At 35.4% G+C, this 129,231-nt stretch overlaps 21 protein-coding genes and 3 non-coding genes across 25 annotated transcripts; 10 read left to right on the top strand and 14 right to left on the bottom strand.

Moving 5' to 3' along the window:
* Positions 1 to 24,095: 24,095 nt before the first annotated feature.
* BDBG_16419 (uncharacterized protein) lies at positions 24,096 to 25,080 on the top strand (the record flags this gene model as incomplete). Its single annotated transcript, XM_031724376.1, has 2 exons — positions 24,096 to 24,127; positions 24,579 to 25,080. 2 exons carry the CDS (start codon positions 24,096 to 24,098, stop codon positions 25,078 to 25,080), a joined length of 534 nt encoding a protein of 177 aa, XP_031576551.1.
* Positions 25,081 to 41,942: 16,862 nt separating this feature from the next.
* Positions 41,943 to 42,173, bottom strand: BDBG_01552 (uncharacterized protein; the record flags this gene model as incomplete). Its single annotated transcript, XM_031720384.1, has 1 exon — positions 41,943 to 42,173. One exon carries the CDS (start codon positions 42,171 to 42,173, stop codon positions 41,943 to 41,945), a length of 231 nt encoding a protein of 76 aa, XP_031576552.1.
* A 27,489-nt stretch (positions 42,174 to 69,662) lies between these two features.
* BDBG_01553 (uncharacterized protein) lies at positions 69,663 to 70,844 on the bottom strand (the record flags this gene model as incomplete). Its single annotated transcript, XM_031720385.1, has 4 exons — positions 69,663 to 70,004; positions 70,064 to 70,371; positions 70,454 to 70,569; positions 70,669 to 70,844. 4 exons carry the CDS (start codon positions 70,842 to 70,844, stop codon positions 69,663 to 69,665), a joined length of 942 nt encoding a protein of 313 aa, XP_031576553.1.
* A 71-nt stretch (positions 70,845 to 70,915) lies between these two features.
* On the bottom strand, positions 70,916 to 72,226 carry BDBG_01554 (oxidoreductase). The gene is made up of 2 exons (XM_031720386.1): positions 71,958 to 72,226; positions 70,916 to 71,890 (listed from the first exon to the last, which is right to left on the bottom strand). Exon 2 carries the CDS (start codon positions 71,886 to 71,888, stop codon positions 71,190 to 71,192), a length of 699 nt encoding a protein of 232 aa, XP_031576554.1. The 5' UTR covers positions 71,889 to 71,890; positions 71,958 to 72,226; the 3' UTR covers positions 70,916 to 71,189.
* A 308-nt stretch (positions 72,227 to 72,534) lies between these two features.
* BDBG_01555 (enoyl-CoA hydratase) lies at positions 72,535 to 74,046 on the bottom strand. Its single transcript, XM_002628601.2, has 3 exons — positions 73,345 to 74,046; positions 72,853 to 73,238; positions 72,535 to 72,712 (listed from the first exon to the last, which is right to left on the bottom strand). Exons 1-3 carry the CDS (start codon positions 73,740 to 73,742, stop codon positions 72,657 to 72,659), a joined length of 840 nt encoding a protein of 279 aa, XP_002628647.1. The 5' UTR covers positions 73,743 to 74,046; the 3' UTR covers positions 72,535 to 72,656.
* Positions 74,047 to 74,051: 5 nt separating this feature from the next.
* BDBG_01556 (uncharacterized protein) lies at positions 74,052 to 76,189 on the bottom strand. The gene is made up of 3 exons (XM_031720387.1): positions 75,354 to 76,189; positions 75,106 to 75,268; positions 74,052 to 75,019 (listed from the first exon to the last, which is right to left on the bottom strand). Exons 1-3 carry the CDS (start codon positions 75,706 to 75,708, stop codon positions 74,392 to 74,394), a joined length of 1,146 nt encoding a protein of 381 aa, XP_031576555.1. The 5' UTR covers positions 75,709 to 76,189; the 3' UTR covers positions 74,052 to 74,391.
* A 946-nt stretch (positions 76,190 to 77,135) lies between these two features.
* BDBG_01557 (phosphotransferase enzyme family protein) lies at positions 77,136 to 78,312 on the top strand (the record flags this gene model as incomplete). The annotated part of the gene is made up of 5 exons (XM_031720388.1): positions 77,136 to 77,235; positions 77,320 to 77,550; positions 77,579 to 77,748; positions 77,836 to 77,921; positions 78,099 to 78,312. 5 exons carry the CDS (start codon positions 77,136 to 77,138, stop codon positions 78,310 to 78,312), a joined length of 801 nt encoding a protein of 266 aa, XP_031576556.1.
* A 2,115-nt stretch (positions 78,313 to 80,427) lies between these two features.
* BDBG_01558 (uncharacterized protein) lies at positions 80,428 to 81,502 on the top strand (the record flags this gene model as incomplete). Its single annotated transcript, XM_031720389.1, has 3 exons — positions 80,428 to 80,645; positions 80,711 to 81,153; positions 81,249 to 81,502. 3 exons carry the CDS (start codon positions 80,428 to 80,430, stop codon positions 81,500 to 81,502), a joined length of 915 nt encoding a protein of 304 aa, XP_031576557.1.
* A 747-nt stretch (positions 81,503 to 82,249) lies between these two features.
* On the top strand, positions 82,250 to 84,060 carry BDBG_01559 (dephospho-CoA kinase). The gene is made up of 2 exons (XM_002628605.2): positions 82,250 to 82,436; positions 82,540 to 84,060. Exon 2 carries the CDS (start codon positions 82,923 to 82,925, stop codon positions 83,775 to 83,777), a length of 855 nt encoding a protein of 284 aa, XP_002628651.1. The 5' UTR covers positions 82,250 to 82,436; positions 82,540 to 82,922; the 3' UTR covers positions 83,778 to 84,060.
* On the bottom strand, positions 82,871 to 85,984 carry BDBG_01560. Of its 2 annotated transcripts, none has more exons than XM_031720390.1 (3): positions 85,153 to 85,984; positions 84,644 to 85,096; positions 82,871 to 84,559 (listed from the first exon to the last, which is right to left on the bottom strand). In XM_031720390.1, the coding sequence occupies exons 1-3, from the start codon at positions 85,204 to 85,206 to the stop codon at positions 84,182 to 84,184; spliced, it is 885 nt and encodes a 294-aa protein (XP_031576558.1). In that variant the 5' UTR covers positions 85,207 to 85,984; the 3' UTR covers positions 82,871 to 84,181. The 2 variants fall into 2 exon arrangements, with proteins under 2 accessions (XP_031576558.1, XP_002628652.1); XM_002628606.2 differs by having other exon boundaries at positions 83,834 to 84,556.
* BDBG_01561 (NADH dehydrogenase (ubiquinone) Fe-S protein 6) lies at positions 84,871 to 87,515 on the top strand. Its single transcript, XM_002628607.2, has 3 exons — positions 84,871 to 85,985; positions 86,195 to 86,362; positions 86,448 to 87,515. Exons 1-3 carry the CDS (start codon positions 85,620 to 85,622, stop codon positions 86,574 to 86,576), a joined length of 663 nt encoding a protein of 220 aa, XP_002628653.1. The 5' UTR covers positions 84,871 to 85,619; the 3' UTR covers positions 86,577 to 87,515.
* On the bottom strand, positions 87,199 to 88,030 carry BDBG_01562 (RalA-binding protein 1; the record flags this gene model as incomplete). The annotated part of the gene is made up of 2 exons (XM_002628608.2): positions 87,199 to 87,357; positions 87,542 to 88,030. 2 exons carry the CDS (start codon positions 88,028 to 88,030, stop codon positions 87,199 to 87,201), a joined length of 648 nt encoding a protein of 215 aa, XP_002628654.2.
* A 200-nt stretch (positions 88,031 to 88,230) lies between these two features.
* On the bottom strand, positions 88,231 to 89,148 carry BDBG_01563 (uncharacterized protein; the record flags this gene model as incomplete). The annotated part of the gene is made up of 3 exons (XM_031720391.1): positions 88,876 to 89,148; positions 88,406 to 88,670; positions 88,231 to 88,327 (listed from the first exon to the last, which is right to left on the bottom strand). Exons 1-3 carry the CDS (start codon positions 89,066 to 89,068, stop codon positions 88,231 to 88,233), a joined length of 555 nt encoding a protein of 184 aa, XP_031576559.1. The 5' UTR covers positions 89,069 to 89,148.
* A 54-nt stretch (positions 89,149 to 89,202) lies between these two features.
* BDBG_01564 (uncharacterized protein) lies at positions 89,203 to 89,599 on the top strand. Its single transcript, XM_031720392.1, has one exon. It carries the CDS (start codon positions 89,385 to 89,387, stop codon positions 89,535 to 89,537), a length of 153 nt encoding a protein of 50 aa, XP_031576560.1. The 5' UTR covers positions 89,203 to 89,384; the 3' UTR covers positions 89,538 to 89,599.
* A 172-nt stretch (positions 89,600 to 89,771) lies between these two features.
* On the bottom strand, positions 89,772 to 91,753 carry BDBG_01565 (autocrine motility factor receptor). Its single transcript, XM_002628611.2, has 4 exons — positions 91,527 to 91,753; positions 91,151 to 91,402; positions 90,819 to 91,066; positions 89,772 to 90,741 (listed from the first exon to the last, which is right to left on the bottom strand). The coding sequence occupies exons 1-4, from the start codon at positions 91,565 to 91,567 to the stop codon at positions 90,422 to 90,424; spliced, it is 861 nt and encodes a 286-aa protein (XP_002628657.1). The 5' UTR covers positions 91,568 to 91,753; the 3' UTR covers positions 89,772 to 90,421.
* Positions 91,754 to 91,756: 3 nt separating this feature from the next.
* BDBG_01566 (uncharacterized protein) lies at positions 91,757 to 94,146 on the bottom strand. Its single transcript, XM_031720393.1, has 2 exons — positions 92,598 to 94,146; positions 91,757 to 92,537 (listed from the first exon to the last, which is right to left on the bottom strand). The coding sequence occupies exon 1, from the start codon at positions 92,996 to 92,998 to the stop codon at positions 92,663 to 92,665; it is 336 nt and encodes a 111-aa protein (XP_031576561.1). The 5' UTR covers positions 92,999 to 94,146; the 3' UTR covers positions 91,757 to 92,537; positions 92,598 to 92,662.
* BDBG_16420 lies at positions 93,375 to 93,469 on the top strand. The gene has a single exon. It is a non-coding gene; the product is annotated as a tRNA-Phe (tRNA).
* Positions 94,147 to 94,272: 126 nt separating the features above from the next.
* BDBG_16421 lies at positions 94,273 to 94,366 on the top strand. The gene has a single exon. It is a non-coding gene; the product is annotated as a tRNA-Phe (tRNA).
* Positions 94,367 to 94,819: 453 nt separating this feature from the next.
* BDBG_16422 lies at positions 94,820 to 94,908 on the top strand. Its single transcript has one exon. It is a non-coding gene; the product is annotated as a tRNA-Phe (tRNA).
* Positions 94,909 to 94,990: 82 nt separating this feature from the next.
* BDBG_01567 (insulysin) lies at positions 94,991 to 99,869 on the bottom strand. Its single transcript, XM_002628613.2, has 2 exons — positions 99,081 to 99,869; positions 94,991 to 98,988 (listed from the first exon to the last, which is right to left on the bottom strand). Exons 1-2 carry the CDS (start codon positions 99,618 to 99,620, stop codon positions 95,710 to 95,712), a joined length of 3,819 nt encoding a protein of 1,272 aa, XP_002628659.2. The 5' UTR covers positions 99,621 to 99,869; the 3' UTR covers positions 94,991 to 95,709.
* Positions 99,870 to 101,322: 1,453 nt separating this feature from the next.
* Positions 101,323 to 105,057, top strand: BDBG_01568 (RNA lariat debranching enzyme). Its single transcript, XM_002628614.2, has 3 exons — positions 101,323 to 101,669; positions 101,749 to 101,850; positions 101,928 to 105,057. The coding sequence occupies exons 1-3, from the start codon at positions 101,472 to 101,474 to the stop codon at positions 104,154 to 104,156; spliced, it is 2,529 nt and encodes an 842-aa protein (XP_002628660.2). The 5' UTR covers positions 101,323 to 101,471; the 3' UTR covers positions 104,157 to 105,057.
* On the bottom strand, positions 104,077 to 108,465 carry BDBG_01569 (uncharacterized protein). Its single transcript, XM_031720394.1, has 3 exons — positions 108,261 to 108,465; positions 107,621 to 108,209; positions 104,077 to 107,564 (listed from the first exon to the last, which is right to left on the bottom strand). Exons 1-3 carry the CDS (start codon positions 108,337 to 108,339, stop codon positions 104,741 to 104,743), a joined length of 3,492 nt encoding a protein of 1,163 aa, XP_031576562.1. The 5' UTR covers positions 108,340 to 108,465; the 3' UTR covers positions 104,077 to 104,740.
* A 6,004-nt stretch (positions 108,466 to 114,469) lies between these two features.
* On the bottom strand, positions 114,470 to 114,861 carry BDBG_16423 (uncharacterized protein; the record flags this gene model as incomplete). The annotated part of the gene is made up of 2 exons (XM_031724377.1): positions 114,470 to 114,566; positions 114,758 to 114,861. 2 exons carry the CDS (start codon positions 114,859 to 114,861, stop codon positions 114,470 to 114,472), a joined length of 201 nt encoding a protein of 66 aa, XP_031576563.1.
* Positions 114,862 to 121,263: 6,402 nt separating this feature from the next.
* Positions 121,264 to 121,494, bottom strand: BDBG_01570 (uncharacterized protein; the record flags this gene model as incomplete). The annotated part of the gene is made up of 1 exon (XM_031720395.1): positions 121,264 to 121,494. The coding sequence occupies one exon, from the start codon at positions 121,492 to 121,494 to the stop codon at positions 121,264 to 121,266; it is 231 nt and encodes a 76-aa protein (XP_031576564.1).
* Between the last annotated feature and the right edge of the window lie 7,737 nt (positions 121,495 to 129,231).

A 129,231-nucleotide genomic window follows, 5' to 3' on the forward strand; every position in this document is an offset into this window, starting at 1 on the left:
AACATAAGCATAGATGCAGTGTCACAGTGACTCTGAGCAATGTTGAAATTACAATAATAATAAATAGCTGATATGCATGCAACTTAACAATATCAATATGAAGAAATTCAACAATTATCTCAATAAGAAATCTCTGTACAGACAATTTCAATACTGACAGAATTGAATATAAAAGCACTGAAAGAATACTTAGATACTCTTACATATTTTAATGCTTCTGATCTCACTCTCTACTCATTATGAAGAATGAAAATGCTCATGAAACTGAGTGTAGATAAAGATGTCATTGATTCATTAACTAATCAAGATTAATATATCAATAAACAATTGAAGAATCGCATGAAACAGAAGTTTCATTCATGAATGAAAGCATGTGAACCAGTGTTGTGAATGTCTGATAATATCATTAAATATCTTAATATTCTGTTTCAAGACACTGTTATACAACAGAAAGTGTTAGATTGATTACAGAGTACTTAACAGAGAAATACTTCTCTTATAATATTCATCTCTGACTTCAACATCAAGATTCTAGAAGCAGGTAATTAATCTTGAGAGAATTGAATGAAGATTAGTATGCTTAAGAAGATATTAACTTTTGAACTCTTACAGACTCTTGTAAGTATAGACAAAGACCAGACTTATAAAGATTTCTGCACACAGCTCTGAACATTAAATGACTGTCTTATCAAGCTCAAGACTATATAGAACAGTGATAGAAGATGTTACATTCATATATCTGTGCTGAGAAATAACTCAGTCAATCATACATCTACACTGAGAAATAACAACAATGATGCAGATGCTATAAACTGAGTAGACTTGAATATCTATATATAAGTAAGAGTCTTCACTGTCTGAACAGGCTTCTAAGTTTCTGAAATCACTTCTGAAGAAGTCACTGATTAATGTCAATGAGAAGTATACATTAACTGTAACTGATCAGAGTATATTACTTTTAACTGTTGATCAGTCTATGTATCTTCTTATTCAAAGAATGAATCAGTGCCTGTCTATATCAATCACATTACATTAGAGAAGGATTCAGAAGATAACTATAAAAATATCTCAATGAAACAGAAAAAAGATTAACTTCTGTTCAAATTTGCAAGCAGAAGCTTGAAGAGATCAGATAACAATAATTTAAAGAGAAAATGACAATGAATGCAATTCTTATATCTACTGTAGTAGATAATATATATAATATAAAAGTCATAATAGACAGCAGTCTATGCTATTATGCAATGATTAAATCTTCAATTATAAGATATTATAATCTTCAGCATATTCTCTTATCAAGACCTTGACTTCTCACAGAATTTGATGATTCAAAAGACATTCACACTCATTATATAATGAAACTAAACATAGATGTTAAAGAACATTAATATGAAGATGTCTATGCATATACAGTTGAGAATCTTGACTATAATCTCATGCTAGAACTTGTCTGACTATCTGAACAAGATATCTTATTGAATACTTAAAGCAGAAGCTTAATATTTTCTAATAATAATAGAATTTATAAAGATGATATTCACAAGACTATGAATCTTACATAGATCTCTGTCAACACTTATAAAATGCTCTGAAAAAGAAGTCATCATTAAAACTGCTGATAGAGTTACTAATAAAGTCACTGATAGCAGAACTATATATCAATCTATTTCATCAGTCTGATCAATATTAAGAAAGTTCTAGAAAAGTTATTCTGTACTATAATAACAGATTCTTACACAAAACTCTCTTAATAATATTATGAATACCTAGATATCTTCTGATAAGATAATATTATGAATATGTTCTCTTTATAAGACTCAGAAGTGAATTACAGTTAGACTGGCCGCCGGAACTATGAATTTCATGTTTGGTCCCATTTGATCTGATCTCATACATTTCTTGGCGTGAATCCCGCTGGGACTGGCTATCAAAAAAACATGTAAAGTGACTATATATCAGATCTTAAAATGAAATCATAAACTTGAAAAAAATGAGAAAGTGATCTCATTTGGTCCCATTTAGTTCCATTCTTGACATAAAGTTACTATTTTTAGACATTTTAAGGTTTTTTTTAGACTATTTTTAATTTTTTAAAAAGTAATGCTTTTTGATAACACTCAAATGAGATTTAAAGTCATTTAAAGCAATAAAAATAATTTAAATTGAGAAGTGGAAATCATGATCTCATTTGAAAAATGTGACAAGAGTAGACAGTAAGTCTCACTGAGACAGTATGAAACTACTATCTAATGTTAAAATCGTGTAATGAGATCAGTCAAATTGGTAATGAGACTATCAAAAAATCTGATCCTGGTCTCAGACACGGTCACACGGTCAGTCTCATTACAGTATTAAGTTAGAAAAGAAGAATAATAAGAACTCTGAGTCACTGTAAGACTGTCTTTATAATATATCTTGAGATGAACTTCTTCTTCTTTGAAAGACACTTAATAATCTGTTAAATAAAAAATTTATATGTGTTAGTAACTCTTCTACTGCAGCTTCTATTCTCTTTGTAAAGAAGTCAGATAAAGAACTCTGATTCTGTGTGAACTACTGAGATCTGAACAGATTGATAAAGAAAGATTGTTATCTCTTATCTCTCATCAATAAAACTCTAGTATATATCAGATAAGCTCAATGATTTACAAAGCTAGATATCATCACTGTGTTTTATAAGATTTGTATCACTAAAGAAGATGAATGACTTACAGCATTCTGAACATGTTATAATCTCTTTGAATGAGTAGTCACACTCTTTGAACTGACTAACACTCTCAGTATATTTCAGAAGTATATCAACTGAGCACTTTGAGATTTTCTTAATGAGTTTGTATCTACTTATCTAGATGATATTCTCATCTTCATCAATGAATTCAGAAAAGAGTATCAAGAGTATATGTAAAGAGTATTATAATAACTATAAGAAGCAGAACTATCAATTAATATTAACAAGTGTAATTTCAAAGTTAAGAGTATTAAATACTTAGATTTTATCATAGAAGCTGATAAGAGAATTTGAATGAATTCTGAGAAGATCTCTGTCATTCTTGAATAAGAAGCTTTATGTACTGTGAAAGATGTATGAAGCTTCATTGAATTCACTAACTTTTATCAGTAATTTATATGAAACTTCTCAGATATTACAAGATTACTTACAGAACTTACTAAGAAAGACTCAGTATTTCAATAATCAGTAAATACTGAAGCTGCATTTATACAGATAAAGAAGATGTTTATTAATACCTTTCTACTGATAACATTCAATTCTGATTATAAGATAGTTATTGAAGCTGATTTCTCTAGCTATATCACAGAAGAAGCTATATTACAATATAATGATAAAAATGTCTTACAATCATGTACTTTCATGTCTAAGAAACTGAGTTCTGCTGAATGCAATTATAAGATCTATGATAAGAAACTTCTTACAATTATACACTATTTAGAAGAATAAGACTCTGAACTCTGAAGTGTCTCTGAATTTGAGATAATTACAGATTATAAGAATCTCAAATACTTTATAACTATCTGTAAACTCACTGAATAACAGATATGATGATCTGAGTTTCTAAGTTACTTTTATTTTACAATACACTATCACTCTAGCAGTCAGAACTCAATGACAGATGCACTCTTACAATGAGAATAAGATATACTGTCTGATGTGATAGACATGTGATTCAAAGATTGCTTAAGCCAGCATACGATTACAGGCGTACGCCGGCGTCTTATATATCATACGCTAAATTTATTAGTGGCTGCTATGATCTCTTTTACACTTGTAAGCAAGTTCAGAAGCGGCTGTGTTATTATCTGACAGTCATACATTCTTTCAAATCACATTCTTTCTCATCAGATTCAGTCACACTTATATGATCATAACATTCACTCTAGCTTCATGCGGATTAGTGTGTCACTAGTGTTCATAATCTTGTGATCTATTCCTGATTCAGCTAGTATTCTGTGTACATTCTCACAAAGAAACTTTCACTATATTACACTTCTCATTCACTTACTTTTCTCATTCTTCAATCATCTTCTTCATCATTATCATCATTGAATATTATTATTATTCAAGATTTCTACTTCTTCTTCTGTTCAACTCTTTCTATCTGTTCATCTATTATATTATATCTATTTCTGGCAATGACTCTCTGTTCTCATAACAAGTGTCATTGTAGTGCTCATATCAGGCAGTTTATTAGCAGTAAGTGTAATATGTTGTGAAATATGATCAGAACTTGTTTATCTTCTAACAATTATTAGAATGTATTATTATGAATGACACATCTTCTTCATCTTCTTATACACTCTTAATTATTTTTCTTCTCAGTGAGTTTCTGATCATGTTTTCTGACATAATTTTATATGAACACAGATGCTGATATATTTGTTTTTATTCATATAGAATCTTCATATGTTGACAGATTCATATCTGCTGATAATAGTGAACTCAATATTGAATCATTAATTAAGAACCTGAAGAATGTGATAATGAAGAAATTATCTGTATTATATATAACTGAGTCTTCTGTGTCTCTTTCTGCTTCTTCTACTACTTCTTTCTCTGCTACTTTCTCTTAATCTTCTACACTTGTCTCTGTGTCTGATTCTCTCACTTCTGCTATTTCTGTTCTTATAATTCTCACTCTCACTACTTCTGATTTTACTGTCTCTGCTTTCATTATCAGCTCTCTCTGTTTCAAGAAGATGTTGTGTAGACTTAATAAACTATGTTTATCAGCATGTATACTTCTGTCTTTCTTATCTACTTCTAGAATGATTTATTGTACAAAGACTGTGTATAACATAACTATCTGAAGCTTAGTTATAGACACTGATTATTACATTCATTTTAAATATTTATGATAAAGTAATTATTCATTTATATCAGAGAATCACTCTCTCTTTCAACAGTATTGAGATTGTAAGTCTTTTTCTTTTTCATCTTTTCTTTCTGACACTGATTTTTCTGTTCTTAGAGGAAATTATTATAGGTTTTACTATGTATAAAGTTGTAATATTCACAGATATTAAGAAACTTTTCATAACTGTAAAGTTCAATATCACAGAGATATCTGCTCTAATAAATTTCTTCAGAATAATAGATCTGTATCAGTCTATTCTCTAACATCTATTATTCAACTTCATAATGCAGATGAAGAATATCTATGTTTTCAGAAATAGAAATGTGAATATCATACTCTTTTACACTCATGAGTGTGAGGCTTATACATCTTGTCTAAGATGTTGTCATGAGAATGAGTTATTCACATGCTGTGTTCTGCTTTCTGTATTCTCTCATATCTCTCTCTCTCTTTCTGAGAAGCCTTGTGTGTGTTGTAATTATGTGTACAATTCTAAGATCAGCAGGTATTTATTTGATAATTATTATTTCTGCTTTTATGATTTCATATACTAACAATAGTTCTTAGTTGCTTCAGTGTCAGAGATCATTTTAATCAAAGATAATAACACTGCTGAGACTACTCTCTTCTGTTCTTAAGCTTCTTCTGTTACTTTCTCTTCCTCTTCTGCAGAGAAGATTATGTATACATCAGATTATAAGTGTTCAACTCTGAGTGACTTCTGCTATTATTCATCTAATTCTGTATCTTCTTCTTCTTTTATTTCTTCTATCTCTATCTTCTCTGTTCTGACTTCTTGTAAGAATAAGTGCTCGCAGGCAATTATTCGGGTGTTTGCAGCTTGGCGTGATATGTACTGTTAACTACTAGAAGTATTCACAGTAGAAAGATAAAATGTAGAAGTGAAATGTATAATAGCATTCAAGCTGAGTTGTGAATAGTATTTGCAAACTTCAGTCTATATAGTTGTGTGTAGCCAAGGGCTGCTAGCTCTATTAATTACATGAGAGATAGAAATAGAAGTAAAGAATCTGTGAGAAGCAGGATTTCTTACATACTCTTCTCTCTCTAAGACTTCATCTGTGAAGTCTTTCACTGAGTGACTTCATAGAATCAGCTCAGCACTGCAGTGATACTCACTAAAAGCTCTTTACATCTATAAAAAATCTCAGTGAGGAAAAATCCCTTGTTACTGTGAAGAGAAAAGAGTCTGTCACTCAGTTTCTTATTTCATAAGATTCTTTATAATCTACAGATTCTTCTCTGACTATCACACAGATTCATCTCATATCTTTCATACAGAAGAGTTTCAGTTGACTCTTAATCATTTTCATGAGATTTTTATATAATCATTACACAGATTCATCTCACAGATGAATTACTCTCTGTGAGATTACTCTTATCAAAGAGAAGTATTTGTAAGTTAATCTTTCACTCATTCTTACAAATCATTGTTCTTTGACACTGTAGAATTTATAAGGAATTTTTCATTCTTTCACTAACTCTGTAGAATTATAGAATCAAGATGTTCACAGTCTGTAATCACTCTTTGTAGTCATATAGAAAGATTCAGATTAGTAATTTATAATCACTTTTATTTATTAGAGTAATCTGACTGTTCTGTAGAATTACTCACAGTGTAAGCAAATCTCTCTAGAGTAGTATAAATATCTCAGATCTGTCTGTGAAATCTCATCTTCTTTTCTCTTTTTCTATAACAGCTTTTATTCTTATAAACTGTGAGTATTCTTATTCATCTGTGAAGTATTTTCACTTAGATGATAGAGAGAGAGTGTTTCTAACAATGTTTATATATTGATTCAAGAACTTCTTAAGAATAAAAATTTTTTCAATTTTAATAGCTTTATAAATAATATCTGACTGCTGCTGAGCTTCTTGTGAATATCTCTGTGACTTCTCTGATCACTTTTTACTGCCTGATGAAGCAGGGACACTGCTGTCTATGATTATGTCTTCATTCTCTTCAGCTCTGTCACTGTATCTGATCTTCAGGTCAGCAGTTAATCTCATGCCTTCTTCAGACCAGTCTCTGACTTTAAGCAGTGTACTCTTCTTCTTTACTGTAAGTCTTCTTATAAGTAATTCCTTACAGATTCTAGCTAACAGTTCTTGCAAAGCTTTCAGTGTTGTCAGTGTCTTCTGCAGCTCTGCAAGCCTATGATCATTTCTCTCCTGCTCACACAATCTCTGACCAGGTATATGTGAATATGCCTAGGTTCTCTATCAATGATTCTCATGCCGCGGTGCATTTCTGCAATTCCATTATCAATAAGAGATGAATTTCTGAGTATTCACAAAATCTGAGTAATCAAGACAATGCAAATGTTATGAATTTGTAACAAGAGTTGATCTGAACAGATGAGCCTTCTCTCTATATCTCAATTATTTCCAGGCTGAATACTTCAGTATAACTGAGAGAGTGAACATAGCTTTGTAAGAGATATCTGATCACACACACAGACAGTCAGCTCTCAAGACTCTGTCACAACTGTATATACTCTGATGTTCAGCTTCTCTGAAGTCTGTGTATTTCTGACAGTCTTCATATCAAATGCAATAATTATCTGTATCACAGATATAATACTCTCTGCTTCTTTGAAGAAGAAAATTGATAGTTGTGAGAGAATTGAGTGTTACAGATATTGAGAATATAAGTATGAGTTTTCTTTATTTTTTCTTTATTAATCTCTAAATTGTGTTCACAGCTCTGTTTATTTTCTTATTTTTTAGCTTTAATAAGAGTATGATTTCTTCTTTTCTTATATACACTGTGAACTGTTCATCTCAGTAGAAACTCATCATCTTGTAGACTAGAACTTATAAATGACAGTATTAATATCTTTATTATAATCAGATTCTTAGTGAAGATCATATCATTCTGACTTGTTAGAATTCAGAGTATGAAAGTCATATCTCAGCTTCTGCAGATATCTTATCTGTCTGAATAATTCTTAAGTGAACTTATTCATCTTATCAGAATATTCTTATCACTGAATCTTGAACTAGAGCTCATGATCTCACTTCTCTGAGTTAATAATCTCTTTAATCTGATATTCTCTTTCATTCTCTAGTACTTTATAGACAGAGTGATGAGTTACAGAGTTCTCTTCTGAGAATTTCTTATATTTATAAAGTAAAGAGATATGAAAAATATTATATATCTACAACTCAGATGACAGTTTTAATCTATAGAACTATAAGCTAACTTTCTTCATAATCTTATAAGACTCTGTTTATAAGAGATTCAGCTTCTTACTAAATCTTCATATAATAATGTTTTCTAGACTCAGTCAGACTCTATTATCTTTCTTGAAACTCTTTATAATATGCTTGAAGTCATAGTATCTCTTCTGATACTCTTGAGCCTTTCTCAAGAATTCACAGACTTTCTCTCAGATCTTCTGAATTCTCTCAGTCTGTTCATGAGCATTATCACACTCTATAGTATACTCTCACATAGACTGACCGTGTGACCGTGTCTGGGACCAGGACCAGATTTTTTGATAGTCTCATTACCAATTCGACTGATCCCATTACACGGTTTTAACATTAGATAGTAGTCCCATACTGTTCCAGTGGGACTTACTGTCTACTCTTGTCACATTTTCCAAATGAGACCATGATTTCCACTTCTCAATTTAAATTATTTTTATTGCTTTAAATGACTTTAAATCTCATTTGAGTGTTACCAAAAAGTGTTACTTTTTAAAAAATTAAAAATAGTCTAAAAAAAACCTTAAAATGTCTAAAAATAGTAACTTTATGCTAAGAATGGGACTAAATGAGACCAAATGGGATCACTTTCTCATTTTTTTCAAGTCATGGTTCCATTTTAAGATCTGATATATAGTCACTTTACATGTTTTTTTGATAGCCAGTCCCAGCGGGATTCACGCCAAGAAATGTATGGGATCAGACCAAATGGGACCAAACATGAAATTCATGGTCCCGGCGGCCAGTCTACTCTCACAGGTTTATCAAGATTATTCATGAATAAGTCTCAGTGAGCATCTCAAAGAGGGTTTTATCTATGCTGACATACTTTTAGTTATTATATACAAACTCTGTGAGTGATAATCAATGCACTCAGTTATTCTGATTGTAATTGACAAAGCACTGCAGATACTATTTTAATATACTTATCAGATATTCTATCTAATCATCTGTCTGTTGATAAAAAGTCATACTTAGATCTTGTGAGATCTTCAGTATAGTTATCAGATCAGATCAGAACTCTTCTATAAAGATTGATTCTCTATCTCAGATAATATTCATAGATAACTCATGCAACTGAATCACATTGCAGACAAAGATATGAGTCAAATTCTTTGACTTCAAGTTCTTGTAAGTGAGTATAAAGTGTGTCATCTTAATGAAGTAATTTACTATTATCAGCACACTGTCAAAGCAGGCATTATATATATTCTTGCTTTCAGAGAGGCTTATAAGAACATTCATTTCTAGCTGTTCTCAAGGTTCTTATGAAATGAATAGAGAAGTAAGTTCTTTATATAATCTGAACTACACTATCTGTGAATTCTAATAAATAGTATAAGAATTCACTATTTTCTTTACAAGTTCTTATATCTTCAGTCAGAAGTATTTTCTTACAAGCAACTCATGAGTTCTAGTATCTGTAAAATAACCTGCTAGAGAAGAGTCATGATATCTTTTGATAAGTTCTATGTATAGAAACTCATTCATAGACATATAAATTCAGTTCTCTCTTTATAAGAGATTATTTAAGTCTCTTCAATTCTTTATTTCTGCAGGATTGATCTCTATTATAAGCAGTTTCTGAATATACTGAGCATATTCATTCTTCAGTTGCAGTTCAGATAATCTGAATAGAAGATCTTACAAAGACTTATACTCTGTTTTTTCTTATATCAGATTTTTCATGATACTTCTCAAAGTCTGCAAACTCTTCAGATTATAGATACTCTCTTCAAGAATTCTTACAGAGATTCTCAGAGTATTGACTCTCAGTATTATAGAGAGTAGTTATACAGACTTCTTTTCTTTCTCTCTTCTCTTCTCTTATAAGAGATTGAGAGACTCTTCAGTCAATCTCTTTATAACACTCAGTCTGAGCATTCTGTGAAGCTTTTCTATCTTCTCTAGTCTCTCTGTGTCTGTTATTCTGATCTTCTTAATATAGTCTGATCTGTGAGAGAATCTGTTCACTGAGTTCTTAGTTCTCTTAATATATTCTATCTTGAACCAGAACTTACTCAGTCTCTGAGCTCAGTGAATCTGTCACTGTGAGAGTTTCTTAATTGAAGTAAACTATCATAAGCTATTATAATCAGTTCTAACAGTAATCACTGTTGTGAGGCTCTTAAAGTAGTGATATCAGTGATAGAAGAATTCCACTACTATGAGAAGCTTCTGATCATGAATGTTATAGTTGATCTCTGTAGATTGCATCTTCTGTGAGAAAAAGGCCACTGAAACTCAGTTCTCATTTAACTGTAGTTATAAGACTATTTCTGAAATTGTAAAGAAGGAGACATCTGTCTTCAATCTGATTAAGAGTAAGAAATCAAAGTGAAACAGCATCACTGTATCTGTGAATATCTATTTCAATCTTACAAAGACTCTGTAAGCTTCTGAGATAAGAAAGTTCTCACAGTTCTCTCTTCTTAATAACCTTTTCATTCTCTATTTATGAAATAACTTCTTCTTATTTTCACTCTTCAGCATGTCTGTAAGGGCCAAGAAGATTCTTATAAATATAAAGATAAACTGTCTATAGAAATTCACAAGTCTCAGAAAGATCTGAATCTCATGAATACTAGTTGACTTTAGTCATGATAGAATAGTCTCAATCTATGAAGATTTCATCTGAATATCATCTGCAGTGATTACATATTCTAGAATATTAATTCAGTAGACACTGAAGTTGCACTTTATAAGCTTAACATACAGTTCTGTCTCATCTAAGACCTTCAACATACTTCACACATGCTCAGTGTGTTCTTTCTTCTTTATGAAGTACACTATCACATTATTCAGATATATTGTCACAAAGACATTTAGATATGTGTGAAGTGTTTTATTAATGAAAGACTGAAATGCCGCGGAGGTATTAGTCAGATCAAAAGATATCACTAGATATTCAAACAATCTCAGTGCAGTTCTAAAGACAGTCTTTCATTCATTCTCAGACTGTATTCATTATTATTATTATTATTATTATTATTCTTCAATTATAGATGTATGCAGTCAGAGACTATGACATCTACCTGAGAACTTTTAGTTCTCAGGGTTTTTCCTATATCTGTAAAGTTAACTATTATACATTCATCAATTTCAGATATGCAAAATCAGAAAATTCCCGCCCAGAATACAAAAACTGTTTACAAATTGCAGTGTTTTAACATCTTCTGATACTTTGAAATCATTTGACAATATCATGACAAAGGAAAAGAGAAAGAGAACACAGTCTTAAAGATAGACACATTAAATAGATAGATAGAAAGAAATTGAAAGAAAAAGATAAAGTAAAGAGAGACTGTAACAAAACAAATTATTAAAAGATAGTGTATAGCTGTTTTAACAGACTATATCTGATTGATTTTCCCCTCTTCATATTCAGATAATTCTGAATTTAGCCATTTTCTTATAGCTGCTTGAGTTTCTGATAGAAAGTCTATTAAGTATTTAATTCCTGTCTCAGTTGAGAATAAGAATCTCATATTTAATTGATTTAGATTATACTTCTCTTTCAATCTGACTCTGAGATTATTGTATAATGCACAGTGCATTATAATATACTCAGAATTCTCATTTATATTACAGAATGAGCATTCTATTGAGTTAAATCTATCATCAAATCTTTGTATATAAGATTTGAAATAGTCATATCCTAGTTTCAGCTGTATTATAGATGAGAATATTTTCTTTTTATATTTAATTGAACAAGATTTCCACTTGGGTTTTGTTTCAAATCTTGAATAATGTATACTCTTCTTTTGTTTCTGTCAGCTTTCATTCCACTTGTCTAAACAAGATTCTTTTATTTTTCTCTTTATAAAAGACCAGGACATAACTTTTTGAATAGATCTGCTTAATTCTGCACTCTTTTTTACAGCTGAATCAGCCAATTCATTGTCATGAATATTCATATAAGCAGGAACTCAGTGTAGATGAATTATCAGCTTTGATATTCTTCTCTTTTGAATTTTCAAAACAGAGTTTAAGATCAGTTCAAGATTCATTTGATCATTATAAATCTGACTATTTCTAAGTCTTTTTAAAGCAGCTTGACTATCAGAGAATATTCATGCCTCTTTCAAACTATTTCCTCTTTTATGAGATTTTATTTCTATGAGTTTGAAAGCTTTCACTATTGCAAATAGTTCAGCATCAAAGACTTCAGATTCACAGTCTAGATTTCAGAAATCTGAGATAAAATTGATATTATCTTCAGTATAAGCAATGCCTGCACCTAATCTATTCAGGTTCTCATTTTTTGAGTCCTCTGAATAAATCAGAATAGAGTCTTTTATATTAATTATAGAAATTCTCTTCAAATGCTGTTCATATTCTTTCTCTTTTGATAGTTCACTTATTTATAAGTCTATAAGAGATTCAAGCTTTTCTCTTCAGAGAGATAACTTCTCATGATTCACTTTTTCAATATTTAAAGAAGAAAATTGATTTTTAATCAGAGAGCATAGTCTGTAAAGTTGAGAAGACATTTTCTTTGAAGAATTATTTTCATTTCAATCAAGAAATCTATTTCAATCCAGTTCATTTCCAGAGTTAATTGATGAAAATGAAGAAGAGACTCTTTCTCTGATTATATAATTTAAGCTCATCTTTATAACTCTCAGTGCATAGTTCATACAGGCCTTTTCAAATCTAATAGCAGGAGAAGTAATTAAAGCTTCAATTTTCATTACTTTAATAGAAGATGATTTGAATACTTCTAGAATTCTTCTCAAGACTCTGTTTTGCAGACTTTGAAAGAGTTCAGTGAAATTCTCTTGATTATTTCATCAAACTTGAACTCTATAATTAGCTACTGATGTAATACAGGCTACATATAACTGTCTCATAGTCTGAAAGAATAGATCTCTCTCTGTATTTGATAGTCTGATTATGTTATTCAATAGTCTTTTCACCTTGACAGTTCTTTGTTGAATGTGATATTTAAAATTCAACTTGAAGTTTAATCATACTTCTAATCATTTGACATTTACACTGAGTTTAATCTCTCTATTTAAAAGAGTTAGAGATAGTTCTTTCTCATTGAATTCAGAAAAGAAATGAATTAACTCAGTTTTATTCATATTAAATTAAATTTAATTGATATCTACTCTAATAAAGATTTTCTTTACAGCTTCTTCAATCACTTTTAAATTCTCTTTGATAGTTTTTGAGCTGTAGACTAGATCAATATCATTCACATAACTCAGAGATTGTACTATTCTCCTATTTCTATTTTTGAATAGATATACAGTGTATATTATAAATAAAATAGATGAGATTGAAGATTCTTATAATACTTCTATTTTTATCTCAGTCTTATCTTATTTCTTTTCATCAAAGAAAAGTTGTATGATTCTTTTAGACATAAAACAGTTAATTCATTTTATTAGAGAAAGTGGCATTTTTAACATCTTCAAAGTCTGAATTAACTTTGACTTTGAAACATGATCAAATGCTTCTTTTATATCAATAAAAACAGCAGTTGAGACCAGATCTTCATGCTTTGCTATTTGAATATCATGAATAACTGAGAGAACAGTGTTAATTACAGAACATTGTTTTCTATCTCTCATTTATTCACTGAATAAAAGAGAGTATTAATAGAGCTAATAAAAGATAGTTGAGTAGCTATTATCTTTTTTAAAATCTTTTCTAGACAGTTTAATAGAGATATTACTCTATATGACTTAGAAATTAAAGTTTTTCTATTAGATTTTGCAAGAATCACTTCAGTGACTTCTCTTCAGCATTCAGAATGATATTCATTTTTCAAGAGATTGAAAAAGAGCTCAAAATATTCATTCTTTAAGTAGGAATATGTATTTTGAATAATTAAGTGATTAATTGAATCAGGCCCTGCAGCAGTTTTAACAGAACTTGAGAAGATAGCTGACTCTAATTCATCTTGAGTAAGATCAGGTCATTCCCAGTCATTTTCATCAATATAGTTAAGAAGTGATATATTCTCTTCCTCTGAATCTGAATCTGATAAGTATTGAAAGAGAGTTCTTATAAAAGCTTGACATTTTTCCTCAAAAGAGTTTGCTGTATATGATTCATTCTGAAACTCATATTCTAAGGTTAGAAGTTTTGCTACACTTCTTGTTTTAGTATAGTTAAAAGCTTTAAAAACTTCCTTCTCTTATGCTTCTTCAAGAAATTTATTTCAGCAGTCTGTTTTAGCTTTTTTAATATCTGAAAAATATTCATTTCTGACAGCTTTGAACTCTTCATCAGATATTATATCATTCTTTCAATCTCTTCTAGCAGTAGCTAATTCTTTCCTTTTAGATGAGATATTCTCATTCCATCAAGATTTTGAATACTCAGAAGATTTTCTCTTTGAAATATTATCTCTAACACTTGTTAGAATAATAGATGTAATAAGCTTCACTCTATTCTTAAGTATTTCATTTGAGATATCTTGACCAGGATTTCAATATAGCTCATTCTGTCTTTCAGATTTTAACAGTTTTATGCTTTCTTCAACTGCTTTTCAATCAGCTTTTTCAAAGTTAAACTGATTAGAGAGAAGAGGATTTTCACTCATTTATTTTTCACTCAGTTCAATCTCAAATTGAATAATCTCATGATCTGATCCTGATGTCTCATTTGAATCAATAAACCAGTTTACAAGTCTTCTTTTCATTAGATTTTGTGATATGAAGATTAGATCTATAATAGATTTCTGTTTCTTGCCTTTTCTAAAGAATGTTTATTGATCAGACTTATTAACCAAATCTATTGAATGCTCAAAGGTTCATTCAACTAGATTATCAGCTCTCACTGCTCTCTTGCATTCTGAATTTCATCAGGGATGATGTGCATTGAAATCTTCTGCAATTATAGAGTTTCTTGATGAAGTTATGTTCAGAAATTCTCTATCAATTGTCCAGATATTGTTATTTTTCTTCAATAACTTTTCATTATAGATATTTATAAGCTGTATAGTATCAAACTCATTTTCTTTATCTATAATATCACTCACCAGAATATCAGAGTCAGACATAATATCAAATCTTAGATTAAATTGATATCTTGATCTCTTTCTTTCATAGATCACTACTCTTGACTTTATCTCAGACTTTTGAGGTAAAAAGCAGTAGTAGCTTGAATGAGAAATAATATAATTTTGCTCAGCATCAAAATTCAGTTTCTGAAGTAGTATAAAATCAACTTTTTGTTCAAATGTAATTTGAAGACAAGAATAAATACAATTTAAGTTTCTATTCACATTATTTTGAATAAATGTGATTTTTAAAGAGTTTTTAAACTTTTTTTGTTGTTTTTGTTATATATTCATACTAAAAGAGAGTAGAGATAGAGTAGAATCTAGTCACTATCATCAGATAGTAGATTATAACTATTTTAAAAAGTAGGGATCTCAACTACTTGTATTATATCTAGTTTATTATCAGAGTCATTTCTCAATTCTCTAATCTTAACAGGAGTTTGAGGATTCAAATTCTGTTTATATTTAGCTGAAGAATTGAAGTTTGAAGATTTAAATAGTTGAGAGTTTCTTCTTTTTAAGTTTATAGTTATAAGTCTACTAGCTTAACTCTTCTCTTCAGTTCTAGATTAACTTTGAGCTTCATCTTTTCTTCAGTTCTTTTGAGTTCTAGGAGTAAATGTACATTCTTTTGAGCTAGATGCATGTTTTTCTTTATAATTAGAGCACTTAAGCAGAGTGTGTTGACATATTTCATCTCTTTTTAAGCATGTTTCACATTTATACTCACTAGTTTTATGATCTCTGGCACAGAATGTATATTTTAAGTCTCTAAAATATGAGATTGTAAAGTGTTCATATCTTTGACAGTTTGAACACTGTGTTTGAGCTTTGAGATTCATTCTTGAGTCTTTGTATTCATGAACTCTCATGTTCAAACCTGCTACTCTTACTTCAGAGATCTTTGACTATTCAAGTGTTTTTATATATACTAGAATAGAGGCATTTCTTCTACTTTGTCTGAACTTAATTGAATTTAGTCATACAGGCTTCTTTCTCAGTTGAATAGAGTTGTATTCTTTCAATTCATTTTTAAGAAGTAGCATTTCTTCTTCACAGTCAAAAATTTCAACTGAAATATTATAAAGAATGAATTTATCTCACTTTTCATCTCTTTCAGATAGAATTATTGTGTTTAACAAAGATTCTACTGCTAACTTTCAGAGATTCTCATTCTGAATAAGGAATTCAGCACTGAATTCAGGTATTATAGTCAGAATAATGAAGTTTTCAAAGAATGATGACTCAATTGAAGCTATAACTAATTTTTGAACTTCAATATTAATCATTAACTGAGAAAAGAACTGCTGATTAATTTCATTTCTAATTCTGAAAATAAGATTTGAGTTTAGCTTGTTTCTTTGCAGAATGTTCTGATTTGAGACTTTGAGAATAAGTCTTCTATTTCTGAAGATTTGAAAGTTTTTCTCTTTTTACATTTTCTTTTTCACTTTTCTATGAATAGAGATATGATCAGTATTCTTCTCAGTTTTCTCAGGATTTTAAGCAGGTTTTGAGATAGCAGATTCAGAGACAGCAGATTCAGCTGCTTGAGCATATATTTTCTTCTGATTCAAAGAAGAAGAAGAAGTAGGAAAAAAAGAAGAAGAGTAAGATAAAGAGTCAGTAATTGTACTAGGAATTTTCAATGTTTTTTGAACTGTGTTTGAGATTTCAAGTTTAAACTTGATCATCTTCTGTAGTTGTCTAGCCTGAGCATGAAGAATTAATAGAACTTCTTCATTCATCTCACTCAGATACTGCTTTTCAAGAATCTTGCTTACTTTTTCAAGTTTCTGTATTTCAAGATCTTGTTGTTTCTCTATTTCTTCTTTCTTTCTTCTCTTCAGAATTTCAATCTCAGAAATAGCATTTGAGAAAGCATCTTTTTCCATATCAACTGAGTGTATTTTTGAACTCATTATTCTCACTCAATGAAAAGTTGATCAGACTGTTTCACTTGAGATATTTCTAAGTCTGTTTTCAATTGAAAAATTGATCAGACTGTTTCAAAAGAAGAATAAAAGACTTTTGTGTATAAAACACCTGATTTTTTTCACACTAGTTCAGTAACTAGGTTAGATTTTTAAAGAGAATCTAATAAACTAAAATTGATTTTTGAGATAAATCAATAAAATCTTTACAATCTCTTTCTTGAGATACAGTGAGAAAGAGTATGATATCAATTAATAATGAATCAGATAATATGACAGTTTTTGAGAGAAAAACTGACAAAAAATAAATCAATTTTTTACAGAGAAATTAATTAAAACTATTCAATTTTATTCTAAATCATTCAATTCTTCTCACACAACAAGTGTGCAACTTAAATCAGTTAATAAAGAGTGTAAAAAAGAATTAAGTATTAATGAAAGCTCTTCAGTCACTGAAAAAGTAATTCTTATTTAAAAGAATATGAAATTATAACAGAAAACAGCTCTGTTTTTTATTCTTTGTAAGAATATTATATAAAATTCAGAGAAAAATATCTTACTTTTTCAAGAGAAGTAAAAAACTATTATTATTATTCTTCAATTATAGATGTATGCAGTCAGAGACTATGACATCTACCTGAGAACTTTTAGTTCTCAGGGTTTTTCCTATATCTGTAAAGTTAACTATTATACATTCATCAATTTCAGATATGCAAAATCAGAAAATTCCAGCCCAGAATACAAAAACTGTTTACAAATTGCAGTGTTTTAACATCTTCTGATACTTTGAAACCATTTGACAATATCATGACAAAGGAAAAGAGAACACAGTCTTAAAGATAGACACATTAAATAGATAGACAGAAAGAAATTGAAAGGAAAAGATAAAGTAAAGAAAGACTGTAACAAAACAAATTATTAAAAGATAGTATATAGCTGTTTTAACAGACTATATCTGATTGATTTCCTCCTCTTCATATTCAGATAATTCTGAATTTAGTCATTTTCTTGTAGCTGCTTGAGTTTCTGATAGAAAGTCTATTAAATATTTAATTCCTGTCTCAGTTGAGAATAAGAATCTCATATTTAATTGATTTAGATCATACTTCTCTTTCAATCTGACTCTGAGACTATTGTATAACACACAGTGTATTACAATATGCTCAGGATTCTCATTTGCATTGCAGAATGAGCATTCTATTGAGTCAAATCTATCATCAAATCTTTGTATATAAGATTTGAAATAGCCATGTTCTAGTTTCAGCTGTATTATAGATGAGAATATTTTCTTTTTATATTTAATTGAACAAGATTTCCACTTGGGTTTTGTTTCAAATCTTGAATAATGTATACTCTTCTTTTGTTTCTGTCAGCTTTCATTCCACTTGTCTAAACAAGATTCTTTTATTTTTCTCTTTATAAAAGATCAGGACATAACTTTTTGAATAGATCTGCTTAATTCTGCACTCTTTTTTACAGCTGAATCAGCCAATTCATTGTCATGAATATTCATATAAGCAGGAACTCAGTGTAGATGAATTATCAGCTTTGATGTTCTTCTCTTTTGAATTTTTAAAACAGAGTTTAAGATCAGTTCAAGATTCATTTGATCATTATGAATCTGACTATTTCTAAGTCTTTTTAAAGCAGCTTGATTATCAGAGAATATTCATATCTCTTTCAAACTATTTCCTCTTTTATGAGATTTTATTTCTATGAGTTTGAAAGCTTTCACTATTACAAATAGTTCAGTATCAAAGACTTCAGATTCACAGCCTAGATTTCAGAAATCTGAGATAAAATTGATATTATATTCAGTATAAGCAATGCCTGCATCTAATCTATTCAGATTCTCATTCTTTGAGTCATCTGAATAAATCAGAATAGAGTCTTTTATCTTGATTGTAGAAATTCTCTTCAAATGCTGTTCACATTCTTTCTCTTTTAATAGTTCACTTATTTATAAGTCTATAAGAGATTCAAGCTTTTCTCTTCAGAGAGATAACTTCTCATGATTCACTTTTTCAACATTTAAAGAAGAAAATTGATTTTTAATCAGAGAGCATAGTCTGTAAAGTTGAGAAGACATTTTCTTTGAAGAATCATTTTCATTTCAATCAAGAAATCTATTCCAATCCAGTTCATTTTCAGAGTTAATTAATGAAAATGAAGATGAGACTCTTTCTCTGATTATATGATTTGAGCTCATCTTTATAACTCTCAGAGCATAGTTCATACAGGCCTTTTCAAATCTAATAGCAGAAGAAGGAATTGAAGCTTCAATTTTCATTGCTTTAATAGGAGATGATTTGAATGCTCTCAGAATTCTTCTCAAGGCTCTGTTTTGCAGACTTTGAAAGAGTTCAGTGAAATTCCCTTGATTATTTCACCAAACTTGAACTTCATAATTAGCTACTGATGTAATACAGGCTATATATAACTGTCTCATAGCCTGGAAGAATAGATCTCTCTCTGTATTTGATAGTCTGATTATGTTGTTCAATAGCCTTTCTGCCTTGACAGTTCTTTATTGAATGTGATATTTAAAGTTCAACTTGGAGTTTAACCATACTTCTAATCATTTGACATATACACTGGGTTTAATCTCTCTATTTAAAAGAGATAGAGACAGTTCTTTCTCATTGAATCTAGGAAAGAAATGAATTAACTCAGTTTTATTCATAGTAAATTGAATTTGATTGATATCTGCTCTAATAAAGATTTTCTTTACAGCTTCTTCAATCACTTTTAAATTCTTTTTAATAGTTTTTGAGCTGTAGACTAGATCAATATCATTCATATAACTCAGAGAACTCACTATTCTCATATTTCTATTCTTGAATAGATATGCAGTGTATATTGTAAATAAAATGAGTGAGATTGAAGATTCTTATGATACTTCTATTTTTATCTCAGTCTTGTCTTATTTCATTCTATCAAAGAAAAGTTGTATAATTCTTTTAGACATAAAACAGTTAACTCATTTTATTAGAGAAAGTGACAGTTTTAACATCTTCAATGTCTGAATTAGCTTTGACTTTGAAACATGATCAAATGCTTCTTTTATATCAATAAAAACTGCAGTTGAGACCAGACCTTCATGCTTTGCTATTTAAATATTATAAACAACTGAGAGAACAGTGTCAATTGCAGAACACTGTTTTCTATCTCTCATTTATTCACTGAATAAAAGAGAATTACTGACAGAGCTTATAAAAGATATTTGAGTAGCTATTATCTTTTCTAAAAGCTTTCCTAGACAGTTCAATAGAGATATTACTCTATATAACTTAGAAATTGAAGTTTTTCTATTAGACTTTGCAAGAATCACTCCAGTGGCTTCTCTTCAGTATTCAGAATGATATTCATTTTTCAAGAGATTGAAAAAGAGCTCAAAATATTCATTCTTTAAGTAGAAGTATATATTTTGAATAATCAAGTGATTAATTGAATCAGGCTCTGCAGCAGTCTTAACTGAACTTGAGAAAATAGCTGACTCTAATTCATCTTGAGTAAGATCAGGCCATTCTCAGTCATTTTCATCAATATAGTTAAGAAGTGATATATTCTCTTCCTCTGAATCTGAATCTGATGAGTATTGAAAGAGAGTTCTTATAAAAGCTTGATATTTTTCCTTAAAAGAGTTTGCTGTATATGATTCATTCTGAAACTTATATTCTAAGGTTAGAAGTTTTGCTACACTTCTTGTTTTAGTATAGTTAAAAGCTTTAAAAACTTCCTTCTCTTGTGCTTCTTTAAGAAATTTATTTCAGCAGTCTGTTTTAGCTTTTTTAATATCTGAAAAATATTCATTTCTGACAGCTTTGAACTCTTCATCAGATATTACATCATTCTTTCAATCTCTTCTAGCAGTAGCTAATTCTTTCCTTTTAGATGAGATATTCTCATTCCATCAAGGTTTTGAATACTCAGAAGATTTTCTCTTTGAAATATTATCTCTAACACTTGTTAGAATAATAGATGTAATAAGCTTCACTCTATTCTTAAGTATTTCATTTGAGATATCTTGACCAGGATTTCAATATAGCTCATTCTGTCTTTCAGATTTTAACAGTTTTATGCTTTCTTCAACTGCTTTTCAATCAGCTTTTTCAAAGTTAAACTGATTAGAGAGAAGAGGATTTTCACTCATTTATTTTTCACTCAGTTCAATCTCAAATTGAATAATCTCATAATCTGATCCTGATGTCTCATTTGAATCAATAAACCAGTTTACAAGTCTTCTTTTCATTAGATTTTGTGATATGAAGATTAAATCTATAATAGATTTCTGTTTCATGTCTTTTCTAAAGAATGTTTATTGATCAGACTTATTAACCAAATCTATTGAATGCTCAAAGATTCATTCAACTAGATTATCAGCTCTCACTGCTCTCTTGCATTCTGAATTTCATCAGGGATGATGTGCATTGAAATCTTCTGCAATTATAGAGTTTCTTGATGAAGTTATATTCAGAAATTCTCTATCAATTGTCCAGATATTGTTATTTTTCTTCAATGACTTTTCATTATAGATATTTATAAGCTGTATAGTATCAAACTCATTTTCTTTATCTATAATATCACTCACCAGAATATCAGAGTCAGACATAATATCAAATCTTAGATTAAATTGATATCTTGATCTCTTTCTTTCATAGATCACTACTCTTGACTTTATCTCAGACTTTTGAGGTAAAAAGCAGTAGTAGCTTGAATGAGAAATGACATATTTTTACTCAGCATCAAAATTCAGCTCCTGAAGCAGTATAAAATCAACTTTTTATTCAAATGCAATTTGAAGACAAGAATAAATGCAATTTGAGTTTCTATTCACATTATTTTAAATAAATGTGATTTTTGAAGAGTTTTTAAACTTTTTTTGTTGTTTTTGCTGTATATTCATACTAAAAGAGAGTAGAGTAGAATCTAATCACTATCATCAGATAGTAGATTATAACTATTCTTAAAAGTAGGAATCTCAACTGCTTGCATTATATCTAGTTTATTATCAGAGTTATTTCTCAATTCTCTAATCTTAACAGGAGTTTGAGAATTTAAATTCTGTTTACATTTAGCTGAAGCATTAGAGTTTGAAGATTTAGATAGTTGAGAGTTTCTTCTTTTTAAGCTTGCAGTTGTAAGTCTACTGGCTTGACTCTTCTCTTCAGTTCTAGATTGACTTTGAGCTTCATCTTTTCTCCAGTTCTTTTGAGTTCTAGAAGTAAACATACATTCTTTTGAGCTAGATGCATGTTTTTCTTTGCAATTAGAGCACTTAAGCAGAGTATATTGATAAATTTCATCTCTTTTTGAGCATGTTTCACATTTATGCTCACTAGTTTTGTGATCTCTAGTATAGAATGCACATTTTGAGTCTCTAAAATATGAGATTGCAAAGTGTCCATATCTTTGATAGTTTGAACACTGTGTTTGAGCTTTGAGATTCATTCTTGAGTCTTTGTATTCATAAACTCTCATTTTCAAATCTGCTACTCTTACTTCAGAGATCTTTGACTGTTCAAGTGTTTTTATATATACTAGAACAGAGGCATTTCTCCTGCTTTGTCTGAACTCAATTGAATTTAGTTATACAGGCTTCTTTCTCAGTTGAATAGAGTTGTATTCTTTCAATTCATTTTTGAGAAGTAGCATTCCTTCTTCACAGTCAAAAATTTCAACTGAAATATTATGAAGAATGAATTTATCCCACTTTTCATCTCTTTCAGATAGAATTATTGTGTTTAACAAAGATTCTACTGCTGACTTTCAGAGATTCTCATTCTGAATAAGGAATTCAGCACTGAATTCAGGCATTGTAGTCAGAATGATGGAGTTTTCAAAGAATGATAACTCAATTGAAGCTATAACTGGTTTTTGAACTTCAATATCAGTCATCAACTGAGAAAAGAACTGTTGATTAATTTTATTTCTGATTCTAAAAATGAGATTTGAGTTTAGCTTGTTTCTTAGCAGAATGTCCTGGTTTGAGACTTTGAGAATAAGTCTTCTATTTCTGAAGATTTGAAAGTTTTTCTCTTTTTATATTTTCTTTTTCACTTTTCTATGAATAGAGGCATGAGCAGTATTCTTCTCAGTTTTCTCAGGATTTTGAGCAGGTTTTGAGATAGCAGGTTTAGAGACATCAGATTCAGCTGCTTGAGCATATGTTTTCTTCTGATTCAAAGAAGAAGAAGAAGTAGAAAAAAAGAATGAAGAAGAGCAAGATGAAGAGTCAGTGATTGTACTAGGAATTTTCAATGGTTTTTGAACTGTGTTTGAGATTCCAAGTTTGAACTTGATCATCTCCTGTAGTTGTCTAGTCTGAGCATGAAGAATTAACAGAACTTCTTCATTCATCTCACTCAGACACTTCATTTCAAGAATCTTGCTTGCTTTTTTAAGTTCCTGTATTTCAAGAACTTGTTATTTCTCTATTTCTTCTTTCTTTCTTCTCTTCAGAATTTCAATCTCAGGAATAGCATTTGAAAAAGCATCTTTTTCCACATCAACTGAGTGTATTTTTGAACTCATTGTTTTCACTCAATGAAAAGTTGATCAGACTGTTTCAATTGAGATATTTCTAAGTCTGTTTTCAATTGAAAAGTTGGTCAGACTGTTTCAAAAGAAGAATAAAAGACTTTTGTGTATAAAACACCTGATTTTTTTCACACTAGTTCAGTAACTAGGTTAGATTTTTAAAGAGAATCTAATAAACTAAAATTGATTTTCAAGATAAATCAATAAAATCTTTACAATCTCTTTCTTGGGATACAGTGAGGAAAAGTATGATATCAATTGATAATAAATCAGATAATATGACAGTTTTTGAGAGAAAAACTGACAAAAAATAAATCAATTTTTTGCAGAGAAATTGATTAAAACTATTCAATTTTATTCTAAATTATTCAATTCTTCTCACACAACAACAAGTGTGCAACTCAAATCAGTTAATAAAGAGTGTAAAAAAGAATTAAGTATTAATGAAAGCTCTTCAGTCACTGAAAAAGTAATTCTTACTTAAAAGAATATGAAATTATGACAGAAAACAGCTCTGTTTTTAATTCTTTGTAAGAATATTGTGTAAAACCCAGAGAAAAACACCTTACTTTTTCAAGAGAAGTAAAAAACTATTTCTAAGATCTTTTTTTTTTATGCATTGACTGCTGCAGAAGAATGAGATAGAAACTGCTAAGATATACACTACTGTATACTCTCTATCAAGACTTTCCCTCTTCAGAGTCTTGATATTATAGAGAATATAAGTCTGTTTCTATATGATAATATAAATATTGCCAGCAGGATGTAGAGAAACTGGTTATTTATATCTCAAAATAGAAGACTTTGTCAATGATTATATCAATATAGAGTTAATTCTCAAATTCAATAGAAATCTAGTGTTGCTGTTCTCAATCTCTTGCAGAATCTATTGAATATTAAGGTATTAAAACTAGATTTCATATATCTCACTGTGCAGGGATCAAAGGCTCAGTCAGACCTTGGGGTATACTGATTTTATAGTTATTGGCGTGCTGTTGACTCGTTGTTTGTTGATTATGTGCTTGATATTATCGCCGAGGTATCTTTTTGTATTTTTCTGCCGGGGATGGGCCAGATTGGGAAGGGCGGTACGAGGGTGGGACTTGGCGTTGGAGTTTTGGAACATCAAAGATGGACAGGGTTTTCGCGGAGGTCGCTCCTCAGATATCTCCACAACTACAGATCGGGGATCTTCCAAAATCGAGAAGATTGGTGCATACGGCTAGGTCTCTTCACCTTACAATTTGTATGGCAATTTGGCCCGGGGTTGTGGTGTGGTAGGGGAGAATGGGGGATAATCCCACGCAGGAGTTCTGAACGACGTCTGGTTCACATTTGGCTGGATAACTCCACCACCACACGGGGTATGCGGTCGGTGATGGGGTCAAAATGCTCGTATGATCGAGGGCTTTTCGATGGATCTATCGGCGGGTTCTTATTCGAAAAATCAAGCGAGTTCGTGGTGGAGCGGTCGTTGATGTGAGTAAAAAACTATTTCTAAGATCTTTTTTTTTTTACATTAACTGCTACAGAAGAATGAGATAGGAACTGCTAAGATATACACTACTATATATTCTCTATCAAGACTTTTCCTCTTCAGAGTCTTGATATTATAGAGAATATAAGTCTGTTTCTATATAATAATATAAATATTGTCAGTGAGATGTAGAGAAACTGATTATTATATCTCAAAATAGAAGACTTTGTCAATGATTATATCAATATAGAGTTAATTCTCAAATTCAATAGAAATCTAGTGTTGCTGTTATCAATCCCTTGCAGAATCTATTAAATATTGAGATATTAAAACTAGATTTAATATATCTCACTATACAGAGATCAAAGACTCAGTCAGATCTTGAGATATACTGATTTTATACTTGTTATATCTGTTAATTATGTATCAAGTACAGTTGCTGAGGTATCTTTTTGTACTTTTCTATCAGAGATGAGCCAGATTGAGAGAGATGATATGAGAATGAGACTTGATGTTGATGTCTAGATATACTGAAGACAGATCATGAAGATTGCACTTCAGAAGTGACTGTTGATTATATACTTGATATTATCACTGAGATATCTTTTTGTATTTTTCTGCTGAGAATGGGCCAGATTAGAAAGGGCGATACAAGGGTGAGACTTGATGTTAGTGTTTTGAAACATCAAAGATGAACAGGGTTTTCACAGAGATCACTCCTCAGATATCTTCACAACTACAGATCAGAGATCTTTCAAAATCAAGAAGATTGATGCATATGACTAGGTCTCTTCACCTTACAATTTGTATGGCAATTTGGCCCGGGGTTGTGGTGTGATAGGGGAGAATGAGGGATAATCCCACACAGGAGTTTCAAACAATGTCTGGTTCACATTTGGCTGAATAACTCCACCACCACACAGGGTATGCGGTCGGTGATGGGGTCAAAATGCTTGTATGATCGAGGGCTTTTTGATGGATCTATCGGCGGGTTCTTATTCGAAAAATCGAGCGAGTTCATGGTGGAGCGGTTGTTTTTTATGTCAGACTGTATTCACAGCTGTGTATATACATTGATCACATTCAGTTGTGTGAATATGACAGCTTCTGTGAGATGATTGATTACATTCTCAATCAGAGATAGAGAATAGCAGCTCTTTGTTATCTTAAAGTTCAGATTGCAGTAGTCTATATATAATTTGAGATCTTTATCTTTTTTCTTTACAAACATCACAGAGGCTCTCACAGAGGTCTGTGAAGATTGAATAAAGTCATTCTTCAGATTCTTCTTTATATAGGCTTATAAGATCTCTGTCTTATAATGAAAGAGCTTATAGATTGATTCTCAGAAGAGTTTCTGCTCTTCTATCAAATCTATTATCAGATTCTTCTCATAGTGAGAAAGAAGCTCAGCTGTCTTTACTGAGCTGAATATCTCTGTAAGATCTCAGTATTTCTCTGATATCTGAAGCTCAGTTTTCATAACTGTGAGATTCTCAGACACTTATAAAGTCATTATATAGATAGACTTATCTTCTTTAATTAACTCTGCAGTATTAACTGATTCTATCTCTGTAAGTAAGTCTGTTAACAATGATCAGAAGTATAAACCTGACTCACAGACAGCTATATATGAATTATGTCTTTGAAGTTATACAAGTCTCAAGTACATGTTATCTGTGATATCTGTAATGATCACAGTTTCTGTAAATCTTCTTCAGGTTTCAGAGAGATCTTACAATTCAAAGATGACTCTTATAAGTCTCTCAGCTCTCAGATCTGAGTTCTTACACTCTGCTTATTATAAGAGCAGATTCTCAGTTTTCATCTTTCAGCTTATTCACTCTGTGAGCTTTAGAGACACTACAGTGATCTGAGATTCTGAGTTCATTAATACTTTTTATACTTGCAGAGCAGTAGCATTACAGTGCAGTCTCTTCTCATAAGTAAGTATTTTTATCAAGAGAGTAACAGATTCAGATGTCAGCTTCAAGACTCTTAAGAAGGCTGTTACTGACTCTGTCTGTGACTTCTTAAATTTCTATTTTGATTTGTCTGAACAGTTTGTATGAAGATGTTCTAGTTTAGAATAGATAAAGCAGAGTTTCTTTTTCTTAGTCTCTCTATTATATACTCTGTTTACAGAAGCTTATAAAGCTCTTTCTCTCTACTCAGCAGTCAGATATGAATCTCTCTATATCTTATTATCTTTTTCTGATAAATCTGTTCTCTGTTGTTCTGAGTCTTGCAGAGCTAGTCAGTGATTCACTCTTCATGAGTCTGTGACTCTTACAGTGATTCATAAACAGTGAATAAGAGTTATCAGTTTCTTCAGAATCAAGAGCTTAAAGTCTTACTTAATGAGCTTATTCTACATATCTTTATTCAGTCTCTTTACAAACATCATTATTCAGATCTTGTTTCAGAACCCTGTTTTCACAGATCTTAATTCATATCATAATTTCATGAAGTACTGTAAGTAGTCTTCATCAGATTTCTTATCTCTTTTTCTAATATTAATAATCACAGTTCAGATATTCTCTGTTCAGCTTGCAGAGTCTCTCAACTTGTTCTCTAGATAGATCTTGAGAATAGATCAGCAGAATCTCTCATGATTATTCTCTAGATAATTCAGTCAGTTCTTGACTTCAGTGTAATAGAGATCTGTCATTGTATAGATGATAGCTTCTTCATCTTTCATATCACACAGCTGAGCTTGTAAGTCAATTTCAAATACAAACTTGTAAAAGCTTTTATAGATTGTAGTTTGATAAGTGATCTTAAGTGATTACAGCTTAAGAAAGTTTCTTTTCAGTTTACAGATATCTCTGAAGATCATGTCTAGAGACTCAGTTTAAGAGTGTTTACAGACAGTAAGCATTTCTTATAAAAAGATAGCTTGATCTCATAGAAGATGCTCAAGAATATTCTTTACTGAGATTGATTTATTCATGAGTTCAGAGAGTTTCTCTATCACAGATGCAGAGAATGATATTTCATAAGTAATTGATAAGTTCTCTGAGACTTCTTTTATAAAGGTTATTCATGATTCAGATGGCTGCTTCTGAGTGTCTGCAGTAGAGTTTACAGAGATTGAAGTATGTAAGTTTCTAGTTCTTTCAGTCATAATGAGTGATTGCTGACTGACTGAGCTTGAAATGTAAGAATAAGTGCTCACATGTCACGCTCCCGGCCGCGCCAAGGCCCCGTTGCGGTTCCACACGGCCTATTCATTTCATGCGGATGATTCCATTTCATCTGAACCGGTTTCCAATCACTCTATGACATCATTCAGATATATCATAGAAAGATCCGATTGATGAATATGAGAACCCCGCTTCTATATGAGGTCAGCAGATTACTCTTCCTTGATAATAAGACACTGCTGAGATATTGCTCCAGCTATTCTTACTTATGAAATGAGAGGAGAATATCTGCTCATTGTCTATATAGAATAGCTAGATGCTGACTTCTCATCAAAGAAGTCAGTGATTCATTTTTCTTCTACTGAAATATATACAAGAGTTACTGTATATCTTATACAATCTTCTTAGTATACTAAGTATCACATCTGTGATATTCTCATAATAATTCTGTAGTCTACAAGCTCACTATTCAAGCAAGATAGTTAAGCTTACTTATATAGCTTCTCAAACAACTATTTCTATATAACACTGCTGACTAGTCATCACTTCAGTTTCATTATATTACAATTTGAATCACTGACTCTGATTATAAGTTTGAATCAGTCAAGCTCTAACAGACTGATATAATCTCATGTATCTGCACTGAGACTGATCTGACCTCACTCTCTGAGAGAAACACTACATCATTTCCTAGAGTGTGTACATCTCTATCTCAGCAGAAATCTGAGATTTCTGAACCTGCTGCATATTTTGATATGAGCTCTTCAATCACTCTGCCACTGTTATAACCTCTACACATCTACATCTATTATGAAGATAGAGAGATTAAGATCAGAGATTCTCTGAGATACAAGAAAAACATCTTATCTGAATTTCACAGCTTTATTCATACTCTTGAACAGAAATTCCACCTTAATCTGAGCTAGTATAATACTCATAAGATATAAGTAATCTATATTATTAATCTTCTTGAAGACACCTCTGTGACTACTTGAGTTATTAAGAAGAGAGAGCTTGAGTGTATCAATACTGCTATAACTTGAAAAGAATTCAAGAACTTTCTACTGAATCAAATCAAAGATTATTATAATTACAGCTTTACAGTGATACAGTGATTCAACTCATTATATTAATAAGATAATGAGAATTCTTTCAATTTCAATATAAGATTTGAAGAATATTGAGAGAAATTAACTGATAATTTGAATCAATTAAAAACACAGCTTTATCTCACAAAGCTGACTCACAAGGTGTGAACAATGATATTACAATATCAGAGTTTATTAATCAATTATACTGAGCTTGTCAACCTGGCTTTCTGAATCTATTCAAATAATTAATTCTCTGAGAAAAAGACTAATAAGACCTCTTCTAAGTAATCAATGACAGAATCTAAACAGCATTATAATAACTTCAGTGTGAAGAAAGTAAAGAAGAATTCTAAGTATTCTAATTCTTCACTCACTGTGAAGAAACATTAAAAAAGATTTAATAAAGATCTCTATTTCAACTGCAGAGCTGATAATCACTATATCAGTGATTGTAAGAAGTCAAAGAAGAGAAGAAACTGAGAAGATATCTTCTCAAAGTTAACTTCTCTTCTGACAAACATATTCATGAAAGATAAAGAAGAGAAAGAAATAAAGAATTGATAATTCTCATATCTTCAAGTTTATGTTATAATTACAATGCATACTCTGAATGAGAAGATATCAGTGAGATGTTTACTTAACTCTGAGATAGATATCAACTTCATATTCTATTTCTTTTCTTTGATAAAGAGTTGAAAGAGGATAGACCTGTCAGACCATGTAAAATTTACTGATAGAATGAAATATCACTGTTTTAATATAATTCAAGCACAGTGTGTGACTACAGACTTAGAAGAAATCTTCAAGAAGAGCAGTCTGCTTCTTCACACAGTTAATATCATAGATAAGAACATCATTCTAGATCTTCTATAATTGAGAGAAAACAATTCTCTCATTGACTGAGTCACTCAGATGTGACAGTATCATCTCACTAATGAAGAGACAGTGATAGAGAAATCTGAAGAGTTTCATCAGAAGAATCTTAAGAAAAAGATTGAGTTAATATACTGTATAGCAGGTGACTGAGACTTGAGAATAGATAAAGAAGTCATCACTCTCACTGCAAGATTAGCAGCAGTATTCATTATTGAAGATGAATATACACAATATCTCTTTACAGATTTTAAGAATATCTTTTCAGAAAGAGAAGCAGTGAAGTTTTCTGATATCAAGATATGATATAAGATTCATCTTGAAGATGATGTAACAGTGCTATACAGGCCTCTTTATAACTTATCTATAAAGGAATTAAATGTTCTGTGCAAATATCTTGAAGAAGTGTAATCAAAGAACTGAATATATTTATCAAAGAGTTCAGCAGAGACATCTATACTCTTTGTATCTAAGAAGAATGATAGACTACATCTATGTGTAGACTACAGAGGTCTTAATAAGATGACAGTTAAGAATCACTATTCATTACTGTTAATTGATGAGATGATCAATCAATTATCTGAAGCAAAGATGTTCTCAAAGATTGATATATAAGATATCTATCATAGAATCAGAGTTAACAAAGATGATGTTTGAAAAACAGCTTTTTATACTAAGTACAGCAATTTTAAATATCTTGTTTTATCTTTTGATCTTTGTAACACTTCAGCCATCTTCCAGGCCTATATAAATGAGATGCTGTGAGGCCTTGTCAACATCTTCTGTATAGTATACTTGAACAACATTCTAATCTTCTCAAAAATGAAGAAAGAATATGATACTCATATTCAAGAAGTGTTGAGTTGCTTGAGACAGTATTAACTCTATACAAACACTGAAAAATGCTTATTCTACATACAGAAGATTGATTTCTTAGATTATATTGTTGAGATGAATGACATTTCAATGAACAGAAGTCAGGTCTTCATCATTGAGAACTGGCCAGTACTGCAGATGTACTGTGAGATGCAGATGTTTCTAGAATTTGCAAATTTCTACAGATAATTCATCTATGTATATTCATGAATTACTGTCTCTCTTACAGATCTGTTAAAGAGAAGTGTGAAAGATAGAAAAATGAAACTGTTTATTCTTACTCAAGACACTGTGTAGATGTTTACAGAATTGAAACAAGCTTTCATAGATGTTATAATACTGAATCACTTTAACTCTGACTTACTCAGTTAGTATAAGACTAATATATCTGAGAATGAGATCTGTGAAATCTTTTCACAGTTAACACTGAAGATCTTTCAATGTTGAAAGAATCAGAGAATAATCATTTCTGAGAAAACAGATAATGAATTATCTATAAGTAGACTGACCGTGTGACCGTGTCTGGGACCAGGACCAGATTTTTTGATAGTCTCATTACCAATTCGACTGATCCCATTACACGGTTTTAACATTAGATAGTAGTCCCATACTGTCCCAGTGGGACTTACTGTCTACTCTTGTCACATTTTCCAAATGGGACCATGATTTCCACTTCTCAATTTAAATTATTTTTATTGCTTTAAATGACTTTAAATCTCATTTGAGCATTACCAAAAAGTGTTACTTTTTAAAAAATTAAAAATAGTCTAAAAAAAACCTTAAAATGTCTAAAAATAGTAACTTTATGCCAAGAATGGGACTAAATGGGACCAAATGGGACCACTTTCTCATTTTTTTCAAGTCATGGTTCCATTTTAAGATCTGATATATAGTCACTTTACATGTTTTTTTGATAGCCAGTCCCAGCGGGATTCACGCCAAGAAATGTATGGGATCAGACCAAATGGGACCAAACGTGAAATTCATGATCTCGGCGGCCAGTCTATCTATGAGAGAAGACTTTTTTATAAAGTCTATAAGATATCATGAATGAAGATCAGTGATCTTCTTCTTCAAGAAGTTATCACTCATATAGAGAAGGTATAATACTCATGATCAGAAAATGTTAGCAATTGTTGAATTCTTTAAGATCTGGTGATATTATCTTCAGAGTAGTAAGTACTCAGTGCAAGTTCTCACTGATTATACAAATCTATGTTACTTCTTGATAATAAAGAGCTTGACAGAATGTCAAGCCAGGTGAGTGAAGCTGCTTTCAGAGTATGATTTCTATATTCAATATCATTCAGATCAGTTTAATCTCATCAATATACTGTTTAAATGACCTGATTATAATATTGTTGATATGAAGAAGAATTCTATAAAAGAATCTCTGTCATCACTGCAGAAGAAGCTGGCTGCAGAGAGTTAAGATTTTCTGAAGCTTAAGAACAGCACTGATAAGATAGCTGTGTGACTCAGTATAGAAGGTGAAAGAAAACCTGAGTCTCTGCAGAGAACTGACACTGAAGATTATAAGCTTCTCATATTATATCTTATAATTATTGAATTGATAAAGAATGAAATAGTCTACAATCTTTCAATCTGACTATTTTTGAAATTCATTGATAAGTTATAGAAGTGAAATGCCTCTACTGCAGCTCAAATTCAGAAGTTAAAGAAGAAAGAATTCAGTTTAAACTTGAAAGATACAGACTCTAAGCAGAGCAGTGCTGCTAAGAAATCAAGTTACTGATAATTAGAAGAATGTGAACTTCTACTGCTGAATAATTCAGTCTTCATCTCTTATAGCAGAGTGATGTGTCAGAAGTTATTGAGAATTCATCATAATAATTGTCATATGAGACACTTCAGGTTAGAGAAGACTGAGAAGCTTCTAAAACATAAATATATTTAAAACAAGCTTCAGATAGATGTCAAAGAGTATATTAAAACTTACAATATCTGTTAAAAGATAAAGATCTCATAGTATAAGCAATACAGTGAGTTAATATCACTGCCTGTTTCAAAGAGCTTATAATAGAATCTATTAATAAATTTTATAGTTGATCTGCTGAAGTCAACAAGAGTCAAAGAATATAATTCAATTTTAGTTATTATTGATCACTTTATGAAGATGATCAGATATATTTCTACTTATAAAAAGAGTAAAGTCTCTGAATTGACTGACCTGTTTTTAGATACTATCATTTATAATCACAGTACTCTGAAATCATTAATAACAGATCAAGAATTTCTCTTCATCAGTAAATACTGATCAGCTTTTTACTATCATCTTATAATAAGATGTCTTCTCAGTATCATATTTTATCTGCAGACAGATGATCAGACTGAATATCAGAATCAGATACTAGAACAGCATCTTTGAGTATTCTATTTATATTATTAGAATAATTGACTTAAACATCTTCTGACTGCTAAATTCATATATAATAATGCAAAGAATGTAATCTTAAAGATATCTTCTTTCTATACTTATTATAAATATAATTCTTTGTTACTCAGTGATGTCACAGATGATATTTCAAAGAGAAGAATAGATAGTCAGAATGTTAAATAGATACAGAGAACAGAGTATTTCTCAGTATCAGAAGTAAAAGCAAGATTGAAACTTTTGAACAAAATTTATAAGAAGATAGTGAAAAGTATTCATCATACTCAGAAGCAGCAGATAAAATACTATAATTAAAAATATCTTTCAATGAAGTTCTTAATAGAGAATTAAGTACTACTTTCAGCAAAGAATATCAAGATAATGAGACTGTATAAGAAGCTCAGTAAGTGATGACTAGAATCTTTCTTAGTAACAAGAGTAATGAGTAAATAGATATATAAGTTGAAATTACTTATAGAATTGAAATCAATTTATTCTATTTTTCATATTTTCTATTTGAAGCTCTATAAGTAACACTCTGAGACACAGCTGTCTCAGCTGAATGATATCAAGATTGAGAGTGATACTGAATATCTTATGAAGAAAATATTAAATAAGTGAATATATTACAGTAAGCTTCAATATCTTGTTAAATGAGAAGATTATTCATTGTCAGAGAATTCATGAGAACTGCTTAAGCATTTGAAAAATGCTGAGAAAGAGATTGCAAGCTATGAGATAACTAGTAAAGACTGTCTCATTATACATTAGAGATATTGAGTAAGAAATATTACTTAAGACTTCTTATTTTTATCAAAGAGTTTTTTAGAGATAATTTTATAATAATGAGTCAGTGTCTTATTAACTTTATAATACTCTTCTTCTATTTTCTCTCAAAGAATTTTTAGAAGTTTAATAAGACTATACAAGTATAAAATTTCTGAAGCAGTTAAAGAAAAGAAATATTTAAAATTAATAAAGATTAATATTATTAATCTGTGAGTCACTGCTATTCTAAATAAGACTGCAGCCTGCTGAAAAAGTAAAAAGAGAGAAATCTCAGAGTCTACTTATTAATAATTATATTCTTATTAAACTCATTCTTCACTGTTAAAGTCTTCAGTACTAATATCTTTATCTGCTAAGAAGTTAGTACTGCAGTGTCATAGAGAAGCATACTGTAGAAGAGTATAAGAGATACTTGAAGTATTAACTTATTAATTTATAAAGTATCTCAGTTATCTGCTTCAATTGAAGTGAGATTCTCTTCAATTAGTGATTAATTTCTGTAGTACTTTCAATAACAGTATCAGCTGATCTCTTCTTGAGATCAGTCATTCTGAGGTGTTTTTTTATCTCAGAGATTCACACTTTCATCTTCTTTTGTAGATAAGTAAGAGAGATCTCTTCAGTCTTAACAGAATTCATTAACACTTAAAGCTCTGAGACTCTCACTCTGTACTACTTGAGCATCTGAGCTTCTTATCAGAGTCAATATGACATCTTCTTGTAGAGTAGATAATACTTACAGAGAGATAGAAGTCATTGTTACAGATACAACAGAAATAACAGAAGTAGAAGAAGAGATAGATGTACAAGATTTCTCTCTTCTTCAGCTACTTAATACAGTGCAGATAAGTAGTGATATCAGTCAGAGACTGCACTGAAGCCTTTTCATAGAGAGAAGATAAAGAAACTGCAGAACTCTGCAGACTCAACTCAGCAGCATTCTGAGCAGGGCTCAGATGTGCTGTGAAAGAGAAACTACAGATTGAGCTTCTCAGAGTCACTGTTCTTATAATCAAGCTCTTCTCAGATTCCTCTCTGAATGATCACACAGGGTCATATATCACTGTGCTGGCTGAGAGAGGGGACGGCGTTGCAATAGCAGCAGAGAGGGCAGGGAAAGAACTGAACATGAATAAACTGACTGACAGAAGGAACAACACCTCACTGCAAGGCACAGTGACTATCATCACAGTCATAAGAGAAGCAGAAGAAGAAGAAGAAGAAGATATAGTAATAGAAGCAGTGCTTCTGTGATTCATTAACACTGCTGTCTTCACCTTCAATCTGGCTTTCTTGACAGTCATGAAGGCTGCAGTCACATCATAAAGACATTTATTACTCACTAGAAAATGTCAGAATAAGTTCTTTATTATTCTCTAAGAATGATACTTTCATACACTCACTATTACAATTAGAAAGAGGGAAAGAAAAATATTTCACAGAAGAGAAAGATCTTTTTAAAAAATCCTATCACTACTGTTAGCTTTGTCTCTAAAAATACATTACTTTTACAGAGAATTTCATATATAGAACAGAATATATTAAGAGATCTATAAGTCACTTATTAACTATATTTTTCACATTTTAAATCAATATATAAGAAACTCACTTATCACATATTTAATTTGAATAAAGATGAGAAAAGAAAGATCTACACAGTCAGCAGAAAAACTCATCTATTTCTTTATATTATATACAGTATATATACTGTTAATCAGTTAATAATCATTGCTATATAATAAAGATAATTTCTAATTCAGTAATCTTGAGAGTATCAGAACTATGCTTTTAAAGAAAAGAGTATTGTTATACTCTCAGCTGTGTCAAGACTCTGTTACAGTTTCACATAACTTATTAATTTCATGTAGATAATTTCATCTCATCTGAATCAGTTTTCAATCACTCTATAACATTATTCAGATATATTATAGAAAGATCTGATTAATAAATATAAGAACTCTGCTTCTATATAAGATTAGCAGATTACTCTTTCTTAATAATGAAATGCTGCTGAGGTATTACTTCAGCTATTCTCACTTATAAAATGAGAGAAGAATATTCACTTATTATCTATATAGAATAGCTAGATACTGACTTCTTATTAAAGAAGTCAGTGATTTATTTTTCTTCTACTGAAATATATACAAGAGTTACTGTGTGTCTCATACAATCTTCTTAGTATACTAAGTATCACATCTGTGATATTCTTGTAATAACTCTGTAGTCTATGAGCTTGCTATTTAAGCAAGATAGTCAAGCTCACTCATACAGCTTCTTAAACAACTATCTCTATGTGACACTGCTGACTAGTCACTGCTTCAGTTCCGTCATGTTACATCACAGACAATTATTTAAGTGTTTACAGCTTGATGTGATATGTACTGTTAACTACTAGAAGTATTCACAGTAGAAAGATAAAATGTAGAGATCAAATATATAATAGTATTCAAGCTGAGTTGTGAATAGTATTCGCAAACTCCAGTCTATATAGTTGTGTGTAGTCAAGGGCCGCTAGCCCTATTGATTACACGAGAGATAGGAATAGAGGTAAAGAATTCGCGAGAAGCGGGATTTCTTACACTTCTGATTCTGTGAGTTCTGCACTCTTCTTCAATTTTTCTATGCATATGTATATACATTTCTATATTAGTATTTCAGTCAATCTTGTGATAAATGACATTAATGTTGTATGTAAGATGATAGAGAAATCAGAAGTATGTGTAGTATTATTATAAGAGTGACTTACAGCTCTTAAATTTCTTGTAAATCTCAAGTTTTGAGATTTTCTTTGTTTTTGATGTTTTTCAGATAATGTGGTGTTGAAAATAGATTAACATGTGATATATGAAAATGAATAAGATATGTATGATAACATTTATCTTTTACAGCTGACTCTTACAGTTGATGATCAATTCATTATCTCTTTTCTTTTCTTACACTTTTTCTTTGTCTGCTAGTCACTACTCTTACACAATCTCTATATAATACAGTATTCAGTGACTAGATTCAGCAGCTTTCATCTTGTGATTCTGTCTTGTATATTATACTGTCTCTCTCTGCTCACTCAGATCACTACAGTGAATAGCTTATTAAAACTAATCTTATTCAATCTCTGAGTATTTTCAGAGATTGAGATGACTTAGTCTTATATATCTGTGAATATTTCAGATAGTTTATTCTCTGTGATCTCTGCAATTGAACTAGTATAAACAGTTAAATTCAACTCTGAATTTCTTTTTCTTCTGTGATCTGACTCATGTGTAAGTCTGCTGCTTTGAGACTGCTCTTTACTGTGTTACACCTGCTATCTATGACATGTTATTATACAATCAGCTACAGTCTTATTACTTATTGAAGTGTGATGTTCATCTGATTTCTTCATTACTTCTCATTCTTTTCTTACAATTATGAAAAGATCAGAATAAGTGAGATCATCTGATTTATAAGTGTCTATAATTTCTCTTACTTTGTAAGACTTTTCAATTATAAGTCTCTTCTTTTTCAACACTGATAATAGTGCTGTGAATAATTATAATCTGCTTAAGTCTTGTATCTTTGCTTTTATAAGTTGTGAACTATTTATTAAGTTGTGTAAGATCTGTCTCTCTGATTCTTTCAATGCATATGTTTTCAGAGAATGTGATTTGAGTATTTTATATAACTCAAATTATCTAGGTTGAAACTTCTCAGAACTCTTATTATATATGAGAACTCATATTCTCATCTTGAGACTTGATTTCTTAACTAGTGAGTCTTGTATTCTTTTTAATTGAATTGCTCAGTTCAGAAGTAACTTATTAGCTTTTACTCATGCATGACTGATCTCTTTCAATCTTGATTTCATGTCTGTGACTGTTGTGTCTGCAACTGCTACTACTGTGTTTATAACTGCTGTTTCTGCTGTGTCTGTGACTGTTGTGTCTGTGACTAGACTGGCCGCTGAGATCATGAATTTCACATTTGATTTCATTTGATCTGATCTCATACATTTCTTGGCGTGAGTCTCACCTAGACTGGCCGCCGGGACCATGAATTTCATGTTTGATCCCATTTGATCTGGTCTCATACATTTCTTGGCGTGAATCCCGCTGGGACTGGCTATCAAAAAAACATGTAAAGTGACTATATATCAGATCTTAAAATGAAACCATGACTTGAAAAAAATGAGAAAGTGATCTCATTTGATCCCATTTAGTTTCATTCTTAGCATAAAGTTACTATTTTTAGACATTTTAAGGTTTTTTTTAGACTATTTTTAATTTTTTAAAAAGTAACACTTTTTGATAATGCTTAAATGAGATTTAAAGTTATTTAAAGTAATAAAAATAATTTAAATTGAGAAGTGAAAATCATGATCTCATTTGAAAAATGTGACAAGAGTAGACAGTAAGTCTCACTGAGACAGTATGAAACTACTATCTAATGTTAAAACTGTGTAATGGGATCAGTTGAATTGGTAATGAGACTATCAAAAAATCTGATCCTGGTCTCAGACACGGTCACACGGTCAGTCTAGTCTCATCAGAATCAAGCCTTAAAAAAATCTGAAAATGAACCATTTCTGAGAGAAATGACATGAAAAATGACCAGATTTAATTCAAGAACAGTGAAATGAAAGTAATTTCTCAGAATAAACTGTGAAAGATAATCATTCTTTCAAAATCAGAATGAGACTGAGACTGAAGATCAAATTCAGTCTCATTCAGTTCATTCAGTGATTGCTTATATAATCAGAATTTGATAATGATTATTGATAACATTCATGAAATAACTAAATACATTCTTGTACAAGTTTATTCTTCACTTTCTCATGAAAACTACACTTCTCTGATATACTGTGATCAAAGGTATTAAACTGTCTGATAATTTTATGTTTTACAATTATGAGTTTCTTGATTGTTTCTTCTTATAATTGTTCTCAGTGATAGTGATAAATATCTCAGCTTAAGTTGAACTTTTACTTCATTCTCATCTCTATCAATGAAATTGTCAGAATATCATATACTATCAGTGCAACAGTTGAATATATACTCTCAATAATTTTTCATAACTCTAGAATTGATTTAGTGTATAAATTTATTAAATCATCTTGAAGATAGTAGTTAAATTCAGTTTTACAAGTATGTAGTTTTGCCTGATTTTCAGTTGTAATCAACATATGCAAGTTCTGTTTCAAAGTTAGTATTATAGTTCTATGTGATATGAAGTGTTATCAAAGATCATTACTTACTAGAGAATTGTATTTCACTGTCTTCATATCTCTAACATCTGCTTATTCAAATCTCTGATAGTTGACATTGTAGTAGTCTCAGACTAATTTAACATATAAGTCTCATTTCTTCTCTATTCAATCTTGAGAAGTGTAGATATTAACTCAATAGAAGAGATCTAGTAGAGCTGCTATAGTATAGTACTCTGTAAAAGATTGTTCAGTTTTACTGTAGTAATATACTAGTTTATTTCTTACAGTAATAATAGTCTGTGCTATAGCATCATCTCAGACTGAATTTCTTTTTAAGTGATTCAACTGCTTCTCAAGATGAGTAAATAAACTGTTATACACTTATCAGACTGACTGCAGCATTGATGTATAAGTGATTGAGACTGTCTTTATTATCTTATAAAACTGAAATAGTAAATCAATCACATATTTCAACTGAGTTCACTTCATATCAGAAAGTTTCAATATCTGAATCTTTTCTCAATCAGAGTATTATACTCAATGATCAATCATCTGATGCAATTGAAGAGTCTGAACAGTTATCTCATATATTGAACTTCATTATATTCTAACATTCTGTATCATATTCAGTGATGTGACTGATTTGTTTATTTATTGAATATTATGAAATTATTGTTGTTATTTATAGAAGATATAAATCATATTAGCAATGTTTTGAATCTGTGATATTTAAATTATTAGTCAATCTATTCAAAATTAACAGTAGCATTATCAAAAAGCATTACTAAAAAGCAATATTAAAAAGTATTGTCAAAAAACATTATCTTTTACAAAGTGAATGTAAAAGTTACTTGAGTAATCACTTTCTTCTCATTCTCATCTCAAGAATCAGCTATCTCATTATTCTTTATCTCAATATTAAGATTCTTTATCAGTGTTTGTATCACAAGTTGAATTATATAAGCAATGCAGAGAATATGACCTTGTTTATCATTTCAGAAATATAAAGCTAATTTTTACTTCAAGCTGTTTATCATAGTGTAGTTATTCACAGTATTGTCAGTTATAATTGTAAGAAGACTGAGACTAATATCTTAATAGTCATTTTTAATCACAGTTATTAATATCTCTGTTATATAATTCTCAGTATGACTACTGATCAATGATTCAAATTCAATTAATATCTCTTAATAAGTTCAGTTCTCATCAATGTAATAACATGTAACTCTTATAAATGTAAGATTGTTTGTACTAGTTTATACATTCACTGTGAGAGATACTCTTCAATGATTCTTCAACTCTGATTCTAGATATTGTATATTGACTTTGTAGTGTATCTCAAGATTGAACTAAAGACAGAATCAATGTGAAATATGAAGATTTGAATTAAGTATTTGAAGAAGTGTTCAGAATTCAGAGTTTTCAATTGATTAAAGAGAAAGATTCAGAGATATACACATGCAAAGTAATTATTCATGAAAGTTATCAGATAAGAGTTATGAAATCAGAGTACTGATATGTGATCATTTTCATATAATTTTCTTCAAATTAGAAAATTAGTATTATTAAAAATTATTATCTAATAGAGTAACTTATCAGCTCAGTAGTAATTTTCTGATTATTTTTCTTTTATTATCTGCATTCTGATAACTTCAGATGTCAGGAAATTTCTTCAGAGTCATGATCAGTTTAAGATAAATGTTTCTGAATAAAGTTGTAGTGATTGTAGCAGAGAGATAACTTTTCAGTAATCTGTAATGCAATCTGTTGATAATTATTTCATAGTTTATCTTAATATTTGTGTTGAGTTTTTCATAAATTTCATGACCTGAAATCAGATGTGAAGAATGAAGTGATTATTTATTATAATTGAAAGAGAGCATTCTGTGTTGAATTGTAAATAACATAGACTTTGTGATTCACAGTGATTTCTTAAAGAGTTTATGAATCTTCAATAGAAGTAAAAAAAGTGAAAGAAGTGAATTCAGAAGATATGATAATAATTTGAGAAAGATAATAATTTATTTTCAATAACTGATCACTGATGTATATAAGAAGAATTAATATAAGAGAAAATAATCTTCTTTTTTAGCTTAGTTATAATTTTAATACTAACTCAGATTGAATATCATCAATGTATAAAAGTAAATAAACAATCTTGATTAATCTCTGTCATATTTCTTGAAATATATTAATATTATGAAAGAGAGTGTTATTAAATTGCATTATCAGATAATATCATTAAAAATATATTAATATTATAAATATCAATGTTGAAAAAATGTTGATACTTATACATTATAGTGACATGATATGATAGTTAAATATATATATATATATTATTTCTGATATTGATAATTGATTACAACTTGTACAATAATTTTTGAAAACTTAAAATTAATTTCAATTATTAACTAATAGTTATGAACTTATAACTAATTAATATAAAAAGAAAAAAACTTTTTCTACTCATTATCTTTCTTCTCTTTCTCATTCTTCTCATTATTCTTTATAATTCATTTCTCATTCTTATTCTTCTTCTTCTTCTTCTCATCTGAGATGATAATCATCTTAAAATCTCTCTTTACTATCTTCTCAGAGAAGGGTTTCTGCTGCTCTCTCTCAGTCAGGTCAATCTGTGTCTCAAAATCCTGTATTTTCTGATCTGCTGTCTCAGGTTCCATCTCAGCAGTAAGCAGATTAACATGCTCAGAGAGCAGAGCTGTCTTCTCAATGTTCTGAATCATGAAGTGTATTCAAGATCTGAACAAGGCCTTAATTTCCTTCTTCTCTGTCAGCTCCTGCTAATCAATTAGAGAACAGAAGTATTATCAAAAATTATTATCTCTTAATAAAAAACTTATCAGTTTTAACTTCTTTGTCTTCTACTTTAATATCTTCTTAATCTTCTTCTATCATCACTTATTTATAGTAATACTCTTCTTCTCTCTCTCTCTCTTCATCTTAATCTTAAATCATTCTCAGAACTTCTTCTGATCTTATTACTACTGTATGAGACTCTTCACTATCTTCTTTTTCAATCTCTCACAGACAGTATTATTCATATTATTTCTATACTTAGTTCAGTCTAAATCTATCAGAAGTGTTACTTAAAATCATTATTATTCTACTTTCTTACAGAGCCTCTTCAAGGCATTATAATATGCCTTGCAATCTGTCTTCTTATACTTGAATATCTTCTTCTTCTCTCTCTTCAATCTGTGATGATGCTCACGTGCCTTGATGATCTGCAGAACCGCAGAATATTTAAAGAGAAATGACATGATTAATTTTAATAAGTGTTAAGAGAGAGATGAAGACAGGCAATGATATGATAATAATGATAATGATAATAATGATGATGATGATGATAATGATGATAATGATGATGAAAGAGAGAGTGTATCAGAATATATTATTAACTTATCAAATATAAAGAGATAAAGAAACTATTAACAGCTTTCAGAGATGTACAGAAACAGCTACAGTGTTGTATAGCAATATTATCTTCATTCAATACATGCACTATTGATATTCTTTGTATGCATTTATCATATAATCTATATCAGAGATACATGCAGAAAACAGATCTTTGTTACTAGAAAGAATAATTGCAGTAATTCTCTGTTTTCATATTATAAAGATAAGTTATTCTTATTTCTTTCTTCTCTCTTTTCTCTTCTTCTTCAACTCATCACTAAGTTCAAGCTGGTATGAAAACTATTAAAACACTCTTAGAAACTCTCAAATTGAAGAGTATAGACTAATTAAATTTTAAATACAGATGAATTAAATTATATTCAATAATACTAATTATTCATCTCTCTCTTAATAAAATAACAGTCATGTCTTTCTTCTCTCTCTCAAATGAAATATGACTTATGAAAAGTGAGTATCATATCAGATTATAATGATTAACACAGTCTCAGTATGCAGAACTGTATATACACAGTGCATGCTGAACTGAGAAACTGTGTGAGTTTCAAACTGACAGCAGCATTTCAGAAAGAGCTGTGTGATGTGAAAAAGCTGCAACTCTCAGTCATATGCACAGAGAATGAATTACTGTAGTAAGTATATATGCATTGCATGAAAATAATGCTTTTTAATAATACTCAGTCTCTGATATCATGAAAATAGAGTCTCTCTGTGAGATCTGTTTTTATCAGAAGTCAGGAAATTTTATATTTCTCAAGATCATCTTCATATGCCTTATTCATAAAATCAATGAGAGAAATCATTGATTTCAGTATTCTGTTCTTGATGTCATTCAAGTGACAGTAGAGTTCACCCTGATCACACTTTTTAAGTGTATATTTTCTAATTATTCACATTTATACAGATATATACTGATTATTTATTAGATAATATTAAGATAATGACTCATTACAGTCATATTACTCTTACTGTGAGAGATATACAGTTGATAATGAACATTGTAAAGACTCTGAGAAGTGAGTATTTTGAGAGTACTACAGCTCTGTAATCTTGATTTTTTTTATTTTTATTTTTTATTTTTTTCTTTTTCTTTTCTTTTTTTTTTTTTCTTTTTCTTTTTTTTTTTCTTTTTTTATTGTGATTTTTTCTTGTTTTTGTTTTTATTTTTTGTTTTTTATTTTTTTTTATATTTTATATTTTTTTCATAATTAAAATTATATGAATTATGATCTGTGTTATGAAAAGTAATAATATTTAATAACACTCTCTATTGAATTTTCAACAAATGAGTACTATGTTATGATATTATGTAAGTGAGAAATGATTTCATAATCTCATTTAATGCCATTCTTAATAATGAAATCAGAATGAAAATGTGACTAAGAATTCAAATATATTCTTTATCTGAGACTAGATTTTTATTTGAAAAGTGAATCTGAGATCTTTAATATTTGAAATAATGTGATTTGAAATCAATGTAATGAACACAAATTATGATCAGAAGTAATGCTTTTAGACAATGTGATAACTGTAAAGTTTGATTCTGATCTCAGACACAGTCACACAGTCAGTCTATCTGTGACTGTTGTATTCATGTGTGGTTCAGAAGAACGTACAACCGTCGGATAATAACACGGCCGCTTCCGAACTACTAGCGTACGAATGTAAAGGGGGTCATAGCGGCCACTAATTAATTTAGCATATGAGATTCAATATATATAAGAAGCCGGTGTACGCCTGTAATTGTACACTGGCTTAAGCAACCTTTGAATCACATCTGATAGCATGTCTAAAAACTGGTGAGAAGCACAGACTCCTTCAAGATGTGATAATTCTGTCTATGAAGCAATTCATAGTTATCATGTCAGTGTGGTTCTAGAATATCTCAAAAGATAGTGTATAAAGAGCAGTGAGTGAAAGAGCATTCAATTAATGCTGCTTCACTTGTTGAAGGAAAACTCCACACCCAGGCAAATGCCATGTATGCGAACAGATGAGGTGTGAGAAAGGGGATGAGAGCAGTGAACCAGATTCAAAGAAGTTCACTCTCTATTCAAAAGAAGGATAAAAAGAAGGGAATGGCCATTACTGAAGTCATATAATGATAACAGAAATCATATAACAATATAATGATACAGTGATAACAATAGACATTGTACAATTAACAACAAAATCACTGAAATGAATATCTTCTCTAGCTGATATAAACAACACTCTTCTCTGCTATCTGAACTGAAAGATATGCAGAACCTCTCAGAGGGTTTACTCAAAGCAGTAAGAAAAGTAATCAAGATCACTGAACTGGAATTGAAGCTCTGTACATGTATAAGGATTCTAAACAAGATCAAGGCCTTGTGTACATAGTGACAGACTGAGACAGAAGTCAAACAACAATTGACATTCACTGCAGATTAAGTATTCACTATGAAGAGCTTCATCAACACAATCACTATCATCAATAAGAATAGAGAAACCAGATCTTAGACCTGCAGTAGAAGATTGAACATTTACACAGACAGATAACTATACTAAATCTGAAGATTTCATCATAATTATTCACAACCTCTTCAGAAGTGTACATATCATCAGAGATCACTGTGTAGAATGAGAATCTGAGTATGAAATACATCAAGTCAGAAGATCTGCTGAAGTTATTAAGCTTCAATGACAACTGAAAAAATGATGCTGTAATCAGCTGACTAAGTCAGATGCAATCATATTATCAGATCAAACATGAACTCACAGACAGACAGTTAACAGAATTTTAACAAGTCTTAAGATCTGCTGCATTTCTACACAGAAAAGCAAAGTTATTGTGAATGACTGATGAAAAGATAAATCTCACAGATCTGAAGTGATATTCATTCTCATAAATATGAAATGAGTTTTTTAAATGAATCTTGTACAACTTTGAGAAAGTGAATATATGAGATAAGTATTATAAATACTTCACTGAGTGTAAACAAGTGAGTAATCTTATATTATACTTCACACACTTCAGCTTATACTATCTCATATTAAATGAAGAACTTTCAACATCTTTCTGTTTACAGATCTTCATTCATAATCTTATACCTGAGTTGAGAGTGAAATGAAAATACTTAACCTTGTAACTAGGTATGATGAAAGAAGTATATAACATTCTCATTATACAGAAATAAGTGAGTTAATTATAATAGAAAATACTGCAGTTAAGTATGTCTTAGCAGAGAATAAGTAATCAGACTTCTATAATACAAGTCACACATCTGAACACAATGAATCTAGATCTGAATACTATCACTAAAGCACTGAATCCCCTGAAAAAGAAATCCTCTGAGTGAAAATCTTGATATTATGAGCATTAAGCTTACTTCAACTGCAGATGTTAAAATCATGATATAAAAGATTACACTCAGTATGCACAGTTAAGAGAAGCAAGAGAGTTAAAAAACTAGCAGAATCAGTGAGCTCAGAGACACTCACTGATATTCTATGAAAAGTCTTCAAAGTGAAAGAGATGCCTGTGTTAGATGATTCTCTGAATTCTGTAAATATAAAGAAGAAGCAGGCTTCTGAATAAGATACAGGTGAGAATGAAGTGAACACTCATCTCAATACCTTGAAATCTGAAATGTTAATGTATAAGAGACACTTGAGTAAGAATTGAGAGATAACTGTAAAAGTGTTAGCAGACACAGAAGCTTCTACACAATATATTGATAATTATATAATTCAAAGATTGAAAGAGGTCTGCTGAGTGAAGAATCTTCAACATATAAGATTATCTGATAACTGATATTTAATATCACCTGCAAAAGTAAGAGTTCTCTTGCACTTCAGAGAATGATCTTGTTATATTTAAGTATGAGAGCTGCAGAATGTGAAATATGACCTTATTCTCAGACTTAATTGATTTCAAAGATTCAATTCACAGATTCAATGATGTACATGTTATATGTAATTGACTGATAGAAAGAAAATGATTCATACAATTCTATCAACTGATATGAGAAGAACATTTCACATCTCTGATATAGAAGGGTTAAATCTGCTTATACATTAATAAGCAAAGAGAATGATTTACAAGATCTCATCTGAAAGCATTCTGTATGTTATACAGAACTCAGAAGCAGAGAAAACTAAGATAAAGAATATACAGAAGAACAAGCATATGAAGAAGCTTCTGAAGAAGTATAAGAAGATCTTCTGAACAGATCTTTCATCAGAATTGCTGCTGGAATGAGAATTTGTATATGAGATTGATATGAGAGATGCAAAACCAGTCAATCAGAATGCATACTCTCTGTCACAAACATATCTTGAAGAACAGAAGTGTCAGATCACAGACCTTCTAGAACATGATCTCATACAACTCTCATCAAGTGCATGAGACTTTCCAGTTCTATTCATGAAAAAGGCAGATGAAGAGTGATGAATGTGTATCAATTATCAAGCACTCAACAAGCTTATGATCAAGAATGAATATTCACTATCACAGATTCAACAACAGTTGAATATAGTCAGAAACACCTGATATCTATTAAAGATCAATCTTCTCTCAGAATACTGACAGATTCATATAGATGAACTGTCAGTTCTGTGAACTGCATTTAATATATAATAAGAGAAGTTTGAATTCCTGACAATGTCATTCAGTCTGATAAATGCACTCATCATCTTTCAAACAATGATGAATACAATTCTTCATAAACAGAATGAAACCTCATGTCTTATATATCTCAATGATATTCTAGTCTTTTCAAACTCATACAATGAATATCTGAAGCATCTCAATGAAGTGTTTACAACTCTGGCAGAGTATAAGCTCTATATCAAATCAATCAAGTGTGTGTTTGAAATGAAAGAGTTGAAGTTCATAGAATATGTAGTGAGTGATGACTGTATACATTTCATTCTGAAGAAATTGAATGTCATAGTAAATTGACTGTGACTGAGAAATATACATCATGTACAACAGTTTCTTGAATTAATCTTATACTACTGCAGGTTCATCAAGAATTTCACATAAATATCTGCATCACTCTCAGATCTCTTAAGAGAAACAGATGCAAATCTGTGAAAGAAGAAGTTTCATTCAATTATCTGAAATGCTGTGTGTGAAGAGGCTTTTCTCACACTGAGAGAACATGTAACAACATTCTCAGTGTTTATTCAATTAGATTGTAATAAACCTTTCTATATTAAGATGAATGTATCTGAATGAGCTATCAGAGGCACTCTTCTACAGATGAGTAAGAATGACAAGCTGCACCTGGTGATGTACAATGATAGGAAACTATCAGATGCTGAGCTCAATTACTCAGTGTATGAAAAGAAATTACTAGCAATCAAGCACACACTGATGTTGTAGAATAGATATATTAACAACAGACATATGACAACAGTGATCACAGATCACAAAAGCCTCATCTATCTACAATCAATGACAAAACCTTTCAAACACTTAGCACATTGAATCTCAGAGTTTCAAGTGTACAATCTTCATATCAAATACTGAAAGAAATCAGACACAGTGATATCTGATGCAATCAGTCACAGACCTGATTTCATGAGTGAGAGTTCTGTGAATCAGGCACAAGAAATGTTCATGTTAAACACACTGAGAGAATGCAAGAAATCAGAATGAGTGAACATCATAATCTCTCACTTGAAGAATGATAAGATGTCAGATAATAAGCATCTTGTAAGAGTAGTAGAAGAGATGCTTCTGAACTTCAAGCTGAGGAAATTGAGAAACAAAAACAACATTGTGCTTTATCACAATCTAGAATATGCAGAAGCTCTCTATCTAGAACCTTTATTTAGATGTGACTTAATAACTCACATACACAAGGAATTCAGTCACTTAGAAAGCTCTGAACTCATGAGTGTACTTGAATCAAGAGTATACTGGCCAAGCATAGCTGAGGACATTCAGGCATATGCTCATAAGTGCCTGAATTACCAGATTGTGAAAGAATCTAAGAAAGAATTAGAACATAAGAAAGCATAATATCAGATGAAGTGTATAATACAACTGTTCAAACAATGAAGAGTGAACCTCATAGACATATTACTGTGAACATTAAATAGAAATTGATGAATAATCACTGCTATTAATTACACTACTGACTGGCCAGTTGTGAAAGCAGTTCCAGAGGCAACAGAGAAGATGATAGTGAAGTTCCTACACAATGAGATCTATATCAACTATGGAATGCCGCGCGAGATTCTAACTGATAACAGTGCAAACCTCATGAGAGAAGTGATGAGGCATTTCATGAGCCAGTTACAGACAAGACATCATAGAATAACATCATATCATCCGCGGATGAACAGGAAGATGAAACACTTAAATGAAATCTTGAGTAATATGCTGATGAAATATCTAGTGAGTAAGCCTACAAGACTATGAAATGAATATCTCAGGCAGGCGCTATTGGCCATGCAGATTCAACAGTATGCAGTCTCCAAGCATTCACTATTTTACCTGTTGTATGAATTGCATCCGCGCATCTCAGAGAATGCTTCAGAAAAGATGAGGGAAGAAACAGCAGTTACAGATGCAGTAGTAGCAGTTGCAGACACAGCAGTTGCAGACACAGAATCAAGATTGAAAGAGATCAGCCACACACATGCAAAAGCTAACAAGTTACTCCTGAACTGAGCAATTCAATTGAAAAGAATATGAGACTCACTAGTTAAGAAATCAAGTCTCAAGATGAAAATATGAGTTCTCATACATAATAAGAGTTCTGAGAAGTTTCAACCTAGATGATTTGAGCTATATAAAATACTCAAATCACATTCTCTGGAAATGTACACATTGAAAGAATCAGAGAGATGAGTCTTATATAACTTAATAAATGATTCATAACTTATGAAAGCAAAAATGCAAGATCTGAGTGAATTATGATTATTCACAGCACTATCATCAGTGTTGAAAAAGAAGAAGCTTATAATTGAAAAGTCTCACAAAGTAAGAGAAATCATAGACACTTATGAATCAGATGATCTCACTTATTTCAATCTTTTCACAATTATAAGAAAAGAATGAGAAGAAATGAAGAAATCAGATGAACATCACACTTTAATAAGTGATAAGACTGTAGTCAGTTGTATGATAACACACTGCAGACAGCAGACATAACACAGTAAAGAGTGATCTCAAAGCAGCAGACTTGCACATGAATCAGATTACAGAAGAAAAAGAAATTCAGAGTTAAATTCAACTGTTTATATCAGTTCAATTGCAGAGATCACAGAGGACAAACTATCTGAAACATCTGCAGATGTGTGAGACCAAGTCATCTCAACTTCTGAGAACACTCAGAGATTGAGTGAGATTAGTTTTGATAAGCTGTTCACTGTAGTGATCTGAGCAGGCAAAGAGAGACAGTATAATGCATGAGACAGAATCACAAAAAGATGAAAGCTGCTGAATCTAGTCATCAAATGCTGTATCATATAGAGGTCATATAAGAATAGTGACTAGCAGATAAAGAAAAAGTATAAGAAAAGAAATAATGAATTGATCATTAACTGTAAGAGTCAGCTGCAAAAGACAAATGTTATCATACACATCTCATTCATTTTCATACATTACATATTAATCTATTTTCAACACTACATCATCTGAAAAACATCAAAAACAAAGAAAATCTCAAAACTCAAGATTCACAAGAAATTTGAGAGCTGTAAGTTACTCTTGCAATAACACTGCACATGTCTCTGATTTCTCTACTACTCTGTGTACAACATTAATGTCATTTATCACAAGATTGACTGAAATGCTAATATAGAAATGTGTACATATATATATAGAGAAATTGAAGAAGAGTGCAGAACTCACAGAATCAGAAGCCAGAATAGAGAAGATGAAGATGAAAGAAACAGAAGAAGAAGAAGATACAGAACTGAATAAACAATGATAAGAGTCACTCAGTACTGAACACTTATAACTCAGTGTACACACAATCTTCTCTGCAGAGAAGGAAGAGAAAGTGACAGAAGAAGCTTAAGAACTGAGAGAGATAGTCTCAGCAGTGTTATCATCTTTGATTAGAATGGCCTCTGATATCAGAGCAACTAAGAATCATTGTTAACATATGAAAATTATAAAAGCAGAGATAATAATTACTGAACAAATACCTGCTGGCCTTAGAATTGTACATGTAATTACAACACATACAAGGCTTCTCAGAAAGAGAGAGAGAAACACAGGGAAATACAGAAAGCAGAACACAGCATGTGAACAGCTCATTCTCATGATAACATCTCAGACAAGGTGTATGAGCCTTATGCCTGTGAGTGTAAAAGAGTACAATATCTGCATTTCTATTTCTGAAAACACAGATATCTTTTGCCTGCATCATAAAGTCAGACAACAGATACTAGAGAATAGGCTGATATAAATCTATCATTCTGAAGGAATTCATCAGAGTGAATGTCTCTGTAATATTGAACTTTACAGTCATAAAAAGTTTCTTGATATCTGTGAACATCATAACTTCATACACAGTAAAACTCATAACAATTTTCTCTAAGAACAGAAAAATCAGTGTCAGAAAGAAAAGATAAAAAAGAAAAAGACTTACAATTTCAACACTGCTGAGAGAGAAAGTGATTCTCTGAGATAAATAGATGATTGTCTTATCATAAATATTTAAAATAAACATAATAATTAGTGTTCATAACTGAGCTTCAGATAGTCATGTTGTACACTGTCTTTATATAATAGATTGTTCTAGAGATCAGTAAGAAGAGCAGAAGTGTACATGCTGAGAAATGTAGTTTATCAAGCCTATGCAACATCTTCTTGAAACAGGGAGAGCTAGTAATGAAGACAGAGGCAGTAAAACCAGGAGTAGTGAGAGTAGAGATCACAGGAACAGAGATAGCAGGAGTGGGAGAACCAGACATAGGAACAGATGTAGGAGATTGAGAGGAAGCAGCAGAGAAAGAAACAGAGAGGGCAGAAAGAGACACAGAAGACTCAGTCACATATGATATGAACAATTTCTTTATTATCATATTCTTCAAGTTCTCAATCAATGATTCAATATTGAGTTCACTATCATCAGTGAATGCAGATCTGTCAACATATGAAGATTCTATATGAATAAAAACAACATATCAGCATCTGCATTCATGCAAAATTATGTCAGAAAACACAATTAAAAACTCACTGAGAAGAGAAACAGTCAAGAGTATATAAGAAGATGAAGAAGATATGTCATTCATGATAGTATGTTCTGATGATTATTAGAAGATAATAAGTCCTGATCACATTTCACAACACATTATACTTACTGCTAATGAACTGCTCAGTATGAGCATTACAATGATGCTTATTATGAGAACAGAGAGCTATTGTCAGAAACACATATAATGTAATAGATGAACAGATAGAAAGAGTTGAACAGAAGAAGGAATAGAAATCTTGAATGATGATGACATTTGATGATGATGAAATGAAGAAGATGGTTGAAGAATGAGAAAAGTTAGTGAATGAGTAATGTAATATAGTGAAAGTTTCTTTGTGAGAGTGTATACAGAATGCTAGCTGAATCAGGAATAGGTCATATGATCATGAAACACTAGTGGTGAGCTAATCCACATGAAGCTAGGGCGTACAACATGGTCACATGAGCGTGACTGAATCTGATGAGAAAGGATGTAGTTCAGAAGAATGTACAACTGTCAGATAATAACGCGGCCGCTTTCAAACTACTAGTGTATGAATGTAAAGAGGGTCATAGCAGCCACTAATTAATTTAGCGTACGAGATTCAATATATATAAGAAGCCAGTGTACGCCTGTAATCATACGCTGGCTTAAGCAACCTTTGAATCACACATGACTGTTGTGTCTGCAACTGCTGTTTTCTCTCTCATCTTTTTCAAAGCATTCTTCAGAATGCGCAGATGCAATTCATACAACAGATAGAATGATAAACACTTGAAGACTGCATGCTGTTAAATTCATGTGATCAATAGCACCTGCTCAAGATATTTATTTCATAGTCTTGTAGACTTACTCACTAGATATTTTATCAGCATATTGTTCAAGATTTCATTCAAGTATTTCATCTTCTCATTTATCTGCAGATGATATGATATTGTTCTACAATGTCTTATCTGTAACTGGCTTATAAAATGCCTCACTACTTCTTCTACAAGGTTCACATCATTATCAGTTAAAATCTCACATAGTATTTCATAGTTGACATAGATCTCATTATATAGAAACTTTGTTATCATCTTCTCTATCATCTCTGAAACTGCTTTTACAACTGATCAGTCAGTAGTGTAATCAATAGCAGTGATTATTCATTAATTTTCATTTAATGTTTGTGATAATATGTCTATAAGGTTCATCTTCTATCATTTAAACAGTTGTATCATACACTTTATCTGATATTGTACTTTCTCATGTTCTAACTCTTTCTTAGATTCTTTCACAATCTGACAATTCAGGCACTTATAAGTATACATCTGAATGTTCTTGATATCTTATCATTCTTTAAGTAAGAGATCATGACATTCATTCATTCTGATTTCTTACACTCTCTCAGTGTGTTTAATATGAACTTTCCTTGTATCTGATTCACAGAACTCTCACTCATGAAATCAGGTCTGTAACTGATTGTATCAGATATCACAGCATTCAATCTCTTTCAGTATTTAATATGAAGATTATACATTTGAAACTCTGAGATTGAACATGCTAAGCATTTAAAAGATTTTATTATCAATTGTAGATAGATAAGACTTTCATGATCTGTGATCACTGTTATTGTATGTCTGTTGTTAATATATCTATCTTACAACATCAGTATGTACTTAATCACTAGTAATTTCTTTTCATACACTGAGTAATTGAGCTCAGTATCTGATAGTTTTCTACTATCATACATTACTGAGTGCAGCTTGTCATTCTTACTCATCTGTAGAAGAGTGTCTCTGATAGCTCATTCAGATGTATTTATCTTAATATAGAAAGATTTATCACAATCTGATTAAATAAGTACTGAGAATATTATTACACATTTTCTCAGTATGAGAAAAGCCTCTTCACATGTAGCATTTCAGATAATTGAATAACACTTCTTCTTTCACAGATTTGCATCTGTTTCTCTTAAGAGATCTGAGAGTGATGTAGATATTCATATAAAATTCTTGATAAATCTGCAGTAATATGAGACTAACTTAAGAAACTATTATACATAATATACATTTCTCAGCTGCAGTCAATTCACTATGACATTCAATTTCTCTGAGATGAGATATATACAGTCATCACTCACTATATATTCTACAAACTTCAACTCTTCTGTTTCAAACACACACTTTGTTGATTTGATATAGAGCTTATACTCTGTCAGAGTTATAAGCACTTCATTGAGATGCTTCAGATATTTGTTATATGAGTTTGAAAAGACTAGAATATTATCAAGATATACAAGATATGAGGTTTAATTCTGTTTATGAAGAATTGTATTCATCATCATTTAAAAGATAACAGATACATTTGTCAGACTGAATAATATTATCAGAAATTCAAACTTCTCTCATTGTATATTAAACACAGTTTATAGAACTGACAGTTTATCTACACAGATCTGTCAGTATTCTGAGAGAAGATTAATCTTTAATAGATATCAGGTGTTTTCAACTGTATTCAACTATTGTTGAATCTGTGATAATGAATATTCATTCTTGATCATAAGCTTGTTAAGTGCTTGATAATTGATACACATTTATCACTTCTCACTCATCTTTTTCATGAATAGAACTGAAAAGTCTCACATACTTGATAAGAGTTATATAAGATCATGTTCTAGAAGATCTGTGATCTGACACTTCTGTTTTTCAAAGTGCATTTGTGACAGAGAGTATGCATTCTAGTTGACTGATTTTGTATCCTCTGTATCAATCTCATGTATGAATTCTTGTTTCAGCGGCAATTCTGATAAAAGATCTGTTTGAAAGACCTTCTCATACTTCTTCAGAAGCTTCTTCATATACTTGTTCTTCTATATATTCTTTATCTTGATTTTCTTCACTTTCAGATTCTGTATGATATACAGAATGCTTTCAGATAAGATCTTGTGAATTGTTCTCTTTACTTATTAATATGTAAGCAGATTTAATCCTTCTATATCAGAGATATGAAATGTTCTTCTCATATCAGTTAATAGAATTATATGAACTGTTTTCTTTCTATCAGTCAACTGTATATGACATGTATGTCATTGAATCTGCAGATTGAATCTTTGAAATCAATTGAGTCTGAGAATAAGATTGTATTTCATGTTCTGCAGCTCTCATGCTTAAATATAGCAAGATCATTCTCTGAAGTGCAAGAGAACTCTTACTCTTATAAGTGATATCAAATATTAATTATCAGATAATCTTATATATCAGAGATTCTTCACTTAGTGAATCTCTTTCAGTCTTCAGATTATATAATTATTAATATATTATATCAAAGCTTCTATATCTGCTAACACTTTTACAGTCATCTCTCAATTCTTATTCAAGTGATTCTTATACATTAACATTTCAGGCCTTAAGACATTGAGATGAGTGTTTACTTCATCATTCTTACTTACATCTTATTCAGAAGCCTGCTTCTTCTTAGTATTCACAGAATTCAGAGAGTCATCTAACACAGATATCTCTTTCACTTTGAAGACTTTTCATAGAATATCAGTGAGTATCTTCAAGCTCACTGATTCTGCTAGTTTTTTAACTCTCTTGCTTCTCTTAACTGCACATGCTGTGTGTAATTCTTTATATCATGATTTTGACATCTACACTTAAAGCAAGCTCAATACTTGTGATATCAAGATTTTCACTTAGAGAATCTCTTTTTCAGAGAATTCAGTACTTTAGTGATAACATTCAGATCTAGATTCATTGTGTCTGAGTGTGTAACTTATATTATAGAAGTCTGATTATCTGTTTTTCACTGAGATATACTTAATTGCAGTATTTTCTGTTATAATTGACTCACTTATTCTCATACAATGAGAATATTGTATGCTTCTTTCACTGTGTCTGATTATAAGATTAAGCATTTTCATTTCACTCTTAACTCAGATGTAAGATTATAAATGAAGATCTGTAAATAGAAAGATGTTAAAATCTCTTTATTCAATATAAGATAGTATAAACTGAAGTGTGTGAAATATAATGTAAGATCACTCACTTGTCTACACTCAGTGAAGTATTTATGATACTTATCTTATACATTCACTTTCTCAAAGTTGTGCAAGATTCATTTGAAAAACTCATTTCATATTTATAAGATATTACTTCAGATCTGTGAGATTCATCTTTTCATCAGCTATTCATAATAACTTCACTTTTTCATATAGAAACACAGTAAATCTTAAGACTTGTTGAAATTCTGTTAACTGTCTATCTGTAAGTTCATATTCAATCTGATAATATGATTATATCTGACTTAGTCAGCTGATTGCAGCATTATTTTTTCAGTTGCTATTAAAGCTTGATAACTTCAGCAGATCTTCTGACTTGATATACTTCATACTCAGATTCTCATTCTGCATAGTGATCTCTGATAATGTGTATACTTCTGAAGAGATTGTGAATAATTATAGTGAGATCTTCAGATTTAATATAGTTATTTATCTATGTAAATATTCAATCTTCTGCTGCAGGTCTATGACCTGGTTTTCTCTATTCTTATTAATAGTAATGATTGCATCAGTGAAGCTCTTCATAGTGAATGCTTAATTCACAGTAAATGTCAATTGTTATTTAACTTTTGTCTTGACCTGTCACTGTGTACACAAGGTCTCAATCTTATTTAGAATTCTTATATACATACAGAGCTTCAATTTCAGTTCAGTGATTTCAGCTGCTTTTCTTACTGCTTTAAGTAAATTCTCTGAGAGATTCTGCATATCTTTCAGTTTAGATAGCAGAGAAGAGTATTATTTATATTGACTAAAAAAGATATTTATTTCAGTGATTTCTTATTAATTATACAATGTCTATTATTATATCACTATATTATTATATTACTATATTATTATATGATTTCTGTTATCATTGTATAACTCTGATAATGATTATCTCTTCTCTCTTTTATTCTTCTAAGTGAAGAGTAGTCTTCTTTGAATCTGATTCATCACTCTCATTTCTTTTCTCAAATCTCATCTGTTCGCATACATAGCATTCACTTGAGTGTGAAGTTTTTTCTCAACAAGTGAAGCAGTATCAATCAGATGCTCTTCTACTTATCACTCTTTATACACTATCTTTCAAGATATTCTAGAATCACACTGATATAATTAGACTGACTGTGTAACTGTGTCTGAGACCAGAATCAGATTTTTTAATAGTTTCATTATCAATTCAACTAATCTCATTACACAGTTTTAACATTAGATAGTGATTTCATACTGTCTCAGTGAGACTTACTGTCTACTCTTGTCACATTTTTCAAATGAGATCATGATTTTCACTTCTCAATTCAAATTATTTTTATTGCTTTAAATGACTTTAAATCTCATTTGAGTGTTATCAAAAAGTGTTACTTTTTAAAAAATTAAAAATAGTCTAAAAAAAAACTTAAAATGTCTAAAAATAATAACTTTATGCCAAGAATGAGACTAAATGAGATCAAATGAGATCACTTTCTCATTTTTTTCAAGTCATGGTTTCATTTTAAGATCTGATATATAGTCACTTTACATGTTTTTTTAATAGCTAGTCCCAGCGGGATTCACGCCAAGAAATGTATGAGATCAGATCAAATGAGATCAAATATGAAATTCATAGTTTCAGCAGTCAGTCTAGATATAATAACTATGAATCACTTCATAGATGAAATTATCACACTCTGAAGAAGTCTGTACTTCTTACCAGTTTTTAGACATGCTATCAGATATGATTCAAAGGTTGCTTAAGTCAGTGTATAATTACAGATGTACACTGACTTCTTATATATTATATGCTAAATTAATTAGTGGCCGCTATGGCCCCTTTTACACTCATAAGCAAGTTCGGAAGCGGCCGTGTTATTATCCGACAGTTGTATGTTCTTCCGAATGTAAGAAATCCCGCTTCTTGCAGATTCTTTACCTCTATTCCTATCTCTTGTGTAACCAATAGGGCTAGCGGCCCTTGGCTACACACAACTATATAGACTGAAGTTTGCAAATACTATTCACAACTCAGCTTGAATACTATTATACATTTAATCTCTACATTTTATCTTTCTATCATGAATACTTCTAGTAGTTAACAGTATATATCACATCAAGCTGCAAACATCTGAATAATTATCTGTGAGTACTTATTCTTACATTTCAAGCTCAGTCAGTCAGCAATTATCTGTTATAACTGAAAGAACTAGAAACTTGTATACTTCAATCTCTGTGAACTCTACTGCAGACACTCAGAAGCAGTTATCTAAATCATAAATAATCTCTGTGAAAGAAGTCTCAGAGAACTTATCAATCACTCACAGAATATCATTCTCTGCATCTGTGACAGAGAAACTCTCTGAACTCATGAATAAATCAATCTTAGTGAAGAACATTCTTGAGCATCTCTCATAAGACTAAGCTATTTTTCTATAAGAAATGCTTACTATCTGTAAACACTCTTAAACTAAGTTTCTAGACATAATCTTCAGAGATATCTGCAAACTGAAAAGAAACTTTCTTAAGCTGTAATCACTTAAGATTACTTATTAAATTATAATCTATAAAAGCTTTTACAAGTTTGTATTTGAAATTGACTCATAAGCTCAGCTGTGTGATATAAAAGATGAAGAAGCTGTCATCTACATAATAACAGACCTCTATTACACTGAAGTCAAGAACTGGCTGAATTATCTAGAGAATGATTATAAGAGATTCTACTGATCTGTTCTCAAGACCTATCTGAAGAATAAGTTAAGAAACTTCATAAGCTGAACAGAGAACATCTGAGCTGTGATCATTAATATTAGAAAAAGAGATAAGAAATCTAATAAAGACTACTCACAGTGCTTTATGAAATTGTGATATAAATTAAGACCTGTGAAAACAGGGCTCTGAAATAAGACCTGAATGATGATATTTATAAAGAGACTGAATAAAGACATGCAGAACAAGCTCATTGAATAAGACTCTAAGTTCTTGACTCTGAAGAAACTAATGACTCTTATTCATCACTTATAAATCACTGTGAAAGTTACAGATCTGCAGAGAGCAGATCATCAACTGATCTTATAAGAGTCAGAACAACAGAGAACAGATTTATCAGAAAAAGATGATAAGATATAGAGAGATTTGTATCTGACTGCTGAGCAGAGAGAGAGAGCTTCATAAGCTTCTATAAACAGAGTGTATAACAGAGAGATTAAGGAAAAGAAACTCTGCTTCATCTATTCTAAATTAGAATATCTTTATGCAAACTGTCTGAACAAACTAAAATAGAAATTTAAAGAGTCATAGACAGAGTCAGTAACAGCCTTCTTAAAAGTCTTGAAGCTGACATCTGAATCTGTTACTTCTCTGATAAAAATACTTGCTCATGAGAAGAGACTGTACTGCAGTACTGCTATCTTACAAGTATGAGAAGTATTAATAAACTCAGAATTTCAGGTCACTGTGATGTCTCTAAAGCTCACAGAGTGAATGAGCTGAAAGATGAAAACTGAGAACCTGCTCTTATAATAAGCAGAGTACAAGAACTCAGATCTGAGAGCTGAGAGACTTACAAGAGTTATCTTTGAATTGCAAGATCTCTCTGAAATCTGAAGAAGATTTATAGAAACTGTGATTATTATAAATATCACAGATGACATGTACTTAGAACTTATATAACTTTAAAGACATAATTCACACATAGCTGTCTGTGAGTCAGGTTTATACTTCTAATCAGTTTTAACAGACTCACTCACAGAGATAGAATCAGTTGATGCTGCAGAGTTAGTTAGAGAAGACAAGCTCATCTATATAATAACTTTACAAGTGTCTGAGAATCTCACAGTCATGAAAACTGAGCTTTAGATATCAGAGAAATACTGAGATCTCACAGAGATGTTCAGCTCAGTAAAGACAGCTGAGCTTTCTTCTTATTATAAGAAGAATCTGATAATAGATTTGATAGAAGAGTAGAAACTCTTCTAAGAATCAATCTATAAGCTCTCTTATCATGAGACAGAGGTCTTGTGAATCTATGTGAAGAAGAATCTGAAGAATGACTTTATCTAATCTTCATAGATCTCTGCAGAAGCCTCTGTGATATTTATAAAGAAGAAGAATAAAGATCTCAGATTGTGTGTAGACTACTGTAATCTGAACTTCAAGATAATAAAGAGTCACTATTCTCTATCTCTGATTGAGAATGTGATTAACTGTCTTACAGAAGCTGTTATATTCACATAACTGAATGTAATCAATATATATACACAGCTGTAAATACAGTCTGAGAATGAATGAAAGACTGTCTTTAAAACTGCACTGAGATTATTTAAATATCTAGTAATGTCTTTTAATCTGACTAATACTTCTACAGCATTTCAGTCTTTTATCAATAAAATATTTCATACATATCTGAATATCTTTGTGATAATATATCTGAATAATGTGATAATGTACTCTGTGAAGAAGAAAGAACACACTGAGCATATATAAAGTGTATTGAAGGTCTTAGATGAGGCAGAACTGTATATTAAGCTTATAAAGTATAACTTCAGTGTCTGCTGAATTAATTTCCTAGAATATATAATTATTACAGATGATATTCAGATGAAATCTTTGCAGATTGAGACTATTCTATTATGACTGAAGTTAACTAGTATTTATGAGATTCAGATCTTTCTGAGCTTTATGAATTTCTATAGATGATTTATCTTTGTATTTATAAGAATCTTTTTGACTCTTACAGACATGCTAAAGAGTGAAAATAAGAAGAAGTTATCTCATAAATAGAGAATGAAAAGATTGTTGAGAAGAGAGAACTGTAAGAACTTTCTTATCTTAGAAGCTCACAGAGTCTTTGTAAGATTGAAATAGATATTTACAGACACAGTGATACTATTTCACTTTGATCTCTTACTCTTAATCAGATTGAAGACAGATATCTTCTTCTTTATAATTTCAGAAATAGTCTTATAACTACAGTCAAATGAGAACTGAGTTTCAGTGACCTTTTTCTTATAAAAGATACAATCTGTGAAGATCAACTATAACATTTATAATCAGAAGCTTCTTATAATAGTGAAATTCTTTCATCACTGATATCACTACTTTAAGAGTTTTATAACAGTGATTACTGTTAGAACTGATTATAACAGCTTATAATAGTTTACTTCAATTAAGAAACTCTCACAGCAGCAGGTTCACTGAGCTCAGAGACTGAGTGAGTTCTGATTCAAGATAGAATATATCAAGAGAACTAAGAACTCAGCAGACAGACTCTCTCACAGATCAGACTATATTAAGAAGGTCAGAGTGACAGATATAGAGAAACTAGAGAAGATAGAAAAGCTTTATAAGATGCTCAGACTGAGTGTTATAAAGAGATTGACTGAAGAGTCTCTCAATTCTCTGTAAGAGAAGAGAGAAGAGAGAGAAGAGAAGTCTGTATAACTACTCTCTATAATACTGAGAGTTAACACTCTGAGAATCTCTGTAAGAATTCTTGAAGAGAGTATCTATAATCTGAAGAATTTACAGACTTTGAGAAGCACTGTGAAAGACCTGATGTAAGAAGAAACAGAGTATAAGTCTTTATAAAATCTTCTATTCAGATTATCTGAACTGCAACTGAAGAATGAATATACTCAGTATATTCAGAAACTGCTTATAACAGGAATCAATTCTGCAGAAATAAAGAATTGAAGAGACTTAAATAATCTCTTATAAAGAGAGAGCTGGATTTATATACCTATAAATGAGTTTCTATATATAGAACTTATTAAAAGGTATCATGACTCTTCTCTAATAAGTCATTTTATAAACACTAGAACTTATAAGTTGCTTATAAGAAAATACTTCTGACTGAAGATATGAGAACTTATAAAGAAGATAGTGAATTCTTATACTATTTATCAGAATTCATGAATAGTGTGATTCAGATTATATGAAGAACTTACTTCTCTACTCATCTCATAGAAACCTTGAGAACAGTTAGAAATAAATACTCTTATAAGTCTCTCTGAAAGTAAGAACATATATAATACCTGCTTTAACAGTGTACTGATGATAGTGAATTACTTTATCAAGATAACATACTTTATACTCATCTATAAGAACTTGAAGTCAAAGAATTTAACTCATATCTTCATCTACAATGTGATTCAGTTGCATGAATTGTCTGTGAATATTATCTCAGATAGAGAATCAATCTTCATAGAAGAGTTCTGATCTGATCTGATAACTATACTGAAGATCTTGTGAGATTTAAGCACAGCTTTTTATTAACAGACAGATGATCAGATAGAATATCTAATAAGTATATTAAAACAGTATCTGCAGTGCTTTGTCAATTACAATCAGAATGACTGAGTGTATTGATTATCACTCACAGAGTTTATATATAATAACTTAAAGTATGTCAGTACAGATAAAACTCTCTTTGAGATACTCACTGAGACTCATCTGCAGATAATCTTGATAAACTCATGAGAGTACACTATAGAGTATGATGATATCTGTGAATAGACTGAGAGAATTCAGAATATCTGAGAGAAAGTCTGTGAATTCTTGAGAAAGACTCAAGAGTATCAGAAGAGATACTATGACTTCAAGTATATTATAAAGAGTTTCAAGAAAGATGATAGAGTCTGACTGAGTCTAGAAAATATCATTATATGAAGATCTAATAAGAAGCTGAATCTCTTACAGACAGAGTCTTATAAGATTATGAAGAAAGTTAGCTTACAGTTCTATAGATTAAAACTGTTATCTGAGTTATAGATATATAATATTTTTCATGTCTCTTTACTCTATGAATATAAGGAATTCTCAGAAGAGAATTCTGTGACTCATTACTCTGTCTGTGAAGTACTAGAGAGTGAAAGAGAATATCAGATTAAAGAAATTATTGACTCAGAGAAGTGAGATTATAAGCTCTGATTCAAGATTCAGTGATAAGAGTATTCTGACAAGATGAATAAGTTCACTTAAGAATTATTCAGACAGATAAGATATCTGTAGAAGCTGAGACATGACTTTTATACTATAAATTCTGATAAGTCAGAATGACACAGTCTTCACTAAGAATCTGATTATGATAAAGATATTAACACTGTCATTTATAAACTCTAGTCTATAAGATAATGAATTTTTACTGAGATGAACAGTCTGCAGTATATGTAAGAGAAGAAGAAATCATATTCTTATTAAAGTTAAAAAAACAGAAAGTAAACAGAATCATGAACACAATTTAGAGATTAATAAAGAAAAAATAAAGAAAATTCACATTCATATTCTTAATATTTATAACACTCAATCTCTTCATAACTATTAATTTCTCTCTTTAAAGAAGCAGAGAGTATTATATCTATAGTATAGATAATTATTACATTTGATGTGAAGATCACTAGAAATGTACAGACTTCAGAGAAGCTGAATATCAGAGTATACATAGTTACAGCAGAACCTTGAGAGCTGACTGTCTGCATGTATAATCAGATATCTCTTATGAAGCTGTGTTCATTTCTTCAGTTATACTGAAGTATTCAGTCTGAAAATAATTGAGATGTGAAGAGAAGGCTCATCTACTTAGATTAACTCTCATCACAAATTCATGACATTCACATTATCTTGATTACTCAGATTTTACAGGTATCTGAAAACTCATCTTTCATTGACAATGAGATTGCAGAAATGCGCTGTGACATGAGAATCATTGATAGAAAACCTAGACATATTTACATATACCTGGTCAGAGATTGTGCAGGCAGAGAGAGAGTGATTGTAGACTCACAGAGCTGTAGAAGACACTGACAATATCAAGAACTTTATAAAAACTATCAGCTAGAGTCTGTAAGAAATTACTTATAAGAAGACTTACAGTAAAGAAGAGAACTGCACTGCTTGAAGTCAGAGACTGATCTGAGAGAGGCATGAAGTGAGCTGCTGATCTGAAGATTAAGTGCAGTGACAGGGCTGAGAAGAATGAAGATACAGTTATGAATAACAGTGTCTCTACTTTATCAGTCAGTAAAAAGTGACTAGAGAAGTTACAGAGACATTCATAAGAAACTCAGCAGCAGTCAGACATTATTTATAAAGATATTGAAATTGAAAAATTTTTATTCTTAAGAAGTTCTTGAATCAATATATAGATATTATCAGAAATACTCTCTCTCTGTTATCTGAATAAAAACACTTCACAGATGAATGAAGATACTCACAGTTTGTAAGAATAAGAGCTGTTACAGAAAAAGAGAAAAGAAGATGAGATTTTATAAATAGATCTGAGATATTTATACTACTCTAGAGAGGTTTACTTACACTGTGAGTGATCTTATAGAACAGTCAGATCACTCTAGTAAATAAGAGTGATTGTAAATCACAGATCTGAATCTTTCTATATAACTATAAAGAGTGATTACAGACTGTGAATATCTTGATTCTACAATTCTACAGAGTTGATGAAAGAATGAAAAATTCCTCACAATTCTACAGTGTTAAAGAATAATAATTTGTGAGAATAAGTAAAAGATCAACTTATAAATACTTCTCTTTAATAAGAATGATCTCATAGAGAGTAATTCATCTGTGAGATAAATCTGTGTAATAATTATACAAGAATCTTATGAAAATAATTAAGAGTTAACTGAAACTCTTCTGTATGAAAGATGTAAGATGAATTTATATAATAGTTAGAGAAGAATCTATAGATTATAAAAAATCTCATAGAATAAGAAACTAAGTGACAGACTCTTTTCTCTTTATAATAATAAGAAATTTTTTCTCACTGAGGTTTTTTATAGATATGAAGAGTTTTTAGTGAGTATCACTGCAGTGCTGAGCTGATTCTATGAAGTCACTCAGTGAAAGACTTCACAGACAAAGTCTTAGAGAGGAAAGAGTATGTAAGAAATTCTACTTCTTATAGATTCTTTATCTCTATTTCTATCTCTTATATAATTAATAGAGCTAGCAGCTCTTGACTACACACAACTATATAGACTGAAGTTCACAAATACTATTCATAACTCAGCTTGAATGCTATTATACATTTGATCTCTATATTTTATCTTTCTATCATGAATACTTCTAGTAGTTAACAGTACATATCACGCCAAGCTGCAAACACCCGAATAATCACCTGCGAGCACTTATTCTTACACCGAACCACAGACACACACTGAATGAATTAAGAATATCAGCTCTTAAATCTGAAGATATTAGTTAATTATAATGAGATCACTCATGATACTATATATACTGCTCTGATTAGAACACTCTCTTTTTAAACTAATACTGATATCTTCACTTCTTCTACACTGAATGAACTGTGATATATAGTAGCTCAGACTGATGAACTTCTTTAAATTCTGACTGAAGCAGAACAATAAGAAGTGTCTTAATTTTCTTCAGAATTATATATAAAGACTGACATCTCAGAATGTTCAATAGATAATAGTAATACTCTGTAATTTTATAAATAATGCTGAGTCTCTCACTCTAAACTTTTACATACTTAGATAATGCAAGAGATGTATAATTCATATATAATTAATTATTCAGACTGTGAACAACTGTACTGAATAATCTCTTGAGAATTCTACTGATCTGAGATATTAAATAGTATCAGATATTTTGTTTGAAACTACAACTATTATTCTTCTATTATCTTATGAAAGAATTGTAGAAAAGATCTGCTGAAACTGCTTAATATTTCTGATAGAATCTGATAAGATGTGATAATTAACTTCACTATTAATCTCTCTGAGAGTAAGAGTTGTAGAAACATCCTGATCATTATAAACTGATTAAGCAAAGATATAATATTAAAACCTTATAATAAGATGAATACTGAACAAGTCACTGAAGTTTTTCTACAGAGTCTATTCTATTGAATATATAAATTACTGAGATCTATAGTATTGAATCAGAGCTATTAATTTATGAGCACTCTCTGAACAAGAATCTGTCAAGTTCTTAAGATTACACACTGTCTGTCAACTGTTTATCATCTCAAGACTGATGATATGTCAGAACAGATAATTCAGATTATGAAGAATTATCTTTATAAGTTCTGTAATTACTTATAAGATGATTGATATGACCTTTTTCTACATACTGAAGTCACTATCAATGACTGAGATGCTATTTCAATAGATGTAAGTCTGTTCTTCCTCACACACAGATATTATATAAAAGTATTAAATCTTCTAGAGATTATACACTTCACACTGAATCTCTGCAGTTCAATTCAGATCACTTATAATATAGTGATAAAGCTCTGAGATATTTATAACTAAGTAGAAGTCTTCATAATAAGTGCTAAACAGAATTAAGAAGACTGAATTAATATTTACTGAGATTCTACTGAGTAATATAAGATAGAAGATCTGATGTAATTAAATCTTAAGAATATATGAATTATATATTCATCTTATACACTGAATTATTACTATATCAAATATAAAGTGATAGAAGTTCTAGACAGTTATAATTACTATCTTAACATATTATCAGAAATTTATAATATCTTTTATACAAGCTTACAAGTTACTCTACTATGCTATCACTGATCTATTCTCTTCTCAACTGACTTTTAATTGACAATTACCAGAGATCATAGAAGAAGACAATGAACTTGAGTGAGAGATTGAAGATATTCTTGATAAGAGATTTCACAGCTGTAGCTGATAATATCTTATGAAATAAGTTGACTATAATTGCCTGATCTGAACTCTGAGCTCTGTATTATTTAAGACAGCAGCTCTTAACTAATGAGAACTACACACTTTCAATTCTATATCACTTCTGAAAAGAAGAGACTAATGTGATAAGCTGTGTCTGATCAATTATATAGACTATTCTGTTACACTTCATAGATTTCTACTGTTTTAATTCTCAGTTGCTTCATAGATTTCTAATATTCTGATTCTCAGTCACTGATTCTCAGCTGAAAACCTATGAAATTTCTATTCTTCTGTCTCAAAGCTTCATCATGTACATCACTGTATACATGTATAAATATTTACTCTGATTACTGATTTTCACACTTTCTCTTTCTTTTTTTCTCTAACATTTTTCTCTTTGTTATATAAGATCTATATATTATACTGATCTATTCAGCGTAGGCCTCTTACAAATAATAATAATAATAATAAAGTATGAAAAGCTATAGTATATATTATATACTATCTTTATAATACTAAGAATCTAAGTATATTTTATAAGACTCTGAATGATAGCATGAGTAACTTACTGAATACAATATATATACTGATTAAATACACAGATTCTGACTGAGCTGACTCTCTTAATAATAATTATAAGTTTATATCTGAGTTTATTTTTAAAGTTGTGAGTATTTCTATATTATGATAATTTATCAAGTAATTCTGTATATCTCTCAGCTTAAATAAGGCTAAGTATATTACTCTTAGTAAGACAGTGTATAAAATAACATAATTATATAATATAATAATAAATTTAATATTCATTCTGAATAATCTGATTAAGATCTATATTAATAATAAGAGTTTAATTAATCTGATCACTATTAGACTAGCTGCTGAAATTATGAATTTTATATTTAATTTCATTTAATCTGATCTTATACATTTCTTGGCATGAATTTCACTGTAACTAATTATTAAAAAAACATGCAAAGTGACTATTCATCAGATCTCAAAATAAGATCATAACTTAGAAAAAATAAGAAAGTGATTTTATTTAATTTTATTTAGTCTCATTCTTAATATAAAGTTACTATTTTTAGACATTTTAAGGTTTTTTAGACTATTTTTAACTTTTTAAAAAGTAACACTTTTTAATAACACTTAAATGAGATTTAAAGTCATTTAAAGTAATAAAAATAATTTAAATTAAGAAGTGAAAATCATAATCTTATTTAAAAAATATAATAAGAGTAGATAGTAAGTCTTACTGAGACAGTATAAGACTACTACTTAATATTAAAACTATGTAATGAAATGAATTAAATTAATAATAAGACTATTAAATATTCTGATTCTAATCTCAGATATAATTATATAGTTAGTCTAATTACTATAATAATAGTGACTGTATACAGTAAGTATATTAATATATGATTTCATTTCTTATATACATAGCTGAATAAGCGAGTTATATCTTTGAAGTATATCTTTACTGAGAAAATAATAGTAGATAAATTAATTAAATCTCTGAGTACTATTATATTTCAGTAATTTCTTAATTTATTAAATCTTACAGACAGAAAGAGTCAGAATGCCTGAAATTAATATATATAGCATAATTTGAAAGAACTCAGAGACTGTATGACGGACTTTTCTATATAATGTTTAAAGATAATCACAGACTCACAGTGTTAAGATCTCAGATAGTGATGTGAGAGAGAGTGTAGCAGCAGCCGCCTTGATAATGTTGCCCTAGCAATCACTCCGCCTGCACGTGATCTCTTATGTTATATAGAACAGATTAACCTTTCCCACGTACAGGATTCACGGTGTAATCACTGTAAATTAACCCTATGTTCTTCCTGTATGAATAGAATGCTGCCGCGGCTAGATTAGTGTACAATCAACCAACCTTCCACCTCCATCAAATTCTAATTATATAAATAATCACTGAATAAATTGAATAAAACTGAATTTAATTTTCAGTCTCAGTTTCATTCTGATTTTTAAAGAATAATTATTTTTTATTATTTATTCTGAGAAATTACTTCTGTTTCATTATTCTTAAATTAAATCTGGTCATTTTTCACACTGTTTCTGAAAAAAATGATTCATTTTCAGATTTTTTTGATGCTAGGTCCTAATGGGACTCATGCTAAGAAATGTATGAGACCAGACCAAATGGGACCAAATGTGAAATTCATGGTCCCGCCGGCCAGTCTAGGCGGGAAAAGCAGACAAAGGCTCCTCTTCAGTCTACGTTGATTGGCTCAGGGAGTGAGAAGTGCCAATGGATCCTGTTACTCCATAGACGCCCAACGGGCCTGCCCTTGTCGCCGCTGGACTGTCCATGCCCATTGTATCGCCTAGGATCGCAGCAATCACCCTCGGTGAGCTACGTTCGGATTCCCATTCATTCCCCGACCGAGAGAGAGCATGCTAACCAGTTCACCCGCGATCGGGGACATTCCAGCATCATTGTCTTGTACGTCCTTTTGGGCGAGAGGTCCTGTAGAATGACTGCCCTGCTGGAATCGTAGCGTCCTTTGCGAGCGTTAGGCCCGGCCAACTAGCACGAGTTTTCCTCGAGTACAACCGGCTGACAGCTTCCACTTTTAGCTAAAAGTCTTGTATGGTGAGATGGTGCTTGTCTCTGCAAAATCTCCGCCGGCCAATAATAGGACAGCCAATATTCTCCCCCAAAGCGAATAACACATATTAAAGAATGATTAAAAATAGAAATATTACTTCAGTAGGTATCATGAACGTGCCAAAGGCTGATAAAAGCACGGCATCAAGGAAAACTCAGCTGGGGCCACTAGGCTAGAGGCACAACACGTCATGCTACCACTCCATCAAGCCAACCACCTAACTCTAGAGAGACAATGTGACCTACAGCCGAAGAGCCATCACTTTTAGCCCACAGTTGTTCCATATCTCTAATGATCTTGTCAATATAAACCCCAGCAGCACTAAGATGAAGGATAATACTGATTGCTCGATGGATTGCAAGTAGCTTCGCCGATGGTGGATCGATGGTCCGGTTTGGTGAGAGGAGGAGGGTTCTGGTAACCGGCAGCCCTTCTGGACGGAGAAACATTCGTTTCCCTAGAATCTATCCTGTAGGTGTAAGGTGGATGAGTAGAAGGATCCAGCGCCCCAAAATAGAATTTGAAGTCACCGAAAAGCTTGTGAATGTCGAGTGATAAGGTTATAGCATTGGCTGGGCGGTCAATATTCGAGCCCTTGATCAAATGAATCACCCCAGGAGCGAACATATTGAGGATTGCCAGGGTGGATTTTTTGGCTTCGCTCTAGAGCGCAAAACATGTTAGAAATGGTATGAAATGAAATCAGATCCGTAGACACGTACCTGATTGTCCCTGGTTGTTGACATGATTGAATGCGGGATGATATGTGCTACCTGGAGGTACGAAAATTGGCCAGGAACATAGACAAGCCGCTGTCCATCGTCGTCTCGTGCATTGGATCTGTCTCGGTTGACTCTCTCCGCCGCCTCTTCTCTATCGAAGACCCGGCTTACCACACACCGGTGATGGTCACGGATGAGACAATCACGTCGGAGAATCGATAGTCTGGCAGGAGTTCCAACTACATCCTCAAACTTGGCGGATAGAGCTGCTGGTATAGGTTGCGGTGTTTTATTTCCCGCAGCTCTCACTACACATGATTCACATGTAAGCAAGAGCTCATCAAAAATAAGGTAAAACGGAAATGAGAATGGAAAAAAGACTGTACATACACGGCAGAAAGAAATTTCCAAACAGAAATTCCGCAAACGAATCCAAGACTCCCTCGACCTCCCTCTGCTTTGATGGGAGAGAAGATGGTCCGAAGTCAGGAAATCGAGACACTCCACTAGCAAAGGTCGGTGATTCATTATTTTCACGGAACTAGAAGCCAAGATAAATGAAGAACTGTTGCAAGAACTTGTCCTTTGATTCTGAGTACTCATACGTTAAACGAACAAGCGTTACTTTCTTATACGGGTGAGCGCTTTGTCGAGGTTCACAGTGGCTAATAAACTGGGAGAAGATATTTCCGGCCTGTGCCCGTTCCTCTGGAGTCAGAACCTCCTGCGGAGAGAGATCGAGAATGCGCTCGAGTGACGCCTGATGCCTGTGGTGAGCCATCATCATGAGATAAGCAGCTGGTTTGGTTTGGAAGGATAAACTAAACGGAAAAACTGTTGTTCCATCAAAGCCGGCGTACAAGCAAGCCCTAAAAGTTACCAGAGATACCTTACGTACACTCTCATACGCCCCAGAAACCATCTTCGTCCACAATCTCCGCCGCCGGCTGAATTTTGTCAATAACAGCAGCCACCTGGCCCATCAAAAAATGGATGATCAGCATCTTCAACTTCATCCTCGATATCCTTCGAATACGGAATGATGCCCTGCTTCATCAAAGCCAATATTTTCTCAGGCTGCTGTTCCCATCTCTTGATATAGTCATTTGCTTTGACCCTCATGGGCCTACCACTGAACATCAAGAGTCCGAACAGTATCATCAAAAGTAGCGGTGACAACTTCATCCTTATGAGTCTTAGAGCAGCCAGCTTCAATGGAGGCCACGAATCGAGTCCCGACCCAAACGCCCTGTGCCCCTTGCATTAAAGCAGCAGCCAAGGATCGTTCATTGAAAATCCCACCAGCCGCAACAACCATCGCTGGTTTGCCGGTTAAGGGTGAGATGTAATTCTTCGCAACATCACACACAGCAGGTACTAGGATAGAAGTCGCAATCGACCCTGTATGGCCGCCTCCTTCGCCACCCTGTGCGCAAACCATATCCACCCCAGCTTCCAGAGCCTTTTGCGCGTATTTCGGCGCACCAATCATATTCATAATTAGAATGCCAGCATCGTGCAGTTTCTTGATGACATGCACGCCAACAGCGGACACAAACAATTTTGCACCGCTGTTGATCGTGATATCTACTAAAGCATCAAGCTGTCCAGACGTGTAATCGTAATTTGTCTTCCGGGCCCCTCCCCCCAGTTTCAGGAGAGCAAGGTCAACACCGAACGGCAATGAAGGGTCTCTCAGATTGGATTTGAGATCATCAATGATCTCTTGCAGTTGCTTAGGAGTGTACCCTAGGCCGCCGATGACGCCTAGTCCACCAGCGTTGGATACTGCGGCTGCCAGCTCACCAGATGAAGTCCTGGCCATACCTATTATTGTGACCGCCGTATTAGCTTCACAATCACAACAAACACTTGAAAGAGTTTCAATACTGACCCGCCAGGAGTATTGGATGCTGGATGCCCAGCAGCCCCGTGAGCTGTGTCTTGCAAGATCTTTGGAGCCATTGCTGGTTCTTCAGAGTCGACTGTTTGAAATCAAAATGCAAAAGGTGAATCTTTAGAAATTGACACCTTTTAAAAGAAAGGTCGTAAATAGTTCAAACAAAAGATCACGAAAGCTCACGAAAGCTCACATAACTCTCAGGGCAACTCCAGGCGTTTTGAGGGCGCCGGGAGGGTCCATTATCGCATAGCCAACATCAGATAAGCTGCGGAGATGAATCGAAAATCGCTCGAACTTAAATGCCGGTATTCGGTACATTGTTCAACGATTCTATTTCCTGAAGTGTTGTTTCATTGGGAGCTTCAGCCGTCAAACTCTTCCGCCCTCTTTGTTTGTGTGTCGGTTCGGCAGAAGAGATGGGCAGGTAACCGAAAAGCCGGTAATTTATCCTTGTAACACTACATTACCTCGGCAATGCGTAGTTACCGAGAATACATACATCCGACGGCTCAACATTACACAACCACAGAAGCTTCGCTCCCAAGGAATAATGGGGGTAGGCATGAATGAAAAGGTGTATGGGATATTCGAGATCCTTATAGTTTAATTATAAGCATATCTAGCTACAGACCGCAGAAAGAACACCTGTACAAAAGAAACAGCAGAGAGTATGAAGCCGTCCATGGCGGTCTATAGATTTGGTTTGACCCAGTTAGGTTGTCTTTTCTCTCGGAAAGCAGCAAGACCTACAATCCAAGACCATTAGCTTAAGATTCATACCATAATATAACTAGACGATATGACAAAAAAGAACCCAAAAAAGGGATTGGGAATTCAACTCCAGTAACAAAACTACCTCCGGCCGGAAGCGTGCAATGAAACATACCTTCACGTAGATTCTGGCCCTCAAATAGATTCTTCGAATATCTCTCATGGGTGTTGCGGACAGCTTTTGACACATCACCAACCTCCCACGCCTCTCTCAAACCAGCCCTAGTTACAATAATGGCATCCGGGCTCAGCTGTGAAATTTCCTTCGCCAACGCGACCGCCTCGTCTATTAATGACTCATGCGTTTTCGCAATCCGGTTGACAAGATGCCACGCCTTTGCTTCTTCAGCAGATACAGTTCTACCCGTGAGTGCAATCTCCGATGCAACCTGTAGCCCTGCAATGTGTAAAATGCGAGGCAAGCCGCCTGCGGCCGCATATATGCCCCGTTTCGCTTCTGGTAGAGCAAATTTGGCCCTGGGGGAGGCAATAACCAAATCACTAGGTAGAGTAAAACAGATATCTCGAATCAGCCGGGAACTGTAAAAGAATTTCATTTTTTGAAATTCATAGTGCCCTCGAGTAAACTCCCAGGAACAGTCCTTACCAGTTCAGACATATCTCAAATCCGCCACCGAACGCGAATCCGTTCACAGCAGCAATGACGGGCTTTTTGCCCTTTCGCTGGCTAAGGCCGGCAAACCCGGAAGGCGGGTGGCCCCTCAGGGGCGCCGACTGTGTCGAGGGGTTTTTGCTATTTCTTTCGATCTCAAGCAGGTCCTGGCCGGCGCAGAATGCCTTATCGCCGGCGCCAGTCACGATTCCGACTTGTAGGGTGTGTTCATCGTCGAACCATGTCCAGAGCTCGTGTAAATCCCAATGGCCCTGGTAGTGGATCGCGTTCATGTTTCTGGCGCGGTTGATGGTTACCAGCAGCACGCCTGGTGCTGGGTATGAGAGGAGGTATATTGAGGATTGCGGGGGAGGCGTGGTGAAGGAAGACATCTTGGATGATTGGGGCTGTTCAAATTTTAGGTATATTGCTTTGCGTGATGAAGTAGGGAGAGTCGAGTCCTGGATGGTAGTTTTATGTTGTCCTGCAGGGTTTCCATCATCATTATTATTATTATTGTATCTCTGGTCAACTCCAGCTTTCGGGCTGGACTACTTAAGCGTCATCTCAGTGGTTGCCGAGGTATGGTTGGTAGGGACTCCCGAACATCAAGCCAATGAGATAATATTTGATTCCGCCCTTGGCTTCGGCGGGATTACTGTGGGGAGCGGACACTTCCACCGCTGGTGGTAATAATTGTTAGAAGAGATGGATGGATCTAAGGCAGTGAGGTAATCCTATTGGCTTGCCGCGAATTAAGTATTAAGTTTCGGTAGCTACCATGCAACGGATAGTTACGAGCACACGTACAGTACATAATAAAGACCAGCACTCTCTGCCAGCTCCCGTCGTTTAGAAACAGGTTACCATTAGAATGTGTGTACATTACATTACATTATATCGTCGCATAAACCATCGCAACGAGAGCCATAATATGTTTCACAAATGCACGCCACTTCGCCCCATAATATGCCAGTAAATAAACCATTAAGTCCAAAAACAAACCGCCATAAGTACCATACCGTATCACGAACTAGTGTTTCACTTTTGGTATGCTGGCGGTGGTTGGGTATATGACGGATGTGGTTCTGGAATTGGCCTAGGCGCTGGCATAAACTGGATAGGTTGAGCCCCTGGCGGAGGTGGGCCTTGGATGTATATAGTTTGTGGGTGGCCGGCCGATGCTTGCGCCGAGCCCGCGGGTAGAATATAGGCTAGGGGAGGGTGTTGGACGTTTGGATCTTGGGGTTGGCCCGGTTGACCGGGTGGAGGACCCATGACATATACCGTCGTGTTGTTCTGGGCCGATGCAGCCGCCGCGGGCGCTGCTGGAGGGTCCCGATTTTTTCTCGAGGCCACACAAATGCAAAGGGTGAGGAGAATAATTACCCAGAATGCTACAAGGCCGCCCACGATTCCCGCATTTCTATCGCTTAAGGCTGATGCTCGCTTTGAAAGTCGGTGAGGCATTCCTCGAATCCTGAGCTGGTAAGCGCGGTCATCTTCGCGGGGCTGCGAAACGATAGCTTCCGAGTTGGCCACGAGGAGATGGATTCGGAGGTCAGATTCAGGGGGGTTCGACGTGCATATCCCTCGAGTATACCCTGATTCAGGCTGAGACTCCTTTCTGAATGTAGCGAACTGGCAGTATTTTTGGGTTGAATCGGAACTTCAAAACAGAGTTAGTTAAACATTATCACCTTCTCACTCGTGAAACATGAGAATATAGCTAATAGGAGAATGCATCATCGTTACCAGGAAAGAATTGTATCCGATGTCAGATCAGAAGAACGTCGTTCGACGGAGTCATATGGAATGCAAGACTTGTACCAGGAGCATCCATCCGGCTCGCAACAGCCAGCAGCTTCAAGCTTGGGGCTTGACCGACATATGTTCTTTTCACATTGAAACACTGACACTATAGCAGCAGGCGAAGGTGGGTTAGCATTCTCCTGTACCAACTTTTAAAAAAAATACTGGCGATTCAGCATGCACGTGCTTACCGTAGGCGTTTTCGGTTTTGAGGCTGCATGGTCCCGCGTTGCTGAGAGCGATTCTTAACCCCGAGTGCGCTCGATTCAAGACAGACGCAGCTGTAGATGCGGACAGCGCAAGCAATAGCGCAAGTATCGGGATGGATCTCTCAAGTACATCTTTCACTCCAATCCACGAGAGGGATTTCTGCTGTATGGGAAGTGGGGTAATTGTGTATGTGCAAATCGTTGAATTTCCCCTCCTCAAATAACGCGTAAAGAAAGGGAGGAGATTTACGAACAATCCCCCCAGGCACGTTGAGGCCCTTTTTAATTTATCTCCTGTCATTTCTCCCTGGCGTTCCTTGGAGCCGCATCGTGACATTTGGTTGCCCAACTAGTGTGCTTGCCAAGGACCAAGAGGGAAAGATGGGTCCGCTGCCACGGGCGAAGTCATTCCTACAAATATGAGCGCCAATGAACACATCGCTCAAGCACAGGGATGTCCAAGTAAAGCGCCGGCACCGAAGTCACATGCCCGTAGAATGGGGGCGAAGCATTTTTGACGGGCCTAGCTAGCGTGTGGAGCAGCCATAGGATGAGGAGGTATCACTTGAGCGTGGTGGAGTGCGGGTTATGCTGCATTGCACCTTGATTTACTTATATAAATTCACCGATGGATGTGGAGCCTCCCAGTAATATAGAGACCGCGTACGGAGTAGAGTCTAGAGATATCATAGAATATTCCACTCCACTGCATTGAAGTAACTAATTTTCTCGCTTGTTTCGTGCTTGATTTAGGTTGTAGCGCCAGTTCCGGATCACACAGGGGGGGTGGAAGCAGGTCTCCGATTATATTTGCCAAGCCTCCACAACAGTTCCGCCCCGCCCAGCTCCATGACGTCGCTCACTTCACAAGAGTTAGTTTAGTTAAGGAGTGCAAGGAGTTAGTTGGCTCTAACCATAACTAACTTATTAGGAAATAATTATATAATCCCAAAGTCGTCCACAGAAGCAAAAAAGGCGGTAGGAAATATTGGTTATGGTGCGCAGACCTTGATCCATTTTTCTAACTTGTTCAACCCTCCCCTAACAGCAGCATCAAACTGCTGTGCTCTGAAGCATCAAGCAAAGGGTCGCATAACTGCCCAATACCCCAGCGAACGGGATGCCTCGGTCAATTTTGTATTCTACATATGTTGATATAACCATCATTTACACCGAGAGAAACACTCACTAGTGTTTTGTTTTGCATCTCTTTGCAATCTTTATCACTCTGTGTGAAAGTGAATTGATTTTTGAATAATACAATGATCAACCAAAATATTCGCACAACAGGGAAGTTGGAGTGAGCTAGGAAAAAATCATGCCAAACTAAAGTGAACTGAACAGAAGCGATCTGGGGAAACAAATAGAACACAGCTGCTTGGCTCTCATCACCACAAATCGAATAGCACAGGAGCAGTTCGTCTGATCACTTCTTATCCTCTCCTTGCCCTTGAAAGAATCGAGGATGCTTTCAGCAACTCCTTCGCCAGTGGGGTTTTCTTTGGGATCGACGACGACCTTAGCGAGTATTTTATGAGAGTTTTTGTTGGCAGCTTCCCTGACGCTTCTGTTCTCCGCATTCTTATTTTCTTGAAGGATGATTTCGAATTTTCCATTGACCTCAGATCGTGAACCTACCTTTTAGCTTCGCCTGGATAATAGAAACTAACATTCTGTCTTCAAAACTATGGCTCGTTGTACTTTGTACAGGACAGTTTCGACGGATGCGAATCCGCAGAAATTACAACCGATATCACCGAGTCTATGAGAGAGTATGGTCGACGAAAATTCGTGTTCGGGCCTCTTGCACTCAGGGAGTTTTGGGAGAAGGAGAGATCGCAAATGTCGATAGATCGTGAGCCATGTAAGATGGATTGCGGGTATCTACCTGTCAATCATAGCGTTTGATAAACCAACAACAGCTAACTTCATCATTCCGTCTATCAAGGGAAGTCTATCAAAGCTTACCTAGAATCTATCGCCCGACGTGAAATATCGTGGACCGGCAAATATGCGTCTTCATCCGCCAAAGCTCCTGGATACCTAAAACTTTCGGAGGCCCAAAGATCCCCAGAGGAGCATATTCAACTCCTGAACAAATATCTTGATGCGATCTCTGCCGTTATCCCCAGTAACCCCTATGTGATCCGCCCAACGATATATCACCCGGACCTTCATAGTGGCAATATTTTTATCCACAATGGCAGGATATCTAGTAGAAATTGACTGGCAGTCTATATGGGCGGCGCCATTAATTCTACAGGCGAGAGCTTCTAGACTAATCGATTACAACGGAGGGATTATATTGCATCTTCCCGAAAATTTCAAACAACTGGACCAGGATGAGAAAACCCATGTTCGGGATCAAAGTATCACGGTCAATACAGATGCTCATTTATGAAGAAAAAAGAGCAAAGGCAAATCCTCTACTAAGCAAGGCTTTTTTACCCAACCGTTCGGCAAGTCATTATCCGAATTGGTGTCCTTTGCGGGGAATTCGTGGGATGACGACATTATTCCCCTCAGGGAATATCTGATCAGGCTTGAGAGGTAATATATATAGTTTATTTTCATGCTTTGAGCCCGGCTTCGGTTGCGCGTTTGCGTTCCAGTTGTTCAAAACACCTGCTAATATGTAGTATTTCTCTAGGGATTGGTCTAAATTGGGGACTTCGGACCCATGTCCATATAATTTTACGGAAAGATGACATTCGAAAACACCGACAGGACGACGCAGCAGGGTTTAAATGAGACGCAAGACTTTTGGGATATGCTAGAAGGAACAGTTGACAGGACTAGCTGGACTACGAATGAGGAGGATTTCGAAGGTGCGGTTGACTACTTTTTGAAGTTAAGGGAGACTAGTTTGAAGACATTAGATGGCACCGAACGGGAGGAGTTCGAATTGAGGACTCATTGGGTTCTTGGTCACAAACGTTAGATAGACGTACGTCTTTTTACGGATGAAGGTAGAATATTATAGCCATATTTGAATCTTGAATTACAGGATCTTTGTTTAATAATATGATCTGTAGTTAATCCTTCATTATTCCTGCAATTTTCTTTTCCCTCTTTTGGCTCGGAATTTCATTTTAGAAAATAGGTTACTCTTTACACCATCCGCCAGGCCAGCAAAGAAACGAGGATAACTACATCTAAGCGATGTTGACAAGAATGTCCAGATAAACTTACCCGCTAGTTCCAACTTTTTGTTTCATATCTAAACGCGGGGGTACCCGTCATCGCAAATTTGTATATTTCTCCAGGGCTTTTTTTTTTTTTTTTTTTTTTTTTTTTTAAAGTAAAAAAGCCACCATCTGGGATGTGCTGTATTTAACTGACCAAGCCTGCTAGTGACATTTTAGGGATAGGAATGGCTAAACTTTCCCCTAAGGGTTCCGCGCATTTGTCCAAGGTCTTTTATAATATATAATATAAACCCCAGACTCAAGCGTTGATGAAGTGTGGAGATCAGATTGTTCTTAAACGTCAGGCTTCTTGAACAACACTTTCATGAGCATTGTTCCTATTTAGTTTTATCTATCTTGGCAGATTTATCTTTACTTTGCACTTCAGATAGAAGTAACTAATAAGTAACTAACTTTAGTGGCGGTAAAAAGCGATGAAAGATAAGTTGACTAACTAATAAATAAAAGATAACTAAGTTAAGCATCGGTGTGGCTGACGCTAAGAGTCCCGCCGCCCCTGATCTAGGCCTTGGCTGCTTCAACTATTTAATTTAATAATGAATGAATGAATATCTTATCTTCTTCTTCCCTGTTTCTGGTTGAGAAAGTTATTTCTTCTTCCAAAATTCAAAAAGGGTTAACTTAGTTAATTCAACTTCAGTATTTGAAGACAACAATTCTACATTCTCCCCTACAATCAAATAATGGATCTATGGCACTTCCCCATATTTCCCCGGTCTCCCAGTTTGCGGCCTCTTGTGCCTCTCGACAGACAGAAGCTTCTGTCCAGAAAACTTATAATGTGGACACATAACTAGAATAGGATTTCCTCAATCCCGGTTTGCGCGCAAGTTCCACTTCGTTGCCCGTGGCTACACAATCCCAGACGAAGCGGGAAACCAACCGTTTGAAGAGGGTGGGGGAAAAAAAAGAAAAACAAAAGAAAAAAAACTCTGAAACCTGATCGGCATTTAGTGCGTCGTCTCCCTAGTCGTGCCTCTTATGGACCGTGGTTGGACAGCATTTATTTCCCTCCTCTCTAGGGACTCGCTCAGGCTCAACGCGCGGGTTGGACCTTGGGGATACTTTGGCTATTATGAGTTTAGTCTGCCAATTCCAACTGCGCATCCTTGAATATTATTGCCCCTAGGCGAATTGCGTGGGGGGAGGAATGTAGCAGAATAGGTGTCAGTATGTATCTGAGATATCTCTCTCCTCAGTCTGGTCTGCCAGATAGGGATCCCCTCCTGGGGTTGAGAGCAGAATCAGCAGATAGATGTTTTTCTTTTCTTTTCTTTTCTTTTCTTTTCTTTTCTTTTCTTTTTGTTTTTCTTACTCTCTTCTCTTCTTCTCTATACTATGCGTACTTCTCTAACAAAGATTTCAAGCTTGATATTTGTTGATTTCCAAAAAATATCAAGCTGAACCCTGCACCGCACCGCCGACTTTATATATATCATTCCTTTCTCTGGATTCTATCTTTCGAAAAAATGATCCCGTCTCTTCCAGAATTCTCTCTACTGACCGAATAAGTCTTTCTACGGTGTCTTTTCTGGTGCTTGTCGACCTCGAACAGCTCCCTTTTTACCTCCTTCTCTCCTTCACTTCTTTCACTGCTTCTTCCTTGGTTAATATTCATGTAAATTTATTTTTTTAAGCATCGATTTATTTTTAAAAGCATTTGTGCTCCGATTTGTTTCCAAATTTTTCTACATTTTCCCTTTAATATCCTCATTTCGTTTCTTTCTCCAACCATGACTATATCCATTGCATTCAGACCTAGCTCTCCGCGGCTGTTGCGCAAACCCCCCACTATCTCCGGCATCATGCTCCTTGTCTATCTTACCTTTTTCTGTCTCCTTTGCAGCATGGCAAAATATTGTCTATCCTCCTTCTTAGCCTCCGCCGGCTACGAATCCGGCCGCGCAGATCGTGAAATCATCGTCGCCGCCATGTCCGAAGACGATACCTCCTGGTTATACGAGTATCTCCCGGACTGGGGGAAGAAAATCTACATTGTCGATAACCCCAATGCAAAACTAACCGTACCGAAGAATAAGGGAAGGGAGTCTATGGTATACCTGAGGTAGAAACTCATTCCTTTAAAAAAAAAAGCCCCGTATCATGAAAAAGTACTAATGAGCCTTTCAGCTACATAATCGACAACTACGACCGCCTCCCAAAACACATGGTCTTCATCCACCCCCAGCGCTACCAATGGCACAACGACGACCCCCTCTACGACAACGTGCCCATCATCAAAAACCTCCAGCTCCCCTTCTTATCGCAGCAGGGCTACGTAAACCTCCGCTGCGTCTGGTTTCTCGGCTGCCCTGTCGAGATCCGCCCCTTCACCGACACCCAGCGCGCAGACATTCACGCCGGCGCGGCTTTCAAATCCGGCTTTGAAGAGCTGTTCCCCGGCACCCCCGTGCCCAAGGAAGTTGGCGTATCCTGCTGCGCCCAGTTCGCCGTCACGCTTGACCAGGTACATAAGCGGCCCAGGTGGGAATATGAGCATTTCCGCGAGTGGCTACTCAACACCCCGCTACCGGATGAGCTGAGCGGGCGCATCTTTGAGTATTTGTGGCATAGTACGTTTTGGCTACACTCACAACTTACGAGAAAAAAAAAGAGTTTCTAAAACTTAACCCAAAAAGATAATAATGAAGCTAACACATATGTTCAGTTATCTTCGGCCGCGACTCCGTCCACTGCCCCACCGCCGAAGATTGCTACTGCAAGCAATACGGCTTATGCAACCTCTCATGCAAAAGTAAGGGCTTCTGCGACGGCCGCTACACCATCCCCCCTTATTCAACCCTGCCAGACGGCTGGCCCGATTTTGGCTGGGATGGGAACCCGCGGCGTCCTGGTGACCCGATACCGGCGCGGAAATTCCCGAAACAGATGCAGCAGCAGCAACAACCGGTGGTTGGATGATTCAGGATGATGGAATGTAGAAATGTAATTGGATCATGGCTTTGTTTTTAATAGAGGAGAACACACGTGGTTCTTGTGGATGTGGGCGGAACGAATAGACAAAAATGGGAGCGTTAAGTTAGAGGAATACTAGAAAGGGAGTGGACATATATTCCGGTAAGCTAGACCATCTTGGCATAATGTATGGAAAAGAGAAACTAGACGGAGTGGCTAATATTTAGTTATCCTTCTCAGCCACGTGCTTTACTTGAAAATCCGGCGGGGGTTTCCATGCTTAGCTCACCTTCCAACCTCCACCTCCACCTCCACCGCCATGCGGTATCCGGGATTTTTTTTTCAAAACATTGAGCCTCTTCCCTCCTCCCAGTCAAAACAAAGGGGTTAAAATCAATTGTTTGCTACCTATAGATTATACACATACGCATCCATGGACACAGAGAGTTGGATACTATTCAAATCACAGCTACACATGTAATAGATTTTTGGATTGGGTAGTTCTACATTTTACACGGGTTAGATATTTTTCTTTGAATAATACAATAGGTACCGGAATAAAGAAAAAGAACTACGTATAACTATTTATTTTACTATCTTTGTATATACTGTATGTTTATTAATGAGTTACGCGGAGTTGACCGTACTAGCAAAGGAACTAAGGACGGGCATTTTTGTCGCGGCTATTTGTATCTGACGCCGTTATTCCCTCGGCTGTAACTTAACTTAAATATACAGTTTTATAAATTACCGTTCTTACATCATCAACCATCAACTTCCATCATCTCCCTCAACCACCACCAACAACATTCTCCAGATCATTCTACCAGCCAGTACAGTACAAAGAGGGCATATATCCCATCTTCATATCAGAGCTTAGCTGGCTAGCTCTGTTTTTTTCTTTCCTTCCCGTTCGTGGCGTTTCCGGGTCACGGTTGAGGTATGTCTAACTATGTATCCATAGCTGCATGTCACAAACATGCATAATCAAATGAGATCGCAGCCAGGAATCTACGTACAACTGACGAACATGGTGGTGGCAGGGTGTATATATTAATATCAAACAGTGATATTCGAAATATCAGCTCCAGCACATATACAGGGCTCCGATTGCTCTTCTTTTTACACGCTCACGGTAAACAATCGGCGACAGCACGGCTACGCGGAGGAACGGGCAGAAACCAATAACAGTGGCATCCGACCCCATTAAAAGGGCACGGATATACGCATACGTGTATACTTGTGCAGGCGCCTTTGAGTCGTATTATTGCGGGATGTTTAACTCGAATAACTAAATCCAATTGACAACTATTACCCGCCGACTCGACTGGTCGCTTCGATAGAGCGGGAGAGCCGAACCATCTCCTTGCAGCACCCTACATCCAAAAACCAACCCAATTCCCGCCTCCAACAAAATCCTATAACAATGCTCCTAATCGGCCTAACCGGCTCTATAGCCACTGGCAAATCGACCGTCTCCTCCCTCCTTTCCTCCCCACCCTACAACCTCCCCATAATCGATGCCGACATCCTCGCCCGCAAAGTCGTCGAGCCAGGCACCCCAGGCTACCGCGCCATAGTCGAGTACTTCGGCCCGACAACCCCCGACCTCCTCCTCCCCGACGACCCAGATGACCCAAACGACAAAAACAAGCCAAAAGCAAAGCACAAGGAGCTTGGCCGCCCCTTGAACCGCCCCGTCCTTGGCCGGCGCGTCTTCGGCGACACAGAGGAACGCAAACGCGACCGCGCCGTGCTAAACCGCATCGTCCACCCGGCCGTCCGCTGGGAGATCTACCGCTCGCTGCTCTACTACTACCTCCGCGGCCACTGGGCCGTGGTGCTGGACGTGCCTCTGCTCTTCGAGAGCGGGCTGGACGCGCTATGCGGGACCGTAATCATGGTTGGCGTGTCCGATGCCGCGGTACAGATTGCGCGGCTGCGGGCGCGCGATGCACATTTGAGTGCGGAGGATGCGGAGAATCGGGTGAAGAGCCAAGGGGATGTGAAGGGGAAGGCGGCGCGGGCGGAGGCGCGGGGTACGGAGAGTGTGAGGGGGTTGGTTGTGTGGAATGATGGGGACAGGGCGGCGTTGGAAAGGGAAGTGAAGAAGGTAATGGAGCGGGTTGCGGGGGCCAGTCCGCGGTGGTGGGCGTGGGTTTTGTTGCTTGTGCCGCCATTGGGGGTTACGGTTGCGGCGTGGAATTTGATGGTGAATTATCGGGGGAAGAGGGGGTGGGAGGCGGATGACGCGGAAAGGGTGGGAAGGGCGAAGTTGTAACTTTCCCAACCCTCCCCTTTTACTACCTTTTCAATTGTTGAGATAAGAGTACTATTATACATATTGCATATTACATCTCATTGCTTGTATATATTTTTAGGGGGGTTTTAAAGCAACTATTTTGTTAATATTGGATACAGTCTAAATTTTGTTATGCTTCCATATAGATGATCATTTCGCAACCTGTGATAGACATGGAACGCAATACAGATGCCTAGCTAATAAAATAAAACTCATGCCTCCCCATGCATAAACCATACAACGCCATACCCTAAATGCCGAGATGTACATGTACAAAAGAAAAATGCCATGAAAAAGCACTAATAATCAAAACGAGACTCCCTAAGAAGCTGGCAATTCGGCCCATCACTAATGTGAACTCAGACCTTCGTGACAGCCCTGTTTCACCTCCTCCCCTTCCTCCCGCCCCCACCCCCACCCCACTGATTCTGATGTCGTTTGTGCTGCCGCTGTTGCTCCCCCTTATCGACGCCTCCAGATATACTAGTTAACCGACTGAGATCGACAGCATCATCGCCGGATTTTCTCTTCTTGCTGTTTTGCGCATTCCATCGCTTTTCAGCCCGTTTCTTCTCAGATTTTTGTTTAGCGGCCTTCAGGAGTGCATCGAGACCGTCATCGTCGTCGTCGTCGTCATCATCACTACTTCCGCTTCCACTGTGGCCGTCATCGTTCTCTTCATCTTCGTCGTCTCCGTCTCCGTCTCCGTCTACATCCCCATCTCCATTCGCGTTGTGCGAGCTAGATGTCGCCGTCGCCTGCTTGTTTGCAAAAAAAAAAAAAAAAAAAATCCGATTAGAAACTATAAATTTTGCAGAAAGAAAATAAGAAGAAAGAGAACATACCAGCCCCTTCCCCCCTTTCCTCTTGAACCCGCCAAAACTCTGTCGGCCGCCCATAACCTCCTCATCCCCCACATCGCCAAACCCATACACACTACCGCCATCCATCGCCGTTTGTGGATGGGGTTCGGGAAACGTCCCCGGCGGATACTCAATGACCCATTCCTCCTCGCCGGCCTCGGCGGCCTGTCTCGCGATAGCGGCGGCCCGTTTCTCCTCCTCAGCTCTAATCGCGGCGGATATGGCTTCTAGATCTGCGTTGCCCGTAGCGGGCGTGGAAGGTGTAGATTTGGAATGTGAGGAATTCTTTTGGCGCTTGGGTGATGGTGTGGGCGTCTTTAGGGTATCGTAAGATTGTTGTTGTTGGAGCTGTGAAGTGGAGGGTGTTGAGGGGGTATGTGTGTTTGTATTTGTGGATGTAGAGGAGGCTGCGGCTGCGGCGGCGCGTTGCATGAACTGGATGGGGTTAGTTTTGAGGTATTTTTTGGAGGAGATATGTATGGAAATTATACCTTCATGGTCAGCAGCCGCGAGGACATTGTCTTTGGGGATTTTGGGGTCGGCATGGTTGTGGATGAACAGTATTTGCACTACCCGTCAATGTTGATGGCGGTTGGATGCGAAGGGAAAAGAACTATTGCTGTGGAGAAGGATAATTCCTGTTGCTCTGTAAGATTAGGCGACCATGCTCTCTCCAATTATTAATGTATAGGAATGCATGCGCAGTTGTAAAAGGAAATATACACCAGCAGATGAAGCCGTCGTTGTGTCTTCGAAAAGCCCTGATGTCAACTTTTTCGGTTGGATGAGGTTGTCCGGGCAAGGAACGCAGCCGATTGGCTCTAACCACATCAAACCGGCCAACTTCAACTCTTATATACCACCAATCAATCAATCAATATGTTTTAAATACTAACCACCACGCATACCAACACATCCTCACCCACCCGCAACAACGGGCTAAACAACATCATCCACAATGCTCGCCTCCACAAGGTCCCGTCTCTGCCTGGCCGCCGCCGCCGCCGCCCGCCCATCCCCTTCCCGCCTCCTCCCCCGCGCCTACACAACCACGGCACCACGCCTGTCCGAACCCTCAGAGAACGCCATCCCGGCCAACGACCCCAACCCGCGCAAGAAGGTCAGCCCCGTCTCCGCGAGCAATGCCGTGCCGACAGATGCCATGGGCTCCCGGGACCTGCCCCTCCAAGAATCGGTTGAGGAAGCACAGCGCCAGCTAGCTAAGCAGGCGCCCAACCGGACCGCTATCTGGGCGAAGAGCCAGCAGCCGCGGGAAAAGGCCATGACTGGGCCACGGTTCGAGCAGACTATTATGGAGTATCAGGTAAGAATTTTTTTTTTTTTTTCCTTTTGGTCTACATCTCCTTTTGCATCCTTGTGGACGGGCTACCTGCTCGATGTATTTTTCAGTTGTGTGCGTCGAGGAGGCGGTGGGATGGTGAAATCCCGACCAGCAAGAGAGACGCGGCCAATCGATTGCTATTGTGATTATCCGGCAAGGAAGACCCTCATGCTAACATCCCCACCAAAAAGCCCCGACCGTACGCAGCTATCGAATTGATCCACAAGCAGCCCGTGCGATGGACAAAGGAGAAGGTCGTCTCCTGCGACGGTGGCGGAGGACCCCTCGGCCATCCCCGAGTCTTCATCAACACAGATAAACCCCAGATTTGCGTGTGCGAATACTGCGGTCTTCCATTTGTACGTACAGGACCCAGGACCAAGGCAGACTTGACTTGTTCCGCTGCAGGATTTGCTCTATCTAACTTTCGGTTTGAAAACACAGGCAAACGAGAACAGCCGGAAAACGCTGGAGGCGCAGGAACACACGTCGTATCCGTTGGAGCCGCTTGGACACCCAGCGGAAGTCAATGAGTCGCAACGAATCACGCCAGAAGGTTTCGAGCAGCGATAGAATAGGAGCGGAACTACCATAACACCAGCAAATAAAAAACACAATATAATAGATCCCATTTTCTTCTTGTTTCATTCCGTCTTTCGACTCCTTTCATTGCAGCTCAAATAACAAACAAAGCGCAACACCATTTTCCAATGCTAATTTTCGCCAATTCTTGTGGCGTACACTGTTCCTTTACTGTTTCCTAGCCCGTTCTGCGTGTACATATAGTTTGTGGGCCTGTTGGGCCGAGAGTAGCGAATGGCATAAATGGAATCCAAACCCGCTCTATCAAAAGTTGTGGTACCCATCTGGTAAATCGTTTAGGCGATGGAGCCATCTCCCTTCTCTCCGTGTGACGTATTTCAGCCACTTCATACTGGGAGTAGCAGGTCGACTTAGGCATATTAAATGTGCAAAGCGATTGAATCTATGACTCCTTGCATACAACTCACTGATTCTCTCCCATTGAGCACAACAGCTCGTTGTAGACGCAGGTGTATATCTATCTACACAGTGTACCTCCGGTTCCAAAGGGTCCAACAACTCCAGATTAAATACCCAGATAAAATAATAATGAAAGTCCAGTCAGTGCAGAAGCACAAAAACACACATAGCTAGTGGGAAAGAATATTAAAAACTACATCTTCTCCCCCTGGATAGTCGCCACGACCTTGCGTGAGTGCTTACTGGCGCGGAATTCCAGATACCAGATGCCCTGCCAGGTGCCAGTAGCTAGTGTCCCGTTGGTAATGGGGATTGTGACAGATGCACCGATGAGGGCAGATTTAATATGTGCCTGGAGGGGGATCAGTTAGCAAATCAATTTTTTCATACATACCACGTACGTTTGCATGGCATGTCATATCCATCCCCAACCAATGTCTCCATCCCATCAAAATACATCTGGAGAAACGAAAATTGAAAAAAGAAAAAAAAAAAAAAAAAGAAAGAAAGAAAGAAAGAAAGAAAGAAAGACAAACCGGCATATCATCCAAACCCTCCGCACTATGCCTATACAGCTCCCCCTTCCGATCCTCCGGCGCAATGCGATCCAGCGCATCGCTCATGTCCGCCCGCACATCTTCGTCCCAGTTCTCGTTCAGGCTGAGGGCGCAGCTGGTGTGCTGGATGAAGAGGTTGAGCAGGCCTGTCTTGTACGTGCGTAGCTCGGGGAGTTCGGAGACGATGTGGTCTGTTATCAGGTAGGAGCCGCGGGAGCGTGGGGGGAGGGCGATAGTTCGTTGGAGCCAGGTCATTGTGGATGGTATGGGGGAGGAAGAGGTGGTTGTGGTTGCTGGTGGGGTTGGGAATGGGGAGAGGAGGTGGAGGGGCGGGACGTAGAAGATGGGCTTCAGGAGGGAGATGAAGAGGCTTGGGAAGAAGGCGAGGATGAACAGTGAGAGGAAGAGGAGGTGGGAAGGGAATTGGAATGAAGTTGGAGAGGTGTTTCTAGAGGTTGGAGGCGGCATGGATTTTGTTTGCTGATCCAGCTTGATGGCGGGGTGGACGGGCGATCAGTACGTACCGTCATATTTAGCTGAATAACTGGCGGAATATTTATACTCAATAAAACAATATATCCTCCCCACGGCCATATACCAAATATCGGGAAACATTATATACATTATGGAGATGAGTAACTTAGATATTGTATATATATATATACATATTACTCATGAATTAGATCACTGGAATCATTCATTCCCGCCCACTTTGGCTTGCCATCCCTAACATCAACCACCCGTTGAGAGTAAAAAATATGGCAGCTATAAGACATCGTCGAGATGTTAGTGAAATAAAACCCTCTTCCAATAGCAATTTGCTACAAAACACAAAACACATACCTGGGCTCAAAAATCTTCCTCACATTTCTCCCTCCCTGCCCCTCTTCCTCCAATCCACTCTTGGATTCAATCAGACTTGGAAACAGTAATATGACATTCCTCCCCTCATCCATGATCGGGGAGTGGCAGTAGGAGCACGAAACTTTACATGGCAGATGATGCGCATGTTGTTTCTCTGCGCTGTTGTAGAAATTCAGTCCCTGGGTGCCGTGCGTGAAGGTCATATCCGATTTATGGAAGATGGCCGCCCACTGGAATGGGGCACCTAAGGATGGCTCGTTAGTTAAAGAGATCTAGAAATCAAGAGATTTTTTTCATAACTTGCATATGCTGTGTTTGATATAAATACAGCCTTGACTTGTGTCTATGGGGATCAAGCATCTGTCAAGATATTTAAATAGGGGCTAAATAGGGGGGTAACTACTGAATAGCAGGTATTTAGTATTTTGGAGGAGAAACACAGGACTAACCATGCAGAACTTGACATCCGGTACAATGGCAGTATTTGACATCGAGTGGCCTTTCTCTATTTATCTGATATGTCACTCTCCCACAATGGCATTTCCCGGTCCAATATACAGTGCCAAATTCCTCGGTTCGATGGGCTTTGTAGGGAGGTCTTTGCGACCATTCTTCAAGGCCTGAGGGGGTTTCTGAAACCATTGACAAACTGTATCAATGTGTGAATGGCAATATTACAATATTTTTCTTTTGCTAGTGCTTGAAGAGTTCATGGGTGTATTCATTGTTGTGATATTTATATAGTATAATAAATATTTATTCCACTTTGTCATAAATAAACATTCACCCATCGACTCCTTGACTCCTCCCAACCACCCAAGTCCGGCCCCCTTTCTACCATCTCTCCTATACCTCTCATCTAGCAGGCGAGAGCTAAACAGTGGTTGCTCTCACTCTCTACTAACCTATCTCTCTTTTACGGATTGCTTCTCATTTGGCATCCAGAAAAATACCAAAGATGTCAGATGATGGATATGGCTACGATTGTGGCGGAGGAGATTACTCGTACGACGAGCCCTACGATGATGGTGAATCCTACGATGCTGAAGACTACACCGGGGATAACGCTGGGAGTAATTTCAATGAGGACGATTCCCTTTCCTACGACTAACTTATTTATCGCATTGATGGGGCGTCGGAGGGTGATGGACACCAAGACGCGGAAGGGTATCCTCAGGAGGAGCTTGACGTCGACTCTGACGAAGCAACCTATTCCTCAGACAGTTCCTGTGATGGAAGATTGCACGAAGAAGCAGAGTCTAGTTACAGGCGTGCTTCGGGTCCCAGTTGTGGCTCGTTCGCTCGACGCGGGGGCGTTCAGGGACACGGAGACACTTCTATCATTGTAACCCCTTTAATATTGCTAATATGGCAGTCCAGCCTTCCGAATTGACAAGCAGCGGTGTTATCTGAGCTTAATACTTTTATAACTTAAACGGCATATCTATATGGTAATATTTTATTTTCCATCCTAACACTATAGGAGGTTGATGGAAGAAGGGTAGGCTATAGTAGGATATACATCGCGGAGCAAGATGACGTAGTATTGGAACCGATAATGCTCCTTTGAGCGATGGCTTTCACTTTACGCACCTGATGGCAGACAGTGGGCGTGATAAGTTCTCAATGAAGTATATTATAGCCTGTCGTAGTTATGGGTTATAGGAGGGATTGTCAAATTGATTCATTCCAACTTCGCAGTAATAGCAGACTTTTTGGCATAAGCATGACAAGAATCACCGATTCCACGGGTAATGATGATAAAGAAGAAGGGAATCTTCTAGCATTGATTGTAAGGTGGACTTCTATTCATGCATTAGGTTGCTGATGTCGTAGCGACCCTGAAAAGTGCAATAGTATTGGGATATACGCAGTGGTTAGTTAATTCATCAACGCCATAAACTGCCTTAAGAGATAGAGAGAGCAAATCAAAAGAATACAAAAGTGAATAAAAGAAACAAGAAAAGAAAGAGACAGCAGGAAAATAAAATTACATCACTGCTCCTCAACCCCTTCCATCCCCGTGTCCGCCGCCTCGGCCCCGACACCATTCTTACTATCTCCTCCTCCCGTCCCGCCATCCTCCCCCGTCAACAATACCTTGGTCTTGGGCATTCTACCGCTGCTGTCGGGCCCCGGCTGCTCCCCCGGTGTGACCGCAACCACATTATCATTCTCATCCACAAACTCGAAGTTATATCGTGATAGCAGGTGCGGGATGGCCGAGAGTTGCGGGCCGTACCGTGCCGTGTTATCGTACAGCTCGAAGAGGGGCACGGCGAGCAGTTTCATGTTCTTGGGGACAGAGAGGACTTCTGTGGTTTATTATTAGTATCTGCATATATACGCATATGTATATATATAGTGATACAGTGATATATCAAGAACATACTCTTCTTCGGCAACTGGATGAAATACAGCTTCTTGCACTCCTTGGGCCGCGTCACATGGCCAGGGAGGAAAGGGTACATGAAGGTCTCGAAATTCGGCCGCCACCACTGCGCGAGCGTGTCGCCGATTTCCCAGTCGTCGTTCACCCCTTCGCCGCTAAACTGTGAACCGACGGGGGCTAGGCGCTCGTTCAGCCGTGTTTTGAACCCTTCGACCTCGTCGTCATCGTGGTGCAGGTAGTCGCCCGGTCTACGTAACATGTCAACATATTAATTGGTTATTTCCCTCCCGCTACACACGTATGTATATATATATATATGGATATATACGCACAACTTGAAAAACGCATTCGCAATCTGCAACATCAGGACATGGGGATGGTTATGCTCATGGCACACCAGCACGCCCTCGCACGTGCGCCTCATGCCATACTGCTCGTAGTGTTCTTCCAACCGTTTCAGACGCGCCAGTACCGACGGGTCTTCTTCCGGCTGGTTCTCTTTGGTTCCGAATGTGTAGTTTGAGAGAGGGTATAGGCGGATTGTGGCTGGTTGTTTGGCGGAGAAACCGTGTGGGAGGATGGGGCTGCGGATGAGTTTGATGGGTGAGTAATTTGAAGGAGGAAGTTTCAGGAGAAACGGGAGGAGAAGGAGGACGATGAGGAGGCTAGGAGATAGGAGTAATGCGCGTATCAAGATTGGATACATACGGGTTGGAGCTCTGTAGCGCAGTCGTGGTTACTGTCGACATTCTGTCAGACTCTCTGGTTTCTAGAATTTCGATCCCGCTGTTCTTCTTTTCTTTCTTCTCGGTTGCGGAATGAATAATTATGTATGCAGCGGATTTAATGCGATGTTTATCAGGCTTTTGGAAAAGGAATTGAGTATATTAGAGACAGTGCGTGGTTCGCGGAGAACGGTTGTTGCATACAGATAGCTTTCGATTTTGGCGTTGTGGAATATCTATTTTCCGGAGCGAGATTCAAAGTTTCTCATTATTCAATCTTAATTACGGAGTATCTATACAAGGTATCTCAGTGGACAACCAGCCTACTGTCCGGTTCTTGTCAATGCCATCTTCATTGCAGAAAAGTTTGCTTTCCCAAGAAAACTTGAACCCTTCCGCAACGAAGGTTCGAGGATAGCCACACAATTTCAGGCCCCTCCAACCATGACATACATAGTATTGCTAGATGGCCCTCCGAAAGCCATCGAGTTCTTCCTCTCTGAGCGGCAAAGGAACGAGTCAAATGCACCACGCCCCTTCATTTTAGGAGGGTTCGCTAAATTCTATCGGATTTCCCCTTGCCTGTAGTTGCCACTCATTCACTAGGAGAAGTTCCTTTGCGTCCTGCTTTCACGGACAAGAACGTCTGTCTGTATTCTGTATATTCCCGCGCCACTTCCATCGCCAATTCCGCGGTTGTTGAAGTCCCAATGCACTCCGATTAAAGCGCTTCTCTATTACAATGGAGAAGTGTAAATGCCCTCTTAAGCTCCTGTCGGCTTTCTATTAGATCTCCATCGGCTTTTTATACCATCTCAGCCCTTTGGAGCCAGTCAGAATCTGCGACTACAGACTTTTCGAGATCGTCCAGCTTTTCATTAGCCAAGAGTTCTAGAAATAAGATCGCGGCGCTTTGGCAAAGGGGAATGTTTCGGCCAACGGCAAGCCAGGACTCCACCACCTGGTAACTTCTTGCCTGAAACCTCCAAAGCTCCTATTTTCTAGTTAAACCATGGCTTTTGTATGAGGCCTCAAGCGCTGGATTTTCACTCACCAAGGCATCATTTGTCGACCTTGTTTGGAGAGCAACCTCCTATGTTTCCTTTTCCGAAATTTTCTCTAGATCCTGCAAATATGTTCGAATGTGTTGGCTCTTCTCCTTCCTTTGGTTTCGAGAAGTGATCGACGCTCTTCTACTTCGCCAGCTTTAACTGGGAATGCAGATCTCAACTCATCTCTTGCGGATACCGTTAGGTCCTCGCGGACGTCTCGCTGTGCTTTTGTAAGATGAAGATGCTTGTTGTATGAAAATTGCTCATGGAAGTCGCCCCTGATAGGCAGGTCGATCAAACTCTCGGCAAGCCTTAATGCTCGGTCCTGAATCCTGAGTTGGGTAGTTCTTCTTGGACTACTTGTTCGTTGTGGTTTTCGGTCCAGGGCCGGAAAAAACACCATTGAGGTGACGTTCCCAGAACACAAACCGGGTTAATTTTGTCCCTTCTTCCTAACGCTGGCTAGAGCCTGACATCTTTGTGTGCTCTTACGATATCACCCATTCGCTGTCTCGCGGCACGTATTAGGGGCTTGTATTGGTCCAAGACTTGGTACTCTTCTGTATTCAAGAAACGACCACGCTAGCCTAGCATTGGTTATCCACACACTAAGCATAGCTATATATTTGAGATGCGTCCGCTAACATAGGCTCCCAGGAGCACATTCAGCTTCCTATTTAGAAATTGACCAACCTGTATATCTCTTTTGTTTAAAATCTTATCCCAAGCGCGGTGAATATCCTCAGGGGCGCAGATGGTTACCGTCTGTAATGTCCAATGGGGTGATAGCTCAGTTGGGAGAGCGTACGACTGAAGTTTCAAACTTTGGTTTTCTTAAATCGTAAGGCCGCCGGTTCAATCCCGGCTCGCCCCAGAATCTACTTTTTGCTTAATTCTTTCATTTATTATATTCTTCGTTTTGTATTTATTTTTCTTTTTTTAGAGGAGGAGATTTTAGATTAGTAGAGCTCTACTCCGCACAATAAAGTCCTTTACAAGGATGCTTCTGGCATCAGTGCAGGAAAGTGTTATATACCACCCCAGTACTGCTCAGTGTATGCGCAAACGCTAGAAGAGAAGGCATGTCGACTCAACTGGAAATGGGACATTTCTAAGGTTCATAGCGATATAAAACCGGCTTTGATCATTTAATATTGTTGGCGATGGCAGGGCATATGTTCATGAATGTAGTAGGTAGATGTGTTGTTGAGCAGCTTCAGGGTAACGAACGTCCAAGGGGACGGGGAAACGGTCAAGACTAAATTGTGTAAGCCGCTGCAGATCATAAGCTTAATAAATACTAAACTTTGCGGAGATTCAAAGTTAGCGACGAAGGATGGCTCTCCGATCTATGTCTTGTATGTGTTGAGGCGATACGCAGGGTTGAATTCAGATGAATGCGATCCAGCAGAGGAGATACGCGTTGAAGGGATTAGGAATCCTCATATTCGGTATCGCTGTGTGAGTACAACCCATGTTCTGCAAATTAGTAGATATTGTTGTCGTCCTTCTCAGAAGTACTCCGTCCATATATTGATATATTTATATGTGGGATGATGTGTAAGTGCGTGGATAATAATTCGCTATTGCTCCAAATGCTCAGACAAGGTTTTGTGCCGTGACTCCTGCATTGGGTCTCTTGGACAAGCAAGCTCTCTTTGCACACCACATATCGCAGGGGTGATAGCTCAGTTGGGAGAGCGTACGACTGAAGTTTCAACTTTGGTTTTCTTAAATCGTAAGGCCGCCGGTTCAATCCCGGCTCGCCCCATGGCTTTCATTTTTTATCTATTTATTTTTATTTATTTTTATTTATTTAGTATTTTCCCCCCGTCTTCGAACTTCGCACCAAATCATTGTTACATAGTTTTCTGTATTATTATGATTCCTGTAGGAACATATTCTCTAGACTCACTACGGGTATCGACGATCGGAACAAACGTATATGTACAGTACATTACATACATCGAGATATGTGAATATCTTCGTCATAGCCCTCGCCTCCCCTCCACAGAATCATTCAAATAGGTCTGCAAGCACTTGCGACCGAGCATTGGTATCCCCTATCATACATAATAATGTAGAATAACCAGAGGGATCATTGTGGCCTTAGCACTTGAAGGACGATTATGACTGTTTATTGTATGAGTATTTCAGGTGCGGGTTATCATGTTTATAAATTATGGCACAAGTAACCAAAAGTCTGGCCTTCCCACCATCCAATGGGGTGATAGCTCAGTTGGGAGAGCGTACGACTGAAGTGAACTCCAGTCTCTTATCGTAAGGCCGCCGGTTCAATCCCGGCTCGCCCCAGAATTTACTTTTTGGGTTTATTTTTTATTTTATTTTTTATTTTTTATTTATTTTTTATTTATTTATTTAATAAACAGTACATACAATGCAGACAAATGTTTCAAACCTAACAACCAATCAATAAATAAATGAGAATCTGATCACTGTATTCATGATGATGAGTTGCCCCCATACATAGGCAAGAGGACAAGCAGTGACAAAGAAGAATGAGGAAAGGAAATTTCGCAATTCCAGATAGGTATGACAAGAAATTGCGCGGCTCAACACTTGAACTGTTCCAAAACCCCTCATTGAATCTGTTTGGGTGCTATGGCTACTTGTACATGTGCATACATTGTCCATGGATACGCCTTCGTGCGGGTGTTGTAGGATATGGGAAGCTTGAGGGTGAGCTACCAGGTAAGCATTTATGAGAAACCTTAACTTCCCTAGGCGTTGTATGTAATAGTAACTATAACTATAGGCACACACACATCGCCCATTAACTAACAGCCTTGTAACTTCCTACCCTCTATAGCTATTTCCGCGCAAAATATAGGCGACATGGAATACAGAAGCTCCGAGTATATCTATGAAAACAGAAGGATGGAAAAAATGAAACAAATCAATGAGAAACATATAGCCCGGAAAGCGCCCTAGGTAGTTACAGAATCACATAAGGTAATAATCACTTTACATATCCCACTGGCTGATTGATTGGATTGATCCTAAACCGAAACCTCCCTCTTCCATCGAGCAACCGTCATCCAACACAAAATATAAGGGCAAAAACAATATAAAAGCAGTAAAGGGAAGGCGACTTTACAACTTCGGATCAATTTCTTCAAACTCGCTCAGGTCCACGATTGGAGACGGCCCAGCACTAATGGGAAGACGCGCCTTGTACTCCGGTACGTTAGTGATGTACACCGGCTGCACCGGGTTTGTTATTGCCGGTGGCGTCGCAACAACATGACCATTCATAGCGCCATTTTTCGTCCCGTTACTCGTCCCGTTGACGGTCCCGTTAGCTTTCTCGATAGCAGGGGAGGTGGCATCACCAGTCGTGGATGGAGGCGACATGATTACAAACCCTTGTAATAGCTCATTGAGAACATTGGTAGTCGGCGCGAGGATGCTAGCTACCTTCTCACTATCAAGCTTTAGTTCGGTCTCTAGGAAGCCTCTGACCGCTGAAATGATGACGTCCTTATTCGTCGCAACGTCGCTTGTCATGAAATTCACATCGGCGAATGATGCTTTAAACTTGTCGCTGTCGAACTCTGTCAATGATTGTGATGCGATGTCTGACAGTTGTTCGATTATGCTCGTCTTGCGCTCATCCGCTGTGTTCAATACGACACCAGCATCAACATCCTTGTGCTGCACACTGGATTGCGCGTTTAGATGGATGGATAATTTCGCACGCGTCGGTGATTGTGGGTCGATATACCGCCGGTAAAACTCTACCATATCCCCTTTGGTCAATTCCGACACTTTCTCCGCGTCAGTATGATGCTGCGTAAAGTCAAAGTACTCGGAGCCGATATGCGACCAGAACCGATTCGTTTCAGAATTCAGGTTTTTCAACTTCTCGAGGCGCTTGTTGATCAAACTTCGCTTGTGGCCGTCGAATTCCTCATCGGTCATGCCGTCCAACGTCCCCGCGAAGCGGGCTAGGAATGCCTCGATGCGAGACTCTAGGTACTGATTTGTTCTCTCGCTTTGGATGATGACCCGATACCCCAGTGTGGTGGCGCCATACCGGATGCCGCTCCACACAACGTAGCCTAGCTGCTCCTGTGTCCGTAGTTGGTCGAATGCGGGCTCGTTGGTAAGTTGCCCGAATAAGAGTGATTTGGCGCGTAGTTGTGGTTCCATTATATCGCCTACGAACAGGTAATATTCGATGCAGTGGTTGATGTTTGCGGGGTCCTTAAGGGTTTTTTCGTAGATGAAATTACTTCCCGGTGGTATGATTATGTTTCGGCGCACGTGCCATTGGGACTGGGGCAATGGGCGGGAATGGAATGATGATTCCACCATGTTAGCCATTTTCAGCACGTCTTCCTTGTAGAGGTTACCGTGGCCCAGAAGTTCGATGTGGGTTTGACGGAGCAGCTGTGGGAAAAAAGCGGCCACGTCTTCGAGTTCAATGTGTTCCAGCTCAGCTGCCAGTTGCTCGGTAATCCAAGTCTTCTCTGCCGTCAAGTATCTTGTCACATTCCCAACCTGGTAGTAGGGCTGCTGATACTCAGAATTCGAGAAGGCGTCGGCCATTCGCTGCTTAACAACCTTAAATCGGTCAGGCTTGACTTTAAAGTCCCTCATGCTGTGTAGAACCTTTTCCAAGAGCACTGCCATCTTATCATTGTACCCGGACACTGACATTTCGAGACCGGATACACTGGCGGTCAAGTTATAATCAAGTCCACCTAGCTCAGCATCGTAGGAATACTCTTGAAGATCATCTTGGATTAAAGCGCACGCTATTCTTGTAAGGACGTTGTTACCCGGGGTAGCATAAGCCAGCGGGTTCCGAAGGGCGATTTGAACACTTGCTTTAGGGACATAGAAAGTGTCGTCCTTCTTGAACCATACTCTAGCACGGTCGTCGTTCCGGATGAGGGTGGGCCTCTTTGCCGGTTCCGCTACCTCTTTTTTCTCAACTTCAAAGCGCGTCGGGACGAATTCATTCCTGTGTGGTAAATGAAGTTCTGGCATCGGGTTGTATGAAGGGGACTCCAAAATGCGTCCGATCTCAGAGAGTAGGTCGCCCGGGACCTTCTCGACTTTGTGTTCGGTCCCATACCACTTCTCCTTGGAGTCCCAATTCCCAGGATACGTCTGCGAAATAAGTTCAATATTGAAATTATCGATACGGAAGCAATCGAGACCGCGTCGGATGGCTTGTTCATCAAATTTCCGCATCAAATTTGGCCCACTGAGGAGCCAGTCACGAGGGAATGGTTTCTGCATTACGCTGCTGAGGGTGCTCGTGAAACGACTTGCCGGGGATTTCTGCTTGAATTTGAAATCGACCTCCGCGAGATTCTTCATCTCTTCGAAAATCCATTCTTCGGGCGCTCGTGATTTGAGTATGGAAATGTATTGAAAAATAGTTTTGATGACTTCATGGTAGTTATTGATACCGTCCTCTGTAAGACGGACGGATATCGTGAAGAATGCGGAGCCTGGGCAGATGGGCATTGCACCAGCGGAAAGGCCATATGCCCAACCTTTTGCCTTGATATAGGCAAGAATGCTACCAGGTCCTTCGTGGCCAATCAGATGACTGATATACCTGGACGGTTTGGATTCATACAGATTCTCTTCATCCTGGTAAGGAAAGAAAATTTCTAAAGATCGAGTATCCATGACTGGTTTGGCGAAACAGATTTTCTGCAGATCCGCCGGGGTGTATGGTTGTACATCGTCCCATCTATTTTGTGACAGCTCCTTATTCTTAACATCGGCGAACAGCTCTGTAACCCACCCCTCTAGCTCGTCCAGTGATTCGCGACCCAGCACAACTAGTTTCATACGGTTTGCCGAGTAATTTGTTTCGTAGAATCGGATGAATTCATCACGTACGTTAACACCACGTGACTGCGGCCCGTCCCTCAACGTTTGCAAGTTTCCAGTGGAAAAATGGTGGTAGGGGTGTTTGGGATTAGAAAGTGATTTGTTGAGCTGCATAAGCCTCCAGGCATCATTCTGGAGGTTCTTTTTATTCTCTGAATCCACGGCCCTGAGCTCGCGGTCGAGAGTAGACTCTAGGAATAGTGGAGCGATGAAGAACTGAGCAAATCGATCAAGGGCGCCATAAAGCGGGGGGACCAAATCGCTGGTCGAGGATGCTGCGCTGTCGGCCACAGTAGTAGTAGCAGGTAGGGTCGACCTTGAAAGGCCATCCGTCAATGGTTCCACCTCTGCGGGTGTTGACGGGGTGGTCGGAGTGGTCGCCTGGGCGTTTTTGGAAAGCGTAGTTGCTGTGGCGGCTACTTCAAAGTAGTAATTCGTCTCCGTTGCTGCAGTGTATGCGTTTGAATGTCCAGAATGTGCTGCTAGGTACTGGTTATAAGCATTTTCTTTTGGGTACTATACGGCAAAATTCACGAGTTAGTTTTCTTTATCTTCTCAGATGTGTCAATTATACGTCATCTCAGCAGACACAGGTTAGACGGCTTCACCTTTTTAGTTCCCATAAAAAGAGCATGTTCTACAGCATGAGCAATTCCTGGGAGGTCATCATCGTCTGAAAAATTCCCAACGTTGACGTTAACCGAAGCGCTCGCCTTATCCGTCTCAGGATCATGGACAAGCAAAGCCTCGAGCTTATTTGGAAGGCGGATAACACGATAGGAGCGATCGTCGACAGAGGGTTTCTCGAGGTCCTCAGCAAGGCGTTCAACTATTGCCATAGTGTGCTGGGGCTTTTGATATAGAGGGTGAACTTGATGCTGCTGTTGCTGTTGCTGTTGTTGTTGGAGCAAGAGGAAAGAGGCAGAAGAACTGGAGGATAGGTGGCGTCGTCTGGAAGAAAAACAGGAACGAGCGAGGGAATTATTGAAAATCGAATGAGGGAACGCAATGCTGGGGATCTTATGCAGAGATATGAGCCTGGGATATGGGATATGGAATCGGAAATTCCGTGGCGGTAGGGAGCGGGTTGGGATGCTGGTGAGTACCGTAGTGGTGTTGATCAAGCGAACCAGAGGCCTTGAAGACATGCGACAGACCGGGAAACAGGACAAGAGAAGACAAGTGGCTAGGCAAGATGACACAAGCGCAGCCTAGGTCTACAACAAGATCAAAGGGAGAGCGAGCACAGAGGGAGACCAGGCGGGGGAGAAATGAGTGTCAATGTGGGAGAATAATGGTTGCGCAAGATGAATGTGAATGAATTGAAACGAGCGAAGTGATGTAATAATTCAATACAGTCCAATACCCGCCCTGGTACCGAATATTACGGATCTTAGACGAACCTAAGGAGTTTTTCTGCCGCCTTATTCTTCCTGAAAGAGAAAGCGGCGTGTGTTCGGCAAGTGGCTGATGACTCAGCCAGCACAAAGCCGAATTTCATCCTTTCATGAGGAAATCTCAACCGCCGCGGCTTTGCTAATAATAAAGTCATAGATCGGTTTCAAGAGTACAACATATCATCCTGGCGGAGATCCCCTGGACTTACATAACTATATGCTCGATATGGTAACTATCACACGCCGGGACTCGAACTCGTTCGACTCGAGCAAACAAAATCAGCCATCAATCCATTGCCGGTTTTGCCCCAGAGATCTCCTTAGGAACTTGTCCTATGTTACCCCAACCGTTGCAAGTGCCACAGAAAAGCTCCTACAGAATATATGTATGTACATACATGTACCATTCCCAGCCATTCTTCTACTACCACAATACACCAAATGCCGTCGGGGAAAATTTTTGGTCATACATGCCAGAACTATAGACCAAAAATAAGTTTTGTGAAAGCGAGGAGTCAGGCACTTGAACACGCACTTGAACTCGAACGATCCTTCATCCGCCCCTGTCACTAGGCGACATTACATGTGGCAATGAAAAGGCCATTTTCAATCAGCGTAGGACCGCATTTGCTTCCCAGAATTACCTTGACTGGTGTTAAAGATAGGCCGGGAAAGCGGACCCCTTTAAACCTCGCTCAGATTATCCCCAGTTAACAGTCGAATGAATATCTTCTTCCGTGTAGGACGGGGCACAGCTTTAGGTGACAGGGACACACACACACACACACACACACATATATATATATATATATATATATATAGACATTGTTTATGCAATGATTGAACGAGTTACTGAGTGGGGATCCGTTTTATCCCTCTCATACCTCTGGATATTTCCCCATGAAATGTTGCAGTTGTGGGAATGCAGTCTGACGAAGCTAACTCCAATGAAACAAAATTCTTTCTCCCATTGTTCCCTTGTTTTTCTTTTTTTCTCTTTTTTCTCCGACTTAAATAGACAACAATATGACAAGGAAGTTCCCCCACTGTCAACAGCCATTTCTTTATTAGCAACAAAGCCAGCGGGGTCAGAAAAAGGATCAAAGGCCTGACGGGGTTGCAGACTTGTAATTTATTTATTATTGCATACACTGCTCTACGATACCCGTCTCAACATTGATTAAGTGTAGGATCCTAAGAATGAATCTATAGAGAAGTAACAGATGTAACATCACTCTTTAAGCCCTGGGCTTGCTAGATCAGCCATATTACTAACATCCACGAATAGCTTAGGAACTTACGTATCTACAAACAGACGTCAGTAGCAGTGAAAAAGGAATAGAAGGATACTTAAGTATGAGTGAATCAAAACTGTAGGCGATACTGCTACTCAATAATTACTTGATATTATTCAAGGGCAGAAGAGTTGACATTTGCGGAAACTGGGAAACCTGTCTGCTTAATAATCAACATCCAGAGAGCTCAAGGAATTTCTCAGGACTATTATATTTAAACACCAATAAAATACAAAAATGAATCTGTAGTGCAAGCAACAACAGCAACGTAACCTATCAGACAAGATAGTAAAGAAGGCACTGGGATATGAGTGCAGCCCTTGCAGCTGTACTCTGTCCTTCCTATTTTAATTTTTTCAGAGGCAAACGTGTTGTTCGTTCTTTGAAAGGGTTGTGCTTCGCTCAGAGAACCTCATACTGCATATATCAACATTCAAGACTATTCAACATGCAGCATATTCCCACTCCTCCTTCCCGAAGTCTAAGAGTGGCTCTTGAGGGCTGTGTATGTTTTACTTCCATCTTGGCTATACTGATGTTAACATCTTCGTGTGATACTGGAATATTGGGCTAATCGCAACCAGGGACACGGGAAATTGAATGATATATACACGTCAGTCACCAGAGCGGCAGAAATCAAGGGCTGGGATGGCGTTGACCTTCTCATCATTGGTGGCGACTTTCAGGTGAGACCATTTCCCTCCTCTTTAGGCTCTTACACATATGTTTGCTTCCGTTGTTCTCATCCATTCCTCTCCGCTAGGCAGTGCGCAACTCGTATGACTTGAGCTGCATGTCAGTCCCGCAGAAGTACAGACAGATTGGAGATTTCCATGAGTATTACAGTGGTGCCCGTGTCGCCCCCTATTTGACCATCTTTGTTGGCGGAAACCACGAAGCCAGCAATCATCTCTTTGAGCTTTATTATGGAGGTTGGGTCGCCCCTAACATTTACTACCTTGGCGCTGCCAATGTCATCCGCTGTGGACCTCTTAGAATCGCCGGTATCTCGGGTATATGGAAAGGGTATGACTATCGGAAACCTCATTTCGAGAGGCTCCCGTATAACCGCTCCGATATCCAGAGCATTTACCATGTCAGGGAACTTGACGTGCGCAAGCTGCTTCAAATCCGGACCCAGGTTGATTTGGGTCTAAGCCATGACTGGCCTCAGGGTATTGAATGGCATGGTGACTTTCAAAAGCTGTTTCAGAAAAAGCCATTGTTTGAACCAGACGCCAATTCAGGGAGATTAGGCAGCGTTGCTGCGAGATACGTTCTGGATCGCCTTCGGCCACCCTACTGGTTTTCTGCACATCTCCACTGCAAATACACTGCAAATTTAATACATGGCGACTATAAGCCAGCGGGATTGAAAGATAGATTTGCTTCGAACCAGCAACCCCACCAGCCACAGCTGGGAGGCGATGCTGGCGCCTCGCCATCTATTATTGCCGATGAACCAGCTGAGGTGTCGGGGTCTACAAATGAAGGCATAAGATCTACTCCTGTCGTCGAAGAGGTGTCTAATGCACTGCGGATATCACCAAACGAACCATCGACAACGATCACAGGCACGGCAATGAGAGAGGAGACAATATTGTCAACCCCCGGCGGCGAAACGGAACCCACAACGCTATCAACAGAGGGCATCGAAAGTATTCCACAGCAACAAAATCCTACTCAACGAGCAGAACGTGAACGTGCGCAGCTATCAGCCTGGCAGAACTTCCACTCAGTTGCAACTAAAAATGATGCTGAGGAGGGGGCGCGCCTCATGGAAGAGGCAGCAGACTATGAAAAACAGGTCGAGGCTGGGTTTATAAGTAGACCGGAGGTAAATTACCAGCTAACGTGGAAGAAGATTGGGGTTAAGGACGATGGCCTACAACGCGAAATTGAGGATGTTGCAAAAATCGGGTATGACTCGCAGGAACCTGGGAAAGTTACGGAACAAGAGGAAAGAGGCGGGGTAACTACGGTTAGGAATACCGATGAGATCGATATTAGTCTTGATAGCTCATCTGAAACTTCGGAAAAACTTGAGCAGGAGGATACGACGAGCGCTATGCCGAAAAATACGGATGTAATGGAAATTGACTCCGGTACTTCATTTGAGAAAGCGGAAGTAGCACACATCCAAACCCCTATAGCAACCGCGAATGCGACTGGGGCTCTACAATTGGACGATATCCCTGCCGACATTTTAGACCAACTACCAGCAAGTTTCAGGAAACCACAACCAGTTCCGGGTCATACTCCCATTTTCGAGCCTACCCTACCGGAGGCCATCAAAAATACAGTAACCGAATTCCTCGCCCTAGATAAATGTGAAACACGGAGACAATTTATAGAATTGGTCGAATACTCCGCCATCTCATCCCCCGAGGAGGAAGAAATTGGAGAAGAGAGCCGGCCTTACCAATTGAAGTATGACAAGGAATGGCTCGCTATCACTCGAGCTTTCGCTGATGAACTCATACTCGGTGACCCTAACGCCTCCGTCCCACCAAACAAGGGAGATGCCGGTTACAAGCCCGATATCCTCGCTGCGGCGCAATGGGTAGAAGAAAATATCGTCAAACCAGGCAGGATGACCATCCCGCACAACTTCTCCATCACCGCCCCCGTCTACGACCCTGCCATTTCCATAATGACAACCGAGATGCCGCCAGAGTGCACGAACCCACAAACAGCACGGTTTTGCGAACTTGTCGGGATTGAGAATAAGTTTCATGCTAGTGATGAGGAGCGGTTTGCGCGTGCTGATGCAGGGCCGCGTCCGGAGCCTCCTCAGTCAAGGTATGGACAGCGTTCTCGGGGCCATCAGGATGGCTCTGTTCATTCTTTTGGGAGGGGGAGGGGGAGGGGGAGAGGGGGGGGGAGGGAGGGTGGGCGTTGGCAAGGTGGTCGTGGAGGGCGGGGAGGTGGAGGCAGGGGAGGGCGTGGAGGGCGAGGTGGCCGTGGGGGATATTATGGTCCCCCGATATAAAAATACAGAACTGGGACTGCGTGCTCCGCTTTTGAGGTTTCAAGGACATTTTTTTTTCTTTCATTTTACCTCATTTTTCTCTTTATTTTTTCTTTTCATATTGACTTGTTCTGTAATCTGCTTTGAGAATGGGTCACAGGGCAGGCGAAATGGGCTGTGAGATGCTTTTTTCACTCTGCATGTATGACTAGACACGACACTTAACAGAAAACAAATTTATTTGCTGGGTATAGTCAACGATTTCATCACTGGTTTAGGGGGATCTAGCTTCCCTGATAGAGCCTGATAGATACCCCATGATCGGAGGCATCGATCCCAATCACCTACCCTAACGAAAAACCTCCACTCGATGAATCGTTCATTATTGTGCTCAAGGAAGGCAGCTTAAGCCGAATCAGAAGTATGATGGGTAAAGCCCTCATCTTATGCTCAGGAAAGATAGTACTTTGGCATTCACAGCGGGTCTGTCTGTATATATGCCAACAAGAAAAGACCACTTCATTACATACATGGAATAATACATATGGCATTCGCAAATACTAAAACGCAATGCCCGCATGCACCCTCCCCTACGAGCAGACGGCCTATTCAATTTCCTCGATCCTTGGCCCTTGCACCGACGGCTGACCTGCACTCTCATCACCACCCAGATGCGGATGAATCTCCAATCCAGCCAAACGATCCCCCAACTCGAACCTAGGTTGCTCATCCATGCCCTCACGAGTTCTTACTCCCCACAACAACGACTTTTCAAGCCATGCCTCTAAGCTCTCGATAAGCACTCGTATGTGCCCACGGACGATAGGGTCAGTTTCGTTACTTTCCACGAATGTTAAGATGCGGAGACAATCGGGTATGTTGCCGATGGCTCCCTCGTTCGGATACCTTTGTTGATCGTTGTTGAAGCCCACAGACGGGTTACTATTGCTATTGCTATTACTATTATTATTATAATAGGAGAATCCGAAACCGAGGTTAATCCCGCTTTCCCTGGCTGCGTCGAGCACCTTGACGAGATCAAGAAGTAGAATGACGGCGGCTCGTCGCAGGATGACACTCTCGCGACCCCGCTCAAGGTTCAGAGTTGATAGTGCTAGATCAACAGACGAGGATGCAATGGACGGCCCAAGACCTGCGAGGTTTGTCTGGATGGCTGATGCGAGGATAGACATAGCGGATGCCCGAATGCGTAGATCATCCGGCTCTAGGTCAGACGCAGCTCCGGCAGCCCATGCATCGATTATATTAGCGGAGTAAGCTGTGAGAGCTGGATTTTCTGCCTCTGGATCCATTGCTTCGTCAATCTGCTGCATTAAGTCTGCAGCTTCACGGTCTAGTGCATCGTCTTCCGTCTCCGCCGGTTGCGTTTTTGATTTCTTCTCCGCCATTTCCTCTCTGGCCCGTTTTGCGGAAGGCTTCCTGCCGCGCCTCCCCGCTACTGCGATCATGGTTTCGCCGAGTGTTCTGGCCGTGTTCTCGACCAATGCATTTCCTAGCTCCTGGACCGTCCGCAACAATGCCTCCCCGATTCTCAATCGTTGATCGAGGCTATGTTGTTCGCTTCTATCTGCATAACGCTCTGCAAGGGTCTTAATTACTGTACGTGGGTGCTTGGACGCAAGAACTCCAATAATCTTAACAACATTCAGGTAAATAAATTCATCGTTTGATGACGATTCGGCATCTGAATTGGTGATTAAAGAAAGGAGAAGTGAGAGGGTGGCAGGTATATCAAGGACTGGTGACGATTGGGTGATCAGACGTGAGAGAAGAGTAAGCCCTTCTGCCTGTATTGGAGGTAACTGGGATGAGATATGTTCGAGAGCTTTGCGATGTGTTTCCAGGTCCGATATCCGTGAAGAAACTGCCTCGGACTTCCGTTCAGCAGGCAATGAAGAGGAGAGAGTGATTTCAGCAAGCATTGACGCGGTGGTTGCAGGTTGTACAAGGGGAGGCGGCAAGAGGGGTAGTAGCGTGTCCAACTGGAATTTTATTCTTTGAATAATTGAAGACAGTGTTTCTGACAAGGAAAAACCGGGAGAAGTGAGGATGGTAGAAAGAAGACTGAATGCAGCCGATAGAGACTCGGATTGCTCTGGATTATCGCTTTCAGTAACCTCCTGGTTCTCAACGATGTTACTTAAAAACCGAAATGATGAATTCTTCGATTTCCCGCGGGCTTTGTTTGTCCTCAAAACGACCTCGCTTTGTATCAACTGCTCGATGATTCCCAATATCTTGTCAGGGTGCTGTGATAAACCATTTTTGAACTTGTTGAGCAATTTCTCCGTGAATTTCGCACTGGCCAGCTTCTGCAGAGTGATATGCATATCCTCACCAGCTTGCAAAAGTTCTGGCTTGTTCTTGTCGTGTTGTTCTGAAGACCCAAGTAGCCATTTCTGGCTAACGTGGAGAAAAACATCACCAGCAAGCTCCTCGGATTGGGGGTCCATGGCCAGCAGTTCTAAGACGCTATCAATGCGGTCATCCAAAATCTTCACGAGAAGCATTGCATTGAGTGTTTCCTGAGCTAGAGATTCTGTGCGTTTTCTAATCGAAATGCCGCCTTTTTGGCCGGGGCCAAATGTCCAGGTACTTCCTCCGTCCCACAGTATATTATCGGACAGTTTCTCGTATCTTGATATCCCAGCTGACACACTGAAAAAGGTCTGCAGGAGCCTAGAGACTTTGCCATACCAGAATGATTTTCTATGCTCTCTGGCGTAGCACCCCAATGCCCATAGCGGAAGTAAGACAGGTTGAACGAGCCGTTTTAAAAGGCCGGGATTTGGGTGTAATAAAACTAGAGCGCTCAGCCTTGTAATGGATAGGAGCAACTTTGGTTCATCTATGAGGACTACGCCCTCCAAGTTATCTAGTGGGCTTCCTGTTAATGCAGAGCCATCTGACGAAAACCTTCTCAGCCACGCAGCAACCTCGTTTGTCATATTGCCATGGAGTGAGTCGAGGATAGGTTTCACGAATATCCTATAACCAATCGCACCTGGCTCTCCAAGAGCCCGTTTTGCGAGTATTCCACTACCAATCACGTACGATGCCGTTTTCTGAAAATCCGGTTCATCCCCATCTAAAAGCGCCAGCAATTTTGGAGCAGTATTACAGAAATAGTCGTCCGCCGAAATTCCTTGAGGAAGTGAGGAAAGTAAACGAGATGTTTGCATGATAGCTTGCACGGTGATTGGAGGACCTTGAGAGGGCGCGGTATCCGCAGGTTGTTGCCCCAAAACCGGTGCAAATTGGGAGGCTATAAAAAGAACGATTTGGAACACACCATCTTTACGTAAAGGAACCTGCGATAGCTGAGAAGAGATTATGTTTTTGAACCATGACGCAGAACTTGTTTGGACAAACGATGAGAGGAGCGTTAGCAACGAGGGTGTTGGGGATCTGGATGGAGATATTTAGCCGACACATACATATAGAAACATAAATTAGTGCCTTACTCTTCAATGATCGTTTGAAATAGTTCCCTATATGTGGTAATTTGCTTCTGTGGCAGAGAATGTGAATGAAATGCGAGCTCCGCGGTAGCACACAATATATCAGCGAGAATTCTTCCCATAATTATCGGTTGAATACCAGAGTGTTTATCACAAACAACGGGCCTTAAAGTGTCTATTATAAAAAGTAATAGACGTTCATCGTGTGGTTTGTTGGCGGAAGTCGCTTCTGCCTGTGTTGCAACAACGCCAGTGGGGAGAACAGACAGAACCCGTTGCTGAAGCGGAATCCCAACTCCCTGGGATAGTGCAGGGTATATGCCCTCAAGGGAAATGAGATCAAGTAGGCCATGGATCACCCGTCGCCGCCTGGTATCTTCAAGAACGGGGTCTTCTCTGCGTCCATTTCTTTTGGAATTTTCGATCCCAACGTCCAGACTTGAATCAATATAGGCACGATGAATTGTCACAAGAAGATCTAGTGCCCGTTGAATCACATGAAAAGTAGTGCTGTCATCTTCTTTGCCTTGAACTGGGATTTTTCGAGCTAGAATTTGGACGAGAGAATCGCCGCGAGATTTCTGTATCTCCTCTTGAAGAGAGTTAGCTGCGTTTGGATGAGTTAGAAGTTAAGGTTGCGTGCCTCTTTTTAAAACCGGGTTCAAAAACTCATGCGCGTCATCAAATATCTTCATGAGCTGCCCCGAACTGCCCATTTTCATAGCCCTGCAGTAACAATATCTCTACAGATTACGGCGGCGTATGTTCGATGGACCATTTTGATTCTATGTATCAAATTAGAAAATGACGTATTGGCCGACATGTCACGTGAATTTAGATCGCGCTTGCCTTACCGGAAAAACGTAGGCTTATTATACAACCGGGTTATGGTTGTTCCGCCATGCCAGTTGCCGACACCATTGCCGAACTGTAAAACTTAATATAATGGTGGATTAGCTGTGAAATCACTGTAAATGAGTTATGAATAGAATAAAATCATCATTGTATTGACAATATCACTGATTTCTATCTATATAATTATTAATTCTAAAAAATGTCTCATTCACTAAAATCATCTTCTATTAGAAATCTATTATATCTGTCACGCTCCCGGCCGCGCCAAGGCCCCGTTGCGGTTCCACACGGCCCATCGCTTCCATGCGGATGATTCCATCCCATCCAAACCGGTTTCCAACCACCCTATGACATCATTCAGATATATCATAGGAAGATCCGATTGATGGATATGAGAACCCCGCTTCTATACAAGGTCAGCAGATTACTCTTTCTTGATAATAAGACACTGCTGAGGTATCACTCCAGCTATTCTTACTTATGAAATGAGAGAAGGATATCTACTCATTGTCTATATAGAATAGCTAGATGCTGACTTCTTATCAAAGAAGTCAGTGATTTGTTTTTCTTCTACTGAAATATATATAAGAGTTACTGTATACTCTATACAATCTTCTTAGTATACTAAGTATCATATCTGTGATATTCTTGTAATAACTCTGTAGTCTACAAGCTCACTATTCAAGTAAGATAGTCAAGCTCACTTATATAACTTCTTAAACAACTACTTCTATATAATGTCACTGACTAGTTACTGCTTCAGTTCTATTATATTACAATTTGAATCACTCAATCTGATTATACATTTGAATCAGTCAAGCTCTAATAGACTGATATAATCTTATACACTTATACTGAGACTAATCTGATCTCATTCTCTGAAAGAAATACTACATTATTTTCTAGAGTATGTACATCTCTACTTTAGCAGAAATCTGAGATTTCTGAACTCACTGTATATTTTGATATGAGCTTTTTAACTACTCTATCACTGCTGTGGCCTCTACACATCTACATCTATTATGAAGATAGAGAGATTAAGATCAGAGATTCTCTGAGATATAAGAGAAATATCTTGTCTGAATTTCACAGCTTTACTCACACTCTTGAACAGAAATTCCATCTTAACTTAAGTCAGTATAATACTCATGAGATATAAGTAATATACACTGTCAATCTTCTTAAAGACATCTCTACAACTACTTGAGTTATTAAGAAGAGAAAGCTTAAATATATCAATACTGTTATAACTTAGAAAGAATTCAAGAACTTTCTATTAAATCAAATTAAAGATCACTGTAATCACAGCTTTACAGCAGCACAGCAGTTCAACTTATTATATTAATAAGATAATAAGAATTCTTTCAATTTCAATATAAGATTTGAAGAATATTGAGAGAAACTGACTGATAATTTGAATTAATTAAAAACACAGCTTTATCTCATGAAGCTGACTTATAAGATACAGATAATAATATTATAATATCAGAGTTTATTAACTAATTATACTAAGCTTGTCAATCTGACTTTCTGAATCTATTTGAATAATCAATTCTCTGAGAAAAAGATTAATAAAATCTCTTCTAAGTAATTAATAATAGAATCTAAACAGTGTTATAACAGCTTCAGTGTGAAGAAAGTAAAGAAGAATTTCAAGTATTCTGATTCTTCACTCACTGTGAAGAAATATTAAAAAAGATTTAATAAAGATCTCTGTTTCAACTGCAGAGCTGATAATTACTATGTCAGTGATTATAAGAAGCTGAAGAAGAGAAGAAACTGAGAAGATATCTTCTTAAAGTTAACTTCTCTTCTGATAAATGTATTTATAAAAGATAAAGAAGAGAAAGAAAAGAATTAATAATTCTCACATTTTCAAGTTTATATTACAATCATAATATATATCTTGAATGAGAAGATATCAGTGAGATATCTACTTAACTTCAGAGTGAATACTAACTTCATATTCTATTTCTTTTCTTTGATAAAGAGTTAAAAGAAGATAGATCTGTCAGATCATATAAAATTTACTGATAAAATAAAATATCATTATTTTAATATAATTTAAGCAAAGTGTGTAATTACAGACTTAGAAGAAATCTTTAAGAAGAGCAGTCTGCTTCTTCATACAGTTAATATTATAAATGAGAACATTATTCTAGATCTTCTGTGATTGAGAGAAAACAATTCTCTCATTGACTGAGTTACTCAGATATGACAGTACTGTCTCACTAATAAAGAGATAGTAATAGAGAAATCTGAAGAGTTTCATCAGAAGAATCTTGAGAAAAAGATTGAGTCAATATACTATATAGCAGATGATTAAGACTTGAGAATAGATGAAGAAGTTATCACTCTCACTGCAAGATTAGCAGCAGTATTTATTATTAAAGATAGACATACACAATATCTCTTTACAGATTTTAAAAATGTCTTTTCAGAAAGAGAAGCAGCAAAGTTTCCTGATATCAAGATATAATATAAGATTTGTCTTGAAAATGATATAACAGTGTTATACAGATCTCTTTATAACTTATCTATAAAGAAATTGAATATTCTGTATAAATATCTTGAAGAAGTGTAATTAAAGAACTGAATACATTTATCAAAGAGTTCAGCAGAAATGTCTATACTCTTTATACTCAAGAAGAATGATAGACTATATCTATGCATAGACTACAGAGATCTTAATAAGATGACAGTTAAGAATTACTATTCATTATTATTAATTAATGAGATGATTGATCAATTATCTGAAGCAAAGATATTCTCAAAGATTAATATACAGAATATCTATCATAGAATCAGAGTTAACAAAGACAATGTTTGAAAAACAGCTTTTTATATCAAGTACAGCAATTTTGAATATCTTGTTTTATCTTTTAATCTTTGTAACACTTCAGCCATCTTTCAGATCTATATAAATGAGATACTACAGAGTCTTGTCAATGTCTTCTGTATAATATATCTGAACAATATTTTAATCTTCTTAAAATCAGAGAAAGAATATAATATTCATGTTTAAGAAGTATTGAGTCACTTGAGACAGTATTAACTCTATACAAACACTGAAAAATGCTCATTCTACATACAGGAGATTGATTTCTTAGATTATATTATTGAAGTGAATGACATTTCAATGAATAGAAGCTAAGTCTCTGCTATTGAGAACTGGCCAGTATCACAGATATACTGTGAGATACAGATGTTTCTAGAATTTATAAATTTCTACAGATAATTTATCTATATATATTCATAGATTACTGTCTCTCTTACAGATCTGTTGAAGAGAAGTGTGAAAGACAGAAAAATAGAATTATTTATTCTCACTCAAGACACTGTGCAGATGTTTGCAGAATTGAAACAAGCTTTCACAGATATTATAATACTGAATCATTTTAACTCTGACTTACTCAGTCAGTGTGAGACTGATGCATTTAGAAATGAAATCTATGAAATCTTTTCACAGTTGACACTGAAGATCTTTCAATATTGAAAGAATCAGAGAATAATCATTTCTGAGAAAACAGATAATGAATTGTCTGTAAGAGAAGACTTTTTCACAGAGTCTATAAGATGCTGTGAATGAAGATCAGTGACCTTCTTCTTCAAGAAGTTATCACTTATATAGAGAAGATATGATACTCATGATTAGAAGATGTTAGCAATTATTAAATTCTTTAAGATCTGATAATATTATCTTCAGAATAGTAAGTACTCAGTGTAAGTTCTCACTGATTATATAAATCTGTGTTACTTCTTGACAATAAAGAGCTTGACAGAACATTAAGTCAGATGAGTGAAGCTGCTTTTGAAGTATGATTTCTATATCTAATACTATTCAGATTGACTTAATCCCGCTGACACACTGTCTAAATAACTCAATTATAATATTGTTAATGTGAAGAAGAATTCTATAAAAGAATCTCTGTTATCACTGCAGAAGAAGCTGGCTGTAGAGAGTTGAGATTCTCTAAAGCTCAGAAACAGCACTGAAGAGGCAGCTATGTGACTTAGTATAGAAGATGAAAGAGAACTCAGGTCTCTGTAGAGAACTGACACTGAAGATTATAAGCTTCTCATATTATATCTTACAATTATTGAATTGACAAAGAACAAAATAATCTACAATCTTTCAATTTAACTACTTTTAGAATTCATTAATGAGTTATAGAAGAAGAACATCTCTACTACAGCTTAAATTCAGAAGTTGAAGAAGAAAGAATCTGATTTGAACTTGAAAGAGACAGACTCTGAGCAGAGCAGTGCTGCTAAGAAATCAAGTCACTGATAACTAGAAGAATGTGAACTTCTACTGCTGAATGATTCAGTCTTCATCTCTCATAGCAGAGCAGTGTGTCAGAAGTTATTGAGAATTCATCATAATAATTTCCATGCAGGACACTTTGAGTTAGAGAAGACTGAGAAGCTTCTAAAATATAAATATATTTAAGACAAGCTCTGAGCAGATATCAAAGAGTATATTGAAACTTACAATATCTATTAAAGAATAAAGATCTCACAGTATAAGTAATACAGTGAGTTGATATCACTGCCTGTTTCAAAGAGCTTATAGCAGAATCTATCAATGAATTTCATAGTTGACCTGCTGAAGTCAACAAGAGTTAAAGAATATGACTCAATTTTGATCATTATTAATCACTTCACAAAGATAATCAGATATATTTCTACTTATAAAAAGATTAAAGTCTCTAAATTAACTGATCTGTTTTTAGATATTATCATTCATGATCATAGTGCTCTGAAATCATTGATAACAGATCAAGAATCTCTCTTCATCAGTAAATACTGATCAGCTTTTTACTATTATCTTATAATAAGACATCTTCTCAGTATCGCATTTCATTCACAGACTGGTAGTCAGACTGAACATCAGAATCAGACACTAGAACAGCATCTTCAAGTGTTCTATTTATATTATCAGAATAATTGACTCAAACATCTTCTAATCACTGAATTCATATATAATAATGTAAAGAATGTAATCTTAAAGATATCTTCTTTCTATGCTTTTATGAATATAATTCTTCATTACTCAGTGACATCACAGACAACATTTCAAAGAGAGAAATAGACAGTCAGAATATCAGACAGATACAGAGAACAGAGTATTTCTCAGTATCAGAAGTAAAAGTAAGATTGAAACTTTTAAATAAAATTCATGAGAAGGTGATGAAAAGTATTTATCACACTCAGAAGTAGTAGATAAAATACTATAATTAAAAACATCTTTCAATGAAGTTCTTAATAAAGAATCAAGTACTACTTTTAGCAAAGAATATCAAGATAATAAGACTGTGTAAGAAGCTCAGTAAGTAGTGACTAGAATCTTTCTCAGTAACAAGAGTGATGAGTAAGCAGATATATGAGTTAAAATTACTCACAGAATTGAAATCAATTCATCCTGTTTTTCACATTTTCTATTTAAAGCTTTATAAGCAATATCTCAGAATGAAGTCATCTCAGCTGAATAACATTGAGATTGAGAGTGATACTGAATATCTTATGAAGAAAATATTGAATAAGTAAATATATTACAGCAAGCTTTAATATCTTATTAAATGAGAAGATTATTTATCATCAGAGAATTCATGAGAATTACTTGAGTATTTGAAAAATACTGAGAAAGAGATTACAAGCTATGAGACAGCTAGTAGAGACTGCTTTATTACATATTAGAGATATTGAGTAAGAAATATTACTTAAGACTTCTCATTTTTTTCAAAGAGTTTTTTAGAGATAATCTTATAGTGATGAGTTGATGTCTTGTAGACTCTGTAACACTCTTCTTCTATTTTCTCTCAAAGAGTTTTTTAGAAGTTTAATAAGACTATACAAGTGTAAAATTCCTGAAGCAGTTAGAGAAAAGAGATATTTGAAACCAATAAAAAAGATTAATATTATTGACTCATGAGTCACTGCTATTCTAGTGAGGCTGCAGCTCACTGAAAAAGTAAAAAGAAGAAATCTCAGAGCCTACTTATTAATAATCACACTCTTATCAAACTCATTCTTCACTGTTGAAGTCTCTGACATCAGCATCTTTATCTGCTGAGAAGTTAGCACTGCAGCACTGCAGAAGAGCATGAGAAATGTATAAAATATCAACTTATCAACTTATAAAGTATCTCAGTTATCTGCTTCAACTGAAGTGAGATTCTCTTTAATCAGTAATTAATCTCTGTGACACTTTCAACAGTGACACTGACTGATTTCTTCTTAGAGTCAGTCATTCTGAGATGTTTTTTAATCTCAAAGACTTACACTTTCACCTTCTTTTGCAGATGAGCAAGAGAGATCTTCTCAGTCTTAATAGAATCTGTTAACACTTGAAGCTCTGAGACTCTCACTCTGTACTGCTTAGACATCTGAGCTTCTTATCAGAGTCAACATGACATCTTCTTGTAGAGTAGATAATACTTACAGAAAGATAGAAGTTATTGTTACAGATACAACAGAAATAATAAGAGTGAGAGAAGAAGTAGATACACAGAATTCCCTTCTTCTTCAGCTGCTTGATACAGTGCAGACAAGTAGCAGTGCTGATCAGAGGCCACACTGAAGCCTTCTTATAAGAAGAAGATGAAGAAACTGCAGGATTCTGCAGACTCAACTCAGCAGCATTCTGAGCAGGGCTCAGATATGCTGTGAGAGAGAAACTACAGATTGAGCTTCTCAGAGCCACTGTTTCCAGAACTAAGCTCTTCCCAGGTTTCTCTCTGAATGATCACACAGGGTCATACATCACTGTATTGACTGAGAGGGAGGGCAGCATTGTAACAGTGATGAGAGAAGCAGAGAACAGACTGAACACAGACAAACTGACTGACAGAAGAGATGACATCTCACTGCAAGACACAGTGACTACTGCCACAGCTGCAAAAGAAGCAGAAGAAGAAGAAGATATGATAATGAGAGCAGTGCTTCTGCAGCTCATTGACACTGCTATCTTCATCTTCAACCTGACTTTCTTGACAGTCATGGAGGCCACCGCTGCACCACAAAGACATTTATTCACTAGAAAACATCAGAATAAGCCCTCTACCGTCCTTCAAGAATAATACTCTCATGCACTCACTATTGCAGATGAGGGAGAGAGAAGAAAAATATATCACAGAGAAGAGAGATCTTTTTGAAAAAATCCTGCTACTACTGTTAGCTTTGTCTCTAAAACACATCACTTTTGCAGGGAATTTCATATATAGAATGAAATATGTTGAAAGATCTGCAAGTCACTTATTAACTACATTTTTCACATTTCAAATCAATATATAAGAAACTCACTTATCACATGTTTGATTTGAATGAAGATGAGAAAAGAAAGACCTACATAGTCAGCAGAACAACTTATCTATTTCTTTATACAGTATACACACTATCAATTGATTGACAATCATTGCTATATAACAAAGATAATTTCTAATTCAGTAATCTTAAGAGCATCAGAACTATGCTCTTAAAGAGAAGAGTATTATCATGCTTCTAACTGTGTCAAGACTCTGTTACAGTTTCACACAGCTCATTGCTTTCATGTGAATAATTTCATCTCATTTAAACCGGTTTTCAACCACTCTATAACATCATTTGAATATATCATAGAAAGATCTGATTGATGAATATGAGAACTCTGCTTCTATACAAGATCAGCAGATTACTCTTTCTTGACAATGAGATGCTGCTGAGGTATTACTTCAGCTATTCTTACTCATGAAATGAGAGAAGAGTATTCACTCATTGTCTATATAGAATAGCTAGATGCTGACTTCTTATTAAAAAAGTTAGTAATTCATTTTCCTTCTACTAAAATATATATGAGAGTTACTGCATGCTTCATACAATCTTCTTAGTATACTAAGTATCATATCTGTGATATTCTCACAATAACCCTGTAGTCTATGAGCTCACTATTCAAGCAAGATAGTCAAGCTCACTTATACAGCTTCTCAAACAACTACTTCTACATGACACCGCCGACTAGCCACTGCTTCAGTTCCGCCACATTACAATATCTTTCTGTAATTTCTCTCAGATTCTCTGAATCATCTCTATATTATTATTATTACTTTCTATCATATTCACATTAATATTTATTTCAGAGAACTTGTAAATTAATATTAAAGTTTAGAAAGAGTCAGTATTAATGATTATTCACTATTTAAAAGAGAAGATTTTAAGAGAATTAGAAGTTATATATTTACTCATCTATATTATTATTAACTTCTGTATAAATCTGAAAATTATTTTATCAATTCTAACTTACTTTTCACTGAGAATATTAAGAGTTTCAGTGCTGCTTATAGTCAGAGAATTAATCAGAGTTAGAAGATTAAAGAAGAAAGAGAGAGAAGAATCAACAGCAGTAGTAGAGATATTAGTAAAGAGAGTAGAAAGAGAATTATTACTATTATTAAATTTCTCATTACTACTACTACTATTACTGACTGTGACTGAATTCTTATCAAGATAATCTATAAGTCTCTGAACATACTTCATTATTTCATACATTTCAATATTCAGTATTAATATTATTTATCAAATTTATAAGATTCTTCATCACTGATTTTTATTCTTTAATATAACTAACTATCATTCTCAAAAGCTTATAATACACTTTAAGTTTAATAGTTTTAATATTAAGTTTTATCTTTTTAATTATGATTTTCTTCTTTTCTATGATAACTTTTTTCTTTTTAATTTTTAATTTCACTCTTTCAATATTTAACTTAATCTTCTTAATCTTAATTTTAGCTTTTTCAGCAGTACTGATAATAATATTCAGAGCTTTCAGAGCAATAGTAATACTTTTTATATATTAAGTTTTTACTTTTTATTAGTGAGTTTTAACTTTCTTAATCTATTTTAAAAAATTCTTCACTAATTTCAATATAGCTCTCTTTATTATTTTCTTAAAATTATCTAATATAGAAAGATAAAAGTTATAAGTTCAGATTAAATTATTAACTTATTCTTTTAATTCTTCAGAGATAATTATATATCTCTTTTTCTTATAATTATAATTTATATAAGACTTTGAGCTTCTCTTCATCTTATTATAAGCAGTATTTAAATAACAGAGAAAAATATACTTAATACAGTACTTATATATTATTCATTTACTAGACTATTTTATCAGAATATTCAGACAGCTGTTTATCTCTTTCTTCTGAGCTTTTACAGCAGTGATATGAGTATACTTAAGTGTGTTATCAGTTATTTTTACTGTTACTGCTGCTGTTATTGCTGATATTACTGATATTAATATAATAAATGAATTACTAATATTCTTAATATACTGTGAATAAGATATCTGTGATGTTCACTCTTGCTACTTCTCAGAGCTTTCGCTTCTTTCTTTCTAAGACTTCTGCTTCTTTCTTCTTTTACTCTATTCTTATTTCTCTATCTGATACTTCTCAGAGCTTTCACTTCTTTCTGAGACTTCTGTCTCTTTCTTTCTGAGACTTCTGCTTCTTTCTTCTGTAAAAGTCAATCACAATAAACAAACAAGCATATATATATATATATATAGACTGGCCGGCGGGATCATGAATTTCACATTTGATCTCATTTGGTCTGGTTTCATACATTTCTTGACGTGAGTCCCACCAGGACCAAGCCTCAAAAAAATCTGAAAATGAACCATTTCTGAGAGAAATGGTGTGAAAAATGACCAGATTTAATTCAAGAACAGTGAAATGAGAGTAATTTCTCAGAATAAACTGTGAAAGATGATCATTCTTTCAAAATCAGAATGAGACTGAAACTGAAGATCAAAATCAGTCTCATTCAGTTCATTCAGTGATTGCTTATATAATCAGAATTTGATAATGATTATTGATAACACTCATGAAACAACTAAATACATTCTTGTGCAAGTTTATTCTTCACTTTCTCATGAAAACTACACTTCTCTGATATGCTGTGATTAGAGGTATTAAACTGTCTGATAATTTCATGTTTTACAATCATGAGTTTCTTGATTATTTCTTCTTGTAATTGTCTCTGATGATAGTGATAAATATCTTGACTTGAGTTGAACTTTCACTTCATTCTCACTCTTGTCAATGAAATTGTCAGAATATCACACATTATCAGTGTAACAGTTGAATATGTACTCTCAACAATTTTTCATAACTCTAGAATTGATTTGATGTGTAAATTCATCAGATTATCTTGAAGATAGCAGTTAAATTCAGTTTTATAAGCATGTAGTTTTGCCTGATTTTCAGTTATAATCAATGTATGTAAGTTCTGTTTCAAAGTTAGTATTATAGTTCTATGAGATATGAAGTATTATCAAAGATTATTACTTACTAGAGAATTGTATTTCACTGTCTTCACATCTTGAATATCTGCTCATTCAAATCTCTGATAGTTGACATTGTAGTAGTCTCAGACTAATTTGATATATGAGTCTTATTTCTTCTCTGTTCAATCTTGAGAAGTGTAGATGTTAACTCAATGAAAGAGATCTAGTAGAGCTGCTACAGTATAGTACTCTGTAAAAGATTGTTCAGTTTTGCTGTAGTAATATACCAGTTTATTCCTTGCAGTAATAATAGCCTGTGCTATAGTATTATCTCAGACTGAATTTCTTTTTGAGTGATTCAACTGCTTCTCAAGATAAGTAAATAAACTGTTATACACTTATCAGACTGACTGCAGCATTGATGTACAAGTGATTGAGACTGTCTTTATTATCTTATAAAACTGAAACAGTAAATCAATCATATATTTCAACTGAGTTCACTTCATATCAGAAAGTTTCAATATCTGAATCTTTTTCTGATCAGAGTGTTGCACTCAATGATCAATTATCTGATACAATTGAAGAGTCTGAACAGCTATCTTATATATTGAACTTCACTGTGTTTTAACATTCTGTATCATATTCAGTGATGTGACTGATTTGCTTGTTTATTGAATATCATGAAATTGTTATTATTGTTTAGAGAAGATATAAATTGCATTAACAATGTTTCAAATCTGTGATATTTAAATTATTAGTCAATCTATTCAAAATTAACAGTAGTATTATTAAAAAGTGTTATCAAAAAGCAATATTAAAAAGTGTTATCAAAAAACATTATCTTTTGTAAAGTAAATGTAAAAGTTACTTGAGTAATCACTTTCATCTCATTCTCATCTCAAGAATCAGTTATCTCATTATTCTTCATCTTGATATTAAGATTCTTTATCAGTGTTTGTATCACAAGTTGAATCACATGAGCAATGCAGAGAATATGACCTTGTTTACTATTTCAGAAATTCAAAGTCAATTTTTGCTTCAAGCTCTTCATCATAGTGTAGTTATTCACAGCATTATCAGTTGTAATTGTAAGAAGACTGAGACTAATATCTCAATAATTATTTTTAATCACAGTCATTAATATCTCTGCTATATAATCCTCAGTATGACTACTGATTAATGATTCAAATTCAATTAATGTCTCTTAATAAGTTCAGTTCTCATCAATGTAATAACATATAACTTTTATAAATATAAGATTATTTGTACTAGTTCATGCATTCACTGTGAGAGACACTCTTCAATGATTCTTCAACTCTGATTCTAGATATTGTATATTGACTTTGTAGTGTATCTCAAGGTTGAACTGAAGACAGGATTGATGTGAAATATGAAGATTTGAATTAAGTATTTGAAGAAGTGTTCAGAATTCAGGGTTTTCAATTGATTGAAGAGAAAGATTCAGAGATATACACATGTGAAGTAATTATTCATGAAAGTTATCAGATGAGAGTTGTGAAATCAGAGTACTGATACATAATTATTTTCATATGATTTTCTTCAAATTAGAAAGTTAGTATTATCAAAAATCATTATCTGATAGAGTAACTTATCAGCTCAGTAGTAATTTTCTGATTATTTTTCTTTTATTGTCTGCATTCTGATGACTTCAGATATTGAAAAATTTCTTCAGAATTATGATCAGTTCATGATAAATATTTCTGAATGAAGTTGCAGTGATTGTAGCAGAGAGATGATGCTTCAGTAATCTGCAATACAATCTGTTAATAATTATTTCATAGTTCATCTCAATATTTGTATTGAGTTTTTTATAAATTTCATGACCTGAAATCAGATGTGAAGAATGAAGTGATTATTTATTATAATTGAAAGAGAGTATTCTGTATTGAATTGTAAATAATATAGACTTTGTGATTCACAGTGATTTCTTAAAGAGTTTGTGAATCTTCAATAGAAGTAAAAGAAGTGAAAGAAGTGAATTCAGAAGATATGATAATAATTTAAGAAAGATAACAATTTATTTTCAATAACTGATCACTGATGTGTGTAAGAAGAATTAATATAAGAGAAAATAATCTTGTTTCTTAGCTTAGTTATAATTTTAGTAATAACTCAGATTGAATATCATTGATGTATAAAAGTAAATAAACAATCTTGATTAATCTCTGTCATATTTCTTGAAATATATTAATATTATAAAAGAGAGTGTTATCAAATTATGTTATCAGATAATATTATTAAAAATATATTAATATTATGAATATCAATGTTGAAAAAATGTTGATACTTATACATTATAGTGATTTGTGAATCATGATAGTTAAATATATATATATATATATATCATTCCTGACTTGATTACAACTTGTACAATAATTTTTGAAAACTCAAAATCAATTTTAATTATTAATAATTAAAAACTTAAACTTATAACTAACTAATATAAAAAGAAAAAAATCTACTTCTTCTCTTTCTCATTCTTCTTATCATTCTTTATAATTTACTTCTCATTCTTCTTCTTCTTCTTCTCCTTCTCATCTGAGATAATAATCATCTCAAAATCTCTCTTCACTATCTTCTCAGAGAAGAGTTTCTGCTGCTCTCTCTCAGCCAGGTCAACCTGCATCTTAAAATCCCGCATTTCCTGATCTGCTGTCTCAGGTTTCACCTCAGCAGCAAGCAGATTGACATGCTCAGAGAGCAGAGCTGTCTTCTTAATGTTCTGAATCATGAAGTGCATTCAAGATCTGAACAAGATCTCAATTTCCTTCTTCTCTGCCAGCTCCTGCTAATCAATTAGAGAACAGAAGTATTATCAAAAATTGTTATCTCTCAATAAATAAAAAACTTATCAGTTTTAACTTCTTTATTTCCTGCTTCAACACTCTCTCAATCTTCTTCTACTACTGTTTATTTATAGTAACACTCTTCTTCTCTCTCTCTCTCTTTATCTTGAACTCAAATCATTCTTAAGACTTCTTCTGATCTCACTGCTGCTGCATGAGACTCTTCACTATTTTCTTCTTCAATCTCTCACAGATGGTGTCATCTGCATTATTTCTATACTTAGTTCAGTCTAAATCTATCAGAAGTATTACTTAAAATTGTTATTATTCTGCTCTCTTACAGAGTCTCTTCAAGACATTATAATATGTCTTACAATCTGTCTTCTCTCACTTGAACATTTTCTTCTTCTCTCTCTTCAATCTGTGATAGCACTCATGCACCTTGATGGTTTGCAGAACTGCAGAATATTTGAAGAGAGATAACATGATTGATTTCAGTGAGCATTGAAGAGAGATGAAGGTAGAAGAGGCAGCCAGAAATAATATAATAATGATAATGATAGTGATAATAATAATAATGATAATAGTGATGATGATAGTGATAATGTTGATAATAATGATAATGATGATGATGATGATGATGATAATAATAATAATAAAAGAGAAAGTGCATTGAAATATATTACTGACTTATTAAATATAAAGAGACAAAGAAAATATTAACAGCTTTCAGAGATATACAGAAACAGCTACAGTGTTGCATAGTAACATCATCTTCATTCAATACATGCAGTGTTGATATTCTTTGTATACAGTTATTATATAATCTATATCAGAAATACATACAGAAAACAGATCTTTATTACTAGAGAGAATAATTGCAGTGATTCTCTGTTTTCATATTATAAAGATAAGTTATTCTTATTTCTTTCTTCTCTCTTTTCTCTTCTTCTTCAACTCATCACTAAGTTCAAGCTGGTATGAAAACTATTAAAACACTCTTAGAAACTCTCAAATTGAAGAGTATAGACTAATCAAATTTTAAATACAGAAGAATCAAATTATATTCAATATTACTAATTATTCACTCTCTCTTAATAAAACCACAGTTATGTCTTCCTCCTCTCTCTCAAATGAAACATGGCCTGTGAAAAGCAAGTATCATGCCAGGTCATAATGACCAATACAGCTCTAGTATGCAGAGCTGTATATGCACAGTGTGTACTGAACTGAGAGACTGTATGAGTTGCAAACTGACATCAGTATTTCAGAGAGAGCTGTGTGATGTGAAAAAGCTGCAACTCTCAGTCATATATGTAGAGAGTGAATCATCATAGTAAGTGCATGTGCATTGCATAAAAGTAACACTTTTTGATAATACTCAGTCTCTGATATCATGAAAATAGAGTCTCTCTGTGAGATTCATTTTTATCAGAAGTCAGAGAATTTTATATTTCTCAAGATTATCTTCACTCATCTTGTCTGTGAAATTGATGAAGAGAATCATTGATTTCAGTATTCTATTCTTAATGTCATTCAAGTGACAGCAGAGTTCACTCTGACCACACTTTTTAAATGTATATTTTCTAAATATTCACATTTATACAGATATATACTGATTATTTATTAGATAATGTTAAGATAATGACTTATTACAGTCATATTACTCTCACTGTGAGAGATACACAGTTAATAATAAACATTGTGAAGACTCTGAGAAGTGAGTATTTTAAGAGTACTGTGACCCTACAATCTTGATTTTTTTTATTTTTATTTTTTATTTTTTTATTTTTCTTTTATTTTTTTTTTTCTTTCTCTTTTTTTTTTTTTTTTTTTTATTCATTCTGATTTTTTCTTATTTTTGTTTTATTTTTTATTTCTTGTTTTTTTTTTGTATTTTATATTTTTTTTATAATTAAAATTATATGAATTATAATCTATGTTCAGAAAAGTAATGATATTTGATAACACTCTCTGTTGAATTTTCAACAAATGAGCACTATGTTATAATATTATGTAAGTGAGAAGTGATTTCATGATCTCATTTAATGTCATTCTTAATAATGAAATCAGAATGAAAATGTGACTAAGAATTCAAACATATTCTTTATCTGAGACTAGATTTTTATTTGAAAAGTGAATCTGAGACCTTTAATATTTGAAATAATATGATTTGAAATCAATGTGATGAACACAAATCATGATCAGGAGTAATGCTTTTAGGCAATGTGACAACTGTAAAGTTTGGTCCTGGTCTCAGACACGGTCGCACGGTCAGTCTATATATATATAGAGGTGTCCGCTCATCTTCATCTTGAAGAATAAGATAAGATTTACCTTTTTACATGTATAATATGTGATCAGCATACACTACAGATGATGTATACTGCAATTTGATAGCATGTCTCATTAAGAACAAGATTCTCAGTTCTCTTAGATTCTGCTTCATCTTCAAAAGATATAATACTGATGATTAATCTGAGTTGCAGATAACAAAGTTCAGTTAACTGATAATTGATCTGATTGATTTCTCTACATTCTTTTCATCTTTGAGAAGATATAACACTGATGATTAATCTGAGTTACAGATAATAAAGTTCAGTCAACTGATGATTGATCTGATTAACTACTCTACTTTTTTCATCACTGCGGCTGATAATCAGTTCAGTTGTAATAGACTCACTCTATACATATCTGTTACACACTGCAATGAAGCAGAACAGACAACTCACTAGAAGCAGCTCTCATCAGTCACTTCACTTCATCAGGCTGAATAAGTCTGCTGAGAAGTGAGCTTCTCATGAATCTGCTCAGAGATCTGACACTGAGCGCGCTCACTTGCAGACAGCAGCAGAGAAACACACTGTCATAATTATGAAGATCTGACAGAATATAAATGAATAATATAATAGTGTCAAGAACTAAGTCACATCATACAATCAAGTTAAGATAGAGAGTATTCTTATGAAAGTATTCATCAGGTGTTATAACAATGTTAAGATAATTCTTGCCTCAGTTTCTATCACAGAATGAAAGAATATTATTAATTCTTAACTACAGACTTTCTGTACAGAGGCTACATTATTATTATTATTATTCTTCAATTATAGATGTATGCAGTCAGAGACTATAACATCTACCTGAGAACTTTTAGTTCTCAGGGTTTTTCCTATGTCTGTAAAGTTAACTATTATACATTCATCAATTTCAGATATGCAAGATCAGAAAATTCCAGCCCAGAATACAAAAACTGTTTACAAATTGCAGTGTTTTAACATCTTTTGATACTTTGAAACCATTTGACAATATCATGACAAAGGAAAAGAGAAAAAGAACACAGTCTCAAAGATAGACACATTAAATAGATAGTATAGAAAGAAATTGAAAGAAAAAGATAAAGAAAAAGATAAAGTAGAGAGAGACTATAATAAAACAAATTATTAAAAGAGAGTGTATAGCTGTTTTAACAGACTATATCTGATTGATTTCCTCCTCTTCATATTCAGATAATTCTGAATTTAGCCATTTTCTTGTAGCTGCTTGAGTTTCTGATAGAAAGTCTATTAAGTATTTAATTCCTGTCTCAGTTGAGAATAAGAATCTCATATTTAATTGATTTAGATCATACTTCTCTTTCAATCTATCTCTGAGACTATTGTATAATGCACAGTGCATTACAATATACTCAGGATTCTCATTTGTAGTGCAGAATGAGCATTCTATTGAGTCAAATCTATCATCAAATCTTTGTATATAAGATTTGAAATAGCCATGTCCTAGTTTCAGCTGTATTATAGATGAGAATATTTTCTTTTTACATTTAATTAAACAAGATTTCCACTTGGGTTTTGTTTCAAATCTTGAATAATGTATACTCTTCTTTTGTTTCTGTCAGCTTTCATTTCACTTGTCTAAACAAGATTCTTTTATTTTTCTCTTTATAAAAGACCAGGACATAATTTTTTAAATAGATCTGCTTAATTCTGCACCCTTTTTTGCAGCTGAATCAGCCAATTCATTGTCATGAATATTCATATGAGCAGGAACCCAGTGCAGATGAATTATCAGCTTTGATGTTCTTCTCTTTTGAATTTTCAAAACAGAGTTTAAGATCAGTTTAAGATTCATTTGATCATTATGAATCTGACTATTTCTAAGTCTTTTTAAAGCAGCTTGACTATCAGAGAATATCTATATCTCTTTCAAACAATTTCCTCTTTTATGAGATTTTATTTCAATGAGTTTGAAAGCTTTCACTATTACAAATAGTTCAGCATCAAAGACTTCACATTCACAGTCTAGATTTCAGAAATCTGAGATAAAATTGATATTATCTTCAGTATAAGCAATGCCTGCGCCTAATTTATTCAAGTTCTCATTTTTTGAGTCATCTGAATAAATCAGAATAGAGTCTTTTATATTGATTGTAGAAATTCTCTTCAAATGCTGTATATATTCTTTCTCTTTTGATAGTTCACTTATTTGTAAGTCTATAAGAGATTCAAGCTTTTCTCTTCAGAGTAATAACTTCTCATGATCAACTTTTTCAACATTTAAAGAAGAAAATTGATTTTTAATCAGAGAGTATAGTCTGTACAGTTGAGAAGGCATTTTCTTTGAAGAATTATTTTCATTTCAATCAAGAAATCTATTCCAATCCAGTTCATTTCCAGAGTTAATTAATGAAAATGAAGAAGAGACTCTTTCTCTGATTATATAATTTGAGCTCATCTTTACAACTCTCAGAGCATAGTTCATACAGGCCTTTTCAAATCTAATAGCAGGAGGAGGAATTGAAGCTTCAATTTTCATTGCTTTAATAGAAGATGATTTGAATACTCTCAGAATTCTTCTCAAGGCTCTGTTTTACAGACTTTGAAAGAGTTCAGTGAAATTCCCTTGATTATTTCATCAAACTTGAACTTCATAATCAGCTACTGATGTAATACAGGCTATATATAACTGTCTCATAGCCTGGAAGAATAGACCTCTCTCTGTATTTGATAGTCTGATTATGTTGTTCAATAGTCTTTCTGCCTTGACAGTTCTTTGTTGAATGTGATATTTAAAATTCAACTTAGAGTTTAATCATACTTCTAATCATTTGACATTTACACTGAGTTTAATCTCTCTATTTAAAAGAGTTAGAGATAGTTCTTTCTCATTGAATCTAGGAAAGAAATGAATTAACTCAGTTTTATTCATATTAAATTGAATTTAATTAATATCTGCTCTAACAAAGATTTCCTTTGCAGCTTCTTCAATTACTTTCAAATTCTCTTTGATAGTTTTTGAGCTGTAGACTAGATCAATATCATTCATATAACTTAGAGATTGTACTATTCTCATATTTCTATTTTTGAATAGATATGCAGTGTATATTGCAAATAAAATGAGTGAGATTGAAGATTTCTGTGATACTTCTATTTTTATCTCAGTCTTATCTTGTTTCATTCTATTAAAGAAGAGTTATATAATTCTTTTAGATATAAAACAGTTAACTCATTTTATTAGAGAAAGTGACAGTTTTAATATCTTCAATGTCTGAATTAACTTTGACTTTGAAACATGATCAAATGCTTCTTTTATATCAATAAAAACTGCAGTTGAGACCAGATTCTCATGCTTTGCTATTTGAATATCATGAACAACTGAGAGAACAGTGTCAATTGCAGAACACTGTTTTCTATCTCTCATTTATTCACTGAATAAAAGAGAATCATCTATAGAGCTTATAAAAGATAGTTGAGTAGCTATTATCTTTTCTAAAACCTTTCCTAGGCAGTTCAATAGAGATATTACTCTATATGACTTAGGAATTGAAGTTTTTCTATTAGGTTTTGCAAGAATCACTCCAGTGGCTTCTTTTCAGCATTCAGAATGATATTCATTTTTCAAGAGATTGAAAAAGAGCTCAAAATATTCATTCTTTAAGTAGGAATATATATTTTGAATAATTAAGTGATTAATTGAATCAGGACCTGCAGCAGTTTTAACAGAACTTGAGAAGATAGCTGACTCTAATTCATCTTGTGTAAGATCAGGTCATTTCCAGTCATTTTCATCAATGTAGTTGAGAAGTGATATATTCTCTTCCTCTGAATCTGAATCTGAATCTGGTGAGTTCTGAAAGAGAATTCTCATGAAAGCTTAATATTTTTCCTCAAAAGAGTTTGCTGTATATGATTCATTCTGAAACTCATATTCTAAGACTGGAAGTTTTGCTACACTTCTTGTTTTAGTATAGTTAAAAGCTTTAAAAACTTCCTTCTCTTATGCTTCTTCAAGAAATTTATTTCAGCAGTCTGTTTTAGCTCTTTTAATATCTGAGAAATATTCATTTCTGACAGCTTTGAACTCTTTATCAGATATTACATTATTCTTTCAATCTCTTCTAGTAGTAGCTAATTCTTTTCTTTTAGATGAGATATTCTCATTTCATCAAGGTTTTGAATACTCAGAAGATTTTCTTTTTGAAATATTATCTCTAACACTTGTTAGAATAATAGATGTAATAAGCTTCACTCTATTCTCAAGCATTTCATTTGAGATATCTTGACCAGAATTCCAATATAGCTCATTCTGTCTTTCAGATTTTAACAGTTTTATACTTTCTTCAACTGCTTTTCAATCAGCTTTTTCAAAGTTATACTGATTAGAGAGAAGAGGATTTTCACTCATTTGTTTTTCACTCAGTTCAATATCAAATTGAATAATCTCATGATCTGATTCTGATGTCTCATTTGAATCAATAAACCAGTTTACAAGTCTTCTTTTCATTAGATTTTATGACATGAAGATTAGATCTATAATAGACTTCTGTTTCATATCTTTTCTAAAGAATGTTTATTGATCAGACTTATTAACCAAATCTATTGAATGCTCAAAGGTTCATTCAACTAGATTATCAGCTCTCACTGCTCTCTTGCATTCTGAATTTCATCAGGGATGATGTGCATTGAAATCTCCTGCAATTATAGAGTTTCTTGATGAAGTTATATTCAGAAATTCTCTATCAATTATTCAGATATTGTTATTTTTCTTTAATGACTTTTCATTATAGATATTTATGAGCTGTATAGTATCAAACTCATTTTCTTTATCTATAATATCACCCACCAGAATATCAGGGTCAGACATGATATCAAATCTTAGATTAAATTGATATCTTAATCTCTTTCTTTCATAGATCACTACTCTTGACTTTATCTCAGACTTTTGAGATAGAAAGCAGTAGTAGCTTGAATGAGAAATAATGTAATTTTGCTCAGCATCAAAATTCAGTTTCTGAAGTAGTATAAAATCAACTTTTTATTCAAATATAATTTGAAGACAAGAATAAATACAATTTGAGTTTCTATTCACATTATTTTGAATAAATGTGATTTTTGAAGAGTTTTTAAACTTTTTTTGTTGTTTTTGTTGTATATTCATACTAAAAGAGAGTAGAGATAGAGTAGGATCTAGTCACTATCATCAGATAGTAGATTATAACTATTTTGAAAAGTAGGGATCTCAACTGCTTGCATTATATCTAGTTTATCATCAGAGTCATTTCTCAATTCTCTAATCTTAACAGAAGTTTGAGGATTCAAATTCTGTTTACATTTAGCTGGAGAATGAAAGTTTGAAGATTTAGATAGTTGAGAGTTTCTTCTTTTTAAGCTTACAGTTATGAGTTT

This window comes from Blastomyces gilchristii (assembly GCF_000003855.2).
Source record: "Blastomyces gilchristii SLH14081 genomic scaffold supercont1.2, whole genome shotgun sequence".
NCBI classification, from domain to species: Eukaryota; Fungi; Ascomycota; class Eurotiomycetes; order Onygenales; family Ajellomycetaceae; genus Blastomyces; species Blastomyces gilchristii.

Coding starts and splice junctions, on each gene's coding strand:
- BDBG_01569 (XM_031720394.1), bottom strand. CDS start 108,339: ATGAAAATGGGCAGTTCGGGGCAGCTCATGAAGATATTTGATGACGCG. Junction 108,210..108,260: donor GAACCCGGTTTTAAAAAGAG/GCACGCAACCTT, acceptor ACTCTCTTCAAG/AGGAGATACAGAAATCTCGC. Junction 107,565..107,620: donor TTTCAAACGATCATTGAAGA/GTAAGGCACTAA, acceptor ATCTCCATCCAG/ATCCCCAACACCCTCGTTGC.
- BDBG_01568 (XM_002628614.2), top strand. CDS start 101,472: ATGAGTGCAGCCCTTGCAGCTGTACTCTGTCCTTCCTATTTTAATTTT. Junction 101,670..101,748: donor GAGTGGCTCTTGAGGGCTGT/GTATGTTTTACT, acceptor AATCGCAACCAG/GGACACGGGAAATTGAATGA. Junction 101,851..101,927: donor TCATTGGTGGCGACTTTCAG/GTGAGACCATTT, acceptor CCTCTCCGCTAG/GCAGTGCGCAACTCGTATGA.
- BDBG_01566 (XM_031720393.1), bottom strand. CDS start 92,998: ATGGTGTTTTTTCCGGCCCTGGACCGAAAACCACAACGAACAAGTAGT.
- BDBG_01556 (XM_031720387.1), bottom strand. CDS start 75,708: ATGTCACGATGCGGCTCCAAGGAACGCCAGGGAGAAATGACAGGAGAT. Junction 75,269..75,353: donor CAAAACCGAAAACGCCTACG/GTAAGCACGTGC, acceptor CTGCTGCTATAG/TGTCAGTGTTTCAATGTGAA. Junction 75,020..75,105: donor TCGGATACAATTCTTTCCTG/GTAACGATGATG, acceptor TCTGTTTTGAAG/TTCCGATTCAACCCAAAAAT.
- BDBG_01560 (XM_031720390.1), bottom strand. CDS start 85,206: ATGCCGACCCCAAAATCCCCAAAGACAATGTCCTCGCGGCTGCTGACC. Junction 85,097..85,152: donor CGCGGCTGCTGACCATGAAG/GTATAATTTCCA, acceptor AACCCCATCCAG/TTCATGCAACGCGCCGCCGC. Junction 84,560..84,643: donor GGAAAGGGGGGAAGGGGCTG/GTATGTTCTCTT, acceptor TTTGCAAACAAG/CAGGCGACGGCGACATCTAG.
- BDBG_01567 (XM_002628613.2), bottom strand. CDS start 99,620: ATGTCTTCAAGGCCTCTGGTTCGCTTGATCAACACCACTACGGTACTC. Junction 98,989..99,080: donor TTTTTATGGGAACTAAAAAG/GTGAAGCCGTCT, acceptor TTTGCCGTATAG/TACCCAAAAGAAAATGCTTA.
- BDBG_01561 (XM_002628607.2), top strand. CDS start 85,620: ATGCTCGCCTCCACAAGGTCCCGTCTCTGCCTGGCCGCCGCCGCCGCC. Junction 85,986..86,194: donor AGACTATTATGGAGTATCAG/GTAAGAATTTTT, acceptor CCCACCAAAAAG/CCCCGACCGTACGCAGCTAT. Junction 86,363..86,447: donor AATACTGCGGTCTTCCATTT/GTACGTACAGGA, acceptor TTGAAAACACAG/GCAAACGAGAACAGCCGGAA.
- BDBG_01565 (XM_002628611.2), bottom strand. CDS start 91,567: ATGTCGACAGTAACCACGACTGCGCTACAGAGCTCCAACCC. Junction 91,067..91,150: donor GCGAATGCGTTTTTCAAGTT/GTGCGTATATAT, acceptor CATGTTACGTAG/ACCGGGCGACTACCTGCACC. Junction 90,742..90,818: donor CATCCAGTTGCCGAAGAAGA/GTATGTTCTTGA, acceptor AATAAACCACAG/AAGTCCTCTCTGTCCCCAAG.
- BDBG_01554 (XM_031720386.1), bottom strand. CDS start 71,888: ATGGCCAGGACTTCATCTGGTGAGCTGGCAGCCGCAGTATCCAACGCT.
- BDBG_01555 (XM_002628601.2), bottom strand. CDS start 73,742: ATGTCTTCCTTCACCACGCCTCCCCCGCAATCCTCAATATACCTCCTC. Junction 73,239..73,344: donor TTTGAGATATGTCTGAACTG/GTAAGGACTGTT, acceptor TACTCTACCTAG/TGATTTGGTTATTGCCTCCC. Junction 72,713..72,852: donor GGGCCAGAATCTACGTGAAG/GTATGTTTCATT, acceptor CTTGGATTGTAG/GTCTTGCTGCTTTCCGAGAG.
- BDBG_01564 (XM_031720392.1), top strand. CDS start 89,385: ATGTCAGATGATGGATATGGCTACGATTGTGGCGGAGGAGATTACTCG.
- BDBG_01559 (XM_002628605.2), top strand. CDS start 82,923: ATGCTCCTAATCGGCCTAACCGGCTCTATAGCCACTGGCAAATCGACC.